This window comes from Mercenaria mercenaria, chromosome 9 (assembly GCF_021730395.1).
Source record: "Mercenaria mercenaria strain notata chromosome 9, MADL_Memer_1, whole genome shotgun sequence".
In the NCBI taxonomy this organism is placed as follows: domain Eukaryota; kingdom Metazoa; phylum Mollusca; class Bivalvia; order Venerida; family Veneridae; genus Mercenaria; species Mercenaria mercenaria.
In genome coordinates, this window is record NC_069369.1 from 26,272,178 (window position 1) to 26,403,112 (window position 130,935).

The 130,935-nt window shown below is 37.3% G+C and overlaps 1 protein-coding gene across 1 annotated transcript; it reads left to right on the top strand.

Moving 5' to 3' along the window:
* Positions 1-1,514: 1,514 nt before the first annotated feature.
* Positions 1,515-119,032, top strand: LOC123546060 (antiviral innate immune response receptor RIG-I-like). Its single transcript, XM_053550472.1, has 21 exons — positions 1,515-1,714; positions 10,848-10,984; positions 17,430-17,699; positions 37,234-37,374; positions 38,400-38,738; positions 40,804-40,908; positions 46,057-46,158; positions 51,703-51,860; positions 59,312-59,490; positions 60,421-60,613; positions 61,583-61,745; positions 64,816-64,911; positions 67,616-67,785; positions 73,088-73,226; positions 76,073-76,300; positions 83,562-83,731; positions 92,368-92,506; positions 94,930-95,157; positions 96,543-96,710; positions 99,562-99,686; positions 109,315-119,032. Exons 3-21 carry the CDS (start codon positions 17,540-17,542, stop codon positions 109,819-109,821), a joined length of 3,510 nt encoding a protein of 1,169 aa, XP_053406447.1. The 5' UTR covers positions 1,515-1,714; positions 10,848-10,984; positions 17,430-17,539; the 3' UTR covers positions 109,822-119,032.
* The last annotated feature ends 11,903 nt before the right edge of the window (positions 119,033-130,935 follow it).

The window sequence follows — 130,935 nt, forward strand, 5'->3', positions numbered from 1 at the left end:
AGACATCTACCATACGAAGAAAGACCCAAGCGTTTAAACCTACCAACACTCTATTATAGACGTCGTAGTTTTGATCTAATTCAGCTGTTTAAAATAGGATACGAGAACATTAATTGATGTGAACAAGTTTTTTACCTTTAATGATAACATTACACGTGGTCATATATCAAATAATGAAAGTGAGGTGTCTTAAGACAATAAAATCGAATGCTTTTCCTCACCGCTGTATTGGGGACTGGAATCAACTACCAGACGATCTAGTCATTAGTCTATCTATCTATCTATCTTCCGTAACCGTCGAACCCCTTGCGGGGACGTAGACGTTTTGCACGTCAAAATCATAAGAGAAAGAATATAGTGATAAAAACTTAGAGTGGAAGAAACTTAAAATTCTAACACGATCCGATTCATTTTCCTATTAAACAAAGAGGGCAGAAAACAGTGAATTATTATACAACAAATCACTGTTATGACGTCACAATTATTACGTCATGGCGTCAAACGGCATAGCGGCGCGCTGGAAAAGAAACTGATTGAAAACGGGCAAATATTTAATGAATGTCGTCAAGGATGTACTTAAAAATCTTTGGTAACGTGTTAGAATCGAAATAATATATCTCATTCAGTGATTTGCTCTTGAATAAATCATTGTTTGTCGTTCAGATGCGTATTATTATATCACTCGGGCTGCGCCCTCGTGATATAATTCCTTCGCATCTGAACTCCAAACGATGATTTATTCAACGACAAATCACTGGATGAGATATATTATTTCTTAAATAACTTTGGTGAAATAAAAAGGTTAAAACTTGAGTTTGCAGGATAACTAGGGCGAGACATGTTTAAGGCTGCAAACTGCGGCACTGAACTGCTCTAGGGTAGGGAGGTGGGTGACACTGGGGGGTAGTTGGTTCCAATGGTACACAGTTCTCGGAAAATAAGAGAACTTGTAATAGTGGATCTGTAAACAATTTTAAAAATAAGATAGACAAACTGTGGATTAATGAACGTTACAAGTTATAACTACTTATGTGTACATACCCCCATTTTAGCTGTCTGTTCGGAAGATATTCTATAGGAGAGATCATGTTCGTATACAAATCCGTTGTATTTTCTATTTTTAGAACTCATAAGACCGTGATCGGGTGGGCAGACGCCGAGCGTCCATGCTTTTTGTAAACAGTGATTTTTTTTAACAGCTTAAACTTTCTTAAAACAAAAAATTCTGTTGACCTGTCAGACAAAAAAAATCTCTCTTAAGTAGAAGACACATGGCCCCTACCTTTCTTGGTGTTTTTTGTGGCTTATATGTCATTAAGAACATAAAGCTAGTAATTCGTTTATAAAATGGGCCTGGCTATGCGTTACAGCTCTCAGAAGATTGTTAATTCTACATAGAACATATAGCAAATTTATTTACAATTGTACTAGATCTCTATTAGCAATAGTTCATTTCGCGAAATGGACTCCATTTCGCATTCTAACCGTTACCATGATCTAACCAACCGAGACGCTTGAAAAACCTGGAATCGAAAACGAAAACGAAACTAGAATAATTTGTGAATGTTCGTAACTCTGTCTAGAATAAACATGTGATCCTACAAGGTTAGATTCTAGAAAACGCGTCAGCTGCCCGTTTCTTGTGTTACTGTTCAGCATAACCGAGATTGAACCGTTCAGTGAACGTTCTGCGCCTATGCCTCTATGACCAAAGGTAGCAACAACCACCCATTTTTATTATAAACAAGCATGTTATATGCATTTAACTGTACATGTTCTGTATTTCTTCTTATGCGAAAATAAGAAAATATAAAATATACCTATTAAAAAAGATCACTCAACATTTTTTGAGGATCCAGAAATTATAAATACTCTGTTTTAAAAAGTGCAATTTTTACTTCTGACCCCATATACCAGTATACTTATACTGGTTTCCCAGGAGTTTCCGGAACCAGATACTTTGCTGGACCTTTTACATTTGTGTATAGACTTTACCCTGTGGTAAAGCATCTGCAGTGCTCGCGCTGCCAATCGACATTATTGCCAAATGGCGATTATGTTATTCAAAAGTCGATTAAAAATAAAACGCAATTTTTGGTGATAGAAAATGGCGATTAATTAATAAAAATGCTACAAAAAATAAATTGTCCATAAACAGCTGGAACATACATAGTTTTATCGACAAAAACGTGCAAAGTCAGTAGCAGGAAGTGTATTAGGCCAGAGGCATAATTACCCCCTCTAAACGGTGACTTTGACATGCTTAATTGAACACAGTCTGCTGTTTATTAAATGGCCAGTAATTATCGGCAATTAGCGTGACACCTCGTGTCAGTTTTGTTGTTCACAATTTGATCTCGGTTGGAGATAACACTCGATCTTTAATAAGTATCATAATATCTATGATTTTTTATATTTTCTTTCAGCAAAATAATATTAAATTCATATGAAATTAAAATTGTTTATGAAAAAAAAACACTCGCTCTTTTACGGTATGTAACGGCAATCTTAGATTTTAGCATAGACAGTAAGCGCTGAGAGTAGTTTCCCTTTACCGAAATGGCGAAAATCGCAGATGAACTTACTTTGAAGTTGGAAAATCGTCAATACCCGGGAATACTATGCATTCACGACTCGGGGTTGGTCCCGGAGGTCATAAATCTATGCATTTTACACGAGTTTCAACGGTATGTGTAATGATATGATAAATGTATAGCGACATTTATTGAAACTGTATTCAGATTTGCACTAGAAGAACTTGCAATGAATTCGAATGAAAAAAAAAACAACAAAAAACAGAGCAGGGTTCTAGCCAGGCTATTATCGCCTGTCGCGTGCGACATGCCTTCAGGCTTTGAGTTGTATGTTCGACATCCCTTATTTCCCCCGTCATCCCTTAACTGCTAAAGCGACATGTCTTAAATGCATTCCAATAAACACCTCGATTAATCCGATAGTGTATTCGAAAGTTTACCACGTGCTCACCTGATAGTTCAGGTAAAGCGAGGTCTGTTAAGATATACGCTAAACCAATGACAGCTTCCTATGTAGAAACGTGTGACGTAAATTTCATCGTAGCTCCGCCTTTAAATCCTTTGATAGACGGTATCTTGTGATGTGTACATGAAAGTGTTTTAAGATTTTTTATGTAATCAGAAATAATGACAGATGACTTTCAACAATTACTGTCCGAATGTTTTTCGCAATCAAGGAAAGACAATGGAAGGTACTAAGTCAAAAATTGTGCAACACATTAAAATGATTTTGAACAATTCTCGGCGGAATATTTATGTTTTTCACATCTATGAATTGTGTTTTCTCGGGTGGAATATCGAAAAGACAATGCCAGAATTAATGTTTTCTGTCATCACTTTCAAAATAGAACTTGTAGAGCGAGAAAAGTTTGAAACATTGTGGATTTATTACTTATTGATGATGCCTGGAAATAAACATAAAATCAGAGAGTGGGACATTCTTAAATATGAACTATTTCAAGAAGGAGAACAGTGTTAGTGACTCAGTAATAGAAGAGCAGTGATTGAGATGTGAAAAGCGAGACGAATCTGTGAATGACATTCTTCCTGGACCTGGTACACCTGAGGAAACGGTCACAAATTCAGAATCCCACCCAGCCACGCCGGATGGCCAAAGGAAATCAGGCATTGACCCAAAATGGAAACAAATGTTTCCCTGGACGACAGTCTCAGAGAATGGTAATTTAAATCATTTTTAGTAATGTACTTCAATAAGGCGATCATCTTTAGTAAATCATAAGGACTCGGACTCACACAAGAAAGCAGTGGTATTTGAAGTTGCAGAAGCAAAAACAGGTGGTGGGATCGAGGCTTGTTTTGTATGGGAAGAAAACATGTGAACCGTGAGGCAATGACAGCATCTGTGACACTGCTTTACTTTCCGTGTAAGGAGGAAATTCCCCACACCACCAAACACAAACCTTTAGTGGATGTTCTAAATAGTTTGGAGAAGGGGGATAACGCCAAGAACACAAAATTGATAAGTTTACATTGTCATTCAGCAAATAAATTCCACAGGAATAGAAGACTGAAACTTTAATGTGCAGTGCTAAAATTGTGTTGTTGTATTTAAAGTAAAATAAATAGTGAACTTTTTCAGAAACTTAAAATGGATAAGTTTACATTGTCATTCAGCAAATAAACTCCAGAGGAATTTTTTATGACACATTATCTCTATTTGTTCTTGTTGAGCATGTAAATGATGCTTATTAAACATTGAAAATAACACTGTGTTTTTCACTCTGAAATGCACCAGAATGCACCAAAATGAGTTGTAGTAATACAAAATTTTCTGGGGGTGATCCCCCATACCCCCTCCCCACCCCCCAGCAGGAGGGCATACCCCTCCCGCACCCACCCCTTTGTCGTCTACGCTCTTTTCAAAAATACCCTTCAGCAACACCCCTTCAGAAAATCCTGGCTAGAACCCTGCAGAGTGACATTATTTATGTCTGTTTTCAATAAATACATACTGTTTTATGACTGAACTGAAGAGGCATAAATGTTTGATTATTCAAAGCCTATGATAAACAATGAATAATGATAATTGAAAAATAAAGTGTGTTTAAGTGGTCCATGAACAAAAAAGGATTGAATAGTTATAGATACCCTCTTTTATGTTTTTTATTGAAATGCGAAAGCGCACGCAAATAACGCGCACGCCAAGTTTGTCTATTAACTTTTTCCCAGAAAAAAAAAGTGGCTATTAATTTATAATGGCCAGGGCTAGCACTGCATCTGGGTAACAATGTCAAATCATTTAGACATTTGCTGTCTTTACATAGCAATGACAGGGTTTCCGCTGGAATTTGCAAATTCGCCAATGGAGAAAGAAATAATAAAAAATTGCCGTAAATGTATTTTTTACAATGCGTATTTCTTTGTCTAAAGTATTCTCTATCTAGCCTAAAAAATTAATCATTACCCGCGGCGGTTTCCATTCATAGTACACCATACATGTTTGATATATTAGGCTGTCGAGAGAAAAAAATTATATTCATCTTTTCCATTTTTTTTTTTAAATAACTTAAGAAATAAATAATGGCTATTATCTTCTGGAAAATTTCATTTAAGCCTGGCACAATCTACCCATTTCGATCATCATTTTCTGTACTTGTTTCAGCCGAACTGCATAATAATGTTTCTTGTAATTTTTCCAAATCAAGTAATTATAAAAATTATTTATATTGGTTGCCCGTGTGATGTCTCATTAAATTGATGCAATAACTGTTTCTTTGTTTTTATTCATTTTCAAACATAGTCTTTTGAAATAAAACAATTAGTTAAGCAAAGCATTATCAAACAATGTTTCATACAAATGTTTCCTTTAATAACTCTTTCAGATTTTTAAAACATACAAAACAGCCATTGAACAAAACAGTCAGTCCAGGTCGAAGTAATTAAAACATTTCAAGTCGGCTAATGGTCTAAATAAAAGAAGTGGGTCCCAGTCAAAATCATTTGGGTCCATTCAGAAGCATTTGGGTCCAGTCAAAAGTGTTTACGCACTGTAGCATCACATGCTAATAATGGACCAATTACCAAGGTGAAAATCAGAATGTTTGACACGTTTGTTGATTATATGAGGTTTCGGCTGTCGGTGTCACACCTTGATTATGTTTTTTGTACATGGCCACATTTTGACAAAACCCTTTGAGATAAAGCTTTGAAACTTTCAACACTTGTGTACCATCCACATGTCCAGTTTAAGGCAAGAGTACATAACTAAATCAAGGATTTATGGCCCCTTTAACTTACAAATTTTGGTTAGTCGTTCGTACCAGTTCATATTTTGTGTAAACTGTTTGACTTGTGGCTTTGAAACTTTTAACACTAAGTCTTGTTTATTATAACAGTCTCAATATGTAGACAAGAGTACATAACTCTGTCAAGTATTTTGGCTGAATTATGGCCCTTTTTGGTCTCTGAAATTGGTTAAGTTTTCGTACAAGTCCACATTTTGTCTAAACTATTTCACATGTGGCTTTGAAACTTTGAACACTTGCTTATTATCATGATAGTTTGTCTTATCTATTTTTCTTATTTTGTATGAAAATCTCTGGTAATATTTTGGCCTCGTACTTCCATCAATTCTTTGAATAGTTGAGCGTGCTGTCAACAGACAGCTCTTGTTATCAGACTAATTGTTTTCGTTTTTTCATTTCACAAATCAGTCTGAAAAGTTAAAAATCAGTCCAAAACCAATAAACAGGCAAATTTCCAAAGCCCTGTTTGTTACCTCCCTTTTCATGATACCAAACAGAAATTAAATCAGTGTATGTGTCCTGTTTTCTTAAACAGTTTTTACAACGCATCACCTTACTTCTTCTGTACCACCATCTACATTACTACTTGACTCGTCTTTCAGACCCTCTTCATATTTCTTTGCTGGTAACTTATACTGCAAGTCCTCTGACTTATTGTCACATTTTTCACTTTTAGTTGGTGTTTCTCTGTCAATGATCTGATCTGTTTTCTTCAGTTTGACTGTATACAATGGGTGCAGGCAGAGTATATTTTTGGAAGATTCGCCCTGATCTGATATCATTTACATGTCGACTAACCTCACTGGGTCCCCCAATTTAATGTGAGGCTCCCTTTCCAGATGTCTGTCACCCTTGTCTTCTTCATTCTCGCCATCAGTCAGAGTACTTAGCTCTATGTCAGGGTCCATGTCCCAACTATGATCAGATTTTGTGTCTGTGTTGTTCTTAGTTTCTGTCTCACTTACTTTCACAGAGATCTTGTCATCATCAGTCTTACCAATAAAAGTCCCAACAATCAGTTATGTTAATAACCATCAGTGGAGGCAAAGTTAGTTAGTTACTGTCTTAATTGCTAAAAAAGTTAAACCTTAAAATTAAAGAGTTACCAGTAGTTATCACTCTTTTGATGTCTTCCTCTCAATAACTGGGGGTCACTGAATCAAAGGTTAAGATCACAGTGACCTTGAAACTGAAAATCGTTCCCGATTGATAACTGAAGAACGCTTTGGCCTACAGGTGTTTAACTTCATAGGATGATTACCTGTTGTCAGTAAGTTATCCCTATCATTTTGGGGGTAGGTACAGTCGGCGAACGATAATAAAAATGGCGTGAAAATGACAGGCGAGTCTAAGACAGATAATTTAGGTTGGTCAGATGTCACGGTAAATTAGATAGGAATTCGTATGATACTTGTCAGACAGAAATCAACATTTACTTGATTGGCGAAATAACTCAGGTGGCTAATCTGTCGGTTTTCAAATGCAGTTCGAAATACAGCACGAGTTCGAAACTCGCAAGAGGTTTATTTTCGAAGGAAAAGTTTTTATGTAGCCCTGCTTTATGTTTGTTTTATTTCAGTTTGATTCTCAGTTTGTCTTCTCTTTTTTTTTCTTTTTATCTTATTGCGTTTATTTCTTTTTTTCTATTTTTTTTTTCTGTTTTGTTTTGACTTGTTTTAATATCTATGAAATTTTAATCAATAAAATTCATTTCATTTCCTGCTCGTCCGCTGTATCTGTTGCAGAATCGTCGGCTGTGTCAGTTTCAGAATGATGAAATCGCTCATCAGAAGCTTTTTTTCAATGTTCGCCATTTCGAGCTATGGAATGGTATGTTGGTGTATAATGTGGGGGTGATTTACTTACATTCCATCGGTAAAAATTGGACGTTCACAAAGAACCTATTTATGCTGTATTACCGTATTATTTTTAAAGCCAGTTGAAAAACCGGTATTGTATCTATGCTGAAAAAAAGTAAAAAGTATACTTCAACCCAGTATCGAACTCCAGACCTCAGGTGTCATACCTAGAGGCCTAACCCATTGCGCTAATACAGTACTTCGTTCATCGAGTCTCAGTTTGAGATACTAATCCATATCGTCTATGTGTGATTTACCTAAACTGGTAAATAATATGGTCGACAGCGTTTGTTTACAAATATAAAATTATCGTTCGATTACTGTAGCTTAAAAGTCAATGTCACAGTGGCCTTGAGACTGAAAACAGTTTCTGCTCAATAACTCATGAATGCATTGGCCAACAGTGGTCAAACTTGTGATGGCTCGATGTCCGGCGTCTGTCAACATTTAGCTTGTGTATGCAATAGAGGCTGTATTTTACAACTGATCTTCATGAAATTTTGTCAGAATGATTACCTTGATGAAATCTAGGTCAAGTTCGAAAATGGGTCATCTGGGATCAAAAACTAGGTCAAATTAAAGAAAAACCTTGTGTATGCGATAAAGGCTATATTTTCAATTGATATTTATGAATTTTGGTCAGAATGATTAATTACCTTGATGAAATCTAGGCCAAGTTCGAAAATGGGTCATCTGGGGTCAAAAACTAGGGCATTAGGTCAAATCAAAGAAAAATCTTGTGTATGGATAGAGGCTGTATTTTTCAATTGATCTTCATGAATTTTTGGTCAGAATGATTGTCTGGATGAATCTATATATAGGCTGAGTTCGAAAATAGGTGTCTATGTGGGGTCAAAAACTAGGTCACTAGGTCAAATCAAGGAAAAACCTTGTGTATGCGATAGAGGCTGTATTTTTCGACAGATCTTCATGAGTTTTGGTCAGAATGATGAAATATAGGTCAGGTTCGAATATGGGTCATCTGGGATCAGAAACTAGGTCACTAGGTCAAATCAAAGAAAAACCTTGTTTGTGCAACAGGGGCTGCATTTTATACCGGATCTTCATGAAATTTAATCAGAATGTTTGTCTGGATGAAATCTAGGTCAAGTTTGAATATAGGTTGTCTAGGGTCAAAAACTAGGTCACCCGTTCAAATTAAAGAAAAACCTTGTGTACGCAGTAGGGGCTGCATTTTACACTGGATATTCATAAAATTTAGTCAGAATGATTGCCGTGATAAAATCTAGGTTAAGGTAGAATATGGGTCATCTGTGGTCAAAAACTAGGTCACTAGGTCAAATCAAAGATCAACCTTGTGTGTGCAATAGGGTCTGCATTTTATACCGGATCTTCATGAAATTTAATCAGAATGTTTGTCTGGATGAAATCTAGGTCGCGTTTGAATATATGGGTTGTCTAGGGTCAAAAACTAGATCACCCGGTCAAATTAAAGAAAAACCTTGTGAACGCAATAGGGGCTGCATTTTACAATGGATATTCATAAAATTTAGTCAGAATGATTGCCGTGATAAAATCTAGATCAAGTTAGAATATGGGTCATCTGTGGTCAAAAACTAGGGTCACTAGGTCAAATCGAAGAAAAACCTCATGTATGCGATAGAGACTATATATTTTTCTATTGATCTCCATGAAATTTGGTCAGAGTGATAGCCTTGATGAAATTAAGGTCAAGTTTGAATATGGGTCATCTTGGGTCAAAAACTATGTCGCTAGGACAAATCAAAGAAAAACATTTTGTATGTGATAGAGGCTGTATTTTTCAGTTGATCTTCATGAAATTTGGTCAGAATGCTTGCCTTGATCAAATCTAGGTCAAGATTGAATGTAGGTCATCTTGCCTCATAAACTAGGTCACTGGGTCAATTTGAAGAAAATACTTGTTTACACTTAAGAGACCACATTTTTGGTCCAATCTTAATGAAAATAGGTCAGAACAATTTATGTTTCCATGAAATCACTAGGTCAAACATGTTTACACTGTTATGGTGTGTTTCTCAGGTGAGCGACCTAGGGCCATCTTGGCCCTTTTGTTTTGTTATTTTCAGTAAGTCAAAGGTCAAGACATGCAGTGCACAGATTCCATAACCCTACTTTGCTATTATACAAAATTATTAACTTTTTGTTTGTAAGCATTGCACAGGTTTCTTAATTCTGTCTGCTTTTTAGCTCACCTGAGCCAAAGGCTCATGGTGAGCTTTTTTGACTGCTCAATGTCCGTGGTCAGTCGTGCGTCTGTCAACATTTTCTAAAAAAATCTTCTTCTTGAAAACCATTGGGCAGAATTATACCAAACTTCACAGGAATGATCCTTGGGTGGTCCCCTTTCAAAATTGTTCAAAGAATTGAATTCCATGCAGAACTCTTATTGCCATGGCAACCAAAAGGAAAAACTCCTTGTCCAAAACCGCAAGGTGTAGAGCCTTCATATTTGGCATGTGACATCATCTTATGGTCCTCTATCAAGATTATTCAAATTGTGCCCCTGATGAAAAGAGGCCCTGCTCCGATGTCACTAGTTTTACATAGACTTATAGTAAAAAACTTTAAAAATCTTCTTATCTAAAACCACATGACCTAGGCCTTTGATATTTTGTATGTTGTATTGCCTTGTGGTCCTCTACCAAATTTGTTCAAATTATGCCCCTGGGGTAAAAAGAGGCCCTTTCCCGGGGGTCTCATTTTTTTTACATAGACTTACATAGGAAAAAAACTTAAAAGATTTTCTTGACTGAAACTGCAAGGCCTAGGCTTTTGATATAAAGTATGTTGCTTTTCCTAGAGTTTCATTACTAAAATTGTTCAAATTATGTCCCTAGGGTGAAAAGAGGCCCTGCCCTGAGGGTACCAAGTTTAACATAGACTTATATAGGAAAAAAATAAAGATCTTCTTGTCTGAAAGTTCAAGGCCTAGGCATTTGATATTTGGTGTGTAACATTGCCTGGTGGATCTCTAACAAGTTTGTTGAAATTATGACCCCAGGGTGAAAAAGAGGCCTGCCCTGGGGGTCACTTGTTACAATTATGAGTTATATAGGAAAAAATATTTAAAAAATTATCAGGTCATATTTCCTAGACTGTTTAATTATAATTACCTGATGACCCAAGCGATTAGGGATCCCTTGACTGTGACCTTGACCTACTGACCTACTTTCTTATTTTTTCAGATGCAGCCTTGAAATTTGGATGACATGTACAGTTTTGCACACCAATCTTAAAACTGTCTTTCAGTGACCATGAATATGACCTACTGACCTGCTTTCTAATATTTTAGCATCAGAAACATGTGGCTCATATTACTCAGGTGAGAGATTCGCGGTCATAATGGCCCACTTTTTTAGCTCACCAGAGCCAAAGGCTCATGGTGAGCTTTTGTGACCGGTCAATGTCTGTCGTGCATCGTGGGTCATGTGTCGTGTGTCCGTCAACATTTTCTAAAAAATCCTTTTCTTGAAAACCACTGGGCAGAATTACACCAAACTTCACAGTAATGATTCTTCGGTGGCCCCCTTTCAAAATTGTTCAAAGAATTGAATTCCATGCAGAACTCTGGTTGCCATGGCAACCGGAAGGAAAAACTTTAAAAATCTTCTTGTCCAAAACCACAGGGCCTAGGGCTTTGATATATGGTGTGTAGCATCATCTAGTGGTCCTCTACCAAATTTGTTCAAATTATCCCCCTAGGGTCAAATATGGCCCCGCCCCGGGGGTCACATGCTTTATATAGACTTATATAGGGAAAACTTTGAAAATCTTCTTGTACAAAACCACATGGCCTAGGGCTTTGATATTTGGTATGTAGCATCATCTAGTGGTCCTCTATCAAGGTTGTTCAAATTATCCCCATAGGGTCAAATATGGCCCAGCCCCGGGGGTCCCAAGTTTTACATAGACTTATATAGGAAAAAAGGTTTAAAAACCTTCTTGTCTGAAACCACAACACTTAGACCTTTGATATTTGGTTTGAAGCATTGTCTTTTGGTCCTCAACCAAAATTGTTCAAATTGTACCCCTTGGGTGAAAAGAGGCCCTGCCCTGGGGGTTCCAAGTTTTATATAGACTTATATAGGAGAAAGCTTTAAAAATCTTCTTGTCTGAAACCATACGACCTAGGCTTTTGATATTTGGTATGACGCATTGTCTAGTAGTCCTCTACCAAAATTTTTTCAAATTATCCCCCTGGGGTTAAAAGAGGCCCTGCCCTGGGGTCACTTAGTTATTATGTGAGTTATATAGGAAAATACTTAAAAATCATCTAATCCTGTTTCCAAGACTGTTTAATTATAATTACCTGATGACCCTAAGTAATATGATGTCACTTGACTGTGACCTTAACCTACTGACCTACTTTCTTGTTTTTTAAGATACAGCCTTGAAATTTTGATGACATACACAGTTTTGCACACAAATCGTAAAACTGAATTTCATTGACCATGAATGTGACCTACTGACTTTCTTAATATTTTATCATCATTTTGACATTTGAAACATGTAGCTCATATTACTCAGGTGAGCGATCCAGGGTCATCATGATCCTCTTGTTATATGAGTTATACAGGAAACAATACTTAAAAAATTATCTAATCCTATTTCCAAGACTGTTTAATAATAATTCCAAGACTGTTTAATAATAATGATGACCCTAAGTAATATGATGTCACTTGATTGTGACCTTGACCTTCTGACCTACTTTCTTGTATTTTAGCTCACCTGAGCCAAAGGCAGGCTCAGGTCATATGATTTTACATAGGAAAATCTTAAAAAATCTTCTTCTCAAAAACCAGAAGCCCTAGAGCTTAGATATTTGACATGTAGCAGTTTAGTGGGCCTCTACTAAATATGTTCAAATCATGACCCCGGGGTCAATTTTGACCCCGCCCCAGGGGCCACTTGATATTACATAGATTTCTATAGGAAAATCTTCAAAAAATTTTAAAAAATAAACCAGAATGCCTAGAGCTTAGATATTTGACATGTAGCATTGCCTAGTGAACCTCTACAAAACTTGTTCAAATCATGACCCCTGCCCCAGGGGTCACTTGATTTTACATAGGAAAATCTTCAAAATTTTCTAACAATAAAAACCAGAAGGCCTAGAGCTTAGATATTTGACATGTAGCATTGCCTAGTGGACCTCTACAAAATTTATTCAAATCATGACCCCCCCTCCCCCCCAGGGGTCACTTGATTTTACATAGGAAAAAAATTTCTAAGATTAAAACCAAAAGGCCTAGATCTTAGATATTTGACATGTAGTATTGCCTAGTGGACTTCTACAAAATTTGTTAAAATTATGACCCCGTCCCATAGGGTTACTTGATTGTACATAGAAAAATCTTCAAAATTTTCTAAAAATAAACCAGAAGGCCTAGAGCTTAGATATTTGACATGTAGCATTGCCTAGTGGACCTCTACAAAATTTGTTCAAATCTTGACCCCCCAGGGTCAAATTGACCCAGCCCCAGGGTTTACTTGATTGTACATAGGGAAATCTTCATAAATTTGCTAAAAATAAACCAGAAGGCCTAGATCTTAGATATTTGATATGTAACATTGCCTAGTAGACTTCTACAAACTTTGTTCAAATCATGACCCCTGGGGTAAAATTGGCCCGGCGCCAGGGGTTACTTGATTGTACATTGGAAAATCTTCCAAAAAATTTCTAACAATCATCAGTTTGACATTTGAAACATAGAGCTCATATAACTCAGGTGAGCGATCCAGGGTCATCATGACCCTCTTGTTGAGACATATATTCATTTTAATGTCAAATCCCCGAATAGTGGAGCGCGCTGCCTTACGAACAGCTCTTGTTATAAATTTATGCCCATTTTTTTACTGAGCAATTTTTGGCTATTTTTATGTAAGTAAGCTGGATCTCAATACCCATTACCTGTCCAGAATGGATTGAAACTTCACACTGTGATGAGCTGACAATGCATTGTACAGGTTTCATTTTTCTGTTTCACATGTTTTGCAAAATTATGTCCCATTTTTAGCTCACCTGAGCACAAAGTGCTCATGGTGAGCTATTGTGATCTGTCATGCGTCTGTCCGTCTGTCAAGTCATCCGTCGTCAACATTTGTGTTTAAACAACATCTCCCCCAAAACCAATGAATGGATTTTGATGAAACTTGGCCATGATGTTCCTTGGATGGTCCTCTACCAAAATTGTTCAAACGGTTCCGCTTGGTTGCACATAAGGGCTGCCAGAGCTAAAAATAGAAAAAACTTCAAACAACATCTCCGCCTAAACCGATGGTCCGATTTTGAAATAATTTCACACAAATAGTCTTTATGTCACCCTGTACCAAATTTGATCAAATTATACTGATTCATAAAAAAACATGGCCACCTGCAGAGGGCGTGGTCATTTTTCCCTATCTGTATATAGTGGAAACTTTAAAAATATTCTTGTATGAAACTGCTTTCCCGATACACAAATGGTCCTTGTGTGACCCTTTACCAATATTGTTCAAATTATTTTGATTTGTCAAACCGCCAGAGGGCGTGGTCACTTTTATAGTGGAAACTTTAAAAATCTTTTTGTGTGAAACTGCTGGCCCGATTTTAGAATAATTTTACACAAATGGTCCTTGTGTGACCCTCTACCAAGGTTGTTCAGATTATTTTGATTCATCAAAAAACATGGTCGCCAGAGGGCGTGGTCACCTTTTCCTATATGTATATAGTGGAAACTTTAAAAATCATCTTGTGTGAAACTGATTTTAGAACAATTTTACGCAAATGGTCCTTGTGTAATCCTCTACCAAGATTGTTTAAATTGTTGTGATTTGTCAAAAAACATGGCCACCAGTCTCAGGGCATGGTCACTTTTCCCTATATGTATATAGTGGAAACTTTAAAAATCTTCTTGTTTGAAACTGCTGGCCCGATTTTAGAATAATTTTACACAAATGGTCCTTCTGTGACCCTCTACCAAGATTGTTCAAATTATTTTGATTTGTCAAAAAACATGGCCGCCAGGGGGCGTGGTCACTTTTCCCTATATGTATATAGTGGAAACTTTAAAAATCTTCTTGTGTGAAACCGCTAGCCCGATTTTAGAATAATTTTACACAAATGGTCCTTGTGTGACCCTCTACCAAGATTGTTCAAATTATTTTGATTCATCAAAAAACATGGCCGCCAGGGGGCGTGGTCACTTTTCCCTATATGTATATAATGGAAACTTTAAAAATCTTCTTGTTTGAAACTGCAAGCCCGATTTTAGAATAATTTTACACAAATGGTCCTTGTGTGACCCTCTACCAAGAATGTTCAAATTGTTCCGATTCGTCAAAAAACATGGCTGCCAGGGGGCATGGTCACTTTTCTTTTCTGAATCAATAATAGCTAGAGCCTTGATATTTGGCAGGTAATATCAGATTTGTAATGTCTACCATAATTGTTCAAATTATTGCCCTAGGTTCAAAAGTGTGTGTGACATGTATATAATATAGGCTAACATAGAAGAAACCTAACTCTGTACTTATAAAAACACACTTGAAGCCTTGTATACAGGTGAGCGCTTTAGGGTCAATGACCCTCTTGTTTATCCCCCTGCCAAAGGCAAAGGGGATATTAGAAATGCTCTCCGTCCGTGTGTCCGTGCGTCCGCAACGATCTTTGTCCGGAGCATAACTCCGAAAGTACTGGAGGGATTTTCTTCAAACTTCATACGCTGATAGAACACATTTGGAGAAAGTGCAGTGTGCAAGAACAATAACTCTACCTTGCCTATTTTTTGAGTTATTCCCCTTTATCATATTTTCTTAAAACATTTTGTCCGGAGCATAACTCCAAAAGTACTGGAGGGATTTTCTTCAAACTTCATACACTTATAGAACACTTAAGGAGGAAATGCAGTGTTAGAACAATAACTCTACCTTGCCTATTTTTTGAGTTATTCCCCTTTATCATATTTTCTTAAAACATTTTGTCCGGAGCATAACCCCAAAAGTACTGGAAGGACTTTCTTCAAACTTCATACACTGATAGAACACATTGGGAGGAAGTGCAGTGTGCAAGAACAATAACTCTACCTTGCCTGTTTTTTGAGTTATTCCCCTTTATCATATTTTCTTAAAAAAATTTGTCCGGAGCATATCTTCTTCTTGCATGGAGGGATTTTGATACATCTTGGCACAAATATATACCACCATGAGGTGGAGTGTCATGCGCAAGAACCAGGTCCCTAGGTATGTCAAGGTCACACTTAGAGGTCAAAGGATACAAGAATGAAAACCTTGTCCAGAGCATTTCTTCTTCATGCATAGAGGGATTTTGATATTACTTGGCACAAATGTTCACCACCACGAGACGGAGTGTCATACACAAGATCCAGGTCACTAGGTCTAAGGTCAAGGTCACACTTAGAGGCCAAAGGTCAGATACAAGAATGACTTCGTCTGAAGCATTTATTCTTCATGCATGGAGGGATTTTGATGTAACTTGGCACAATTATACACCATCATGAGACGAAGTGTCATGCGCAGTTCCCATCTTTAGAATTACTTCCCTTTGTTGTTACTTTAAATAGCTTTTATTGTAACTTTTTCATTACTAGTCGTAGGGAAAAATCTTGACCACTTTTCTGTAGTACAACATGCATGCTAAATCCAATTTTGACCAATCTCTACCTGATAAAGATTTTTATGTGGACCTGCAATTTTTTTTTTTTTTTTTTTTTGTTTTTTTTTTTTGTAAGATTAACTGCCCTTAGTTGTTACTATAAATAACTTATAGTGTAACATTTTAATAATTGACCGTAGGGAAAAAACAAGACCACTTTTCTGTGGTACAACATAGATGTTACTCTCCAATTTTAGGTGTATTTTATTATATATAAGGTATCTTTACCTGGTAAGGAGTTTTTTTGTGGACTTAAAAAAACCCAGAAGACTTACAATGATTACTAAACAAAATTAACATTCCATTTGCAAATACAGCTGCTAGAGTAAAGAAATTTGCTGCGACGGGCAATTATTGTGACATTCTGGCATTCGTGTTCCCTGTTAGCTTTCCATTCCTTTTTTTACAGTAGCCATATAGAAAAACATCATAGCTATACTGTTCATGAAAATTAATAAAATTTAGCAGTAAACCACCTCACTACTGACTTATTCTGTCTTCCACATCTTTAAAACCCCCTGATGCGGACCACAACTAAACGGTTCTTCAAAGCTTTCCCCAAAATTAATACTTTCAGACACTAACTTGCCAGGAACTTTAGCCTTGAATTATAATATGCCCGGCGGGGGGATTAGCCGTGTGTAACATGGCTCTTGTTAACTTTACATGTATATCCATTCAATTGACAAGGCTGTTGAGTAGTTAAGCAACAGCTCTCATTTGGCTGTAAACTGGCAAGCAATTCAAGTATTTTATTTCATATTCCTTAAACTTCTCATTAAATTTTTGACTTCTAAGCCCAACTAAATTTAGTTTTGAACATAAGACTGGTCAGTGGCAGGAACCATGGACCAGCAATTTATTTAAGGAGTCATATAATAAAATGACATACTGGTAATAGTATTTACTATAGACAAAAAATCAGTAAATGTTTATCAAACAGTTCTAGTGTTTTTTATCACAGTTCTTTTTATTAATATGTAATATATTATGAAAGCTAAAGGAAATTGTACGGACTTGCATCTAACTATTATTCTGAATAAAAACTGAGTTTATTAATTAAGTTTGATACTGTAAGTATCTTCTTTTAATTCTTATGTTTTACTACTTTCAGGTATAAGCATACTTCAGACAATGAGAGAAAGTGACAGATAGTTGATATGAGAATTGCCTGTTTTGTAACTTAAGGTCTAAATATCAGCTTTGATAGTTATTTGTTTGACAATGGCATCCTGCAGAGAATTTTCTTCTGTTGGTCGTGAGATGGAACCAGAGGAAAAAGAACTGGAGGCGACAATTCAGTTTTTTCTCGAGGCATTCAGAAGTTACGTTGTACAAACTGTCGATTACAGAGATCTTATGATGTATAAATATTTTAGTATTGGTAAGTTGAATGTTTGGTTTTTAGCTCACCTGAGCATTGCTCAGGTGAGTTTTTCTGATCGCTCGATGTCCGGCGTCCGTCGTCTGTCGTCTGTCTGTCGCCTGTCTGTCGTCTGTCAACATTTAGCTTCTGTATGCAATAGAGGCTGTATTTTTCATTTGATCTTCATGAATTTTGGTCAGAATGATTACCTTGATGAAATCTAGGCCGAGTTCGAAAATGGGTCATCTGGGGTCAAAAACTAGGTCACTAGGTCAAATCAAAGAAAAACCTTGTGTATGCGATAGAGGCTGTATTTTTCAATTGATCTTCATGAATATTGGTCAGAATGATAACCTTGATGAAATCTAGGCCAAGTTCGAAAATGGGTCATCTCGGGTCAAAAACAAGGTCACTAGGTCAAATCAAAGAAAAACCTTGTGTATGCGATAGAGGCTGTATTTTTCAATTGATCTTCATAAATGTTGGTCAGAATGATTGCCTTGATGAAGTCTAGGCCGAGTTCGAAAATGGGTCATCTCGGGTCAAAAGCTAGGTCACTAGGTCAAGTCAAAGAAAAACCTTGTGTATGTGATAGAGGCTGTATTTTTCAATTATTCTTCATGAATATTGGTCAGAATGATAACCTTGATGAAATCTAGGCCGAGTTTGAAAATGGGTCATCTTGGATCAAAAACTAGGTCACTAGGTCAAATCAAAGAAAAACATTATGTATGCGATAGAGGCGGTATTTTTCAATTGATCTTCATGAATTTTAGTCAGAATGATAACCTTGATGAAATCTAGGACGAATTCGAAAATGGGTCATCTCAGGTCAAAAACTAGGTCACTAGGTCAAATCAAGGAAAAACTTTGTGTATGCGATAGAGGGTGTATTTTTCAATTGATCTTCATGAATTTTAATCAGAATGATTATCTTGATGAAATTTAGACCAAGTTCGAAAATGGGTCATCTGGGGTCAAAAACTAGGTCACTAGGTCAAATCAAAGAAAAACCTTGTGTATGCAATAGAGGCTGTATTTTTCAACTGATCTTCATGAAATTTAGCCAGAGTGATTACCTTGATAAAATCTAGGCCGACTTCGAAAATGGGTCATCTTGGGTAAAAAACTAGGTCACTAGGTCAAATCGAAGAAAAACATTGTGTATGCAATAGAGGATGTATTTTTCAGTTGATCTTCATGAAATTTGGTCAAACTGATTGCCTTGATGAAATTTAGGTCGAGTTTGAATATGGGTTATCTGAGGTCAAAAACTAGGTCACTAGGTCAAATTAAAGAAAAATCTTGTGTATGCGATTGACTGTTTTTAGCTCACCTGTCACAAAGTGACAAGGTGAACTTTTGTGATCACGCAGCGTCCGTCTGTGCGTCCGTCCATCCGTGCGTGCGTAAACTTTTGCTTGTGACATCTCTAGAGGTCACATTTTTCATGGGATCTTTATGAAAATGGGTCAGAATGTTCATTTTGGTAAATTCTAGGTCAAGTTTGAAACTGGGTCACGTGCCAACAAAAACTAGGTCAGTAGGTCTAAAAATAGAAAAACCTTGTGACCTCTCTAGAGGCCATAATTTTCAATGGACCTTCATGAAAATTGGTCAGAATGTTCACCTTGATGATATCTAGGTCAAGTTCGAAACTGGGTCACGTGCCTTCAAAAACCAGGTCAGTAGGTCTAAAAATAGAAAAACCTTGTGACCTCTCTAGAGGCCATATATTTCACAAGACCTTCATGAAAATTGGTCAGAAGGTTCATCTCGATGATATCTAGGTCAAATTCGAAACTGGGTCACGTGCCATCAAAAACTAGGTAAGTAGGTCAAATAATAGAAAAACCTTGTGACCTCTCTAAAGGCCATATTTTTCATGGGATCTGTATGAAAGTTGGTCTGAATGTTCATCTTGATGATATCTAGGTCAAGGTTGAAACTGGGTCACGTGCGATCAAAAACTACGTCAGTAGGTCTAAAAATAGAAAAACCTTGTGACCTTTCTAGTGGCCATATATTTCACAAGATCTTCATGAAAATTGGTCAGAACGTTCACCTTGATGATATCTAGGTCAAGTTCGAAACTGGGTCACGTGCTATCAAAAACTAGGTCAGTAGGTCAAATAATAGAAAAAAATTGTGACCTCTCTAAGGCCATATTTTTCATGGGATCTGTATGAAAGTTGGTCTGAATGTTCATCTTGATGATATCTAGGTCAAGTTCGAAACTGGGTCACATGCGGTCAAAAACTAGGTCAGTAGGTCTAAAAATAGAAAAACCTTGTGACCTCTCTAGAGGCCATATATTTCATGAAATCTTCATGACAATTGGTCAGAATGTTCACCTTGATGATATCTAAGTCAAATTCGAAAGTGGGTCACGTGCCGTCAAAAACTAAGACAGTAGGTCAAATAATAGAAAAACCTTGTGACCTCTCTAGAGGCCATATTTTCCATGGGATCTTCATGAAAGTTGGTCTGAATGTTCATCTTGATGATATCTAGGTCAAGTTCGAAACAGGGTCATGTGCGATCAAAAATTAGGTCAGTAGGTCAAATAATAGAAAAACCTTGTGACCTCTCTAAAGGCCATATTTTTCAATGGATCTTCATGAAAGTTGGTCTGAATGTTCATCTTGATGATATCTAGGTCAGGTTCGAAACAGGGTCATGTGCAGTCAAAAACTAGGTCAGTAGGTCTAAAAATAGAAAAACCTTGTGACCTCTCTAGAGGCCATACTTGTGAATGGATCTCCATAAAAATTGGTCAGAATGTTTATCTTGATGGTATCTAGGTCAAGTTTGAAAGTGGGTCACGTGCCATCAAAAAGTAGGTCAGTAGGTCAAATAATAAAAAAACGTTGTGACCTCTCTAGAGGCCATATTTTTCATGGGATCTGTATGGAAGTTGGTCTGAATATTTATCTTGATAATATCTAGGTCAAGTTTGAAACTGGGTCAACTGCGATCAAAAACTAGGTCAGTAGGTCTTGAAATAGAAAAACCTTGTGACCTCTCTAGAGGCCATACCCTTGAATGGATCTTCATGAAAATTGGTCAGAATGTTCACCTTGATGATATCTAGGTCAAGTTTGAAACTGGGTCACGTGCCTTAAAAAACTAGGTCAATAGATCAAATAATAGAAAAACCTTGTGACCTCTCTAGAGACCTTATTTTTCAATGGATCTTCATGAAAATTGGTCAGAATTTTTATCTTGAGAATATCTAGGTCAAGTTCTAAACTGGGTCACATGAGCTCAAATACTAGGTCACTATATCAAATAATAGAAAAAACGACGTCATACTCAAAACTTGGGTAATTTGGGAAGACGTGAGCGATTCAGGACCATCATGGTCCTCTTGTTTTCAATTGATTTTTATGAAATTTGGTCAGGAAGATTGCCTTAATGAAATCTAGGTAGAATTTGAATATGGGTCATCTGAGGTCAAAAACTAGGTCACTTGGTCAAATCAAAGAAAAATCTTGTGTATGTGATAGAGGCTGTATTTTTCAGTTGATCTTCATGAATTTTGGTCAGAATGATTGCCTTGATAAAATCTAGGTTGAGTTTGAACATGGGTCATCTAGGGTCAAAAACTAGGTCATATCTAAGAAAATGCTTGTTTTATCGCAAGAGACCAATTTTTTGGTCCTATCTAAATGAAAATTGGTCAGAATATTTGTTTCCATGAAATCACTAGTTCAAACATGTTTTACGCTGTTATGGTGTGTTTCTTAGGTGAGCGACCTAGGGCAATCTTGGCCCTCTTGTTTAGTTCACCTGAGCAATGCTCAGGTGAGTTTTTCTGATCACTCGATATCCGGCGTCTGTCTGTCAATTTTAGCTTGTGTATGCGATAGAGGCTGTATTTTTCAGCTGATCTTCATGAAATTTGGTCAGAATGATTACCTTGATGAAATCTAGGCCGAGTTTGAAAATGGTTCATCTGGGGTCAAAAACTAGGTCACTAGGTCAGATCAAAGAAAAACCTTGTGTATGAGATAGAGGCTATATTTTTCAATTAATCTTCATGAATTTTGGTAGTTTTTGAACCGTCTGTCTGTCTGTCGGTCTGTCCGCAGATTTCGTGTCCGGTCCATATCTTTGTCATCGTTGGATGGATTTTCAAATAACTTGCAATGAATGTGTACCACAGTAAGACGACATGTCGTGCACAAGACCCAGGTCCGTAGCTGAAAGGACAAGGTCACACTTAGACGTTAAAGGATAGTGCATTGATGGGCGTGTCCGGTCCATATCTTTGTCATCGACGGATGGATTTTCAAATAACTTGGCATGGATGTGTACCACAGTAAGACGATGTGTCGTGCACAAGACCCAGGTCCGTAGCTCAAAGGTCAAGGTCACACTTAGACGTTAAAGGATAGTGCATTGATGGGCGTGTCCGGTCAATATCTTTGTCATCGATGGATGGATTTTCAAATAATTTGGCATGAATGTGTACCACAGTAAGACGACGTGTCAAACGCAAGACCCAGGTCCGTAGCTCAAAGGTTAAGGTCACATTTAGACGTTAAAGGTAATTTTTCATGATAGTGCATTGATGGGCATGTCCGGTCCATATCTTTGTCATTCATGCATGGATTTTAAAATAAGTATGCATGAATGTGTGACACAGTAAGACGACGTGTCGCGCGCAAGACCCAGCTCTGTAGGTCAAAGGTCCTAAACTCTAACATCGGCCATAACCATTCAAAGTGCCTTAGGGGGCATTTGTCATCCTATGGAAACAGCTCTTGTTCAGTTAATCTTCATGAATTTCGGTCAGAATGATTACCTTGATGAAATCTAGGCCAAGTTCGAAAATGGGTCATCTGGGGTCAAAATCTAAGTCACAAGGTCAAATCAAAGAAAAACCTTGTGTATGCGATAGAGGCTGTATTTTTCAATTAATCGTCATGAATTTTGGTCAGAATGATTGCCTTGATGAAATCTAGGTCAAGTTTGAATATGAGTCATCTGGGGTCAAAAAGTGGGTCAATAGGTCAAATCAAAGAAAAACCTTGTGTATGCGGTAGAGGCTATAGTTTTCAATTGATCTTCATGAAATTAAATCAGAATGATTGCCATGATAAAATCTATGTCAAGTTTGAATATGGGTCATCTTGGTTCAAAAGTTAGGTCACTAGGTGAAATCAAAGAAAAACCTTGTATATGTGATAGAGGCTGTATTTTTCAATTGATCTTTATGAAATTTTGTCAGAATGATTGCCTTGATAAAATCTAGATTGAGTTTGATTATTGGTCATCTGGGTTCAAAAAGTAGGTCGCTAGGTCAAATCAAAGAAAAACCTTGTGTATGCAATAGAGGCTGTATTTTTCAATGATCTTCATGAAATTTGGTCAGAATGATTGCCTTGATGAAATCTAGGTCAAGTTCGAATATGGGTCATCTGGGGTCAAAAAGTAGGTCACTTGGTCAAATCAAAAGAAAACCTTGTGTATGCGATAGAGACTGTATTTTTCAATGATCTTCATGAAATTTGGTCAGAATGATTGCCTTGATGAAATCTAGGTCAAGTTCGAATATGGGTCATCTGAGGTCAAAAAGTAGGTCACTTGGTCTAATCAAAAGAAAACCTTGTGTATGCGATAGAGACTGTTTTTTTCAATTGATCTTCCTGAAAATAAGTCAGAATGATTGCCTTGATGAAAGAGGCTGTATTTTTCAACTGATCTTCATGAAATTTTGTCCGAATGATAGCCTTGATGAAATCTAGGTCAGGTTTGAATATAGGTCATCTGGGTTCAAAAAGTAGGTCACTAGGTCAAATCAAAGAAAAACCTTGTGTATGCGATAGAGGCTGTATTTTTCCATTGATCTTCATGAAATTTGGTCAGAATGATAGCCTTGATGAAATCTAGGTCAAGTTCGAATATGGGTCATATGGGGTCAAAAACTAGGTCAATAGATCAAATTAAGGAAAATACTTGTTTTTGCTCCAATTCTAATGATAATTGGTCAGAATATTTTTTTCCATGAAATCACTAGGTCAAACATATTTACACTGTTATGGTGTATTATGGTGTGTTTCTCAGGTGAGCGGCCTAGGGCCATCTTGGCCCTTTTGTTTAATAATCTATATGTAAGAAACAGGTAATGTTACACTTTTTAGCTCCACTATTTGGAGAATAGGGGTGCTATATTCTACTCGCCCGGCATCGGCATCAGCATCAGCTTGAGCTTTCTTGGTTAAAGTTTTTCAGCAACCTTTGTTAGCCCACCATCATCAGATGGTGGGCTATTCAAATCACTCTGCATCCTTGATTTTGACCAAACTTTGTCAGAATCAGACTGGTTCAACAATTTTTGAGTGAGTTATGGCCTTTTGTTAGCTCACCTGTCACATAGTGACAAGGTAAGCTTTTGTGATCACCCGTCGTCCGTCGTCAGTCCGTCCGTCCGTCAACAATTTCTTGTCTGCATGATAGAGGTTTCATTTATGATTTTATTTTAAGCAAACTTGCACACAACTTGTATCACCATAAGATCTCGGTTCATTTCTTCAACTGGCCAGATCCCATTATGGGTTCCAGAGTTATGGCCCCTGAAAGCTATTTTGACCTTGTCTGCACACTAGCAGCTTTATTTATAACTTGATTTTTACCAAACTGGCACACAACTTGTATCACCATAAGATCTCGATTCCTGTCTTGAACCGGCCAGATTCCAATATGGGTTCCAGAGTTATGGCCCCTGAAAGGGCCAGAATTAGCTATTTTGACCTTGTCTGCACAATAGCAGCTTCATTTATGATTTTATTTTAATCAAACTTGCACACAACTTGTATCACCATAAGATCTTGGTTCCTTTCTTCAACTGGCGAAATTCCATTATGGATTCCAGAGTTATGGCCCCTGAAAGGGCCAGAATTAGCTATTTTGACCTTGTCTGCACAATAGCAGCTTCATTTATGATTTGAAATTAATCAAGCTTGCACAAAACTTGTGTCACCATAAGATCTTGGTTCCTTTTTTAAACCGGCCAGATCCCTTAATGGGTTCCAGAGTTATGGCCCCTGAAAGGGCCAAAATTAGCTATTTTGACCTTGTCTGCACAATAGCAGCTTCATTTATGATTTGATTTTAACCAAACTTGCACACAACTTGTATTACCACAAGATCTTGGTTCCTTTCTTAAACTGGCCAGATTCCATCATGGGTTCCAGAGTTATGGCCCCTTAAAGGTCCAAAATCGGCTATTTTGGCTTTTGCAGCCATATAGATACTTCATTTATGGTTTTATTTGATACAAACTTCCAAAATATCTTCACAACAATAAATCTTGGATTCCATGACAAATCAGATCCAATCGTAGGTTCCAGAGTTATTTTATATCTGATTACCTCCCCTGATTGTAATCAAAATGGATTTATATCAGTAAGTACTTATAGGACTTATTTGAAATTTCATTATTGTCATTAGTTGGACTGAGCCAATCAGGGTAGATAACTATGGACTGATTTTATGTCAAATTACCTCCCTTTATTTCAAATTAAAATGGGTATATCTCTGTAACTATTGAAGATACTGATCTGAAATTTCATTTATGTCAACAGATTTATTTGGCAGATCCTTCTGTTGTTTACTTACAATATTTTTTTTTTTAATTACTTCCCTTTTACGTTACTATAAATAGCTTATTTTTAGTAACTTTTTTATTATTGGCCGTAGGGAAAAACTGAGACCACTTTTCTGTGGTACAACATGGATGGTACCTCCAATTTTTAGGTGTATTTTGACATATGTGTACCTTTAAGAATTTTATTTTCTTTTTGGTTAAATTTCTTCCCTTTGTTGTTCCTGTCCTTTGGACTTAGATATTTTTTCTGAGGACCTTCTTGTCCTCAAGTGCAATGATAACAGGTGAGCGATATAGGGCCATCATGGCCCTCTTGTTTATTATACCCCCACAAAACGAAGTTTGTGAGGTATATAGGAGTGAGCTTGGTGGTCGGTCGGTCCGTTGGTTTTGCATGGTTTCCGAATGATAACTCAAGAAAGGCTTGACCAATTTAAATAATTTTTGGTACACAGGTGTAACATCAGAAAATACAGGTCAAGTTCGAATTTGATGTCAGTAGGTCAAAGGTCAAGGTCACAGTGACCCTGAACAGTTAAACGGTTTCCGGATGATAACTTGAGAATGCTTGTGCCTAGGATCATAAATTTTGGTACACAGGTGTAACATCATGAAATGCAGGTCAAGTTTGACTTTGAGGTTTGTAGGTCAAAGGTCAAGGTCACAGGGACTCAGAACAGTTAAATGGTTTCCGGATGATAACTTGAGAATGCTTGGGCCTAGGATCATAAAGTTTGGTACACAGATGTAACATCATGAAATGCAGGTCTAGTTCGACTTTGAGGTCTGTAGGTCAAAGGTCAAGGTCACAGGGACTCGGAACAGTTAAATGGTTTCCGGATGATAACTTGAGAACTCTTTGGCCTAGGATCATAAATTTTGTAACACAGGTGTAACATCATGAAATGCAGGTGAAGTTCGACTTTGAGGTCTGTAGGACAAAGGTCAAGGTCACAGTGACTTGGAACAGTTAAATGGTCTCCGGATGATAACTTGAGAACACTTGGGCCTAGGATCATAAATTTTGTAACACAGGTGTAACATCATGAAATACAGGTCAAGTTCTACTTTGAGGTCAGTAGGTCAAGGGTCAAGGCCACAGTGACATGGAATAGTTAAACGGTTTCTGGATGATAACTTGAGAATGCTTGGGCCTAGGATCATGAAAATTGATAGGGAGGTTGGTTATGACTAGCAGATGACCCCTAATGATTTTGAGGTCAGTAGGTCACAGGTCAAGGTCACAGTGACCCGGAACATTTAAACAGTTTTCGGACAATAACTTGAGAATGCTTGGGACTAGGATCAGGAAACTTAATCTGGCGGTTGGCCATGTCAAGCAGATGACCCATATTGATTTTGAGTTCCAAAGGTCAAAGGTCATTTAAACCTTTTACAGGCAATAACTTGAGAACGCTTGGGCGTAGGATCATGAAACTTCATAAGGAGGTTGATCATGACTAGCAGATGACCTCTATTGATTTTGTGGTCAGTAGGTCAAAGGTCAAGCAAGTTCGACTTTGACATTGGCTTAGTTCTGTGACAATGCCATATTGTGGGGGTATAATTCGTCACTCCTGTGACAACTCTAGTTTTGATTTCTTATATAATTTTATATCCAGTGTCCCTCCAAGTAGTTAATTGTTTTTTATGGCCTTACCTGTAGAAGGGGCATAAAGTCTGCAGACACTAATGAGATAATGATTCAAGTTGTTCATTATTTTCCTATTACACCTCAGCAGTAAATGGACTACCCTAGCAGATTGATGATTAATTTGTTTAGTTCTCAGATTTCTTGGTTTAATTATTAGTTATAAAATAAGTAATTATATGTGCATTCTTTGTATCATAATAAGAAAAACATAATAATTGCATATAACTCATTAATGGTGTCATCTCTCTTGTACAGGGTATGTTAATTATTAGTTAGAATTATTAGTTACCTAGTTTTAGGATTTTGAGCTAGTCTTGAAGGATTTTGATATAACTTGGCACAATTGTTCACCATCATGAGACGGAGTGTCATGCGCAAGAACCAGGTCCCTAGGTCTAAGGTCAAGGTCACACTTAGAGGCCAAAGGTCAGATACAAGAATGACTTTGTCCAGAGCATTTCTTCATGCACAAATGTTCACCACCATGAGACAGAGTGTCATGCGCAGGTCCCTTCTTTATAATTACTTCCCTTTATTACCATTATAAATAGCTTATATTGTAACTTCTTCATTACTAGTCATAGGGAAAAATCGAGACCACTTTTCTGAAGTACAACATGCATGTTACATCCAAAGGTGTTTTGACCTATCTCTACCTGGTAAGGATTTTTGTGTTGACCTAGAATTTTTTGGGGTGGGGGGGGGGGTGATATTTTTTTTTTAGCTCACCTGAGCACAAAGTGCTCAAGGTATTGAGACCGTTCGTTGTCCGGCATCCGGTGGTGTGCGTGGTCCGTCAACATTTGCCTTGTGAAAACTCTAGAGGCCACAGTTGTGTCCCAATCTATATGAAACTTGATCAGAATGTTTGTCTTGATGATCTCTAGGTCAGATTTGAATCTGGGTGATGTGGGGTCAAAAACCAGGTCACACTGTCAAATCAAAGGAAAAGCTTTTGAACACTTTAGAGGCCACAGTTGTGGCTCAATCTTCATGAAACTTGGTCAGAATGTTTGTCTTGATGACCTTTGGGTCAAGTTTGAAACTGGGTTATGTGGGATTAAAAACTAGGTCAGTAGACCACATCATGGGAAAAGCTTGTGAACACTAGATGCCACAGTTTTGACCCAATTTTTATAAAACTTAGAATGTTTGTCTTGATTGTCTTTGGGACAAGTTTGAAACTGGATTATGTGGGATTAAAAACTAGGTCAGTAGGCCATATCATGGGAAAAGCTTGTGAACACTCTAGATGCCACAGTTTTGACCCAATCTTTATAAAACTTAGTCAGAATGTTTGTCTTGATGATCTCTAGGTCAAGTTCGAAGCTGCGTCGTGTGGGGTCACAAACTCAGGTCACTATGTCAAATCAAAGGAAAAGCTTGTGAAAACTCTAGAGGCCACAGTTGTGACCCAATCTTTATGAAGCTTGGTCAGATTCTTTTTTTTTTTTTTTTTGATGACTTCTAGGTCAAGTTTGAATCTGGGTCATGTGGGGTCACAAACTAGGTCGCACTCTCAGATCAAAGGAAAAACTTGTGAAAACTCTAGAAGCCACAGTTATGGCTCAGTCTTCATTAAACTTGGTCAGAATGTTTGTCTTAATGATCTCTAGGTAAAGTTTGAAACTGGGTCATGTGGGGTCAAAAACTAGTCAGTAGGCCAGATAATAGGAAAAGCTTGTGAACACTCTATAGAGACCACAGTTTTGACCCAATCTTAATGAAACTTGGTCAGAGTGTTTGTCTTGATGATCTCAAGGATAAGTTTATATCTGGGTTACGTGGGATTACACTGTTATGGTGTGTTACTCAGTTGAGCGACCTAGGGCCATTTTGGCCCTCTTGTTTAAGATTAACTTCCCTTAGTTGTTACTATAAATAACTTTTTTTGTAACTTTTTTTATAACTGACCATAGGGAAAATTAAGACCACTTTCCTGTGGCACAACATAGATGTCACTTTCAAATTTTAGGTGTATTTTAAGGTATCTCTACCTGGTAAGGAGTTTTTTTATGGACTTAGAAAAATAAAAGAATCACAATAATTACTACACAACCACAGAATTAAAACAGGTGCTAGTGTAAAGAAATTTGATATGGGTGTATATTGTGACATTCTGGCACTCCTGTTCTGATATAAGTTAATTCCATCAAAATAAAGAATGTCAGTACCCTTTCCATACTTGACCTTTAACCCCTCTTAGTAGTAGGGTCTTTTTAGCTCACCTGAGCCAAAGGCTTATGGTGAGCTATTGTGACCACTCAATGTCCTCCGTCCGTCGTCCGTCATGCATCGTGCGTCCGTCAACATTTTCTAAAAAAATTTTGGTGGCCCCCTTTCAAAATTGTTCAAAGAATTGAATTCCGTGCAGAACTCTGGTTGCCATGATTCCGTGTAGAACTCTGGTTGCCATGGCAACCGAAAGGAAAAACTTAAAAAATCTTCTTGTAAAAAACCACAGGGCCAAGGGCTTTGATATCTGGTGTGTAGCATCATTTAGTGGTCCTCTACCAAAATTATTCAAATTATCCCCCTAGGGTCAAATATGGCCCCGCCCGGGGGGTCACATGGTTTATATAGACTTATATAGGGAAAACTTTGAAAATCTTCTTGTACAAAACCACACTTCCTAGGACTTTGATATTTGGTATGGAGTATCATCTAGTGGTCCTCTACCAAAATTATTCAAATTATCCCCCTAGGATCAAATATGGCCCCGCCCCGGGGGTCACATGGTTTATATAGACTTATATTAGGGAAAACTTTGAAAATCTTCTTGTACAAAACCACATGGCCTAGGGCTTTGATATTTGGTATGTAGCATCATCTAGTGGTCCTCTACCAAGATTTTTCAAATTTTTCCCCTGGGGTCAAATATGGCCCCGCCCCGGGGGTCCCAAGTTTTACATAGACCTATATAGGAAAAAAAGTTTTAAAATCTTCTTGTCTGAAACCACAACACTTAGACCTTTGATATTTGGTTTGTAGCATTGAATTATGGTCCTCAACCAAAATTGTTCAAATTGTACCCCTTGGGTGAAAAGAGGTCCCAAGTTTTATATAGACTTATGTAGGAAAAAGCTTTAAAAATCTTCTTGTCTAAAACTACACGACCTAAGCTTTTGATATTTGGTATGATGCATTGTCTTGTAGTCCTCTACCAAAACTGTTCAAACAATGCCCCTTGGGTTAAAAGAGGCCCTGCCCTGGGGTCACTTAGTTATTATGTGAGTTACATAGGAAAAATACTTAAAAAATCATCTGATCCTATTTCCAAGACTGTTTATCTATAGTTACCTGATGACCCCAAGTAATATGATGTCACTTGACTGTGACCTTGACCTACTGACCTACTTTCTTGTTTTTTAAGATACAGCCTTGAAATTTTGATGACATACACAGTTTTGCATACAAATCGTAAAACTGAATTTCATTGACCATGAATGTGACCTACTGACTTTCTTGATATTTTATCATCAGTTTGACATTTGAAACATGTAGCTCATATAACTCAGGTGAGCCATCCAGGGTCATCATGACCCTCTTGTTAATGATACAGCCTTGAAATTTGGATGACATGTACAGTTTGCACACCAATCTTAAAACTGTCTTTCAGTGATCATGAATGTGACCTACTGACCTACTTTCTAATATTTTAGCGTCAGTTTGCCATTTGAAACATGTGGCTCATATTACTCAGGTGAATGATTCAGTGTCATCATGACCCTCTTGTACTTTTATTCTCATGAACTGCTTGATTGATCTGCACCAATATAGTGTCAACACACCATTTTTGAGTATTAACTTTCTTCAAATCCAAAGGTTTTACTTTGTGCACAAGTCAGGTTTCTCAATTGAAATGTGAGACTTTGTTGAGCTAGCTTAGCTTTGATGGCCCTCATGTTTGGAATGCTTTGGTCATATATAGCTGTGTATTGTTTTGTTTTAAGCCTTTAAGTTGTTCTGTACATTTTACCATGACTCTTGGTAATTTTTCAAATAGTAGAGCTTTTATAATCACCCTTTAGTCAATGTCTGATTAGGCGTCCATGTCACAAGAGGTTTCTGTTTATGTTAAAAATTGAAATCCTCAAATTCATATCCTGCAAGATAGCTGTTTTGACTGAAACCACTAAATTTAATTTTGTACCCACAAAATTAAATGATTTAAGGGAAAAAGAACCTGTTTAATATATTTTACTCTATGCATTTTTGTTCCCCGCCTTTTTTTGAAGAAAAAAGGGGGACATAGAAATAGGCTGCATCCTTCCCTCCTTCCATCATCTGTCCTTCCTTCCATCCATCACACTTCGTGTCCGGTTCATAACTCTGCCATCCAAGAATGGATTTTGAAATAACTTGGCATAAAAGTTCACCATAATGAGACAACTTGTCTTGCTCAAGACCAAGACCTCTAGCTCCAAGGTCAAGGTCACACTTAGAGGTCAAAGGTTAACAGTGTCTCTTTTGTGTCCGGTCTATAACTCTGCCATCCATGAAGGGATTTTGAAATAGCTTGGCATAAATGTTCACCATAATGAGACAACAGGTCTTGTCAAGATCCAGACCCCTAGCACAAAGGTCAAGGTCACACTTAGAGGTCAAAGGTTAACAGGGTCTATTTCATGTCCGTTCATAACTTTTTTGAAATTACTTGGTACAAATGTTCTCCATAATGAGACGACATGTCATGCACAAGATCCAGACCCCTAGCTCTAAGGTCAAGGTCACGCTTAGAGGTCGAAGGTCAGATACAAGAATGACTTTTTCCGGAGCATATCTTCTTCATGCATGGAGGGATTTTGATGTAACTGGTGGGGACTTAGATTTTTTTTTCAAGATTAACGTCCCTTTGTTGTGACTATAAATAACTTATATCGTAACTTTTTTTATAATTGACCGTAGGGAAAAATCAAGACCACTTTTCTGTGATACAACATAGATGTCACTTTCAAATTTTAGGTGTGTGTTTAAGGTATCTCTTCTTGGTAAGGCAGTTTTTTTTGTGGTCTTAGAAAAACAAAACTTACTTCATTTGTTGCTACTATAAATAGTTTATTCTTGAAACTTTTTAACCTGATTGTTAAACTTGGATATGTCATTGTTTTGGCTTACTGTCTACCAAACTTATACAGAATAGGTTTTACTGTAGCATCTACGTGACGGGTGTATATTGTGACATTCTGGCACTCTTTGTAATTTTTTTTGTTCATGCCAAGATGCTGTATTGGCATGCAGTATGTTTTGTGAAAAATGTCCTTAGGCGTGGGATGCTGGTAATTGTACCAGTAGTTTTTGAGAACATTCACTCACTAGGTTCCATGTAAGACCATCTAATTCCAAATTGTACAGATTAAACAGACAACTGTTGACTTATTTTTGTTTGTTGACGTAATGTAACGTGAAATGAAACCATAAATTAAAGTTCTTTTGGGGTTTTTTTTTGTAAATTATGTAAACTCAGTTTCATTTTAGCAAGCCAGCTCAGTAATTATAAACATTCTAGTTTTGATTCACATTTTTTGTCCTGGATAATTTTGGCTGTTCAGAAAAGTACGTAGGTACCAGGAAAATAATTTAATTATATTGTAAGATGATATCTATACAGATATGTTATATTAAAGCCACAGTGTTATATATATAATAATAATATTAATAATTTTATGAAAAATATTTTACTGTAATGGGCATACATATAACATCTTGTAAAATTAATGACAAAGTTTGAAGACGACACCTCTTATACAGTAAATTAATATGTACAGTAATCATACAATTTACATTTCTATAGAATATTAGTCAGTTAGGTGTTTATCCTTCCACGATTCCATGTAAGTTAGGTTTTTATCCGTTCCTCATGTAAACTGAGTTCAGTTATTATCAACCTGAAGTTAGGTTTTTATACCTTTTCTCACTGTCAGTACATTTGAACATGTATTGTGTCAATATGCTGTAGGTTTACAACATAGTGTAAACGGGCCTATAAAGCTGTATATGTTTTTGCTTCTAAACAAGAAAATAACAGGGGCAACAAAAGCATATAAGTATTGTTTAAGATTTTTAGCTCACCAGAGCCAAAGGCTCAGGGTGAGCTATTAGGATCAGTCACCATCTGGCGTCCGGCGTCCGTCCGTAAACTTTTACTTTAAATGACATCTCCTCATAAACCGCAAGCCCAATTTCATTCAAACTTCACAGGAATGTTCCTTGGGTGAAGCTCTACAAAAATTATTCAAAGAATTGAATTCCATTTAGAACTCTGGTTGCCATGGCAACCGAAAGGAAAAACTTTAAAAATCATCTTCTCAAAAACTAGAAGGCCTAGAGCTTAGATATATGGTGTGAAGCATTGCCTAGTGGACCTCTACCAAGATTGTTCAAATCATGACCCCCGGGTCAAAATTGACCTCGCCCCAGGGGTCACTTGATTTTACATAGGAAAATCTTAAAAAATCTTCTTCTCAAAAACCAGAAGCCCTAGACCTTAGATATTTGACAGGTAGCATTGCCTAATGGACCTCTACTAAAATTATTCAAATCATGACCCCGGGGTCAAAATTGACCCCGCCCCAAGGGTCACTTTATTTTACATAGGAAAATCTTTAAACATTTTCTAAAAATAAACAAGAAGGCCTAGAGCTTAGATATTTGATATGTAGCATTGTCTAGTGGACCTCTACAAAATTTATTCAAATCATGACCCCCGGGTCAAAATTGACCCCGCCCCAGGGGTCACTTGATTTTACATAGAAAAATCTTCAAAAATTTTCTAAAAATAAACCAGAAGGCCTAGAGCTTAGATATTTGACATGTAGCATTGCCTAGTGGACCTCTACAAAATTTGTTCAAATCATGACCCCCGGGGTCAAATTGACCCCGCCCCATGGGGTTTCATGATTGTACATAGGAAAATCTTCAAAATTTTCTAAAAATAAACCAGAAGGCCTAGAGCTTAGATATTTGACATGTAACATTGCCTAGTGGACCTCTACAAAATTTGTTCAAATCATGACCCCCGGGGTCAAAATTGAAATCGCCCCAGGGGTCACTTGATTTTACACAGGAAAATCTTCAAAAATGTTCTTAAAATAAACCAGAAGGCCTAGATCTTAGATATTTGACAAGTGGCATTGCCTAGTAGACTTCTACAAAATTTGTTCAAATCATGACCCCCGGGGTCCACCCCATGGGGTTACTTGGTTGTATTAAGAAAAATCTTCAAAGTTTTCTAAAATAAACCCAGAAGGCCTAGAGCTTAGATATTTGACATGTAGCATTGCCTAGTGGACCTCTACAAAGTTGTTCAAATCTTGACCCCCCCACCCCAAATTGACCCAGCCCCAGGGGTTACTTGATTGTACGTAGGGAAATCTTCATAAATTTGCTAAAAATAAACCAGAAGGCCTAGATCTTAGATCTTAGATATTTGATATGTAACATTGCCTAGTAGACTTCTGCAAACTTTGTTCAAATCATGACCGTCGGGGTAAAATTTGCCTCGCCCCAGGGGTTACTTGATTGTACATCGGAAAATCTTCCAAAAAATTTCTAAAAATCATCAGTTTGACATTTGAAACATGTAGCTCATATTACTCTGGTGAGCGATCCAGGGTCATCATGACCCTCTTGTTTATAAAAATTGTCATTGAATATTTTGCTTTGCTCGTCAGTATTCCACCAGAAAAAAGGGTTGATATATTTAACATGATAAATTTTGAAATAAATATACACTTGATCAATGGATACAGATATAACAACCGAAACATACCTTTATACATCGAAAATATATAGAAAACAAAGTTGTATCGGCTTTACATCCACCATGTTGGCAGTGAGTCAGGGTCGCTGAACAGGGTCATGCAGGATTATCCGGGTACATAGTTTGGTGAATTGCTGAGCAAAATTTTGTAAATGATAGGACTATGTTGTAACACTGCAAATAGATGTTTATTCTGTCCATTCTTGCATTACAAGTACACACATTATCTTTATTTCAAAAGTTGACTATATCAGATAAAATTTAATTACTTTCTCCTAAAAAAGAGTTTTAACAGTATAATTGATGTAAAATTTACTCATGCAACATATTTAGCAACATTTTTATTGAGAATTGTCAGATATGTATAGGGAACGCAACTTGACCCCGATGGTTGACCTTTGCATTATAATGCATAATGAGGCACAACCTATTATTGAAAAGGAGTGTACGTAAAACACGAGCTTCATGAGAAAAAAGGAAATATAAATTTTGTAAATATAAATTAATGTGTTGGAAAGTTTTAACTGATCAAATGTAAATATATATACTTTGATACTGCACTGTATACAGACTAATTCCATATAGATATAAACGGCTACCCTAAGGACCCTTGATTTCTATAATGAAATAATCGAAATGAATAATCAGCCTAACTGCAGGGTTCCGAAAATTTTGATAACTCAGTCGGTCCGAAACGAAAATCCTGACATCGGCGTTACCCCACCCACCACATTCCCAATATTACATATTTTGTAAAACGTGATAGGGTAAAGAAATAAGCATGTCATGCATTAAAACTGAGTTACCAGTCACCGCGCGTTACCATAAAATGAAGACAGTGATTCAGTGTTACGTGTGATCGTTACTTTGTTTAAATTTCGATGTTTTTCCGAGATAATACGAGGCATTGACACCGTCTGCGTAACTAGTCTAAAAGCCAACGCACGTGACTTCGATACCGTATACACGGCAGATACTTTGTGATGTTTCCTCATTCTTTGACGGAATTCTATAAAGTACAATGCGTCAAAGTGAGTTACACAACACATATTCTCTGCTAAACAGCCTCAGTATTTAATGAATACTCTGCCGCGGACCGAATGTGTACGTTATTTGAACGCTGAGATCGAATTTCCTGCATGTATAGTACCAAAACGTCACACGGGTTGGCCACGGATATTTCATTTCACTTACGTTGTACTTCAATAAGCAACTACATTTTATAAAGTTATATGTTCTCTTCTGATGTAAACAAAATTTCATTTTGAAACGTTTTTTAAAAGACCGATTTGATAAACAGTGCCACTCCGGTTTTCTTTATCATTCGTGGTTGCCCGTCCATTTTTTTCTTTTTTTGTACAGTCGGGTTGCAAAGACGATTTTCTGCATTTGTTTCAACTGGAGCCCCAACAAATGAATCATGTAATTTTTTCAAATAAAGTAATTATAAAAATTATTTTTATCGGTTTTCCGTGTGATGTCTCATTAAATCAAAGACCTATAATGTACAATTATAGCTCTTTGATTGAATGCAGCGACCATTTGTTTGTTACCGTGATCAAACATAGCCTTTTGAAATAAACCATCCGTCGGATTCTAAATAAAAGAAGTGGATCCCCGTCGAAATGATTTGGATCCAGTCAGAAACGTTAGGAAACCAGTCAAAAATGTTTAATACACCGCAGTCGGCTGTCTGCAAACATTAAAGGATGTGCCGCGCGAGCACTGATTGCGTCACGCGCTAATTACGGACCGATTATCAAAGTGACAATCAGACCGATTGACACGTTTATTGATTATCTGAAGGTGCGACCAACAATTTCCTACTTGGCAGGTGATCGTGTATTGAGATATCAGACCGAAATTTATACTTTTCTCCATTTTTACGGGACCGATTTTTTCGTTTTTTCACTTCACGAATCGGTCTGAAAAGTCAAAAATCGGTCCAAAACCGACAAACCGGCAAATTTCCGAAGCCATGAGCCTAAGGTCAACCATCGCGGTCAAGTTGCGACTACTATAAGCAGTTGTTAAATCATTAACCTTACACTATTTAGGTAACTTTAACAATTGATAACAATCAAAAACCATGTAAGTTTGAGGAATACTCATAAAATAATTATAAAAAACTGATAGGTGTTATTAAATTTTGACATAGAATGCATTCATTTGAAACAAATTCTAAATTTGCATGTTGTGTTCTTGTACATTCCTCATTTCTGAACCTTCAGTGAATATCTGATAGTAAGTCCGTCATTTATGCATTCCCAAAGCACAGAATACATTCCAAATTAAATAAGATATCCATAAGGTATCTGTTCATCACATATCTGGTTTCACAATTTAAATTCTTCTCTCTTTTTCATTCCATATACTTAAAGAAAGATACAGTATTAAATGTTAATGGAAAGCAACTATTGGCAAATTCTCCAGTTTTGTGAGAGAAAATGCAGAATTTAATGCTGATTTTGAAATTTATAATATACTATTCACTGCAGTAGTAAATGTCTGTTTCATATAGAACAAAGAAAAGAGTTTCGAAATCTAGCAAAAAAGGAAGCCAATGAATGTGTTACAGACAGGATGGTGGACACAATTCTCGAGATGAAGGATAAACCGGACAGATTTTCAGCACTAGTCAGTTTGTTCAAAGAAGAATTTGGTTAGTATTGGTTATGAAATTGAAATCAAATTATTTCAAATTCAGAGAGTACTTAAGACAGTGAATCAACTTCTATTAGTATTTCATATTAAATTTTGTGTGTTTTTTTCATGATTCAAGTATATTTCCAGAAAGGAAAATGGAAACCAGGTTCAGTATACTATGTAGATACCTTTTGAGGGTGTGTCTTTCTTTCCTCATAGTATCTTTGGTGGCAGTGGCAATTAATCCATTAATACTCTTATATTAGGCATTGTAACTGAAAATACAAACTTCGAGTAGGAGCTATCTATATTACATATATGTGTAGTTGTACTTGATCATTCATTGTGAATGAAGCAAACCAAATCCTTTTTAATAGTATGTGTATGCTTGAATGGAAGCTCGATAATAATATTTTCTGTTTGATCTGGAATTTGTAGGATATGGAAACCCCACGCCACTTTCCCCACCCAAATGGACTCCTCTTAATTCTGTGTATAAAATGACCTTTCAAATTTGTGACTATAAAATAAGTTTTTATTTTTGGTTGGTTATTTACTAGTGGAGGGCCTTCCGTGGCCGAGTGGATAAGGTCACTGACTTCAAATCACTTGCCCCTCATCGATGTGGGTTCAAGCCTCGCTCAGGGCATTGAATTCTAAATGAGAGGAAGTCATCCAGTTGGCTTAAGGAAGGTCAGTGGTTCTACCCAGGTGCCCCCTTGTGACGAAATAATGCACGGAGGGGCACCTGGGGTCTTTCTCAACCATCAAAGCTGGAAAGCCACTGTTGTGTCAGTGTGACCTTAAACCCAACAAAATAAAATAATTAAATATTTACTAGTCGATGCTGAAATGAATTCTAGTGTGATTTAACTACCAAGGACATCAACTGAACGATCAAACACATTAATAGGGAGGGGCCTGTTACATGTATTACTGTAAAATGAATAGGACTAGCATTCTTTAACTTTGTAGTGATTTTAGTAATGGATGGGATGTTTGTTGTTTTGTAACGAAACATGTAATTGTCTCTTCTTTCAGGAAATGAAAAAGTTGTTGGCATTCTCAAAGGAGAAAAGATGCCATCCAATTTCAAGGATCACAAAGACAAAATTCAGAAAACTATGATGAAAACTATTTGTAATAACTTACATGTAATCCATATCATCCCACAGTTAATGAATCGTAATTTGATAGTGCAAAGAGAAGCAGACAATCTACGTAATGTGGAAAACAATCATTCAAAATACGAAGCTGCAATAGATCTTGTACTGATGTTACCTAATAGATGTGTTGATTGGTATCCTAGATTCATGATCTGTTTAATTGATTCGGGACAAGAACCTCTGGCTGAGACATTGGATAAAGATTTATATCAGGGTAAGTATATTTAAATTTTGTATTGTGATAAAGGCCAAACTTGATGCAAAATTTTAAGTCATTATTTGAGAAACATTGTCTTGTTTCTAATCTAATCTACACCTATGTTGCACACATATTGTCAGATAAGAGTTTTTATTGCTAGTGTTTGTCTCATAAATGAGTATAAAGGTCTTTCTGTTTCTTTTATGTAACTGAATGGGTACAAATGTATTATAAGTCTGTTGAAAAAAACAAAGGAAAAAAACACTGTAATGTTTCTCCTATGACCTATTGGGGTATTCCTCTTCCATTGAGCGTAATTGCCAATGAGACAGGTACTTTAAAGTGGTGTGTGTTTTTTAAAGTTACCTGCCATTGAATTGCAAGCATTTATATCTTTTATATACATTTTCAGACCGTATGCAAATAGCAGTTGTTATATTTAAATTCCATTTTGTTACTTTGTAGTCACTTGTTTTTCATGGTGTACTGAAACCAATTTTTAGAATAGGAAATTGAAAGACTAGTATAGTATTTTCCGGTATGTAAAAAATTCCCCGGATGTAAATAATCAACAATTGCGACCGCAAGCTGTAATTCTGAGATTTTGGTAAGATAATTTGACAGTAACTTGTATGTTTTGGTTTACCAAGTAGTAGTATTTTTCCGCAGCATTGTTAATGGCTTCTGTCACGGTTTCTTACGACATTTGATTGCATACGGAAATAGATGTCTGCGCATGCACCGAGGTTACTGTGATATTTTTACAACTGTTAAGTGTCGTGGACAACATTTAGTGGTTCTGTGGTATTTCCTATCAAAATCTTTGACATACTCTGATTTTAACAATTTTCACTACTTCATTAAATTAAAAACAAAATTATTTGACTACGCACAAGTAGAAAAAAATAATTCTGTAATGAACTTTAATAGTTCTAGAAAGTAGCTTTGAGAAAAGGACATTATGTCATATTATTGCAGTGTCCATTTAGTCTTCATCGGTCTGTCTGTGTGATAGAAGCTTTGCAGGTATTGTGCTTATTTTTAGGTTTCATGGTGACCTATAATTGAAGTGGAAGCTCAGAAAGTTGATGTTCATTGTTGGCATTATACTTGTAAAGCTTTTTCTAATAAATAACCAGGTGAATATTCAACAAATTTTGGCAGAAGTCATCTTGCATGTACTTCTCTCACTCACAGGCTTGTTGAAATTTTTGTGCATAACTAACTGAATTTAGAGGCCAGGAGAGTATTTACCTTTATGTGTAACTGACTGCATTTAGAGGTTAGGAGAGTATTTACCTTTGTGTGTAACTGACTGCATTTAGAGGCCAGGAGAGTATTTACCTTTGTGTGTAACTGACTGCATTTAGAGGCCAGGAGAGTATTTACCTTTGTGTGTAACTGACTGCATTTAGAGGCCAGGAGAGTATTTACCTTTGTGTGTAACTGACTGCATTTAGAGGCCAGGAGAGTATTTACCTTTGTGTGTAACTGACTGCATTTAGAGGCCAGGAGAGTATTTACCTTTGTGTGTAACTGACTGCATTTAGAGGTTAGGAGAGTATTTACCTTTGTGTGTAACTGACTGCCTTTAGAGGCCAGGAGAGTATTTACCTTTGTGTGTAACTGACTGCATTTAGAGGCCAGGAGAGTATTTACCTTTGTGTGTAACTGACTGCATTTAGAGGCCAGGAGAGTATTTACCTTTGTGTGTAACTGACTGCATTTAGAGGCCAGGAGAGTATTTACCTTTGTGTGTAACTGACTGCATTTAGAGGCCAGGAGAGTATGTACCTTTGTGTGTACCAGACTGCATTTAGAGGTTAGGAGAGTATTTACCTTTGTGTGTAACTGACTGCATTTAGAGGCCAGGAGAGTATTTACCTTTGTGTGTAACTGACTGCATTTAGAGGCCAGAAGAGTATTAACCTTAAAACATCTTCTCATGATCAATTTGATGGATATTCACCAAACTTTGTTGTAACATGTTTGCATAGCCATGTCTTGGAGCCAAATTTAGAGCTACCAAATTTCTTACCTACTTAGATTTTAAATATCTTACATTTCTTCCATGTTACAGAAATACTGAGCCACAGAAAAAGGAAAATGGCAGAAAATAGTGACAAATGCTGGTCATTGGATGATGACAATGAATTTTGTGAAAATTTTGGACAGAGTTCATTAGGTACATATCTTTTACAATCATATTAGATTTACTGGTATCTGCTGCAATGATTCATTGTCGAGCCTGCTGTGGTAAGGTAGTTCAAAAGCTATTGGCAAAAAAATAAGTGTTGTATTTGAAAATTTATGTTTAGCATAATGTGCAATTTAACTTACACAACAAACATGTATAAGAAACTGCCTTATGACAAGTAACTATAAGTATCGCACAGTATTAAGGCGTTTTGAAATGTAAACAAACAAAACAATGACATAAAATTAAATCAGTACACTACCTTGATGACACAAACAATGATTCCTCATCGGCCAAGCGGTAATGGTATTTATGTTATATCTTTCTTTGGGAGTTCAGTTCCCAGACCCATAAAACTTTTATTTTTAAAACTGTAATTTTTTTTCAGTACGATTCAAGGAAGACAACACGAGTTTAAGTTAATCTAGTTCTTACTTGTTCAGTAACTTATATATGTCACTATTAACATGTAATTATGTTTATATACACTTTGCCTTTAAGGTATTAGGCCCCTAATAGTAATGTTTAAGAAATGGCATTTGCTTGGTATATTCTTACAGTTGACCGTGCTTTACATTGTGTTGCAAATTTTTAAAAACTTTTACCATGCCGTTTTTTATGAATTTTGTATAATTAATGGTATTTCCTCAAGCTCAAGTGGGGACAAATTTCAAAGTGATGGCCTTTATCTAAAACGTTTACAGAGAATTCATTTTACCATTATTTTTTATGAAAGAAGCATCCAACTATTGGTAAACATATATAAAACTTAAAATAAAACTGTCAATATCATCTTTTTAGGGAGCCTCAAGTAAACGGGTTTAATGTGACAGATCTCTAACTCTAACATTGAAAAATTAAGGTCGAATGCTGTGAGTCTGTTTTGAATTTTGCTCGCTTCATTCAAAAATAACCTTGGGGCAGAACTAAAACCTACCTACATTTCTTCCACAATATGTAATCTAAAGATTGAAGGCAAAATAAAGAACTTTTACCATATGTAACTCAGTATTTTTAAAGATGTCTAACTCTACCCCTTCTGTTGCAGTCTCAGGTACTGGTCTGAGTCGTAAATTCGGCCACTTTTTGCGGTTTTTCATAAATATTTCTTTCTTTATACAATTGATTTGTACAAAATTTATACCATATGTGCTTTAATACAAGCAACATTGATTGTTATTATTTACGGCCGTTTACAGTATGGCAAACAATAAAACATCGCTTAAAATAACGGACAGGTTTTGCCTCCACATTTTACCTTCTAGAGGTTGTAAATATTCGGCCACTTTTAAAACATAAAGTTGGTTATATTTTCAACATTTTCTTGGAAATAAATCGATGCTACAGCCAAAATTGTTCTTTTTTCAACAAACTGCAAACAATTTTCAATAGTATACCTCGTGGGGAATATTTGCCATCAGAGATTTAAAAAAGCGCCTGTCATCCTTCTCACAGCAGCATGACGTAGTTTAATTTTTACGTCACTGTTTGTCACACATTCTAGCACAAAACTGTTGTTCTTGTCACTTTTCAGGGGTGTTTTAACAGGAGAGTAAAGAGAATCTCGCACTCACGTGCTGTTATAACACCTTTTTATATATGTGCTTTCAGTGGCAAAGCATAAACGTATTACGGCCCCGAAATGGATAATTCAAAAGAAAATGACGTCAACGTGAAACAACAACGTAGACATGGAAATTCAATGACGTTGAGGGATTATATATTCATTTACTTTGTTTTAAACTTGTTTTATGTTAGTTAGCGCATGTTCTTTTCGTGTTATAAAGTTTAGATTTAAATTAACCCTTACCGGGCCTCGGCATAAACGAGCGCGTGCGATGATGTCACGCGACCTGCGAGACAAAATATTTGCTATTTAGCGTACACAACTTTAGGGAATGACACCTTTTTTTCTACTCACCTCAACTTGTTGTTTTCTGCCGACTTTGTTGCTAACGCAAGTGCTTGTGATGACACAGATGCGTTCTCAAGCATCTGGCTCGAAAAAAAGCTTTAAACTGGGTGGCCGAATATTTACGACTTGGCCGAATTTACGACTCGAACCAGAAAATTCACTTTGAACAGCAAGAAATCGCTTATCAAATAATTTTTTTTCCCATTTTTAGCTCACCTGTCACAAAGTGACAAGGTGAGCTTTTGTGATCGCGCAGCGTCCGTCGTCCGTCCGTGCGTAAACTTTTGCTTGTGACAACGCTAGAGGTCACATTTTTCATGGGATCTTTATGAAAGTTGGTCAGAATGTTCATCATGATGATATCTAGGTCAAGTTCGAAACTGGGTCACGTGCAGTCAAAAACTAGGTCAGAAGGTCTAAAAATAGAAAAACCTTGTGACCTCTCTAGAGGCCATATTTTTCATGAGATCTTCATGAAAATTGGTCAGAATGTTCACCTTGATGATATCTAGGTCAAATTTGAAACTGGGTCACGTGGGATCAAAAACTAGGTCAGTAGGTCTAAAAATAGAAAAACCTTGTGACCTCGCTAGAGGCCATATTTCTCAATGGATCTTCATGAATATTGGTCAGAATGTTCATCTTGATGATATCTAGGTCAAGTTCGAAACTGGGTCACGTGCGATCAAAAACTAGGTCAGTAGGTCTAAAAATAGAAAAACCTTGTGACCTTGCTAGAGGCCATATTTCTCAATGGATCTTCATGAATATTGGTCAGAATGTTCACCTTGATGATATCTAGGGCAAGTTCGAAACTGGGTCATGTGCGGTCAAAAACTAGGTCAGTAGGTCTGAAAATAGAAAAAAAATTTGTGACCTCTCTAGAGGCCATATTTTTCATGGGATCTTTATGAAAATTAGTCAGAATGTTCACCTTGATGATATCTAGGTCAAGTTCTAAACTGGATCACGTGCGGTCAATAACTAGGTCAGTAGATCTAAAAATAGAAAAACCTTGTGACCTCTCTAGAGGCCATATTTTTCAAGAGATCCTTATGAAAATTGATCAGAATATTCATCTAGATGATATCTAGATCAAGTTCGAAACTAGGTCACATGCGGTCAAAAACTAGGTCAGTAGGTCTAAAAATAGAAAAACCTTGTGACGTCTCTAGAGGCCATATTTCTCAATGGATCTTCATGAAAATTGGTGAGAGTGTTCAGCTTGATGATATCTAGGTCAAGTTCATAACTGGGTCACGTGCGGTAAAAAAACTAGGTCAGTAGGTCAAAAAATAGAAAAACCTTGTGACCTCTCTAGAGGCCATATTTTTCATGAGATCTTCATGAAATTTGGTGAGAATGTTCACCTTGATGATATCTAGGTCAGTTTAAAAAGTGGGTCACATGCCTTCAAAAACTAGGTCATTAGGTCAAATAATAGAAAAACCTTGTGACCTCTCTAGAGGTCATACTTTTCGATCGATCTTCATGAAAATTGGTCAGAATTTTTTATTTTGATGATATCTAGGTCACATATGCTCAAAAACTAGGTCACTATGTCAAATAATAGAAATAACGACGTCATACTCAGTTCAACACTGGGTCATGTGGGGATAGGTGAGCGATTCAGGACCATCATGGTCCTCTTGTTATTTAATAAATCATTAACAAGTTTTGAAAGAAGTGAAAACTTGCTAGAAAAAAATGGAAAATAAGGAAATAAATTTTTGGTCCCAGTGCGGTTTGAACCTACGCCCCCCTGAAAATTGCAGTGAAAGTAGGTTTATGGTTTCTTCAAAAAGAAGGTACTCTATTATGGGCCTAATACCTTAATATGATCTAATGTTTTTAAGCTTTCATGTGATATTTTTTAAAGCTCAATGGATTAGTTTATAGATTTTATAACAATCTTACATTTCACTTTAAATAGCATTGCCCATTCATAATTTCAGCATCAATTGATTTAAAGATACTACTGATTTTATACAAAAAAAGAAACAAAACAATGAATTGGACACCCCAAAAAAAAAAAACCTTATCAAATGCAAAATGAAAAAATATTGGATGGATGCAAGGTTTTGACGGTCAAAACTATCACAACAGAATGATTACGAGGGCTGTCCCAGAAAATCGCAAACTTTTTTTATTATTTTGTAAATAAGTGACGCATCAAATAATTATTTTAACTAATGTTATTTCAATGTATACTCAACAGGACTATATAGTTTAAAATTAAATATCTGTCGTATTATTTGAGTATTTTTTAAATAATGGATGGCAGTCAGTGCTAGTCGGCGCACTCTCAGTTTTCCTCCTACAAAAAGAAGCGGCTTCCATTTAAATTCATATAACTTACTTGATATAAATCTCACAGGATTAAAATCTATATCGTCGTTAACGGCAACATGTGGCGCATGATAATGTTGCATTTCAAGTCTTTGACCTCACTTATGTTAAAATAGTGACGTAATTTTAAAAGTAATGGTCGCGCACACTTTTAGAAATGGCAACGTCAGATAAGTTCGCGGCGCAGAAAGTATTAAAAAATATTGTGTAGATCGCGGTATGACTCATTCCAAAACAAAACAAGACGTTTTAAGGCAGGTTGGACGAGTGATTCAAAGAGAGGGCGACATAATACTTTAATACTTTCTGCGCCGCGAACTTATCTGGCGTCGCCATTTCTGAAAGTGGGTGTGACCATTACTTCCAAAGTTACGTCACTATTTTAACGTAAGTGACGTCAAAGACTTGAAATGCAACATAATTAGGCGCCACATGTTGCTGTTAACGACGATATAAATTTTAATCCTGTGAGATGTATATTGGGTAAGTTTCATGACTTCAAAAGGAAGCCGCTTCTTTCTGTAGTAGGAAAACTAAGCGTGCGCCGACTAGTACTGACTGCCGAGTTTCACGATTTTATGGGACAGCCCTCATACATGTCCATTCACTCAACCTACTGCACCATCAAGCCAACTATAGATCTTCCTTTGTTTCTATCGAGAATGCTATTGACTGTTTATTTACATATTACTAAAATAAAAATGCCATAATACTGTGTGGTACTTTTACACTGAAACAAACCTCCTGACATAACCCTTTAAATGTTATTTTTGAAAAATGTAAACAATTTCCCTCACCAGCGCATACCCTCTGTACTGATAATTTTTCTAGGTATGGTTATTATTTTTCCTCATGTATTATAGAAATATCAGTTTCAGTTGAAGTTCCATTGAGACAATCTTCTTACCAAGACACTTTAAGGAGCAGCGATGAAACACAGCTTAAAGAAATGTACAGAGGAGAGCTGAGTTTAGGTGTGTTTTTAGCTCGATTATTTGAAGAATAGTCTAGCTATTCTACTCACCCTGGCGACGGTGTCTGTGTCACACCTTGGTTAAAGTTTTGAATGCAAGTACATATGGCTATCATTTAAAGGCTTATAGCTTTGAAACTTATTTTTTCTTTTTCTAGGTCAATTACCAACCTCACTGGGTCAAGTCCCATAACTCTGACATGTATTTTGGCCAAATTATGCCCCCTTTTGCACTTAGAAAATCCTGGTTAAAGTTTTATGTGCAAGTCACAATTTACTATCTCCAAAACATTTGCAGATATTGAATTGAAACTTTACATGGGTCTTGGGGGTTATGAAATTAGGTGAGAGCATCAAGTCCCATAACTCTGACATGTATTTTGGCCAAATCATGCCCCCTTTTGGCCTTAGAAAATTCTGGTTAAAGTTTTATGTGCAAGTACATATAGCTATTACTTAAAGGCATATAGATTTGAAATTTATTATATGCCGGAAGGGACGTATTATGTTATATCCCAGTGTACCTCCGTCTGTCTGTTAGCAATTTTGTGTCCGCTCTGTAACTCTTGAACGCCTTGAAGGATTTTGAAGAAACTTGACACAAACATTTACCGCATCAAGATGACGTGCAGAGTGGATGGCTTGCTTCAAGGTCAAGGTCACACTCGGGGGGTCAAAGGTCATATGAGTTTGTTTTGTGTCCGCTTTGTAACTCTTGAACTGCTTGAAGGATTTCAAAGAAACTTGGCACAAATGTTTTGGAAGGCTTGCTTCAAGGTTAAGGTCACTCTTAGGGGTCAAAGGTCATATGACTTTGTTTTGTGTGTATATTGCTCTGCATTGCGGTGTTCTTGTTTTTATTTGGCAGATCCCTTTTTAGCTCACCTGAGCAATGCTCAGGTTAGTTTTTCTGATCACTCGATGTCCGGCGTCTGTCGTCTGTCTGTCAACATTTAGCTTGTGTATGCGATAGAGGCTGTATTTTTCAATTGATCTTCATGAATATTGGTCAGATTGATAACCTTGATGAAATCTAGGCCGAGTTCGAAAATGGGTCATCTCGGGTCAAAAAGTAGGTCACTAGGTCAAATCAAAGAAAAACCTTGTGTATGCGATAGAGGCTGTATTTTTAGCTCACCTGTCACAAAGTGACAAGGTGGGCTTTTGTGATCGCGCTGTGTCCGTCGTCCGTCCGTGCGCCAGTCCGTAAACTTTTGCTTGTGACCACTCTAGAGGTCACATTTTTAATGGGATCTTTATGAAAGTAGGTCAGAATGTTCACCTTGATGATATCTAGGTTAAGTTTGAAACTGGATCAAGTGCCCTCAAAAACTAGGTCAGTAGGTCTAAAAATAGAAAAACCTTGTGACCTCTCTAGAGGCCATATTTTTCACAAGATCTTCATGAAAGTTGGTCTGAATGTTCATCTTGATGATATCTAGGTCAAGTTCGAAACTGGGTCACGTGCCTTCAAAAACTAGGTCAGTAGGTCAAATAATATAAAATCCTTATGACCTCACTGGAGGTCATATTTTTCATGGGATCTGCATGAAAATTGGTCAGAATGTTCATCTTGATGATATCTTGGTCAAGTTCGAAACTGGGTCAGGTCCGGTCCAAAACTAGGTCAGTAGGTTAAATAATAGAAAAACATTGTGACCTCTGTAGAGGCCGTATTTTTCATTGGATCTGCATGAAAATTGGTCTGAATGTTCATCTTGATGATATCTTGGTCAAGTTTGAAACCGGGTCAACTGCGGTCAAAACCTAGGTCAGTAGGTCAAATAATAGAAAATCCTTGTGACCTCTGTTGAGGTCATATTTTTCATGGGATCTGCATGAAAATTGGTCAGAATGTTCATCTTAATGATATCTAAGTCAAGTTTGAAACCGGGTCAACTGCGGTCAAAACCTAGGTCAGTAGGTCAAATAATAGAAAATCCTTGTGACCTCTGTAGAGGTCATATTTTTCATTGGATCTGCATGAAAATTGATCAGAATGTTCATCTTGATGATATTTAGGTCAAGTTCGAAACTGGGTCACGTCCGATCCAAAACTAGGTCAGTAGGTCAAATAATAGAAAAACCTTGTGACCTCTGTAGAGGCCGTATTTTTCATTGGATCTGCATGAAAATTGATCAGAATGTTCATCTTGATGATATCTAGGTCAGATTTGAAACCGGGTCAACTGCGGTCAAAAACTAGGTCAGTAGGTCAAATAATAGAAAATCCTTGTGACCTCTCTGGAGGTCATATTTTTCACGGGATCTGCATGAAAATTCTCAGCGATAGAGGCTGTATTTTTCAATTGGTCTTCATGAAATTTGGTCAGAATGATTGCTTTGATAAAATCTAGGTCACTTTCGAATATGGGGCATCTGGGGTCAAAGAGTAGGTCACTAGGTCAAATCAAAGGAAAAGCTTGTATATGCGATAGAGGCTATATTTTCCAACTGATCTTCCTGAAATTAAGACAGAATGATTATCTTGATGAAATCTAGGTCAAATTTGAATATGGGTCATCTAAGATTAAAAAGCAGGTCACTAGGTCAAATCAAAGAAAAACCTTGTGTATGCTATAGAGGCTGTATTTTTCAACTGATCTTCATGAAATTTGGTCAGAATGATAGCCTCAATGAAATCTAGGTCAAGTTTGAATATGGGTCATCTGGGGTCCAAAACTAGGTCACTAGATCAAATCAAAGAAAATACTTATTTATACGCAATATTTTTGCTCCAATTTTAATGATAATTTGTCAGAACATATTTTTCCATGAAATCACTAGGTCAAACATGTTTACACAGTTATAGTGTGTTATGGTGTGTTTCTAAGGTGAGCGACCTAGGGCCATCTTGGCCCTCTTGTTTGTTCACTTACAATAATTTTTAGCTCACCTGTCACAAAGTGACAAGGTGAGCTTTTGCGGTGTCCGTCCGTCCGTGTGTCCGTAAACTTTTGCTTGTGACCACTCTAGAGGTCACATTTTTCATGGGATCTTTATGAAAGTTGGTCAGAATGTTCATCTTGATGATATCTAGGTCAGGTTCGAAACTGGGACACGTGCCGTCAAAAACTAGGTCAGTAGGTCTAAAAATAGAAAAACCTTGTGACCTCTCTAGAGGCCATATATTTCACAAGATCTTCATGAAAATTGGTCAGAATGTTCACCTTGATGATATCTAGGTCAGTTTCGAAACTGGGTCACGTGCCATCAAAAACTAGGTCAGTAGGTCTAAAAATAGAAAAACCTTGTGACCTCTCTAGAGGCCATATATTTCAAAAGATCTTAATGAAAATTGGTCAGAACATTCACCTTGATGATATCTAGGTCAAGTTCGAAACTGGGTCACGTGCCATCAAAAACTAGGTCAGTAGGTCAAATAATAGAAAAACTTTGTGACCTCTCTAAAGGCCATATTTTTCATTGGATCTGTATGAAAATTGGTCTGAATGTTTATCTTGATGATATCTAGGACAAGTTCGAAACTGGGTTGTGTGCGGTCTTTTTATATCAGACCAGTATTTTTATTAGCTCACCTGAGCTGCTCAGGTGAGTTTTTCTGATCGCTCGATGTCTGGCGTCCGTCGTCCGGCATCTGTCGTCCGGCGTCTGTCAACATTTAGCTTGTGTATGCGATAGAGGCTGTATTTTTCAATTAATCTCCATGAATATTGGTCAGAATGATAACCTTGATGAAATCTAGGCCGAGTTGGAAAATGGGTCATCTCGGTTCAAAAACTAGGTCACTAGGTCAAATCAAAGAAAAACCTTGTGTATGCGATAGAGGCTGATTTTTTCATTTAATCTTCATGAATATTGGTCAGAATGATAACTTTGATGAAATCTAGGCCGAGTTCGAAAATGGGTCATCTGGGGTCAAAAACTAGGTCACTAGGTCAAATCAAAGAAAAACCTTGTGTATGCGATAGAGGCGGTATTTTTCAATTAATCTTCATGAATATTGGTCAGAATGATAACCTTGATGAAATCTAGGCCGAGTTCGAAAATGGGTCATTTCGGGTCAAAAGTTAGGTCACAAGGTCAAATCAAACAAAAACCTTGTGTATGCGATAGAGGCTGTATTTTTCAATTATTCTTCATGAATATTGGTCAGAATGATAACCTTGATGAAATCTAGGCCGAGTTCTAAAATGGGTCATCTGGGGTCAAAAACTAGGTCACTAGGTCAAATCAAAGAAAAACCTTGTGTATGCGATAGAGGCTGTATTTTTCAATTGATCTTCATGAATTTTGGTCAGAATGATAACCTTGATAAAATTTAGGCCAAATTTGAAAATGGGTCATCTCGGGTCAAAAACTAGGTCACTAGGTCAAATCAAAGAAAAACCTAAAGGCAAAAAAAATTCAACTGATCTTCATGAAATTTTGTCTGAATGGTTGCCTTGATGAAATCTAGGTCACTTTCCAATATGGGTAGTCTTGGGTCAAAAGTTAGGTCACAAGGTCAAATCAAACAAAAACCTTGTGTATGCGATAGGCCGAGTTCGAAAATGGGTCATCTCGGGTCAAAAACTAGGTCACTAGGTCAAATCAAAGAAAAACCTTGTGTATGCGATAGAGGCTGTATTTTTCAATTGATCTTCATGAATTTTGGTCAGAATGATTACCTTGATGAAATCTAGGCCGAGTTCGAAAATGGGTCATCTGGGGTCAAAAACTAGGTCACTAGGTCATATCACGTAAAAACCGTGTGTATGCGATAGAGGCTGTATTTTTCACTTGATCTTCATGAATTTTGGTCAGAATGATTACCTTGATGAAATTTAGACCAAGTTCGAAAATGGGTCATCTGGGGTCAAAAACTAGGTCACTAGGTCAAATCAAAGAAAAACCTTGTGTATGCAATAGAGGCTGTATTTTTCAACTGATCTTCATGAAATTTAGCCAGAATGATTACCTTGATAAAATCTAGGCCAAGTTCGAAAATGGGTCATCTGGGTTCAAAAACTAGGTCACTAGGTCAAATCGAAGAAAAACATTGTGTATGCAATAGAGGATGTATTTTTCAATTGATCATCATGAAATTTGGTCAGAGTGATTGCCTTGATGAAATCTAGGTGGATTTTGAATATGGGTTATCTGAGGTCAAAAACTAGGTCACTAGGTCAAATCAAAGAAAAAACTTCTGTATGTGATAGAGGCTGTATTTTTCAGTTGATCTTCATGAATTTTGGTCAGAATGATTGCCTTGATAAAATCTAGGTCGAGTTTGAACATGGGTCATCTAGGATAAAAAAACTAGGTCATATCTAAGAAAATGCTTGTTTTATCGCAAGAGACCGATTTTTTGGTCCAATCTTAATGAAAATTGGTCAGAATATTTGTTTCCATGAAATCACTAGGTCAAACATGTTTTACACTGTTATGGAGTGTTTCTTAGGTGAGCGACCTAGGGCCATCTTGGCCCTCTTGTTTCATTTTATAGATTGGTCTGAAAACTTTAAAATCAGTCTAAAACTGAGAAACCAACTATTTCTGGAGCATTGATAATTTGATTATAAGCTTTTAAATAATTTTATAGCCAACAATGAAGATGACACTGATGAGATCGAAGATACAGACATCTCGCTAAGAGAATACCAGCGAGAGTTAGCTGCCCCTGCCTTACAAGGAAAGAATGTGATAATTGTAGCACCAACAGGGTCTGGTAAAACTAGGGTGGCCATGAGGATTATCCAGGTGAGAAATTGTTTCAGTATTTGTTTTCATAGTGTGTGTCATATCAGTATAACCCCTATCATACTAGACACAATTGATTCTGCCCTTGCGACCAGTGTAGATCCTGATCAGCTTGCACATCCGTAAAGTCTGATCAGGATCTGCACTGTTCGCCATTCAGTCAGTATCTTTTTGGAAAGCACCCTAACAGACGATGGTACTGTCCAAATTGGAAGATGAACAAGTTCATTATAGAAATTTAGCATGGTAAGGGTTAATACCTGCACAGCTCAACAGGTAGTGTAGATAGAACACGGGAGTGTAGATAGAACACAAGACCATCGGCTGAAAGGTCACAAGTAAGATCCTCAGGTAGAGTAAACTTTCACTGTGACAGCTTGACAGGAGTTAATGTATCTGAAGTCATTTATTTTACCATCTGAAATCATATACAAAAGACACCTACAAAATTCTCAGTTCAATACACATTTATTTAAACCTTTCAGGTATAACAAGATATGATCGCAATCACATATAATAATTACAGATGTATATGAAACTGCAAACACGAAATGGTAATGTAATTCTCATTATATATGAACACTATTATTGTTAATATTTTTGGCAAAGTATGGCCACTCCAATGTCTTAGGTAACCCGACGTTACCTGCCGAGGAAAACCTATGCTGAAAAATTCAGTCAACCGGGAGGAAACCAGACGCACTCGTGAACACACCACATCATCATTACTCTACAGTTGCAGTAGAAGTAACGAATAATCTCACCCGGATGCAAGGGATACTACAGTACACCACAGTAAATTAAACATTCCCCATAACTCGACGTTACCTGGCATGTAAAAAGGAATATTTAGCGGACCGATGGAGCAAGCGAAGGTACTGTAATTCTAAGCAAGGCAAATACTATAATGAGCGAGGCTACAGTACAGCACAGTAAATTAAACATTCTCCATAACTCGACGTTACCTGCAAAGTAATGAGGAATATTTAGCAGACAGATGGAGCAAGGCAAAGTACAGTAATTCTAAGCAAGGCAAATACTATCATGAGCGAGGCTATGACATAAGCAAGGCTATGACACATTTAAGCGAGGCTAGTCAGATATTGCCAAAGCACTAGAGCAATACCTTTTACACAGCAACAGACAGACTATAGCAACGTCCAGAAGCACGCCCGATCGCCCCCGGCCGACAGAATTTTTCTTGGCCCTTACTAACAGGAGTGACAAAAGAATTTAAAAAAAAATATTTATTTTACGGATAAATTACTTGAGTAAAATATTCAACCAGCCATGTAATAATAAAACACAAAAGTCTTTAAATCCTTGTTTTCTGACTTAATAAATTGTTCCAGAAAGAACAAGCTAGATTCACGTTCTTGAGTAATAACGTTTTTAGCTCGCCTGTCACAAAGTGACAAGGTGAGCTTTTGTGATCGCGTGGCGTCCGTGCGTGTGTGCGTAAACTTTTGCTTGTGACCACTCTAGAGGTCACATTTTTCATGGGATCTTTATGAAAGTTGGTCAGAATGTTCATCTTGATGATATCTAGGTCAAGTTTGAAACTGGGTTACGTGTGGTCAATAACTAGGTCAGTAGGTCTAAAAATAGAAAAACCTTGTGACCTCTCTAGAGGCCATATTTTTCAAGAGATCTTCATGAAAATTGATCAGAATGTTCACCTTGATAATATCTAGGTCAAGTTCGAAACTGGGTCACGTGGGGTCAATAACTAGGTCAGTAGGTCTAAATATAGAAAACCTTGTGACCTCTCTAGAGGCCATATTTTTCAATGGATCTTCATGAAAATTGGTCAGAATGTTCACCTTGATGATATCTAGGTCAAATTCAAAACTAGGTCACGTGCGGTCAAAAACTAGGTCAGTAGGTCTAAAAATAGAAAACTTTGTGACCTCTCTAGAGGCCATATTTTTCATGGGATCTTTATGAAAATTAGTCAGAATGTTCACCTTGATGATATCTAGGTCAAGTTCGAAACTGGTTACGTGCGGTCAATAACTAGGTCAGTAGGTCTAAAAATAGAAAAACCTTGTGACCTCTCTAGAGGCCATATTTTTCAAGAGATCTTCATGAAAATTGATCAGAATGTTCACCTTGATAATATCTAGGTCAGGTTCGAAACTGGGTCACGTGGGGTCAAAAACTAGGTCAGTAGATCTAAAAATAGAAAAACCTTGTGACCTCTCTAGAGGCCATATTTTTCATGAGATCTTCATGAAAATTGGTGTGAATGTTCACCTTGATGATATCTAGGTCAAGTTTAAAAGTGGGTCACATGCCTTCAAAAACTAGGTCATTAGGTCAAATAATAGAAAAACCTTGTGACCTCTCTAGAGGTCATATTTTTCAATGGATCTTCATGAAAATTGGTCAGAATTTTTTATCTTGATGATATCTAGGTCACATGTGCTCAAAACTAGGTCACTATGTCAAATAATAGAAATAACGACGTCATACTCAGTTCAAAACTGGGTCATGTGGGGATAGGTGAGTGATTCAGGACCATCATGGTCCTCTTGTTAGTTTATGAATCTTCCATCTGAATGATTACATCCAATAGTCTTAGTCCATGTTGCTTATTGGTTGGCGGATAAATTCCATATTTTTCAGTAGTTCCGAGAGCACATAACATTGTTGTGATAACTCAGATAATCGTCTAGTTACCAAACTTGAATATATATATATTTAGTGTATGTCTATTCAAGTAATAATCCAGTAAGCTTACAACTTACTTCTAAACATATGGATTTCTCGTTTAATTATCATCTGGAGAGATGTTGATACGCTTTCGATCGACTGCGTAACGAGTGATTTGTAGCCCAGGAATCCTATTGATTCAACATCCGTGAAAGGTATCCGGGTTCTGATCACTTCAGATGTTAGCATCCAGACAGCAGCATATCATCTGTAACATAAGTACTACCCAAAACAGTCAGATTGCCATAACAGAATTAAAATATGCAATAATAATGATATTGTCGTATTGAACAGATTTTTTATATTATTATTATTATTATTATTATTATAACTGGGGTGTGGTGGGTGGGCAATTTTAACGAACACTTGAACTGCTATGTAGCAATACTGTGGTTGAACTGAGAATACTGCACGTGATCTCGGGTTTATATAATGCTCGAGTGGTTCCCTGACGCTTCCGCGTTCATCATTTATTTGTTATATATAAACCGAGGATTAGAAAAACAGGATTACTTGACAACAATGATAGTTTATTGTTTACATGCCTAACGACGAGATATCCACTAATTTCGTTAGAAAATAAATGCAATTATTTTTATGCAAAATAATTTTTATTATTCTATACCTTTGATTCTTGTGAGGAAGTTGAGATATATTTTTGAGATGAAATCAGTAACGTATTCCTGCTACCAGCATGATATATAAACATTTCTCAAGTTGTGTCACAAATGTATAAGTGCATGACATCATAAATTTGTAGAGCTCTGTAGATTCTTGTTTTGCATACTTACAGAAGCCATGGACAAGTTTACATTAACTTAAGATCACAAAATTATGATTGTAATTTAGCAATATTTTTTTTAACTTAACACAGATATTGCTTAAGTATCTACAGGTGAAATCATATTTATACCCCCACAAAACAAAGTTTGGGGGGATATATAGGAGTGAGCTTGGCGGTTGGTCAGTCGGTCCGTTGGTTTACTTGGTTTCCGGATGGTAACTCATGAAAGGCTTAACCGATTTAAATAATTTTTAGTACACAGGTGTAACATCATAAAATACAGGTCAAGTTCGACTTTGGAGTCTGTAGGTCAAAGGTCAAGGTCACAGTGACTCGGAACAGTTAAATGGTTTCTGGATGATAACTTGAGAATGCTTGGACCTAGGATCATAAATTTTTGTACACAGGTGTAACATCATGAAATACAGGTCAAGTTTGACTTTGAGGTCTGTAGGTCTAAGGTCAAGGTCACAGTGACTCTGAACAGTTAAATGGTTTCAGATGATAACTTGAGAACGCTTGGGCCGAGGATCATATATTTTGGTACACAGGTGTAACATCATGAAATACAGGTCAAATTTCACTTTGAGGTCAGTAGGTCAAAGGTCAAGGTCACAGTGACTAGTAACAGTTAAACGGTTTCAGGATGATAACTTGAGAATGCTTAAGTCTAGGATCATAAATTTTTGTACACTGGTGTAACATGATAAAATACAGGTGAAGTTCGACTTTGAGGCTAGTAGGTTAAAGGTCAAGGTCACAATAACATGAAACAGTTAAACGGTTATAACTTGAGAACACTTGGGCCTAGGATCATGAAAATTGATAGGGAGGTTGGTTATGAACCGCAGATTACCACTAATGATTTTGAGGTCAGTAGATCACAGGTCAAGGACACAGTGACCCAGAACATTTAAACGGTTTTCAGACAATAACTTCAGAACACTTGTGACTAGGATCACAAAATTTAATAGGGAGGTTGGTCATGACCAGCAGATGACCTGTATTGATTTTGAGTTCCAAAGGCAAAGGTCAGAGTGACCCTGAACATTTAAACCTTTTCTGAACAATAACTTGGAAATGCTTGGGCCGAGGATCATGAAACTTCATAGGGAGGTTGATCATGACCAGCAGATGACCTCTATTGATTTTGAGGTCAGTAAGTCAAAGGTCAAGCAAGTTCAGCTTTGACATTGGCTTAGTTCTGTGAAAAGGCCATATTGTGGGGGTATAATTCATCACTCCTGTGACAGCTCTAGTTTTAGCTCACTTGTCACGTAGTGACAGGGTGAGCATTTGTGATAGACGGACCTTCGTCCGTCTTCCATCCACAATTTCTTGTAAACACGATAGAGACCACATTTTGCAAGCAATTTTAATCAAACTTGCACACAACTTGTATGAGCATAATATCTTGGCCAGATCCCATCATTGGTTCCAGAGTTATGGCCCCTTAAAGGGCCAAAATTTGCCATTTTTGGCTTTTGAACACGATAGAGACCATATTTTGCTATTAATGTTAATCAAACTTGCACACAACCTGTATTGGCATAATATCTTGGTTCCTTTTGAAAACTGGCCAGATCCCTTCATGGGTTCCAGAGTTATGGCCCTTTAAAGGGCCAAAATTTGCCATTTTTGGCTTGTGAACATGATAGAGACCACATTTTGTGACCAACTTCAATCAAACTTGCACACAACTTGTATTAGCATAATATCTCGGTTCCTTTTGAAAAATGGCCAGATCCCATCATGGATTCCAGAGTTATGACCCCTTAAAGGGCCAAAATTTGCTATTTTTGGCTTGTGAACATGATAGAGACCACATTTTGCAATCTACTTTAATCAAACTTGCACACAACTTGTATTGGCATAATATCTGAGTTCCTTTCAAAAACTGGCCAGATCTTATCATGTGTTCTAGAGTTATAGCCCCTTAAAGGGCCAAAATTTGCTATTTTGCTTTTGCAGCCATCATGGCCATCATGATACAAACTTGCAAAATATCTTCAGCAACAATAAATCTTGGATTCCATGATGAATCTGTCAGATCCAATCATATATTCCGGAGTTATGGCCTCTGATTGACCCCTGAAAGAGCCAAAATTTGGTAATTTTCACCTTGTGAACACGATAGAAGTGACATTTTATCTTTGATTTTAACTACACTTACACACAACTTAAATCACAATAAGATCTTAGCCTGCCCACTTAGCTCAGTAGGTAAGAGCGTTGGTCTACGGATCTCGGGGTCGCGAGTTCGATCCTCGGGCAGTGCAAATGTTCCCCGTGACTATTTGATAAACGACATTGTGTCTGATATCATAAGTCCTCCACCTCTGATTCATGTGGGGAAGTTGGCAGTTACTTGCGGAGAACAGGTTTGTACTGGTACAGAATCCAGGAACACTGGTTAGGTTAACTGCCTGCCGTTACATGACTAAAATACTGTTGAAATATGGCGTTAAACCCAAAACAAACAAACAAACAAACAATAAGATCTTTGTTCCTTTCGAAAACTGGCTAGATTCCATCATGGGTTTTAGAGTTACTGCCCCTGAAAGTGGCAAAATTTTCTATTTTGGCCTTCCAGCCGTATAGAGGTTTCATTTATGCTTTGATTTGATACAAACTTGCACAGAATGATTACCTTGATGATTTCTACGCCTTGATCGAAACTGGGTCATGTCGGGTCAAAACTAGGTCATCAGGTCAAATCAAAGGAAAAGCTTGTTAACAAGCTAGAGACCACATTTATGGCCCTATCTTCATGAAACTTGGTCAGAATGTTTATTTTGATGATTTCTAGGCCAAGTTTGAAACTGGGTTATATGGGTTGAGAAACTAGGTCATGAAGTCAAATCAAAGGAAAAGCTTGTTAACACTTGTTCGTTTGATGTGCATGAAACTTGGTCAGAATGTTTGTCTGCATGAAATATCGCATGAATTTTTATCTTGGTCATGTGGGGTCAAAAACTAGACCACCAGGTCAAATCATAGAATAAGCTTGTTTACACCCTAGGGGCACATTTTTATGCCCCCGAAGAGAGGCATATTAGTTTTCAACTGTCCATCCGTTCGTTCGTTCGTCACAACGTTAAATTTTTGCATGAAGGCACTTTACTCGCGAACCACTGCACCCAGGACCTTCAAACTTCACGTGCTGATAGTACTTATTGAGTACACCACCCCTACTGACTTTGGGGTCACCAGGTCAAAGGTCAAGGTCACAGGGGCCAACGTTAACTTTTTGCATGGAGGCACTTTACTCGCGAACCACTTCACCCAGGACCTTCAAACTTCATGTGCTGATAGTACTTATTGAGTACACCACCCCTACTGACTTTGGTGTCACCAGGTCAAGGGTCAAGGTGCTGCGGGGGCATTTGTCACCATTAGTGACAGCTCTTGTTGATTCTATCTTCAAATTTGGTCAGAATGTTTAATTATCATGAAGTCTTGAATGATTTCAAATCTGGGTCATGTCAGAAACTAGGTCACTAGGTCAAATCATAGGAAAAGCTTGTATACACTCTAGAGGACACTTTTTTGCTCCAGTCTTCCCAAAACTTTGTCAGAATGTTTGTTTTTATGAAATTTTGGACATTTAGTTCGAATCTGGATTGTGTTGGTTAAAAAACTAGGTAACTAGGTCAAATCAAAGTAATGCTTGTTTACACTCAAGAAGTCACATTTTTTGGTTCAATCTTAATGAAAATTGGTGAGAATATTTGTCTCCATGAATTCACCAGGTAAAACATGTTTACTTTATTATGGTGTGTTACACAGGTGAGCAACTTAGGACCATCTTGGCCCTCTTGCTCTTGTTATTAAAAGATCGTGAATGGAGTATATTTTGTAATTTTTTTTTTTGTATATAAATAGTGGTATATTAAAAAAATTCTGAGTTCTCGGCCACTATTTGATACATTATAGATTTTCTCTTAAATAGGAGCATATCCGGCAGCAGAAGGGAAGGGGAATAGCAAAGGTTATATTCCTCGTAAATCAGGTGGTCCTTGCAAATCAGCAAGGTGAGGCCTGTAGAGGGCTACTGAAGAAGTATACATCTAAGGTGATAACTGGAGAATCACAGAGAAAGAGCGAATGTCTCAAAGATTTTATAGATAAGTAAGTACTGCTGATAGGAGTAGTACGTTACAAACAGTAGCCACAGTTTGGTAATGAAACAAATCTTGCAAGTTTGATTTGAACAAAGAAATCACTGCTTGGGATTTATTTTTTTCAGGTTTAACATGACATTTACCAAAACATAAATTTGCCTGTTTTGTGTGTTACAATCATTCACAGAAGACAGAGTTTATGATATTTACTAAAAGTAATTTGCAAAAGAATGTAGATTCATGAATGAACCCATGTACTATGCCGTACAAACAATTCCTAAATGGAAGCGTCCATGGCTGAGTGGTTAAGGATGCTGATTTAAAATCACTTGCCCCTCAGCAGTGTTTTTAGTGTATCACATTGGGTGTAGAACTCTTAACGTGTGAAAGCCATCTGGGTAGCTTTACCTAAGGTCTGTGGTTCTACCGTTGTGCCGACACATGCGTTAAACCATGCACGGAGGGGTACCTAAGTCTTCTTCCTCCAACAAAACTTGGTCTTCAAACCCAACAGAAGATTCTTTTATTGTATAATAATGTCACACTTTCAGTATTTCTTGAAAAGAAATAGGGTTGTGTTGGTTCAGAAGTAATTTGCCAAATTATATACTTCGAATTAGTGGTTGACAAATTGTATATGAATTTTGAAATTACAGTCATTACAGTCATCATATATATATTCATTTGGAGAAAAAAGTGTAGTAGCTGGGAAGACACTGCGATCATTTTTACTACCTTTACACAATGTGCCAGACAAGAAAGTTGGTCAAGTGAATAAGTGTAGTTGTTGTCAGATAACTAAGCTTAGCAGACATGTTACATAGAAAAATAATTGTCAGCTATTTTTGTCTTGTCTTACATCCATATTGCATAATTTGACAAAGTCTGAAAATTTTGGCAGAAATGTGAATTACATAATCTTGTTTGTTTCTTTCAGACGTGATATATTGGTTGTCACTGCCCAAGTTCTGCTCAATGCTTTATGTAGAAAAGAGATCAGTGGAATAAACAAGTTCTCACTTATTGTGTTTGATGAGTGTCATCATACACATGCCAATCATACATTTAATCAAATCATGGGAAGATACATGGATCTCATGTTTGATAAACCTGATCATTGTTTACCACAGGTATATTTATGATATATATTACAGTTTGGAATATCAAAACATTTGAATAATTTTTAGCTCACCTGAGCACGAAGTGCTCAATATGAGCTATTGTGGACGGTCATTCTCCGGCGGCATCCTTCAACATTTGCCTTGTTAACACTCTAGAGGCCATAATTGTGAACCAGTCTTTGTGAAACTTGGTCAGATTGTTTGTATAGATGATTTCTAGGTCAAATTTGAAACTGGGTCATGTGGGTTCATAAACTAGGTGAGTAGGCCAGATCAAAGGAAAATCTTGTTAACACTCTAAAGTCCACATTTGTGACCCAATCTTTATGAAACTTGATCAGAATGTTTGTCTTGATGATCTCTATGTCAATTTTGAAACTGGTTCATGTCGGGTCAAAAACTAGGTCAGTAGGCCAGATCAAAGGAAAATCACACTCAGGAGTCCACGGTTTAAGTTTGAAACTCACGAGAATATGTAAAAATGTTTGTCTTAGTGACCTCTAGGTCAAGTTAGAATCTGGGTCATGTTTTGTCAAAAACCAGGTCACCCGATCAAACCAAAGAAAAAAAAAAACACTAGAGGCCACAGTTGTGATCCAATCTTTATGAAACTTGGTTAGAATGTTTGTCTTAATGATCTCTAGGTCAAGTTTGAAACTGGGTCATGTGGGTTTAAAAACTAGGTTAGTAAGCCAGATCAACTCTGGTCAGCAATATAGGGCCATCATGGCCCTCTTGTTTCTTTAAATGTGCCTTTCAAAAAATATTTCCTTTAATTCTTTTAAAAGTGAAAACAAGCGAACTTTGGGTGAATTAAACTGTCCAGCAATTTTATTGATACGTTTAGCAATTTTGTGGAAATGCCAGTCTTACATTGCTGTAATGCATGATGTCAAAAATTGGATTATGTCATGTTAAAAATAGTGTAAATGATACAAAATAGAAAAAAAAGCTTTTTTACTATGATTCATTTTCCAGATTGTTGGTTTAACAGCTTCTGTAGGTGTAGGTAAAGCAAGGAATGAGGAGAAAGCCATGGAACATATCAAACATTTGATGGCGAACCTTGATGCTCAGGTTATATGTACAGTGCAGAGAAACATGGGAGAACTGAGGCAGCATGTCAGTCTACCAGAGGAAGGTATAGTTTACAAATGAGTCATAGTTTCGTTGCTTTCAACTGGGTGTGAGTTACATTTGGTGTGCTTGAAGTGAGTGCTGACCGATGGCATCTAGGTGTACCAAATGTTAAATTTCTTGTTTATCAGCCCCCTACTGGTTTAAAACCAGTTTCAGGGACTATAGGAATGCACTTTTCCCTCCATCATTCTGTTTGTCCGTCTGCAATTATGTGTCTGGTCCGTAACTCTGTCATTCATGAAAGGATTTTAATATTACTTGGCACAAATATTCCCCATGGTGAGATGACATGTCATGCGCAAAACCCGGACCCCTGGCTCAGAGGTCAAGGTCACAGTTGGAGGTCAAAGGTCAACAGGGCTTTTTTTCTGTCTGGTTCATAACTCTGCCATCCATGAAGGGATTTTAATTTTACGTATCACAAATGTACTTCATAATAAGACGATGTGTCATGCACAACTTTAATATGTAGCATTGCCTGGTGGATCTCTAACAAGTTTGTTCAAATTATGCCCCTGGGGTGAAAAGAGGCATCGTCCTGGGAGTCACTTGTTACAATTATGAGTTATATAGGAAAAAATACTTCAGAAATTATCAGATCATATTTCCTAGACTGTTTAATTATAACAGACATCCCAACTTTTTCTGAATGCCAAGTGGGAGTTTTTGCTTTCCAAAGTGGGAGATTGAGGTGTTCAAGTGGGAGATTTTATACCGCGGTAATAATGTTCATGATAACGAAGCTTTTAACAAATCTAATGATAATATAAACTTATTTGCCCTTATAAAATCACTAGTCTTAAAAAAATTCACTTGTCTATATCTTATTATTCATGCATTTTTAATGTTTTGGAACAATAATACATGAAGCCTTCTGTGCAAAATTAAATAGTTATGGCACTTTAAGCACTATGTCTAAATTCAAAACACCACTGAGAATTAAACCTGCACTTTTATTTCTTTTGTTGGAAAGAAGACTCCCCATGTGAATTTTACATGACAAACAGTACAGCTGTTAGAACTGTAAAAACAAAATGTATATAGCTAAAAGAATAAAAGTTCAAGCAATAGAAAATTTACTGTTTGATTCTCATCCCTGTCAACCAGTATTTAAAACCCCTGGCTAAAATACTTTTATTGATCAAAATCCTGTTATCCAAAATTGAATGTCCGGGTATTGTTACACTTTCGTAGATTTGCCTAAATCTCCAGTTAAAATGATGTGTTTGACAAATTGTTATGATGCAAAGACAGTTTAACAGCATTTGATGGTATTAAAATTTACCATGACATTTCCTCTTATCAAAATGATTTTAAGAGAAATGTTTTTTAAAACCTAGCAGGTTGACTCGGCGACCATCTACTTTCGATTTCAAAAAGTTACAGAAAAAGGTAAAGCCAGTATAATTTCTAATCTAAATTTGATTGAATTTAATTAGATATCTAATGTCTGGATTTTAATTTCAACTGTGACACATTAATCAACACCTGGCTTTGTTAAATCGTGTAATAAACAATAATCAGCACGGGTAGAATAAGGTGCGAAAATATCCGAAAGCTGTTGTTTACAGACTCGTCAGTAGTGATACAGTATCAGATAGGCGCAAAGAAGCGGATTATTTCATAATTTTTGTGTGTTTATGTTGTTTTGTTGTTTTGTTTTTTTAATCGGGAGATTGAGACTTCTGATCGGGGTGATCGGGTTTTACAACCAGAATCGGGAGAAACCCGATCGGATCGGGAGAGTTGGGATGTCTGTTATAATTACCTGATGACCCCAAGCAATTAGGGATCACTTGAATGTGACCTTAACCTACTGACCTACTTTCTTACTTTTTAAGATACAGCCTTGAAATTTGGATGACCTGTACAGTTTTGCACACCGATCTTAAAACTGACTTTCAGTTACCATGAATGTGACCTACTGACCTACCTTCTTAATATTTTAGCATCAGTTTGCCATTTGAAACATGTGGCTCATATTACTCAGGTGAGCGATCCAGGGTCATCATGACCCTCTTGTTAGAATTACATCCCTTTCTTGTTATTGTAAATAGCTTATATTGTAATTTTTTTATTATTGGCCATAGCAAAAAACCAAGACCACTTTTTTGTGGTACAAGATGCATTTTACGTGTAATTATGTCTCCCACCACACAGTGGTGTGGGAGACATATTGATTTACTCCAGTCTGTGTGTCTGTCTGTCTGTCTGTCACAAAGCTTGTCCGCACTCTAAGTCGAATATTTCTCATCCAATCTTCACCAAACTTCAACAAAATGTGTCTGCCAATAAGTGCTCGGCCAAGTTTGATAACTAGCCAAAGCGGCCTAGACACTTCGGAATTATGGCCCTTGAATTACCAAAAGCACTCAGATTTCTTGCGTAGTTTTACCTCCAAACCGACCCCTATACTACTAGTAGTATAGGGGTCCTTTTGGTGTCGAGAAAGCGCATGCACATGTGGATTCAGTAAACAGTATATAAAGACTGACTTATTATTTAGATGATTAGGCAGTTGTGGGAGACATGTGCTTTTCTCAAAAGCATCTCTAGTTTTTAGGTGTATTTTGACGTATCTGTACCTGGTAAAGAGTTTTGTGTGGACTTATATTATTAAGAATTTTTTTCTTTAGGATTTACTTCCCTTTGTTGTTACTATAAATTATAGTAGAGAATAGTAGGTGCCTTCCAGTAAGGGACTTTGTATTGCATGGCAATACTTCATTCACTTGTTTTAAATGTTTTAATTTATATTTGATATTTATGACCTTGGACCTTTGAGGTCAGTGTTGTTCATTTGGCATAGAAATACAGTGGCCTGTAATAGTTTATTTATGCTATGGGACTAAAAATATTTGAAATGTTGTGTTCAAAATTAACTCCTTCATGTTGTCAGGACTTTGAAATAAAAAAAATGAAAAAGTACACTTGCATTGTGAGTAAATAGATGTGGGAAAATGAATTAATCTGTAGCTTTGAAATATTTTCTTACTTTGTAATAATGGCATATACAGGTATCTTGAGATTATTTTTGACATTTATAGGAGCAATTTTTCCTGTACTTTCAGAAACACATAAAGTGCCCAAGCGACAAAATGATGTTTTTCAAGAGAATGTGATTAAACTAATGAATACCATAGAGAAAAGAATGACCCAGTCTTCATGTAAGTTTATGTTGAATGATGGGATATAACTACATTATTATCATAACTGTGCAGCCATTAATGTTATAGATAAAACTATTGAAAATAAAAAAGTCTTATATCCTATGCACCTCCTGATAGCAGTCAAGTAAGTTTACAGCTTTCATGAGTAAAGGTTTGTTTACAGGGTACAGTGCGATGGATACAGTATTATTGTATCTAACAGTAATTTTAGTGTCAACATGCTTACAGTTTCAACGTTTGTTATTTGTTACCATCCAAACGTGTTTTGTATATACTTGTAAATGATATTGTGACATTAATATTTGTGTGGGACTAATTTTTATACGCCCGAAGGGACGTATTATGTTATGACGCTGGTGTCCATCTGTCTGTCCGTGAAGGATTTCAAAGAAACTTGACACAAATGTTGACCACACGGAGACGACATGCAGAGCGCTTGTTTTGGATGACTAGCTTCAAGGTCAAGGTCACACTTAGGGGTCAAAGGTCATATGAGTGTGTTTCCTGTCGGCTCTGTAACTCTTGAACTGCTTGAAGGATGTCAAAGAAACTTGGCACAAATGTTCACCACACTGAGATGACATGCAGAGCGCTTGCTTTGGATGACTAGCTTCAGGGTCAAGGTCACACTTAGGAGTGAAAGGTCATATATGACTTTGCTGTGTCCGCTCTGTAACTCTTGAATTGCTTGAAGGATTTCAAAGAAACTTGGCACAAATGTTCACCACACTGAGGCGACGTGCTGAGTGCATGTTTTGGATGACTCGCTTCAAGGTCAAGGTCACACTTAGGGGTCAAAGGTCATACATGACTTCCTTTGTGTATATTGCTCTGCCTTGCAGTGCTCTTGTTTTTATTTGGCAGATCCCTTTTTTGTTCTGTTACAATAAAAAAAAATTGTATTACTTCCCTTTTTAGCTCATCTGAGTTTTGGGGAAAAAAATGATGAGTTATTGTCATCACTTGATGGCGTTGGTGTCAGCGTCGGTGTTGCCTGGTTTAGTGTTATGTTTAGGTCAGCTTTTCTCCTAAACTATCAAAGCTATTGCTTTGAAACTTGCAACACTTGTTCACCATCGTAAGCTGACCCTGTACAGCAAGAAACATAACTCCATCCTGCTTTTTGCAAGATTTATGGCCCCTTTTGGACTTAGAAAATATCAGATTTCTTGGTTAAGTTTTATGTTTAGGTCAACTATTTCTCTTAAACTATCAAAGTTATTGCTTTGAAACTTGCAACACATGTTCACCATCATAAGCTGACCCTGTACGTCAAGAAACATAACTCCATCCTGCTTTTTTCAAGAATTATTGCCCCTTTTAGACTTAGAAAATCAGTTTTCTTGGTTGAGTAATATGTTTTAGTCAGCTTTTCTCATGAACTATCAAAGCTATTGCTTTGAAACTTGCAACACTTGTTCACCATCATAAACTGACCATGTACAGCAAGAAACATAACTCTGTCCTGCTTTTTGCAAAACTTATGGCCCCTTTTGGACTTAAAAAATATCAGATTTATAGGTTAAGTTTTATGTTTAGGTCAGCTTTTCTCCTAAACTATTTAAGCTATTGCTTTGAAACTTGCAACAGTTGTTCACCGTCATAAGCTGACTATGTACATCAAGAAACATAACTCCATCCTGCTTTTTGCAAGAATAATGGCCCTTTTTGAACTTAGAAAATCATGGGTAGGACAATTTTTCTATTATACAAAAAAAAATTTGATGAGCATCAGCACCCGCAAGGCGGTGCTCTTGTTTGTTACTATAAATAGCTTATTTTGAAACTTTTTTATTATTGGCTGTAGGGAAAAACTGATACCACTTTTCTGTGGTACAACATGAATGGTACATCCAATTTTTAGATGTATTTAGACATAACTTTACCTGGTAATAATTTTTTGGTGGACTTAGAATTTTTTTGGAATTTCTTCTTTTTGTTGTTCCTGTCCTTTGGGCTTCAACAGTCAAGTTCTTTAAATTTTGCTCCCATCCTCTGATGTAACCCTTCGGGCATATATTGCCCCACTTGGCGGTGCTCTTGTTGTCGATTTGATAGTTATATCAACTCAAAATTTAATTCCAACAAACAAAGTTACCATTCTTTTCATCTTCGAAGGTGTAAATCTATGAAATTGTAGCCCTACAAAATGTTACGCTTATGAAATTAAATAATAGCACAGTATGTTAAAATAGTTAATAGACTTTATAATATTTCATCTTTTTGTGGGTGCCATTATGAAGCTAATGTAGCCAAAACACTGGCGGGGAATGGTGGTCTAGTGGATTTGGTGTCGGCCGTTCAATCAAGGGGTGGTGGGTTCGAGCCTCACTGGGTTCGAGCCCCACTGGGGTCACGACCATGACTTCTCATATGACACCAGTACTGGTTTTTCCAGGATGCGGACTTGAGAGTGGTTACAATAAGCTTGAAGCTGTCATCACAATCAAGCTAAAACAAATAAGTATAAACTAAAACCCTGGCGATCAATAAAAGTGACTTGTAATATTTTGTAGTTTTGAATACTTTTAATACCTATATACAGGTGCCATTATAAATTTTAAAATTACAAGTGTCAGTTGTTCACAGATTAAACAAGAATTATTTCTGTTATGAGACTTTATGTTGACCAACTGTTAGATCTTGTTTAATATTCATAAAGCCATTTGTATAATTATATTAAAAATCCTGTACCTCACAGTGGTGAAGGAGATCCCTGAAGCCAGCAAGATTGAGGGTGCCCTGAAAGCCCCTGCCCAAAAAGGGACAGCTCAGTATACACAGTGGGTTAGTAAGCTGTGTAGGGAAACTGCAAAACTGAAGAGTTCTGAAGCTAGTCGATTCCTAAATCATTGTATGACTCACCTAGAGGTAAGTGTAACACTATGATAACATGTGGAACACATTTAAAGCTATATTAACCTGTAGAACATGTCTAGATGTTACACTTTAGTAAACTGTAGAATGTGTCTAGAAGTAGGTGTTACACTTTGGTAACCTTTAGAGCATGTCTAGATGTAGGTGTTACACTTTTGTAAACTGTAGAGCACATCTAGAAGTAGGTGTTACACTTTTGTAATCTGTAGAGCATATCTAGAAGTAGGTGTTACACTTTGGTAACATGTAAAACACGTCAAGAAGTAGGTGATACACTTTGGTAACCTGTAGAACATGTCTAGAAGTAGGTTACCTTTAGAACACTTCTAGAAGAAGTTGTTACACTTTGGTAACCTTTAGAGCATATTTAGAAGTAGGTGTTACACTTAAGTAAACTGTAGAGCACATTTAGAGGTAGTTAACCTGTAGAGCATATCTAGACATATGTGTTACATTGGTAACCTGTAATGCACATCTAGAAGTATTTGTTACAATTTGGTAACCTGTAGAGCATGTTTAGAAATAGGTGTTACATTTTTGTAACCCGTAGACCATGTCACGAATTAGGTGATACACTTTGGTAACCTGTAGAGCACATCAAGAAGTAGGTAACCTTTAGCACACGTGTAGAAGTAGTTTTTGTAGCCTGTAGAGCACATCTAGAAGTAGGTAAACTGTAGAACATGTCTAGAAGTAGATGTGACACTTTGATAACCTGTAGAGCATGTCAAGAAGTAGGTAATAGAAGACATTATGTCCCTTTAAAACATAGAAATTTTGTGAAAGTTTTTATGTAAACAGGTTTCTCTGGAACGTTTAGACCAAATGCTTTCACACTTGTGTTTTGCATCATGAGATGACCCCAAAGGGCTAGTTAAATAACTTGCGTTTTGTTAAAATTATGTCAAGACTATCTTTTTAACTTAAAATCTTTAATAAATTTTTTGCATGTAAGCAGTTTCCTTAGGAACTATCAGACTGAAAGCTTTAAAACTCTTTGCAGCTCTTTAATATCTGATGATGTGATGCATAATTTCAAGGTCACACTTGGCTGTCAAATGTTAACACTGCATGAACAGGGTCTGTTTCGTGTCAGGTCTAAAACTTTGTCACGCATCATGGGATTTAAATATTGCTTGGCATAAAGGTTCCCCATAATCAGAGGACAGTCATGCACATTGCCCAGAAGCCTAGCTCAAAGGTCAAGGTCACATTTGGAGATCAATAGTGTTTTGTTTGGTTCATAACTTTGTCATTCTTCAAAGGATTTTAATATTTTTCGGTACAAATATTCTCCTCGACGAGAAGACGTCATGCAAAAAACCCAGACCTTTAGCCCAAAAGTAAATGTCATACTTGGAGGTCAAAGTCAACAGGACTTTTTCCCTGTCCCTGTTCAGTCTATAAGTCTACAATCAATGAAGGGATTTTATATTTTAGTTGACACAAATGTACCCCATAATAAGATGATATGACATGCACAACTTTCAGACCCATAGCTAAAAGGTCAAGGTCACACATGGCTGTCAGATGTTAATATTACATGAACAGGGTCTGTTTCATGTCTGGTCTAGAACTTTGTCATTCATTACGGGATTACAATATTGCTTGTTTTAAATGTTCCCCATAATCAGACAATGTGTCATGCACAACACCCAGAACCCTAGCTCAACGGTTAAAGTCACACTTTGAGATCAAAGGTCAGTAGTATTTTTCCTGAATGGTCCATAACTTCATCATTTGTCAAGGGATTTTTAATCTTTGTTGGTACAAATATTTTCCTGGATGAAAAGATATCTCATGCACTAAAGCCATACCCTTAGCCATATCCTCAGCCATACCCTCAGGTTTTTTTCCTGTCCAGTCTGTAACAATCCTTTAAGGGATTTTAATATTACTTTGCACAAATGTACCCCATAATAAGACAACATGTCATGCGCAACACCCAAACCCCTAACTCAGAGTTCAAGGTCACGCTTGAAGGTCAAAGATCAATAGGGTTTTTCCCCCTGAATTGTCAATAACTCTATCATCCATTTAGAGATTTTGATATTACTTGGCACAAATGTTTCCCATAATGAGACCCTAAACCCTAACTTGGAGGTCAAGGTCACAGTCTGAGGTCAAAGGTCAGTAGGTTTTCTTTTTATGCCCCCGAAGGGAGGCATATAGTTTTTGAACCGTCTGTCGGTCTGTCAGTCTGTCCGCAATTTTCGTGTCCGGTCCATATCTTTGTCATCCATGGATGGATTTTCAAATAACTTGGCATGAATGTGTACCACAGTAAGACGACATGTCGCGCGCAAGACCCAGGTCCGTAGCTCAAAGGTCAAGGTCACACTTAGATGTTAAAGGTTATTTTTCATGATATTGCATTCGTGTCCGGTCCATATCTTTGTCATCCATGGATGGATTTTCAAATAACTTGGCATGAATGTGTACCACAGTAAGACGACATGTCACGCGCAAGACCCAGGTCCGTAGCTCAAAGGTCAAGGTCACACTTAGACGTTAAAGGTCATTTTTCTTGATAGTGCATTCGTGTCCGGTCCATATCTTTGTCATCCATGGATGGATTTTCAAATAACTTGGCATGAATGTGTACCACAGTAAGACGACATGTCGCGCGCAAGACCCAGGTCCGTAGCTCAAAAGTCAAGGTCACACTTAGAAGTTAAAGGTCATATTTCATGATAGTGCAATGATGGGCATGTCCGGTCCATATCTTTGTCATTCACGCATGGATTTTAAAATAACTACGCATGAATGTGTGACACAGTAAGACGATGTGTCGCACGCAAGACCCAGGTCCGTAGGTCAAAGGTCCTAAACTCTAACATCGGCCATAACTATTCATTCAAAGTGCCATCGGGGGCATGTGTCATCCTATGGAGGCAGCTCTTGTTCTTTTTGGTCCATAGCTCTGTAATCCATGAGAGGGTTTTAATATTACTTGAGACAAATGTTCCCCCATAATAAGACAATGTTTCATATATGCAATGCCCATACCCTTTGCTCAAAGATCAAGGTCACATTTGAAGGTCAAAAGTCAATATTTATCTTTTCCAGTTAAGTCTGTAAAGTATCTCAATAAAAGCTCATGTGGCATATGGACCCAGTTTAAAGAATTTGTAGGTTTTTTTTCAGAATTGCTTCCCTTTTATTTGATGATTTCTTACATTTTTTCTCATAATATATATATTCCCACCAATTTCAAAATGAAATGTTATCAAATTAAAATTGAAATTTTTTTTATATTTATAGATGTTGTAAGCAATCAACAATAATTGAATAGTTGTGGATTTTTAGCTCACCTGAGCATGAAGTGCTCAAGGTGAGCTTTTGTGATCGCTCTGCGTCTGTCGTCGTCCGTTCGTCCATCCATCCGTCGTCAACAATTTAACTGTTAACACTCTAGAGGTCACAGTTTTAGCCTAATCTTAATGAAACTTGGTCAGAATGTTACCCTCAAAAAAATCTGGGATGAGTTCGATATTGGGTCATCTGGGGTCAAAAACTAGGTCACCAGGTCAAATAAAAGGAAAAGCTTGTTAACACTCTAGAGGTCACAATTTTGACCCAATCTTAATGAAACTTTGTGAGCATGTTACCCTCAATAAAATCTTGGACGGGTTCGATACTGGGTCATCTGGGATCAAAAACTAGGTCACCAGGTCAAATCAAAGGAAAAGCTTGTTAACACTCTAGAGGTCACCATTTTGGCCCAATCTTAATGAAACTTGGTCAGAATGTTACCCTTAATAAAATCTTGGATGAGTTTGATATTGGGTCATATGGGGTCAAAAACTAGGTCACCAGGTCAAATCAAAGGAAAAGCTTGTTAACACTCTAGAGGTCACAATTTTGACCCAATCTTAATGAAACTTTGTCAGCATGTTACCCTCAATAAAATCTTGGACGGGTTCGATACTGGGTCATCTGGGATCAAAAACTAGGTCACCAGGTCAAATCAAAGGAAAAGCTTGTTAACACTCTAGAGGTCACAATTTTGGCCCAATCTTAATGAAACCTGGTCAGAATGTTACCCTCAGTAAAATCTTGGATGAATTCGATATTGGGTCATCTGGGGTCAAAAACTAGGTCACCAGGTCAAATCAAAAGAAAAGCTTGTAACACTGTAGAGGCCACATGTATGATGTATCTTCATGAAACTTTGTCAGAATGTTACTCACGATAATCTCAAAGTCCAGTTTCAATCTAGGGGATGAAGGGTCAAAAACTAGGTCACCAGGTCAGATCAAAGGAAAAGCTAGTTAACACTCTAGAGGCCACATTTGTGACCATATCTTAATGAAACTTGGTTAGAATGTTAATCTTGATGATCTATACATCATGTTTAAATCTGGGTCAGGTGGGGTCAAAAACTAGGCCACTGGGTCAAATCAAAGGAAAAGCTTGTTAACATTCTAGAGGCCACATTTATGACGATATCTTCATGAAACTTAGTCAGAATGTTAATCTTGATGATCTTTAGGTCAAGTTTGAATCTGGGTCATTTGGGGTCAAAAATTAGGTCACCAGGTCAAATAAAAGGAAAAGCTTTTAGCACTCTAGAGGCCACATTTATGACTATACCTTCATGAAACTTAATCAGAATGTTAAGCTTGATGATCTTTAGGTCAAGTTCGAATCTGGGTCATTAGGGGTCAAAAACTAGGTCATCGGGTCAAGTCAAAGGAAAAGCTTGTTAACACCCTAGAGGCCACATTTATGATGTATCTTCATGAAACGTAGTCAGAATGTTAATCTTGATGATCTTAAGGTCAAGATCAAATCTGAGTCATATGGGGTCAAAAACTAGGTCACCAGGTCAAATCAAAGGATAAGTTAGTAACACTTTAGAGGCCACATTTATGACCATATCTTAATGAAACTATCTTGATGATCTTTAGGTCATTAGGTCAGGTGAGCGATACAGGGCCTTCATGGCCCTCTTGTTTATATGAAAAAAAATTAATTGAAATGTTGTGTGATAACATTATTTTATATACATGTATTATATGTAGTATAATATTGTTTATGCATCATTGACAGATATCAGATCATTATGTAATACTGCAGTTGAGAAAATCAGTTGCCTTCCAGTAGGTGACTTTGTATTGCATGGCAGTACTTCATTCACTTTACAATATTTTGTCCCATTTTCAGCTTGCCGCTCACTACAAGTTCAGAATCTTGTATGTAAGTTTGTTTTGTGCCCAAGGTTTTCAGATAGTTGAGAGCACTGTCATTAGTCAGCCTTTGTTTTATGCAGCAGTTTTATTATATTTTTCAGCATTACAACAATGCTTTGATTATATATAATGATGCGAGAATGGAAGATGCTTTGGGTTATCTCGATGCAGAGATGAATCGCTGGAAGGAAAATGCCATAATGGATGAAAACGAGTCCATTCTTTATGGAGCCTTCAAAAGTAAGGACACATTCTAAGTCTGACCTTTGATACTAATATGTTTAATTTCAATGTTATGCTTGTAAGCTAAAACAAATCTTTTATCTACTTACAGCTCACCACATATTGTAAAATCAGTGGTTTTTCTCATGAATAATTTTCATGGAATTCATGGTTTTGTCAGTCCACATGATTTAATCTCCAGAAGCAAATAAAATTAATTTGTATCTTTAACATTAATAATCCACAAATTCATGTCCCCATATAATAGACATTTCTGCCAGAACCACAAAATTTATGCCCACAAAATAAGTTCGCACTATACCGTGCAAGGCCATTCCAGTACCCAGATCTTTAAAAGTGATAAATACATGTATTACTTTTTGTAGTTTTTGTACAAAGGAGGAATATCTTATTTCCTCCTCACAGTGATAATCACTTGAGTTCATTGCATTAATGATTTGAATTTGAAAGAAGTCGTGTAAAATGGGGAAAAAAATCATCAGTCCTTTTGCATCTTAAGTCTGCTTTGTCTACATGTATATCTATGCCCGTACCAAACTGTGTTTCAGAGGTAATTATGTCTCCCACCACAGTGGTGTGGGAGACATATTGATTTGCTCCTGTCTGTGTGTGTCACAAATTTTGTCCGTGCTCTAAAGTTGTACAGTTCTCATCCGATCTACACCAAACTTAAAACAAAATGTGTTTGCCGATAAGGCCAGGTTCGATAACTAGCCAAATTGGCACAGGCACTTTGGAATTATGGCCCTTGAATTACCGGAAATACTGATGCCAGTGATACAGGTCTTGGTGCATGTCTCAGTCACAAATCTTGTCCGCGCTCCAAGTCACAGTTCTCATTTGATCTTCACCAAAATTAAACAAAATGTGTTTGCCAATAAGTCCTTGGCCAAGTTCGATAACTAGCCAAATTGGCCCAGGCACTTTGGAATTATGGCTCTTGAATTACCGAAAATACTGATGCCAGTGATACAGGTCTTGGTGCAATTGGTTAACTCAGATACATAATTGAGAAGAAATGCCATACATAATGGAGAAGAAATGACATTATAGATGATTACGCAGTTGTGGGAGACGTGCGCTTTTCTCAGAAACAGGTCCATAGATGTAACAAGAACAGACAGGAATTGATTTGTCCTGTCTTGTTCATCCCTGTCTGTTCTTGTTACATCTATGGACCCAATATAGATATCATTTTGAAACTTTTAAGACATGTTCATATACCAGATATCATAACTCTGACTTGTTTTGACAAAATTATCTCCCTTTTTTACTTGGAAAATTTCCTACATCTCATTTCAAATGGGTAATAAGAATCATAAAAGATAAAAGGTAAGGGTAGATTTCCCAGAAGCAATGAGCACCCTAAACACAGCCATAGACCTGTTTAGCAGGTCCCATAACTCTGACTTCCATTTTGACAAAATCTTTCCCAGTTTTGCATTAAAAATCTAGAACTTAACATTTCCTGTAATGTTTCTGAAACTTACATATTCAAAATTTGATTTAGACTTCACACAAACTGTTAAGATTAGCTAACATTACAATGACTTCAAAGCCAATGAAGGGAATTCCATGTAACTCTGCTTTCCAGATTTTGATACATTGACAAATAAAAAATGACATACACTAAAAAGCAATTATGGGTATGTCAGTAACATTTAGTGATAGCTCTAGTTAATCCCCCGCCACGAGTGGTGGGGGGTTAAAGGAATGGTTTCCATCCATCCTTTTGTCTTCCCTCGTTCCGTCTGTCCATAACATTTTGTGTCAGTTCTGTATTTCCTAAACGCCTTAAGAATTTTCATGAAACTTGGGTCAAATGATCATCTCATCAAGACGTTGTGCAGAACACATGAGTCAGCCATGTTGGCTCAAGGTCAAGGTCACAACTCAAGGTCAAAGGTTTGAGCCTTCCATTTCGTGTCCACTCTGTATCTCCTAAACCCCTTGAAGGATTTTCATGATACTTGAGTCAAGTGATCACCACATCAAAACGATGTGCAGAACTCATGAGTCAGCCATGATGGGTCAAGGTCTTAACTCGAGGTCAAAGGTTTGAGCCTTCCATTTTTTGTTCGCTCTGTATCACCTAAACCCCTTGAAGGATTTTCACGAAACTTGAGTCAAATGATCACCTCATCAAGATGATTATTAGAACTCATGTGTCAGCCGTGTTGTCTCAAGGTCAAGGTCACAACTCGAGGTCAAAAGTTTTGAGCTCTGTATCTCCTAAAACACGAAGTATTTTGGAATTCATTGATTTCCTAATACATAGAATATAAAATATACTTAACAAAGTCAATGCTTCCACCCAATGCCATCAACCCTTTCACTATCCATAACAGTGGCGTGGGATTTAGCTGTCTTTCAGACTGCCTTGTTTTATTAGTTTTGCCCAGACAAGAAAATATCAATGAAAAAAAGTCACCTACCTATATAACTACTTGTGAAATTGTTGTGTGGGGCACTGCAAACAGTTTTTATTAAGGATGGCCAAATATGGTCTGTCGTACTTTTTGTGCCCTCAACATTGTGATAGAAAAAGAACAAGTATTAAACAGTATCAGCTATCTGTAGTTCAAGTCTTACAATTCATTGGCAAATAAAGGAGGATAGATTTCATGTATGAAATACATTAATTGTTTTAAACCTGTTTATAAATGTTCTTGTAAATTAACAGCTTTCACAAAAACTGTCAGAGTGAAAAAAATCTTCAAAATCTTTCCAATTAACAGTTTTAGTAAAGTAAAGATATGCCCAGATTTGAAATTAACAGTCATTTTGAGAAGCAATGTGCTTAGTTTTGCTTTAACTTGATTGCTTGATTATTTTTTTTCCAGAATTAAGAAGTGCCAGGTTTAGGAACTGTCCAAATCCAAAGCTAGACAAGTTATGTCAGATGATAACAAAGGCATATGAGGGTAACTTTGAAAACTCACGTGGTATAGTGTTTGTAAAGACAAGAGATTTGTCCAAGGCAATCCTTAGCTGGATGAAGGAGACACCATTTCTGAGGGAGTTAAATCCGATAGTGTTTGTTGGAACAAATATGGCTGCAGGTAAAGGAGGTTTGTTCCAATATTTATGAGTAATGCATCCTTGCTTCTTACACAAAAGCATTTTGTTAACAAGTGATTTTCAATAACTTCTTACTGTGCTTATGTTTAAGGTGTTGGAGCTATATGACCTCTTTGTGTTGGTTTGCCATAAAATCCAACTAACATCTAATTTCCTAATTTCTATTTTCAAAGATGTGTTTCCAGAAACAATTTTTTTTTACATTTTTAGCTCCATTATTTGGAGAATAGGGTGCTACACTACTTGCCCTGGCGTCGATGTCGGTGTGAGCTCTCTTGGTTAAAGTTTTTCGGCAACCTTTGTTTTTAGCTCACATGTCACAAAGTGACAGTGTGAGCTTTTGTGATGGCACAGCGTCCGTCGTCCGTCCGTGCGTCCATCCGTCCGTGCGTAAACTTTTGCTTGTGACTTTTTTCATGCAATCTTTATGAAAGTTGGTCTGAATGTTCATCTTGATGATATCTAGGTCAAGTTCGAAACTGGGTCACGTGTGGTCAAAAACTAGGTCAGTAGGTCTAAAAATAGAAAAACCTTGTGACCTCTCTGGAGGCCATATTTTTCACAAGATCTTCATGAAAATTGGTCAGAATTTATCTTGATGATATCTAGGTCAAGTTCGAAACTGGGTCACGTGCCATCAAAAACTAGGTCAGTAGGTCAAATAATAGAAAAACCTTGTGACCTCTCTAGAGGCCATATTTTTCATGGGATCTGTATGAAAGTTGGTCTGAATGTTCATCTTGATGATATCTAGGTCAAGTTCGAAACTGGGTCAGCTGCGGTCAAAAACTAGGTCATTAGGTCTAAAAATAGAAAAACCTTGTGACCTTTTTAGAGGTCATACTTATGAATGGATCTTCATGAAAATTGGTCAGAATGTTCACCTTGATGATATCTAGGTCAGGTTCGAAACTGGGTCACGTGCCATCAATAACTAGGTCAGTAGGTCAAATAATAAAAAAACCTTGTGACCTTTCTAGAGGCCATATTTTTCATGGGATCTGTATGAAGGTTGGTCTGAATGTTCACCTTGATGATATCTAGGGCAAGTTCGAAACTGGGTCAACTGTGATTGAAAACTAGGTCAGTAGGTCTAAAAATAGAAAAACCTTGTGACCTCTCTAGAGGCCATATTTTTCAAAAGATCTTCATGAAAATTGGTCTGTATGTTCACCTTGATGATATCTAGGTCAAGTTCGAAACTGGGTCATGTGCCTTCAAAAACTAGGTCAGTAGGTCAAATAATAGAAAAACCTTGTGACCTCTCTAGAGGCCATATTTTTCATGGGATCTGTATGAAAGTTGGTCTGAATATTCATCTTGATGATATCTAGGTTAAGTTTGAAACTGGGTCAGCTGCGGTCAAAAACTAGGTCATTAGGTCTAAAAATAGAAAAACCTTGTGACCTGTCTAGAGGCCATACTTTTGAATGGATCTTCATGAAAATTGGTCAGAATGTTCACCTTGATGATATCTAGGTCAAGTTTGAAACTGGGTCACATGCCGTCAATAACTAGGTCAGTAGGTCAAATAATGAAAAAACCTTGTGACCTCTCTGGAGGCCATATTTTTCATGGGATCTGTATGAAGGTTGGTCTGAATGTTCATCTTTATGATATCTAGGTCAGGTTCAAAACTGGGTCACATGAGCTCAAAAACTAGGTCACTATGTCAAATAATATAAAAAAAAAACGACGTCATACTCAGTTCAAAACTGGGTCATGTTGGGACAGGTGAGCGATTCAGGACCATCATGGTCCTCTTGTTCTTTGTTACTATTGCTTATATGTTACTGTAACTTCACATTAACATTGTTCTACTTGACCTTTAACCCCTCTGAACTGCCCCGGTAGCCTAGTGGTAGAGCATCCCCATTTGAGTACAGGAGGTCGTGGGTTCGATCCCTGGCTGCGTCATACCAAAAACATAAAAAATGGTACTAGTAGCTTTCTTGCTTGGCGCTCAGCATTAACAAAGTACTGCTAGGACTGGTCAGCTGGGCATTGTGCTCACTGCTACAAGTAGACACCATCGTTTATATGACTGAAAATTTGTTGAAAAAGAAACCCCTCTGAGTAGTAGGGTCTTTTTATATTTTGGTGTATCTTCCATTTAAAGTAGGTCTCTTATTGAGACATAAATTCATTTTACTGTCAAATCGCCAAATAGTGGAGCAGCGGGCTGTCTTAAGAATAGCTGGTGTTTAAATTCCTCTTAATATGAAATTTTGAAAATTGAACATGGTTGTAGTTTTAGCCCAAGGACTAATATGGTTATTTAAGAAATGATTTATTTTTCGGTTTTCATGCGAAAGGAACCACATAATTTAATTTGCCGATCCTATTCTGTCATTCATTTTAATGTGGTTTATAGAAATTTCCATTGATCTGTATGAAAATTGGTCTGAATGTTCATCTTGATGATATCTAGGTCAAGTTTGAAACTGGGTCACGTGCGGTCAAAAACTAGGTCAGTAGGTCTAAAAATAGAAAAACCTTGTGACCTCTCTAGAGGCCATATATTTCATGAGATCTTCATGAAAATTGTTCAGAATGTTCATCTTGATGATATCTAGGTCAAGTTCGAAAGTGGGTCACGTGCCATCAAAAACTAGGTCAGTAGGTCATATAATAGAAAAACCTTGTGACCTCTCTAGAGGCCATATTTTTCATGGGATCTGTATGAAAGTTGGTCTGAATGTTCATCTTGATGATATCTAGGTCAAGTTCGAAAGTGGGTCACGTGCCATCAAAAACTAGGTCAGTAGGTCAGATAATAGAAAAACCTTGTGACCTCTCTAAAGGCCATAATTTTCACGGGATCTGTATGAAAATTGGTCTGAATGTTCATCTTGATGATTTCTAGGTCAAATTTGAAACAGGGTCATGTGCGGTCAAAAACTAGGTCAGTAGGTCTAAAAAATAGAAAAACCTTTTGACCTCTCTAGAGGCAATACTTTTCATGGGATCTGTATGAAAGTTGGTCTGAATGTTCATCTTGATGATATCTAGGTCAATTTCGAAAGTGGGTCACGTGCCATCAAAAACTAGGTCACTAGGTCAAATAATAGAAAAACTTTGTGACCTCTCTAGAGGCACTACTTGTGAATGGATCTCTATAAAAATTGGTCAGAATGTTCACCTTGATGATATCTAGGTCAAATTTGAAACTGGGTCATGTGCCTTAAAAAACTAGGTCAGTACGTCAAATAATAAAAAAACCTTTTGACCTCTATAGAGGCCATACTTTTCATGGGATCTGTATGAAAGTTGGTCTGAATGTTCATCTTGATGATATCTAGGTCAAGTTTGAAACTGGGTCAACTGAGATCAAAAACTAGGTCAGTAGGTCTAAAATTATTAAAATCTTTTAACCTCTCTAGAGGCCATATTTTTCATTGGATCTGTAAGAAAATTAGTCTGAATGTTCATCTTGATGATATCTAGGCGAAGTTAAAAAATGGGTTACGTGCGGTCAAAAACTAGGCCAGTAGGTACAAAAATAGAAAAACCTTGTGACCTCTCTAGAGGCCATATTTTTCATGAGATCTTCATGAAAATTAGTGAGAATGTTCACCTTGATGATATCTAGGTAAAGTTCAAAACAGGGTCACGTACGTTCGAAAACTAGGTCAATAGGTCAAATAATAGAAAAACCTTGTGACCTCTCTAGGGACCATATTTTTCAATGGATCTTCATGAAAATTGGTCAGAATTTTTATCTTGATAATATCTAGGTCAAGTTCAAAACTGGGTCACATGAGCTCAAAAACTAGGTCACAAATAATAGAAAAAAACAACATCATACTCAAAACTGGGTCATGTGGGAAGAGGTGAGCGATTCAGGACCGTCATGGTCCTCTTGTTTATACTTGGCCGCAGGGAAAAACCGAGACCACTTTTCTGTGGTACAACATGGATGATACATCCAATTTTTAGATGTATTTTGACATAACTTTACCTAGTAAGAATTTTTTTGTGGACTTTTTTAGCTCACCTGTCACAAAGTGACAAGGTGAGCTTTTGTGATTGCGCGGTGTCTGTCGTCCGTCCGTCTGTCAGTCCGTGCGTCCGTCCATAAACTTTTGCTTGTGACCACTCTAGAGGTCACATTTTTCATGGGATCTTTATGAAAGTTGGTTAGAATGTTCATCTTGATGATATCTAGGTCAAGTTCGAAACTGGGTCACGTGCCATCAAAAACTAGGTCAGTAGGTCTAAAAATAGAAAAACCTTGTGACCTCTCTAGAGGCCATATATTTCATGAGATCTTCATGAAAATTGGTCAGAATGTTCACCTTGATGATATCTAGGTCAAGTTCGAAACTGGGTCACGTGCCTTCAAAAACTAGGTCAGTAGGTCTAAAAATAGAAAAACCTTGTGACCGCTCTAGAGGCCATATATTTCATAAGATCTTCATGAAAATTGGTCAGAACGTTCACTTTGATGATATCTAGGTCAAGTTCGAAAGTGGGTCACATGCCATCAAAAACTAGGGTCAGTAGGTCAAATAATAGAAAAACCTTGTGACCTCTCTAAAGGCCATATTTTTCATGGGATCTGTATGAAAATTGGTCAGAATGTTTATCTTGATGATATCTAGGTCAAGTTCGAAACTGGGTCACGTGCCTTCAAAAACTAGGGTCAGTAGGTCTAAAAATAGCAAAAACCTTGTGACCTCTCTAGAGGCTCATATTTCATGAGATCTTCTTGAAAATTGGTCGGAATGTTCACCTTGATGATATCTAGGTCAGGTTTGAAAGTGGGTCACGTGGCTTCAAAAACTAGGTCAGTAGGTCAAATTATAGAAAAACCTTGTGACCTCTCTAGAGGCCATATTTTTCATGGGATCTGTATGAAAGTTGGTCTGAATGTTCATCTTGATGATATCTAGGTCAAGTTCGAAAGTGGGTCACGTGCCTTCAAAAACTAGGTCAGTAGGTCAAATAATAGAAAAACCTTGTGACCTCTCTAAAGGCCATATTTTTCATGGGATCTGTATGAAAATTGGTCTGAATGTTCATCTTGATGATATCTAGGTCAAGTTCGAAACAGGGTCATGTGCGGTCAAAAACTAGGGTCAGTAGGTCTAAAAATAGAAAAACCTTGTGACCTCTCTAGAGGCCATACTTGTGAATGGATCTCCATAAAAATTGGTCAGAATGTTCACCTTGATGATATCTAGGCCAAGTTCGAAACAGGGTCACGTACCATAAAAAGCTAGGTCAGTAGGTCAAATAATAAAAAAAAACCTTGTGACCTCTCTTGAGGCAATACTTTTCATCGGATCTGTATGAAAGTTGGTCTGAATGTTCGTCTTGATGATATCTAGGTCAAGTTCGAAACTGGGTCAACTGCGGTCAAAAACAAGGTCAGTAGGTCTAAAATTATTAAAATCTTTTGACCTCTCTAGAGGCCATATTTTTCAATGGATCTTCATGAAAATTGATCTGAATGTTCACCTTGATGATATCTAGGTCAGTTTCGAAACTGGGTCACGTGCGGTCAAAAACTAGGCCAGTAGGTATAAAAATAGAAAAACCTTGTGACCTCTCTAGAGGCCGTATTTTTCATGAGATCTTCATGAAAATTAGTGAGAATATTCACCTTGATGATATCTAGGTAAAGTTCAAAACAGGGTCACGTACCTTCCAAAACTAGGTCAATAGGTCAAATAATAGAAAAACCTTGTGACCTCTCTAGAGACCATATTTTTCAATGGATTTTCATGAAAATTGGTCAGAATTTTTATCTTGATAATATCTAGGTCAGGTTCAAAACTGGATCACATGAGCTCTACTCAAAACTGGGTCATGTGGGAAGAGGTGAGCGATTCAGGACCATCATGGTCCTCTTGTTTTTGAATTTCTTCTTTTTGTTGTTCCTTTCCCATGACTTCTCATATGACAGCAGTACTGGTTTTTCCAGGAAGCTGACTCAAGAGTGGTTACAATAAGCTTGATGCTTTCTTCACTATCAAGCTAAAACAAATAAGTATAAACTAAAACACTGGTGATCAATAAAAGTGACTTGTAATATTTTGTAGTTTTTAGCTCATCTGATTTTTTGAAAAAAAATGATGAGTTATTGTCATCACTTGAGCGGTTGTCGGCGTCGGCGTCGGCGTCGGCGTTGCCTGGTTAAGTTTTATGTTTAGGTCAGCTTTTCTCCTAAACTATCAAAGCTATTGCTTTGAATCTTGGAATACTTGTTCACCATCATAAGCTGACCCTGTATAGCAAGAAACATAACTCCATCTTGCTTTTTGCAAGATTTATGGCCCCTTTTGTACTTAGAAAATATCAGATTTCTTGGTTAAGTTTTATGTTTAGGTCAACTTTTCTCCCAAACTGTCAAAGCTATTGCTTTGAAACTTAAAATACTTGTTCACCATCATAAGCTGACCCTGTACAGCAAGAAACATAACTCCATCTTGCTTTTTGCAAGAATTATTGCCCCTTTTGGACTTAGAAAATCAGTTTTCTTGGTTAAGTTTTATGTTTAGGTCAGCTTTTATCCTAAACTATCAAAGCTATTGCTTTAAAACTTGCAACACTTGTTCACCATCATAAGCTGACCCTGTACAGCAAGAAACATAACTCCATCCTGCTTTTTGCAAGATTTATGGCCCCTTTTGGACTTAGAAAATATCAGATTTCTTGGTTAAGTTTTATGTTTAGGTCAACTTTTTCTCTTAAACTATCAAAGCTATTGCTTTGAAACTTGCAACACTTTTTCACCATCATAAGCTGACCCTGTACAGCAAGCAACATAACTCCATCCTGCTTTTTGCAATAATTATTGCCCCTTTTTGGACTTAGAAAATCATTTTCTTGGTTGAGTATTATGTTTAAGGCAACTTTTCTCATAAACTATCAAAGCTATTGCTTTAAAACTTGCAACAGTTTTTCACAATCATAAGTGGACACTGTACATCAAGAAACATAACTCTATCCTGCTTTTTGCAAGAATGATGGCCCTTTTTAGACTTAGAAAATCATGGGTAGGACAATATTTCTATTATACAAAAAAAATCAGATGAGCGTCAGCACCCGCAAGGCGGTGCTCTTGTTAATACTTTTAATACCTATATACAGGTGCTATTATAAATTTTAAAGTTACAAGTGGCAGTTGTTCAGAGATTTAACAAGAATTATTTCTGTTATGAGACTATGTTGACCAACTGTTAGATCTTGTTAAATATTCATAAAGCCGTTTGTATAATTATATTAAAAATCCTTAACTCACAGTGGTGAAGGAGATCCCTGAAGCCAGCAAGATTGAGGGTGCCCTGAAAGCCCCTGCCCAAAAAGGGACAGCTCAATATACACAGTGGGTTAGTAAGCTGTGGAGGGAAACTGCAAAACTGAAGAGTTCTGAAGCTAGAAGATTCCTAAATCCTTGTAGGACACACCTAGAGGTAAGTGTAACACTATGGTAACATGTAGAACTCATTTAAAGCTATATTAACCTGTAGAACATTTCAAGATATTACACTATAGTAAACTGTAGTATGCGTCTAGAAGTAGGTGTTACACTTTGGTAACCTTTAGAGCATGTCTAGATGTAGGTGTTACACTTTTGTAAACTGTAGAGCACATCTAGAAGTAGGTGTTACACTTCAGTAAACTGTAGAATGCGTCTAGAAAATGGTGTTACACTTTAGTAACCTTTAGAGCATGTCTAGATGTAGGTGTTATACTTTGGTAAACTGTAAAGTATGTCTAGAAGTAGGTGTTATGCTTTGGTAAACTGTAGAGCACATCTAGAAGTAGGTGTTACACTTTGGTAACTTGTGGAACACGTCAAGAATTAGATGATACACTTTGGTAACCTATAGAACATGTCTAGAAGTAGGTTACCTTTAGAACCTGTCTAGAAGTAGTTGTTACACTTTGGTGACCTTTAGAGCATATTTAGAAGTAGGTGTTACAATTTAGTAACCTGCAGAACACAACTAGAAGTAGGTGTTACACTTACATAACCTATAGAGCACACTTAGAGGTAATTAACCTGTAGACCATGTCTAGACGTGTTACACTGGTAACCTGTAATGCACATCTAGAAGTAGGTGTTACACTTTGGTAACCTGTAGAGTATGTTTAGATTGAAATAGATGTTACATTTTTGTAACCTGTATAACATGTCTAGAAGTAGATGTGACACTTTGGTAACCTGTAGAGCACATAAAGAAGTAGGTAGCCTTTAGAACACGTGTAGAAGTAGGTGTTACACTTTTATAGCCTGTAGAGCACATGTAGAAGTAGGTAACCTGTAGAACATGTCTAGAAGTAGATGTGACACTTTGATAACCTGTAGAGCATGTAAAGAAGTAGGTATTGCATTTCAGTAACCTGTAAAACATGTGTAAAAGTAGGTATTACACTTTGGTAACATGTAGAGCATGTCTAGAAGTAGGTGTTACACTTTGGTAAAACTGTAGGGCTCATCTAGAAGTAGGTGTTACTCTTTTGTTACCTGTAGAGCATGTCAATAACTAGGTAACCTGTAAAACACATCTAGAAGTAGGTGTTACACTCTTGTTACCTTTAGAACATGTCTAGAAATAGGTAACTTGCAGAGCACCTCTAGACGTGAGGGTTGAACATCTAGAAGTAGGTGTTGCATTTTGGTAACCTGTAGAGCTTATCTAGAAGTAGGTGTTACACTTTTGTTACTGATAGAACACTGCTAGAGGTAGGTAAACACTGTGGTAAGTACTTTTAAACTAAAGGGACAGTGAAAGGTCACAGGTTTTTACAAAATTTGAAAACAATATGTACTGGTTTTAATGATAAACAATTATTTTCAACTTGTCTAAATTTTTTCAGTTGTAGACTTACTGTTGTCTACTTTTCCTTAGCATTAGCATCCACATTCTCATCAGCATCCCCTTGATGTGTTGCCTGTAAGCAGGTTTCTCAGAAATTGATAGACCAGTCTTCACAATCCTCACATGTATTTGGCATCATGAGTTGACCTTACAAGACAAGATGCATAACTCTTAACATACTGGCTAGCGTCCTACAACCGGACGCTTTAGGAATATTTTTCATGACAACTCGGAAAATAGATATATCTTGTGGTTGAAATTTCACATGAACAAAGCTAGGTTCTCCTCCTAACTAAAGAGCTAATTTGTTTACTTCTAAAATTAGGTCGAGTACTTTTTCGAGGCCCGCACAAAGGGCCACCGAATCACGTTGTTTTAAGGTCTAACAGTACCATGTTTCTGGACAGTGAGTTATCACTTTTAAATTATTGATTTTCAATTTACATTCTACATTGAATTAAACTTTTATTTCAACCAATGGAAAGTAGTCGTACAGTGTCCAAGTCCTAGAATTGTACAAATTACCTCTCTTGAATCTATAAATTTGATCGTATCTCTCCCAACCAAATCTTTTAAAATTTCACTTTTCGAAGTGAATACTTTGACATGAAAATGTGTTTTAGGGTGTGTAAAAGTCATGCTCTGAATTATCAAAGCTGTATTTCTCTGATATAAGTGTTTACTAAACGTCTCATCTGCTTAACTCAGATTTGCATGTGACCTTTAGATTTAATGGCGGGACCTCATGGAAATACTGCGCATGTGCATCGCGCCATTTCCGACATCCCCGACATGTAAACATGCCTCGTGAGTGCAGACTAAATGAAATGTAGCATTTCTTGTAAAATACTTAAGTTTAACTGTTGTAACTTTGCCCTGTTGTTGAAAATCAAGCATTCATTTGATCGTAAACAGATTAGCAAGGTTTACAGGACTGTCCAGTTTGGTGGTCATCCGGATTTGGTGGTCGCTAGCTAGTACTGTCAAAACTATGTCCTTTTCGGTGTGAAAAATTTGGGATTTTTGAGTCGGCTAAACGATGAAATCGTTTTGACGAGTCCTTGCTATCCAGCGATTCTCTAAGTCTAAATGGACCAAATAACACAGTGAAGGGATGTAGTTCCATTAGATTTCTCAAACTTCAAACAGTTCACTGCATGAATGAAGTTAAATTGTGTGAATTCCCTTTGCTATGACCAATATACGATGTAATCTGTCATATTTATGACTTGTAATTGTGCAATACTCGAATGTAACTCATTAAGCATAAATGTGCATTTTATGAATTGCGCAGGCTTACAAAGCTTGCGTAACATCCAGTGAAAGACAAAAAATAGTTCCACAGGGCTCCAGATAAGATGCGTATTAGCGTAAATTACGTATAGAAATAATGCAAATACGCATGTCTGATAATTTCTAAGCGTATAAAAACATATATAAAATTACAGAAATGCACACAATGCTTTTTTAAAAACAAAATCTGAATCGTCTGGATGCGTTAGGTAACATAGCCGATCCCGATCAGCCTTAATTCTCCCACATTGAACGTATACACGCATCGTATGATTTCTATAAACTTTGCGTGGGTTTCTACACACACACATGAATTTTGCAGTCAGTAAACGGATAAATTATCGGAAGGCCTTAATTCTCCCACATTGAACGAATACACGCATCGTATGATTTCTATAAACTTTGCGTGGGTTTCTACACACACACATGAATTTTGCAGTCAGTAAACGGTGATTATCGGAAGAAGAAGCTCTTACTGGTTTGTTTAGTTACTACAGATATTAAAAATGATTTTAATTCTTATTTTTCGAGAAATAAACAAATCGGCGAAACATTAAATTGTATTTTCTTGTAGTTTTTGAAATCGAAAGTACATCGTCTATGTTAGAGTGCTTTGACGAAACGAAACAATTTTTTATATATATATAATATTTTGGGTAAATATCGAGCTGTGTTACGAAATTTAAACATTAAAGTAACAGACATGATAGATATTATTGTAACAGAAATGATTCTAGAATTTATTTTTATAATACATACATAGAATCAATATCAGACTTATATTCTAGTGCTGAGGCATGACCTGAAAGTAAAAATATGAAGTGACAGTCATTCATACTTTGAATATTGTAATACTAAAAAGAATCTAGAGGTAATATTTAGAAATTGAAACATAAAATTTTCAGTTAGAAATCGCACCAAAGGCTGTATCAAGGGTCTACATTTTCAAAATTTCCTTGTGGTGATACCCCAAACCCTAATTGCAGGAGGGGGTATCCTCCCACACCCTCCCCACATATTGCCACTTTACAGTTTGATACATTTGCCCTTTTACCACCTGCCACAATGCCCATTTCAAAATCTGACTGCAGTTCAAAGCGGGAAGGAACACCCCTCCCCAAACCCACCCTGCTACCGACCACATAAAAATGGCTCAAACATTTTTTCAGCCCAGTCTGGGCCTGTCTGTCTACATGAATCAAAACGGATAATTGAAAGTACATAGACTTGGGGACTACTGACATGGTTTTGAAGGGGTTAACAGGTCTGAAATAGAATAAATGATGGTTTTAACTAAAAAAGAACTGCATTTATTAATATTGGTTATCTTTTCCGAAATTGGTAGCTAGTCCGAGTAACTTCTCTTAGTTTTGAATGCGCAATTTTCCTGTCAGTGTAAACATTCATGACACTATATATTGACACTCAGCAACATTTACATATCTTTAAACGCAAAAGTAAGTATACTTTAAATTCACATCCCTTATAATATGATTGAACAATACCTAGCGTGTGACACGGTTATTGCCAGGCCCCTTATCTGTAAAATATCTGAACAGTTCTTTCGTCCATCCGTTACAAATTGTATGTGGCAATCCGCGCTATAAAATTTCAATATATAAATTTTCATATTCAAATTTTATCATGTGCGAATATATACCAGCCGATAATTGCCTGTTTTGGTAATGCCGGAGGCAAATGTTTACTGGAAAAATATTTATAGTCATGGGCAGTATCTTAGTGTCACCTGTCAAATTGTAGTTTGTACTTTCAACATTTTTATTTTTGCGAACCACTCTTCAATTTTAGAGAAATATATTTGGTTTAAATACTTGTATAATGTCAATCAAAGTTTTACTAGGCATCGATTGAATGTCCATTTCATCTATTGTAACAAAATCTCTGTTCAGTTGGGGAAAAAAACTAAAACCAAACTGAAACTGGTAGACTATACTACCAGTACATCAATCATTAGCCGACTCTCAGGCCCTTCAGGCCTTTGATTTTTTATCTGCAAGCAAGTTTCTCAGAAACAAGACAACCTACTGCTTATAATCTACACACAAATCATTGATATTAATAGATGACCTCCTAAGGGCATGTGTCATATTTCTAGTTTACATTTGCTTGACATTATGTCCCTTTTAAACATATAAATTTTGTGAAAGTTTTCATGTAAACAGGTTTCTCTGGAACATTTAGACCAAATGCTTCAAATTCCACATGCGTTTTGCATCATGAGATGACCCCAAAGGGCTAGTTAAATAACTTGCTTTTTGTTCAAATTATGTCAAGACTATCTTTTTAACTTAAAATCTTTAATAAATGTTTTGCATTAGGAACTATCAGACTGAAAGCTTTAAAACTCTTTGCAGCTCTTTAATATCTGATGATATGATGCATAATTTCAGACCCCTAGCTTAAAGGTCAAGGTCACACTTGGCTGTCAAATGTTAACGTTGCATGAACAGGGTCTGTTTCGTGTCAGGTCCAGAACTTTGTCATGCATCATGGGATTTAAATATTGCTTGACATAAAGGTTCTCCATAATCAGAGGACAGCCATGCACATTGCCCAGAAGCCTAGCTCAAAGGTCAAGGTCACATTTGGAGATCAATAGCGTTTTGTTTGGTCCATAACTTTGTCATTTTTCAAAGGATTTTAATATTTTTTGGTAAAAATATTCTCCTCGACGAGAAGACATGTCATGCAAAAAACCCAGACTTTTAGCGCGAAAGTCAATGTCATACTTGGAGGTCAAAGGTCAACAGGACTTTTTCCCTGTTCAGTCTATAAGTCTACAATCAATGAAGGGATTTTATATTTTACTTGACACAAATGTACCCCATAATAAGATGATATGTCATGCACAACTTTCAGACCCATAGCTAAAAGGTCAAGGTCACACATGGCTGTCAAGTGTTAATGTTACACGAACAGGGTCTGTTTCATGTCTGGTCTAGAACTTTGTCATTCATTACGGGATTACAATATTGCTTGTTTTAGATGTTCCCCATAATCAGACAATGTGAATGCACAACACCCAGAACCCTAGCTCAACGGTTAAAGTCACACTTTGAGATCAAAGGTCAGTAGTATTTTTCCTGAATGGTCCATAACTTTATCATTTGTCAAGGGATTTTTTATCCCCCCGCCAAAGGCGAAGGGGATATTAGAAATGCTCTCCGTCCGTCCGTCCGTCCGTCCGTGCGTCCGCAACGATCTTTGTCCGGAGCATAACTCCAAAAGTACTGGAGGGATTTTCTTCAAACTTCATACACTGATAGAACACATTGGGAGGAAGTGCATTGTGCAAGAACAATAACTCTACCTTGCCTATTTTTTGAGTTATTCCCCTTTATCTTATTTTCTTAAAAAAAAATTGTCCGGAGCATAACTCCAAAAGTACTGGAGGGATTTTCTTCAAACTTCATACACTGATAGAACACATTGGGAGGAAGTGCAGTGTGCAAGAACAATAACTCTACCTTGCCAATTTTTTGAGTTATTCCCCTTTATCTTATTTTCTTAAAAGAATTTGTCCGGAGCATAACTCCATAGTACTGGAGGGATTTTCTTCAAACTTCATACACTGATAGAACACATTGGGAGGAAGTGCAATGTTCAAGAACAATAACTCTGCCTTGCCTTTTTTTTGAGTTATTCCCCTTTATCATATTTTCTTAAAAAAATTGTCCGGAGCATATCTTTTTCATGCATGGAGGGATTTTGATATATCTTGGCACAAATGTTCACCACCACGAGGCGGAGTGTCAAGCGCAAGAACCAGGTCCCTAGGTCTAAGGTCAAGGTCACACTTAGAGGTCAAAGGATACAAAAATGAAAACCTTGTCTGGAGCATTTCTTCTTCATGCATAGAGGGATTTTGATATAACTTGACACAAATGTTCACCACCATGAGACAGAGTGTCATGCGCAAGATCCAGGTCCCTAGGTCTAAGGTCAAGGTCACACTTAGAGGCCAAAGGTCAGATACAAGAATGACTTTGTCCAAAGCATTTCTTCTTCATGCATGGAGGGATTTTGATGTAACTTGGCACAATTATACACCATCATGAGACGAAGTGTCATGCGCAGTTCCCTTCTTTAGAATTACTTCCCTTTGTTGTTACTTTAAATAGCTTTTATTGTAACTTTTTCATTACTAGTCGTAGGGAAAAATCAAGACCACTTTTCTGTTGTACAACATGCATGCTACATCCAATTTTGAGGTGTATTTTGACCAATCTCTAACCTGGTAAAGATTTTTGTGTGGACTTACAATTTTTTTTTTTTTTTTTTTTAAGATTAACTTCCCTTAGTTGTTACTATAAATAACTTATATTGTAACATTTTTATAACTGATCATAGGGAAAAAACAAGACTACTTTTCTGTGGTACAACATAGATGTTACTTTCCAATTTTAGGTGTATTTTAAGATATCTCTTCCTGGTAAGGAGGTTTCTTGTGGACTTAGAAAAACAAAAGACTTACAATGATTACTAAACAACCACAAAATTAAAATTCCATTTGCAAATACAGCTGCTAGAGTAAAGAAATTTGCTGTGACGGGCATATATTGTGACATTCTGGCACTCTTGTTCCCTGTTAGCTTTCCATTCCTTCTTTTTACAGTAGCCATATAGAAAAACATCATAGCTATACTGTTCATGAAAATTAATAAAATTTAGCAGTAAACCACCTCACTACTGACTTATTCTTTCTTCCACATCTTTAAAAACCCCTGATGCGGACCACATCTAAACGATTCTTCAAAGCTTTCCCCAAAATTAATACTTTCAGACACTAACTTGCCAGGAACTTTAGCCTTCAATTATAATATACCCGGCGGGGGGATTGGCCATGTCTAACATGGCTCTTGTTAATCTTTGTTGGTACAAATATTTTCCTGGTTGAAAAGATATCTCATGCATTAAAGCCATACCCTTAGCCATACCCTCAGGCTAAAAATTTTTCCTGTCCAGTCTATAACTTAACAATCCTTTAAGGGATTTTAATATTACTTTGCACAAATGTACCCCATAATAAGACGACATGTCATGCGCAACACCCAAACCCCTAGCTCAGAGTTCAAGGTCATGCTTGAAGGTCAGTAGGGCTTTTTCCCCTGAATTGTCAATAACTCTGTCATCCATTTAGAGATTTTGATATTACTTGGCACAAATGTTTCCCATAATGAGACCCTAAACCCTAACTTGGAGGTCAAGGTCACAGTCTGAGGTCAAAGGTCAGTAGGTTTTCTTTTTCTTTTTGGTCCATAGCTCTGTCATCCATGAGAGGGTTTTAATATTACTTGAGACAGATGTTCCCCATAATAAGACAATGTTTCATATATGCAATGCCCATACCCTTTGCTCAAAGATCAAGGTCACATTTGAAGGTCAAAAGTCAATATTGATCTTTTCCAGTTAAGTCTGTAAAGTATTTCAGTAAAAGCTCATGTGGCATATGGACCCAGTTTAAAGAATTTGTAGGGTTTTTTTTCAGAATGCTTCCCTTTTATTTGATGATTTCTTACATTTTTTCTCATAATATATATATTCCCACCAATTTCAAAATGAAATGTTATCAAATTAAAATTGAATATTTTTTTTATATTTATAGATGTTATAAGCAATCAACAATATGTATTATATGTAGTATAATATTGTTTATGCATCATTGACAGATATCAGATCATTATGTAATACTGCAGTTGAGAAAATCAGTTGCCTTCCAGTAGTTGATTTTGTATTGTATGGCAATACTTCATTCACTTTACAATATTTTGTCCCATTTTCAGCTTGCTGCTCACCACAAGTTCAGAATCTTGTATGTAAGGTTGTTTTGTGTCCAAGGTTTTCAGACAGTTGAGAGCACTGTCATTAGTCAGCTTTTGTTTTATGCAGCAGTTTTATATATATTTCAGCATTACAACAATGCTTTGATTATTTATAATGATGCGAGAATGGAAGATGCTTTGGGTTATCTTGATGCAGAGATGAATCGCTGGAAGGAAAATGCCATAATGGATGAAAATGAGTCCATTCTTTATGGAGCGTTCAAAAGTAAGGACATATTCGTAGTCTGACCTTTGATACTAATATGTTTAATTTCAATGTTATGCTTGTAAGCTAAAACAAATCTTTTATCTACTTGCAGCTCACCACATATTGTAAAATCAGTGCTTTTTCTCATGAATAATTTTCAAGGAATTCATGGTTTTGTCTGTCCACATGATTTAATCTCCAGAAGCAAATAAAATTAATTTGTATCTTTAACATTAATAATCCACAAATTCATGTCCCCATATAATAGACATTTCTGCCAGAACTACAAAATTTATGCCCACAAAATAAGTTCGCACTTTACCATGCAAGGCCATTCCAGTACCCAGATCTTTAAAAGTGATAAATACATGTATTACTTTTTGTAGTTTTTGTACAAAGGAGGAATATCTTATTTCCTCCTCACAGTGATTATCACTTGAGTTCATTGCATTAATGATCTGAATTTAAAAGAAGTCATGTAAAATGAGGAAAAAAATCAGTAGTCCTTTTGCATCTTAAGTCTGCTTTGTCTACATGTATATATATGCCCGCACCAAACTGTGTTTCAGAGGTAATTATGTCTCCCACCACAGTGGTGTGAGAGACATTGATTTACTCCTGTGTGTGTGTGTGTCACAAATTTTGTCCGTGCTGTAAAGTTGTACAGTTCTCATTCGATCTTCACCAAACTTAAACAAAATGTTTTTGCCAATAAGTCCTCGGCCAGGTTCAATAACTAGCCGAATTGGCCCAGGCACTTTGGAATTATGGCCATTGAATTACCGAAAATACTGATGCCAGTGATACAGGTCTTGGTGCATGGTTAACTCAGATACATAATTGAGAAGAAATGCCATTCATAATGGAGAAGAAATGCCATTCTAGATGATTAGGCAGTTGTGGGAGACATGCACTTTTCTCTGAAGCAGCTCTAGGATAGGAATTGATTTGTCCTGTCTTGTTCATCCCTGTCTGTTCTTGTTACATCTATGGACCCAATATAGATATCATTTTGAAACTTATAAGACATGTTCATATACCAGATCTCCCAGTTTTGCTTTGAAAATCGAAAACTTGACATTTCCTGTAATGTTTCTGAAACTTACATATTCATAATTTGATTTAGACTTCACACAAACTGTTAAGATTAGCTAACATTACAATGACTTCAAAGCCAATGAAGGGAATTCCATGTAACTAGATACATTGACAAATAAAAAATGACATACACTGAAAAGCAATTTTCATACAAGGCTGTAGGGGTATGTCAGTCACATTTAGTGATAGCTCTAGCTTATCCCCTGCCATGAGTGGTAGGGGGTTAAAGGAATGGTTTTCATCCATCCTTCCGTCTTCCCTCGTTCCGTCTGTCCATAACATTTTGTGTCAGTTCTGTATTTCCTAAACCCCTTGAAAGATTTTCATGAAACTTTGGTCAAATGATCATCTCATCAAGATGTTATGCAGAACACGAGTCAGCCATGTCGGTTCAAGGTCAAAGGTTTGAGCCTTCCATTTTGTGTCCGCTCTGTATCTCCTAAACCCCTTGAAGGATTTTTCATGATACTTGAGTCAAGTGATCACCACATCAAAACGATGTGCAGAACTCATGAGTCAGCCATGATAGGTTAAGGTCTTAACTCGAGGTCAAAGGTTTGAGCCTTTCATTTTGTGTTTGCTCTGTATCTCCTAAACCCCTTGAAAGATTTTCATGAAACTTGAGTCAAATGATCACCTTATGAAGATGATGTGCAGAACTCATGTGTCAGCCGCATTGACTCAAGGTCAAGGTCACAACTCAAGGTCAAAAGTTTTGAGCTCTGTATCTCCTAAAACCCTTGAAGTATTTTGGAATTCATTGATTTCCTAAAACATAGACCATAAAATATACTTAACAAAATCATTGCTTCCACCCAATACCATCAACCCTTTCACTATCCATAAAGCAGTGGGGGATTTAGCTGTCTTTCAGACTGCCTTGTTCTATTAGTTTTGCCCAGACAAGAAAATATCAATGAAAAAAAGTCACCTACCTATATAACTACATGTGAAATTGTTGTGTGGGGCACTGCAAACAGTTTTTATTAAGGATGGCCAGATATGGTCTGTCGTACTTTTTGTGCCCTCAACATTGTGATAGAAAAAGAACAAGTATTAAACAGTATCAGCTATCTGTAGTTCAAATCTTACAATTCATTCCCAAATAAAGGAGGATAGATTTCATGTATGAAATGCATTAATTGTTTTAAACCTGTTTATAAATGTTCTTGTAAATTAACAGCTTCCACCAAAACTGTCAAAGTGAAAAAAATCTTCAAAATCTTTCCAATTAACAGTTTTAGTAAAGTAAAGATATGCCCAGATTTGAAATTAACAGTCATTTTGAGAAGCAATGTGCTTAGTTTTGCTTTAACTTGATTGCTTGATTATTTTTTTTCCAGAATTAAGAAGTGCCAGGTTTAGGAACTGTCCAAATCCAAAGCTAGACAAGTTATGTCAGATGATAACAAAGGCATATGAGGGTAACTTTGAAAACTCACGTGGTATAGTGTTTGTAAAGACAAGAGATTTGTCTAAGGCAATCCTCAGCTGGATGAAAGAGACACCATTTCTGAGGGAGTTAAATCCGATAGTGTTTGTTGGAACAAATATGGCTGCAGATAAAGGAGGTTTGTTCTAATATTTATGAGTAATGCATCCTTGCTTCTTACACAACAGCATTTTGTTAACAAGTGAGTTTCAATAACTTCTTACTGTGCTTATGTTTAAGGTGTTGGAGCTATATGACCTCTTTGTGTTTGTTTGCCATAAAATCCAACACACATCTAATTTCCTAATTTCTATTTTCAAAGATGTGTGAAGATGTGTTTCCAGAAACCAAAAAAAAATTTACATTTTTAGTTCCATTATTTGGAGAATAGGGTGCTATTCTATTTGCCCTGGTGCCGGTGTCGGTGTGAGCTTTCTTGGTTAAAGTTTTTCGGCAACCTTTGTTTTTCTTTGTTACTATTGCTTATATCTTACTGTAACTTCACTTTAACATTGTTCTACTTGACCTTTAACCCCTCTAAGCTGCCTCAGTAGCCTAGTGGTAGAGCGTCCGGTTCGAGTACGGGAGGTTGTGGGTTCGATCCCCAGCCGCGTCATACCAAAAACATAAAAAATGGTACTAGTAGCTTCCTTGCTTGGCGCTCAGCATTAAGAGGGTAGTGCTAGGACTGGTCAGCTCGGTGTCAGTATAATGTTACTGGGTGAGGTATCATGTCACGTGTCTACGGCATGATATTCCAGTGAGACAGCACTATAAAGTTGGGCATTGTGCTCACTGCTACAAGTAGACACCGACTGAAAAATTGTTGGAAAAGAAGTTAAACACAAACACACACACACACTTTAACCCCTCAGAGTAGTAGTGTCTTTTTATATTTTGGTGTATCTTCCATTTAAAGTAGGTCTCTTATTGAGACATAAATTCATTTTACTGTCGAATCGCCGAATAGTGGAGCAGCGGGCTGTCTTATGGACAGCTGGTGTTTAAATTCCTTTTAATATGAAATTTTGAAAATTGAACATGGTTGTAGTTTTAGCCCAAGGACTAATATTATGGTTATTTAAGAAATGATTTATTTTTGGTTTTCATGCGAAATGAACCACATAATTTAATTTGCTGATCCTATTCTGTCATTCATTTTAATAAGTGGTTTATAGACATTTCCATTGATCTATGAAATTCTGAGGATTTTTAGCTCCTTTGGCCATCAGATTTCTGTTACCTCTGACAAGCTGTATAGTAAGAGTTTTATTACATATCGTTAGGAATAGATTTTCCCTCCTTTATTTTAAAAAGTTAATACTTTAGCTCAGCAAACAGTATGTTGAATATTAATCTGTCATACAGGGAAAACTGTACTGTTGATGTATGTAAGGAGTCTTGTAATGATATGATTATGTTATTACTGGTAAGAAATCTAGTACCACCGATAGGTTAATTGATACAAAATGGAAATTGTGGTTAAAAGTAGCGGGTTATAAATTATTATATATTTTCTAACAGGTATGACTAAAGCTGAGCAAGTGGATGCACTAGAGTATTTCAAAAGTGGGAAGCACAAGTTGATAATAGCAACTTCAGTTGCGGAAGAAGGTCTCGATATTTCCAAGTGTAATCTTGTTATCAGATATGACCATGTGACTAACGAGATAGCAATGGTACAGTCCAGAGGTAATCGGATCATCCTTTTCTCACTTTCTAAAATAAGTCTTTAAAGCTATTAAGTCTTGGAGGACACATCAGCCACAATCCATGCGTGCAAGAATTCATTAGTTTTTATAAAGTAAATAATTTGAGCAGAATATATGATGTTTTTTATGTTCCAACCAAAACTTTTTGTTGGGGGCACTTGAGAGTTGCACTTGTCCATCCATCTGCCTGTCCAAAATTTCTGACAAACATATCCCAGAAAGTGTTAGACCCAGAGTCATCAAACCTCACAGGATTGTCACTCAGCATGTGAAGTTGTGCACCTGGTGTTTTGATTAGAATTTCAGACAGCCGCAGCAGAGTTTTGACCCTTGACTTAGTCAAAAATATGTCCATTCGTCCATTTGTTTGTCCGAAATTGTATTGTGCTTATCTGAAAAGTATTTGACCCAGAGTTGTCAAACCTCATTGGACTGTCATATAGCATGTGAAGTTGTGCAGCTGGTGTTTTATTTTAGATCACAGCCACACCAGAGTTTTAGCCCTTGACTTAGTCAGATATATGCAAAAAAGGCCTAAAATTTTGTGTTGTATGTGTCTAAAAAAGTCCTTGACCTAGACAAATGAAACTTTGTAGGAATATTATTCAGCAAGTACAGTTACGCACCTGAGGTTTTGTTTGAGATTTTTCTTAGCCAGATCAGAGTTATGGCCCTTAGTCAAAAATATGCATAAAAAAGCATAAAAGTTTGTGTCATTGCATCTCAAAAAGTATTTGACTTAGAGTGGTAAGACCTTATGATTGTTATATAGCATGCTACTAAGTTTTGCACCTAGTGTTCTGTTTTGTATTTCACTCAGCATAACCAAAGTTTTGGTCCTTGACTTAGTAAAAATTCACATTAAGTGCTTTGATGTTTGTGTTGCATGTATATCTTTTGATAAGTGGTTTATAGAAATTTCCATTGATCTATGAAATTCTGAGGATTTTTAGCTCCTTCGGCCATCTGTTTCCTCTGTTAAAGTAATTAGCTATAAGTATACACATACTGACTGACAAGCTGTACAATAAGTATTTCTGTTTAATTTAAAGTCATGAAAGGAAAATTGATCAGCATGTAAATTTGTGTACCTGAATTTTGTTTTGGAGTCTGCAAGACCAGAGTTATGGCCTTTGACTTAGTCATAAATGAGCCGTGCCATTGGAAAACCAACATAGTGGGTGTGCGACCAGCATGGATCCAGACCAGCCTGCACATCCGCGCAGTCTGGTCAGGATCCATGCTGTTCGCTAACAGTTTCTCCAATTCCAATAGGCTTTGAAAGCGAACAGCATGGAGCCTGAGCAGACTGCGCGGATCCGCAGGCTGGTCTGGATCCATGCTGGTTGCACACCCACTATGTTGGTTTTCCCATGGCACGGCTCAAATATGCATTAAGGGCATAGAAGTTTGTGTCACCTGTATCTCAAGAAGTTTCTGGCCTGGAGTCTTCAAACTTTAGAGGATTGTTATATAGCTTGTGTGGTGCCCTGTTGTTCTGTTTAGAATTTTAATCAACAAGACCGGAGTTTAGTTCCTTAACTTAATGAAAATACATATGAAGTGCTTAAAAGTTAATTATTTCACCAAGAGTCATGAAACCACATGTACAGTGACAGGAAGGTGGTGGAATTTTGGCCCTTGAATTACGGAAAATCGGCCTTTTTACTCTTGTCCGCACTCTTTAAGTTGAACATTTCTCATCTGATCTTCAGACTAAAACAAAAAGTTGTTTGACCAGAAGTCCTCGGCCAAGTTCAATAACTAGCCAAATCCCCCCAGGCAGTTCAGAATTATGGCTTTTGAATTACCGAAAATCAGCCTTTTTACTCATGTCCGCACTCTAAGTCAAACAGTTATCATCCGATCTTCACCAAACTTGAACCAAATGTTTTTGACCAAAACTCCTCGGTCAAGTTCATTAACTAGCCAAATCACCCAATGCACTTCAGAATTATGGCCCTTGAATAAACCAAAATCAGCCTTTTTACTCTTCAGAGGTATATTTATAGTGAGAAAACAGTATATAAAGAATGACTTACTATTTAGATGATTAGGCAGTTCTTGGAGACATGTGCCTTTCTTAAAAGCAGCTCTAGTTTTGGTAAATTTTTCTAGGGAGGTGAAATTATTTTTTACATGTGTATTTCCACAATGAACTAGGAAAAGATCCTCAGTCTGTCATATTGGTCTGCATGCTCTGGCCAGTACAACATCCGTTGGATCTTTTACTGGGCCATTATGAATACACATATATAATATAATATACAATATGTCTGTAAATCTTCCGAAGGGAAGTATAGTACAAATCTGTGTTGATATTTTACTCTTTATTTCGAATTTTCGGACACTTGTCCTTTTTCAAGAATATGGAAATATTTTTCTGACTAAGTAATATCCATGTAACATTTATATCACAGGAAATGAATAATGTTGACGTCCTGTCACTAAGACAACGTCACGTCATATCCTGTGTAAGACGTTACGTCGTTTCCCGCAAAAAGGGCAAAGTGTCAACATCATACATAACCTTGCACTTAGTATTGTGTTTTGCTCTCTGGTTATGTATGATGTATGATGTTGACACTTTGCCCTTTTTGCGGGAAACAACGTAACGTCTTACACAGGATATGACGTGACGTTGTCTTAGTGACAGGACGTCAACATTATTCATTTCCTGTGATATAAATGTTACATGGATATTACTTAGTCAGAAAAATATTTCCATATTCTTGAAAAAGGACAAGTGTCCGAAAATTCGAAATAAAGAGTAAAATATCAACACAGATTAATATAATATAGTTTGAAATGAAGTGTTTCTGTTCTTTTAGGCAGAGGTAGGGCAGCAGACAGCAAGTATTATGTGATTGCCGAGGAGAATACGGGTATGGCAGAGAAGGAGGAACTCAACATGATACGAGAGATCATGATGAGGAAAGCTATCATCCGGCTACAGGTAATTTTTTTAATTTTGCAGATGAATATTCTGCGTTACGTGTCTGTAGCACTAGTAGTCATAGAATTTCAATATGAAATACTTTCCTCATAGTTACAATAACTTACAATTCTGCCGAAAATATGTATCAAATTACCTTTGGTAAGCTAAATTTAGTCGACAAAATGGCTGTTTGGGGTATGTACTTGCATCATGCATGTGTCCAGTTTCCTTCCAATCTAGGTCGTTCTGGTTGCCTTGACAACCAAAAGGATAATCTTTTAAAAATCTTTGAGCATGAATGGACTTTTAGTTTTGTTTGGCAGGAATGTTTTATTTGAAAGGTGAGATGATGTTTCAGAGGGAAGACCAGAAGTTCTATCACAAATAGCCAAAGACACACTTGGTCTTCATGTTATTTTTTCCTGGGCTGTAGCTTTTACATGCATAAAACAGTCATTTGAGCAGCACCATGAGAAAACCAACATAGTGCATTTGCGATCAGCATAGATCCAGATCAGCCTGCGCATCCACGCAGTCTGGTCAGGATCCATGCTGTTCGCTTTCAAAGCCTTTTGCAATTAGAGATACCATTAGTGAACAGCATGGATCCTGACCAGACTGCACAGATACGCAGGCTGGTCTGGATCCATGCTGGTCGCAAATGCACTATGTTGGTTTTCTCATGGTGCGGCTCATTTTATTCATAAGCAGAAATGTTAGCCTCAGTAAAATTGCTTGTGGCATGCAAGTCTTAAATACCTTTACATTGATTAAGGTCACATTAGCTTGAGTTTGATTTTGTCAAAACTATATTTTTGACATGGAAGGAGCAGTGTTTTATCAGCCATGGTAGAGTCAATGGTTTGTGTGTGTTATTGGGGGCAGTGCCCCCAGATTTAACAAACCGTCTTTCAATGTTCTTGTCGAGCTTATGACCAAACTGACAACACACAGAAAACAAGTTCCAAAGTATTTACCAAATATAACATTCATATTGCATTTTGCAATTATATTTTCGATCCAGATATTATTAAATAGATCTACACATTTTATATCAACAACAGTATGTGAAGAAAACTAAACTGCATTATAAGTATAAATTATAATAGATCTTCTTAAGCGTAAGAATAATAAAGACGATTCGGTCTGAAACCGACACTTGTTTTGATCATGTGACCTGTTCTGAAATCCAATAACTAGTTTCAATACGCTCAAAAAAATGTGTTCATGATTCTACCTGAAATTAGCAACTACTAAGGAATTGCAACGCCACTGATAAGCCAATAGATTATTGATTTTTTCATCACCATGCCTCGACACTGTTATGTATGTGTATTATGGAGAAACTTTATCAGTTTGCGGCGATCAGCACCGTTTATCAGTAGGCGAATCTATAAATATGCGGCGGCATCCAAAAGATCCCGATTCGCAATCTGTAAAAATATCTTTTCTGTGCAGGTGTTATTTCTAAAATATTATTTCACAAAATAGAGTGCTAAGAAAATATTTTCAAGAGATAGGAAAAATTTATTACTTATTCGTCAGTTTGAATTTATGACTCATTTGGTTCGGGGTGGGGGTGGGAATTAACTTGACAGTTTGATATTTTGTAATTATTATTTAATCTAATAATCGTCAGTAGATTTTTTCTCTCATTGTTCGAATTTGTAAAATCAACTATGAACAGATTATTTCTGTTTTACACCAACTATTAAGAACATTTTAAAGCTTAAAGGCATATTTATGTACATAGTCGGACCGTCCTTATTTGTGATTGTTTATTATGTATAATTATATATTTTGATCTCGAAATCAGCTGTAAATCGTTAATCAAAATGTCTTGTCCACAGGAGTTGCATAAAAATGAATTGCATTTCAAATAGTTACTAAAATTTAATACACAATTGCACGGTGCATATTCATATTGGCGGACTCTTTGCGAAATATGCTTTATCGGCGGTTTCTGGCATCGGCACCGGCAATTCTTTGCTATAAACAGGTTGGCAGTTACAAAAAGTCAGATAAACACACCAAATTAATTAAGCTATAATGTTTCTACATACATGTAGTCATTAGCCTAGAGCTTCTCTGTGCGTAATGCAGAGAGTCTGCCTGTGCATCAAAAAAAAAAAAAAAGAAAAAAAGAAAGAAAAATGGTGTGCAGAGAGACCGCCAGTGCCACTACAAAACCGAAAGTAAGTGGTTTTGAAAAATTCCATTTACATTTTTACATTTCGGCCTATTTATCTTTATTATTTGGAGGAATATTGATAAATGAAGACAAATAGTGCGCTTGATATGTATGATATCAAAGCAAAAACTGGTTAAAGACTGTGGAAAAAGTTGGGCTAGTGTTCCATATCAGTACACCATCAACAAATTTCATCGAGTTGCGAGCAAAATCGCTGATAATTAAAAAGTAAACACTATAAAATATAGAAAAGACAATATTATGTTCTGTGCTCTACTTATTTTGAGCAACATACCTATGATCATGGATGGCAGCTGGATTTTTCACCTCCCATACCAACCTGGGCACTGTTTATAGCAAAAAATAGCCGGTGCCGACACAAAGAAACCGCCAATATAGCAGATTTCGCAAAGAGTGCATCGATATGGATATGTACTGTGAATTGAAGAGAGCATCCTGAATAGACATGTCGTCTAGGGAAGGTTTGAATCCTTGGAGATGAAGTCAAAAGTTATGGCATCAGAATCTTGCAGGCATGCAGTAATTTCAATTGGAACCACCATGCCACCGCAAATAAGGAGAGTTTTTTTTTTTTTACTTTTTCCTGAAATCCGACCTCACAATAGGGCCAATAGAAACGCACTTATTCTGGAAAAGTCATCATTTCCCAAACTGAACATGTGCCCAGTTCTTTAGTCTAAAGATCAGAACATTATGTTTATGACGTGTTTAACATAATTATAATGTTAGAGAAATCCTTGAAAAAGGACCGAAGAAAAAAATCATTCCCAGATTTTTAATTAAAAAAAGAAACGCCATATACGCTGATTAAACTGGTATTTATCTGCAGGAAAATTATCATTTAATGTAAAAAGTGCGCTAAATACTGTAATAATTGCGCGTACATATACGTATTTCATCATTTCTCAGACCGAGTAATTTTTGCTATGGGAGGTAATCCACCATTCCGCGATGATAACTTGCCACAGGTGCCCGTTATATTTTCTTGGTAATCATCCCTGCAGATGTACATTTATGTTACCAGTTTAATGTATTTCATCTATCTGAGGGTGCAAATGGTTTCTGATGGTGATAATCGAAGGCAGAACCACCAGAAATCTTGTTCTTTTTCCATGGGCATTTCGTATCCTAATTTACTTGAACCTTACTGTAATAATATACGCCAGTTCGGTAGGTTCATTGATATGACGAATCCCGGTTTATATAGTGTTTAATGTATTTCTTATATTATGATATTGATAGTTTGAAAAACAGGTGTATATTAAGTAACCTAAGATTGAAACAAACAATGTTATTTTGATCAACAAACATAACAAACAATATGAATACTAGTAATGATATCATCATATATCATGTATATTTTTAAGAAACAGTTACTGAACTTTAGCAATAGTTGGAATAGAAAAAAGGTAGATCTATAAAAATATTTTTTGCAGGTGTTTGTGTGTTAACTAATGACAACTCCTTATTAAAATGATGCTTATTTGTAACAAAAAAAACATTCCTGACTTTTTTAATTGATAAGTATTGTACACATTAGAAAACATAGCCTAGATTTTTTCAATGTCAGTTCAAGGAAATCCGGTTTCTTTAAACTTTCACATATTGGAATATTTTGACTTTCTTTCCAAACTTTCATAAAGTGTTACAAAGTTTGCCTGTTTCTGTTAGACTCTCAAGAACACATGATGTCAGGACATAGAGTGCAAACAGAAGTATTGAAGAAATTGAAATACATTGTATAGCTTTATCTTTTTATGACCCAGGTGTAACGGTCAGTTTTTTCCCCAGTCAGTTTTTTCCCCGGGGAAAAAACTGACTAGTTAGTTTCTTCCCCGGGGGAAAGAATTGACTAGTCAGTTTTTTTCCCCGGGGAAGAAACTGACTGGTCAGTTCTTTCCCCCCCCCTAGTCAGTTTTTCCCCCCAATTACAACTGGTTACTCTTGATCATTCTTATGGGGGGAAAAAACTAACTAGTCAATTCTTTCCCCCCTCATCAATTTTCCTGGCTAGTCAGTTATTTCCAGGTGTAACGGTCAGTTTTTAGCTCATCTGATTTTTTGGAAAAAAATGATGAGTTATTGTCATCACTTGAGCAGTTGTCGGCGTCGGCATTGCCTGGTTAAGTTTAATATTTAGGTCAGCTTTTCTCCTAAACTATCAAAGCTATTGCTTTGAAACTTGGAATACTTGTTCACCATCATAAGCTGACCCTGTATAGCAAGAAACATAACCCCATCTTGCTTTTTGCAAGATTTATGGCCCCTTTTGTACTTAGAAATATCAGATTTCTTGGTTAAGTTTTATGTTTAGGTCAACTTTTCTCCTAAACTATCAAAGCTATTGCTTTGAAACTTGGAATACTTGTTCACCATCATAAGCTGACCCTGTACATCAAGAAACATAACTCCATCTTGCTTTTTGCAAGATTTATTGCCCCTTTTGGACTTAGAAAATCAGTTTTCTTGGTTAAGTTTTATGTTTAGGTCAGCTTTTAATCCTAAACTATCAAAGCTATTGCTTTAAAACTTGCAACACTTGTTCACCATCATAAGTTGACCCTGTACAGCAAGAAACATAACTCCATCCTGCTTTTTGCAAGATTTATGGCCCCTTTTGGACTTAGAAAATATCAGATTTCTTGGTTAAGTTTTATGTTTAGGTCAACTTTTTCTCTTAAACTATCAAAGCTATTGCTTTGAAACTTGCAACACTTGTTGACCATCATAAGCTGACCCTGTACAGCAAGCAACATAACTCCATCCTGCTTTTTGCAATAATTATTGCCCTTTTGGACTTAGAAAATCATTTTCTTGGGTTTGAGTTTTTATGTTTTAAGTCAACTTTTCTCATAAACTATCAAAGCTATTGCTTTAAAACTGCAACAGCTTTTCACCATCATAAGTGGAAACACTGAACATCAAGAAACATAACTCTATCCTGCTTTTTGCAAGAATGATGGCCCTTTTAAGACTTAGAAAATCATGGGTAGGACAATATTTCTATTACACAAAAAAAATCAGATGAGCGTCAGCACCTGCAAGGCGGTGCTCTTGTTTCCCCACTGGTTACTCTTGATCATTCTTATGGGGAAAAAAAACTAACTAGTCAATTCTTTCCCCCCCCCTCATCAATTTTCCTGGCTAGTCAGTTTTCCCCGGGGAGAAGAAACTGACTGGTCAGTTCTTTCCCCCCTAGTCAATTCCCCCCCCCCCCCCAATTGCAACTGGTTACTTTTGTTCATTCTTATGGGGGAAAAAAACTAACTAGTCAATTCTTTCCTTCCCCCCCCCCCCCCACCCCCTCATCAATTTTCCTGGCTATCAGTTTTCCCCGGGGAGAAGAAACTGACTGGTCAGTTCTTTCCCCCCCCCCCCCCCCCCCCCAGTCAATTTTTCCCCCCAATTGCAGCGGGTTACTTTTGATCATTCTTATGGGGGGAAAAACTAACTAGTCAATTCTTTCCCCCCCCTTCTCGATTTTCCTAGCTAGTCAATTATTTCCCCTGTTAGTGAATTGGAACTGTTTATTCTTGGTTATTCTTAACTAGACTGCTTTTTTATTTCCAAGAGTCTGTTTTCATTTAAATTTCATATAATAAGAAATAGGTTTCATATTTTGTGTAAATTAATTAAGAAATGTTTTTAAATGAACTTACTTCAATTTCTGTTAAATATTCTTTCTAATTGCTGGTCATTTTCCTGTTTCAATTTCTTCTAAGGTAAGGAAATTACTGCTGGTCAGTTCTTGTCCCACCTAGCCAGTAATTGAGCAGTTAGGTGGGGGAAGTAAATTGACTGGTTAGTTCTTCCCCCCCCCCCCCCACCACTTGCCAATACAATACATGACTTATTGGACGGGGGAAGAAATTAACCTGTCAGTTCTTTCCCCATAGCCATGCAGTACTTGACTTGTCATGAGGGAGAAGAAATTGACAGGTCAGTTATTTCCCCCAAGCCATTTTTGCATAGGCTATTAAGTTGGAAAAGAAACTGACCAGTCAGTTCTTTCCCCCCAGTACTTGACCTGTCAGGTGGGGAAGAAACTGACCGGTCAGTTCTTTCCCCCCACCCCCCACCCCACCCCCCCCCTCCTAGTTTTCGACCTGTCAGGTGGGGAAGAAATTGACCGGTCAGTTCTTTGCCCCCCACCTCCCAGTTTTCGACCTGTCAGGTGGGGGAAGAAATTGACCAGTCAGTTCTTTCCCCCTTGCCAGTACTTGTCCTATTAGGTTGGGAACAAATTGACCAGTCAGTTTCTTTCCCCCTTTGTCAGTACCTGACCTGTCAGGTGGGGGAATAAATTGACCGGTCCCGTTCTTTCCCCCCTAGCCAGTACTTGACCTGTCAGAGGGGGAAGAAATTGACCGTCAATTCTTTCCCCCCTAGCCAGTACATGACCTGTCAGGTGGGGAAGAAATTGACCAGTCAGTTCTTTCCCCCCTATTCTGTACTTGACCTAACAGGTTGGGGAAGAAATTGACTGGTCAGTTCTCCCCCCCCCCCCCCCACTCCCCAGCCTGTACTTGACCTGTCAGGTCGGGGAAGAAATTGACCGGTCAATTCTTTCCCCCCCCCAGCCAGTACTTGACCTATCAGGTGGGGGAAGAAATTGACTGGTCAATTCTTTCCCCCCTAGCCAGTACATGACCTGTCAGGTCGGGGAGGAAATTGACCAGTCAGTTCTTTCCCCCCTATTCTGTACTTGACCTATCACGTTGGGGAAGAAATTGACTGGTCAGTTCTTTCCCCCCCCCTCCCCTCCCCAGCCTGTACTTGACCTGTCAGGTGGGGGAAGAAATTGACCGGTCAGTTCTTTCCCCCCTATTCTGTACTTGACCTATCAGGTTGGGGAAGAAATTGACTGGTCAGTTCTTTCCCCCCTTGCCAGTACTTGACCTATTAGGTGGGGAACAAATTGACCAGTCAGTTCTTTCCCCCTTTGTCAGTACCTGACCTGTCAGGTGGGGGAATAAATTGACCGGTCAGTTCTTCCCCCCTAGCCAGTACTTGACCTGTCAGGTAGGGGAAGAAATTGACAGGTCAGTTCTTTCACCCCTAGCCTGTACTTGACCTGTCAGGTGGGGGAAGAAATTGACTGGTCAGTTCTTTCCCCCCTAGCCAGTACTTGACCTATCAGGAGGGGGAAGAAATTGACTGGTCAGTTCTTTCCCCCCTAGCCAGTTCTTGGCCTGTCAGGTGAGGGAAGAAATTGACCGGTCAATTCTTTCTCCCCTAGCCAGTACATGACCTGTCAGGTGGGGGAAGAAATTGACCAGTCAGTTCTTTCCCCCCTATTCTGTACTTGACCTATCAGGTTGGGGAAGAAATTGACTGTCTCAGTTCTTTCCCGCCCCCCCCCCCTCTCCCCAGCCTGTACTTGACCTGTCAGGTGGGGGAAGAAATTGACCGGTCAGTTCTTTCCCCCCTATACTGTACTTGACCTATCAGGTTGGAGAAGAAATTGACCGGTCAGTTCTTTCCCCCCTTGCCAGTACTTGACCTATTAGGTGGGGAACAAATTGACCAGTCAGTTCTTTCCCCCTTTGTCAGTACCTGACCTGTCAGGTGGAGGAATAAATTGACCGGTCAGTTCTTTCCCCCCTAGCCAGTACTTGACCTGTCAGGTGGGGGAAGAAATTGACCGGTCAGTTCTTTCCCCCCTCTTCTGTACTTGACCTATCAGGTTGGGGAAGAAATTGAGTGGTCAGTTCTTTCCCCCCTTGCCAGTACTTGACCTATTAGGTGGGGAACAAATTGACCAGTCAGTTCTTTCCCCCTTTGTCAGTACCTGACCTGTCAGGTGGGGGAATAAATTGACCGGTCAGTTCTTCCCCCCTAGCCAGTACTTGACCTGTCAGGTAGGGGAAGAAATTGACAGGTCAGTTCTTTCACCCCTAGCCTGTACTTGACCTGTCAGGTGGGGGAAGAAATTGACTGGTCAGTTCTTTCCCCCCTAGCCAGTACTTGACCTATCAGGAGGGGGAAGAAATTGACCGGTCAGTTCTTTCCCCCCTAGCCAGTTCTTGGCCTGTCAGGTGGGGGAAGAAATTGACCGGTCAATTCTTTCCCCCCTAGCCAGTACATGACCTGTCAGGTGGGGGAAGAAATTGACCAGTCAGTTCTTTCCCCCCTATTCTGTACTTGACCTATCAGGTTGGGGAAGAAATTGACTGTCTCAGTTCTTTCCCGCCCCCCCCCCCCCCCTCTCCCCAGCCTGTACTTGACCTGTCAGGTGGGGGAAGAAATTGACCGGTCAGTTCTTTCCCCCCTATACTGTACTTGACCTATCAGGTTGGAGAAGAAATTGACCGGTCAGTTCTTTCCCCCCCTTGCCAGTACTTGACCTATTAGGTGGGGAACAAATTGACCAGTCAGTTCTTTCCCCCTTTGTCAGTACCTGACCTGTCAGGTGGAGGACTTGACCTATCTACTGATGCGGGAGGCATATAGTAATCGTCCTGTCCGTCCGTTCGTCCGTCCGTACGAGGTTAACCAAATGGGACCGTTTCGTCTAGCATCAATACCCCTTACTAGAATGTCTTGACACTAATGCAGATGTAACTTGTGACCAGTCCTCATCTTCAGACTACACCTGACCTCAGTTTGACCTTGACCTTGACCTCATTTTGGACTTAGGTTGCTTTATATGGGCCATCTCTTGGTTAACCAAATGGGACCGTTTCGTCTAGCATCAATACACCTTACTAGAATGACTTGATAGTAATGCAGAGATAAAATATGACCATTCCTCATCTTCAGACATCACCTGACCTCAGTTTGACCTTGACCTTGACCTCATTTTGGACTTAGGTTGCTTTATATTGGCCATCTCTTGGTTAACCAAATGGGACCGTTTCGTCTAGCATCAATACCCCTTACTAGAATGACTTGATACTAATACAGATGTAACCTCTGACCATTCCTCATCTTCAGACATCACCTGACCTCAGTTTTAACCTTTAACTTGACCTCGATTTGGACTTGGGTTGCTTTGTATCAACAAGGATGCCACCGGGGGCATCAAGCATTTATTGAACGCAGCTTCTTGTTCATTTTATCAAACCTGGCAATGAAAGGTTTTTGTTTGTCAATGAATAACTGCCATTGAACAAGACTAGATTTTTATCTTTACCTTTTGAACAAAATATGTATGTGTATTGAACACAAAGTTAATAAATTTTATTGTTGTGCACTGTTAAAGTTGTGACCACTCCATTTCTTGCCACACACAGGTGCATTACATAATGCCTGCATGTACTTCCCTGACATGAATGGTTTACATCAAGTCTTGAAACTGCAATGCATTGCCCCCATCAGTTCTCTCAGTACTTTGATTAAGTAAAGGGCATGGTGACGTCATGATAATAGTCTTTAATCTCTACTAATATTTTATCATAATAAGACTAATAACAGTGTTCATTACCATTTAAGGAATATATACAGAAGAATCCAGACAAGTTTCGCCAGGAGATTCACAAATTCCAAGACGAAGCTAACCTAGATAGGCAGTTGAAATCTTTGGGATCTAGACGCAAGTTGATTAGAACAGGACAGTTTGAACTACGCTGCCTCAAGTGTGATCATTTCATATGCTGGTCTGATGATGTGAAAAAAATTCAAGATTCCCACCATGTTGTTACTGATGAGCATTTGAAAGAAAGGGTAACATTTGCTAAAAGTGGGTCAACCAGATACCAGGATGAGGCTATCCAGTTTGTCGGCAAGCTCATTTGTAAAGAATGCGGAGGCAACCTCGGTGTGATATGTATTCATAGAACATTGGAATTCCCAGTACTTAAGATAGAAAATTTTCTGATTGTTGATACCAATGGCAGACAGGATACATGCAAGAAATGGAAATCAGTCCCTTTTCATGTGGCACCTGTCACTAATGAGGATTTTAAGGAAATAGTCAAAGCAAGAAAAGGAGATTTATAGGCTAGCATAACATAATTATGCCTTTACTAAACCTCTGATCAACTGTGTATTTCTCCCTGTAAATTACAGGATAAATAAAAATTACAAGAGAAATAAAAGCACTGAAGTATTACACAACTATCAATAGTACAGCAACTGGAATGTTCGCTGTGGTCTGTTTAATTTCAAAGTCCAAGCACAGAATGAACAATTGCTAGTTTTGTATTTACATATGAGTTTTGATAAGCATTATAGTAATTGATTATTTTGAAAATTTAATTCTGTATTTACAGAAGTACACTGCTTATTTTATTCTCTGTTTTCTCCAGTGGTATAATACCTTATCTGCATTGTAAGGTTCTAGAGTGATACTGCATTTTATGGACAAGCTGTTAAAACTTTCTAGTTTCAAGTAAGCTCAGTGTCTCAGTGATACAAAATTTATTTGTACGAAGATAAATGTGTCATATTTTCTTAGTTGTAAAACAAACTTATATTACATTTAAAGCAGTTTTCCTTTATTTTGTCAATTATGATCTCACTTGTCTTGTACTTTAAAATGCATTATTGATACTTAATAAGAACCAGATTAATACCAGCCTTAGGTTATTATAGTCTTTATTTTAAACAAAACTTGCACAAAATTAGCTTGTAAAATAAAATTTTGATAATTTGAAAGACTTAAAACTCACTTTCTTGACATTTTGTCATGTTTTTCTAATTTTAAAATTTCAGATACCATTTGGACACTGTCAGTTTTCATCATATATAATTATTATGTCTCCCCCACTCTGGGGGAGACATATTGATTTTGCCCTGTCCGTCTGTACGTCACACTTCATTTCCGAGCAATAACTGGAGAACCATTTGACCTAGAACCTTCAAACTTCATAGGTTGGTAGGGCTTATGGAGGAGACGACCCTATTGTTTTAGGGGTCATTCTGTCAAAGGTCAAGGTCACAGGGGCCTGAACCATTTCCAATCAATAACTCGAGAATGACTTGACCCAGAATGTTGAAACTTCATAGGATGATTGGTCATGGAAAGTAGATGACCCCTATTGATTTTGGGGTCACTCTGTTGAAGGTCAAGGTCACAGGGTCCTGAACATTGAAAACCATTTCCGATCAATAACTTGAGAACCACTTGACCCAGAATGTTGAAACTTAATAGGATGATTGGTCATGCAGAGTAGATGATCCCTATTGATTTTGGGGTCACTCTGTTGAAGGTCAAGGTCACAGGGGCCTGAACATTGAAAACCATTTCCGGTCAGTAACTTGAGAACCACTTGACCCAGAATATTGAAACTTAATAGGATGATTGTTCATGCAGAGTAGATGACCCCTATTGATTTTGGGGTCACTCTGTTGAAGGTCAAGGTCACAGGGGCCTGAACATCGAAAACCGTTTCCGGTCTGTAACTTGAGAACCACTTGATCCAGAATGTTGAAACTTAATAGGATGATTGTTCATGCAGAGTAGATGACCCCTATCGATTTTGGGGTCACTCTGTTAAAGGTCAAGGTCACAGGGGCCTGAACATTGTAAACCATTTCGGATCAATAACTTGAGAACCACTTGACCCAGAATGTTGAAACTTAATAGGATGATTGGTCATGCAGAGTAGATGATCCCTATTGATTTTGGGGTCACTCTGTTGAAGGTCAAGGTCACAGGGGCCTGAACATTGAAAACCATTTCCGGTCAGTAACTTGAGAACCACTTGACCCAGAATGTTGAAACTTAATAGGATGATTGGTCATGCAGAGTAGATGACCCCTATTGATTTTGGGGTCACTCTGTTGAAGGTCAAGGTCACAGGGGCCTGAACATTGAAAACCGTTTCCGGTCTGTAACTTGAGAACCACTTGACCCAGAATGTTGAAACTTAATAGGATGATTGTTCATGCAGAGTAGATGACCCCTATCGATTTTGGGGTCACTCTGTTAAAGGTCAAGGTCACAGGGGCCTGAACATCGAAAACCGTTTCCAATCAATAACTTGAGAACCTCTCGACCCAAAATGTTGAAACTTCATAGGATGATTGTTCCTGCAGAATAAATGACACCTATTTGTTTTTAGGGCCACTCCTTTAAAGGTCAAGGTCACAAGGACCTGAACATTGATAACCATTTCTGATCAATAACTTGAGAACCTCTTGACCCAGAATATTGAAACTTCATAGGATGATTGAACATGCAGAATAGATGGCCCCTACCGATTTTGGGGTCACTCTGTTAAAGGTCAAGGTCACAGGGGCCTGAACATGGAAAACAATTTCCAATCAATAAGTTGAGAACCACTTGACCCAGTATGTTGAAACTTCATAAGATGATTGAACATGCACAGTAGATGACCCCTATTGATTTTTGGGTCACTCTGTTAAAGGTCAAGGTCACAGAGGCTTGGTCATGTAAAATCATTTCCGGAAAATAACATGAGAACCACTTGACCTAGAATGTTGAAACATAATAGGATGATTGGACATGCAGAGTAGATGACCCCTATTTATTTGGGGGTCACTTGATCAAAGGTCAAGGTCACAGGAGCCTGAACAGTGACTTGAGAACCACTGGGCCAAGAGTGTTGAAACTTATAAGTAGATGATCCCTATTGCAGCCATCCATCAGTGTCTCTTTGACTTTCGCTCCTGACCCCTATTGACTTCTTGCCTATAGGACTTTGCATTGGGGGAGACATGCGCTTTTTTACAAAAGCAATTTCTAGTTATGTATATATTTAAACACCCTCATAAATATGATTGGTTACCCTTTTTAAATCTGTACTGAACATGTGGAATTAATTCCTGGGGATTTCACCTGTGTGTTAATCCACAGAATTAAATCCTCATGAAGAAATAAAACTTGCATTCATTTTATCTTCAAAAAGTGAATAGTGATGGTGTTCATATTCCAAAGAAATAGCATTTTTACCAAAAGCACAAGATTCTATGTCTGCGGAATGAATAGATTATGTTGTGTATGTTGGTTGGTCTGTCTGTCGACCATTTGGTTTCTAATCATTAACTGGACATTGTGTGTAACCTACTTTTTCAAAAAATGTGGCTTCTTATTCCAGAAGACCAATGTGACTGTAGCAATAAATTTTGAAGAACAGCTTTACATGCTGCAAAGTGTCAACTGAATGGGCATGCGTACCAATGACCGCCCCTTCATCATATTTCAAAGAAAGAGCAGGCTGAAAACAAGCCCAGTCGTTTATGACAATGAATTTTGTTGAAGCTGTTTGACTTACATTCTGCATGCTTTTTGTGTTTTTGGTTCATCGAATATATTTTATAGATAATATAGAGTCAAATGTCAGTAAATTTGATTATCAAACTTACTACATAGGATTTTCAGTTTAATATTTTGTAGTAAATCCAAAATTACTGAATGTGTGTTAGTATATTAGGTGGGTGGGATAGGGTAATGCGTATATTTATTGATACAGCTTCAAGCGCCTGTGAATAGTCTAGCTATTCTACTCACCCTGGTGTCGGCGTCAGCGTCACAGCTTGGTATTTGCTTGCAAGTACATGTGGCTATTATTTAAAGGCATATAGCTTTGAAACTTATTTTTTCTTTTTCTAGGTCAATTACCAACCTCATTGGGTCAAGTCACATAACTCTGACATGTATTTTGGCAGATCTATACAAACATTAGGCCTCAGTCAAATTATGCCCCCTGTTGGACTTAGAAAATCCTGGTTAAAGTTTTGCATACAAGTTACTATTTCCAAAACAAATGCAGATATTGAATAGAAACTTCACATGTGTCTTCGGGGTAATAAAACTAGATGATAGCATCAAGTCCCATAACACTGACATGCATTTTGGCCAAATTATGCCCCCATTTGAACTTAAAATTTCTGGTCAAGTTTTGCATGCAAGTTACTATCTCCAAAACTAATGCAGACACTTGATTGAAATTCTATAGATATTTTAACATTTACTAGGGTAATATTCCTGCTTCTGGGACAACAATTTGAATAGTCAAGCATAAGCTATCTTATGGACAGCTCTTGTTTACTTTGCAGCTATAGTACTGTTTACTTAAAAAGTATTTTTTCATGTTGTTTTTTTTATTAAGGATTCTACACAATATGTTATATTTAGGATAATTGTTTACATGCTGTTGTTTATTTTTTTGTCGTACAAGGAAGCTTTATATTAAAATTGCTTTGAAATGTAAATTTAATGCTTTAAGTGGAAGTGCCCTTTTTTACTGTTCGATTCGAAATGATAAAAAAACTTAATTTGTCTAGATTTTTAAAGTTAATACATCATTAAACAACAGGCATGCTCTTAAAGAATTAAGCAGTTTAGTTTTGACAATGTGTGGTTTCTATTTTATCAACTTTTTTATGTGGAAAATTTTGTCCTTGTATGAATATGAGCATACAGCATACTTTTTAGCTCACCTGTCACAAAGTGACAAGGTGAGCTTTTGTGATCGCGCAGCGTCCGTCCGTCAGTCCGTCCGTGCGTGCGTAAACTTTTGCTTGTGACAACTCTAGACGTCACATTTTTCATGGGATCTTTATGAAAATTGGTCAGAATGTTCCCCTTGATGATATCTAGGTCAAGTTCGAAACTGGGTCACGTGCGGTCAAAAACTAGGTCAGTAGGTCTAAAAATAGAAAAACCTTGTGACCTCTCTAGAGGCCATATATTTCATAAGATCTTCATGAAAATTGGTCAGAATGTTCACCTTGATGATATCTAGGTCAAGTTCAAAAAGTGGGTCACGTGGCCTCAAAAACTAGGTCAGTAGGTCAAATAATAGAAAAACCTTGTGACCTCTCTAGAGGCCATATTTTTCATGGGATTTGTATGTAAGTTTGTCTGAATGTTCATCTTGATGATATCTAGGTCAAGTTCGAAAGTGGGTCACATGCGGTCAAAAACAAGGTCAGTAGATCTAAAAATAGAAAAATCTTGTGACCTCTCTAGAGGCCATACTTATGAATGGATCTTCATAAAAATTGGTCAGAATGTTCACCTTGATGATATCTAGGTCAAGTTCGAAACTGGGTCACATGCGGTCAAAAACTAGATCAGTAGGTCTAAAAATAGAAAAACCTTGTGACCTCTCTAGAGGCCATATATTTCATGAGATCTTCATGAAAGTTGGTCAGAATGTTCACCTTGATGATATCTAGGTCAAGTTCGAAAGTGGGTCAAGTGCCATCAAAAACTAGGTCAGTAGGTCAAATAATAGAAAAATCTTGTGACCTCTTTAGAGGCCATATTTTTCATGGGATCTGTATGAAAGTTGGTCTGAATGTTCATCTTGATGATATCTAGGTCAAGTTCGAAAGTGGGTCACGTGCCGTCAAAAACTAGGTCAGTAGGTCAAATAATAGAAAAACCTTGTGAACTCTCTAGAGGCCATATTTTTCATGGGATCTGTATGAAAGTTGGTCTGAATGTTCATCTTGATGATATCTAGGTCAAGTTCGAAACAGGGTCATGTGCTGTCAAAAACTAGGTCAGTAGGTCTAAAAAAAGAAAAACCTTGTGACCTCTCTAGAGGCCATACTTGTGAATGGATCTCCATAAAAATTGGTCAGAATGTTCATCTTGATGATATCTAGGTCAAGTTCGAAAGTGGGTCACGTGCCATCAAAAAGTAGGTCAGTAGGTCAAATAATAAAAAATCCTTGTGACCTCTTTAGAGGCCATACTTTTCATGGAATCTGTATGAAAGTTGGTCTGAATGTTCATCTTGATGATATCTATGTCAGGTTTGAAACTGGGTCAACTGCGATCAAAAACTAGGCCAGTAGGTCTAAAATTAGAAAAATCTTTTGACCTCTCTAGAGGCCATATTTTTCAATGGATCTTCATGAAAATTGATCTGAATATTCACCTTGATGATATCTAGGACAGTTTCGAAACTGGGTCACATGCGGTCAAAAACTAGGCCAGTAGGTATAAAAAGAGAAAAAACCTTGTGACCTCTCTAGAGGCCGTATTTTTCATGAGATCTTCATAAAAATTAGTGAGAATGTTCACCTTGATGATATCTAGATAAAGTTCAGAACAGGGTCACATACCTTCGAAAACTAGGTCAGTAGGTCAAATAATAGAAAAACCTTGTGACCTCTTTAGAGGCAATATTTTTCATGGGATCTGTATGAAAGTTGGTCTGAATGTTCATCTTGATGATATCTAGGTCAAGTTCGAAACATGGTCATGTGCTGTCAAAAACTAGGTCAGTAGGTCTAAAAATAGAAAAACCTTGTGACTTCTCTAGAGGCCATACTTGTGAATGGATCTCCATAAAAATTTGTCAGAATGTTCATCTTGATGATATCTAGGTCAAGTTCGAAAGTGGGTCACGTGCCATCAAAAAGTAGGTCAGTAGGTCAAATAATAAAAAATCCTTGTGACCTCTCTAGAGACCATACTTTTCACGGAATCTGTATGAAAGTTGGTCTGAATGTTCATCTTGATGATATCTAGGTCAGGTTTGAAACTGGGTCAACTTCGGTCAAAAACTAGGCCAGTAGGTCTAAAATTAGAAAAATCTTTTGACCTCTCTAGAGGCCATATTTTTCAATGGATCTTCATGAAAATTGATCTGAATATTCACCTTGATGATATCTAGGTCAGTTTCGAAACTGGGTCACATGCGGTCAAAAACTAGGCCAGTAGGTATAAAAATAGAAAAACCTTGTGACCTCTCTAGAGGCCATATTTTTCATGAGATCTTCATGAAAATTAGTGAGAATGTTCACCTTGATGATATCTAGATAAAGTTCAAAACAGGGTCACGTACCTTCGAAAACTAGGTCAATAGGTCAAATAATAGAAAAACCTTGTGACCTCTCTAGAGACCATATTTTTCAATGGATCTTCATGAAAATTGGTCAGAATTTTATCTTGATAATATCTAGGTCAAGTTCAAAACTGGGTCACATGAGCTCAAAAACTAGGTCACTATGTCAAATAATAGAAAAAAATGATGCAATACTCAAAACTGGGTCATGTGGGAAGAGGTGAGCGATTCAGGACCATCATGGTCCTCTTGTTTAAACTTACCTTGTAACTCTGTGATATCCTGTGTTAAATGGGCTTCATAATGATATTACTTATTCAGTAAAGTTGTGTTAAGCAAATGAGCCACACCATGAGAAAACCAACATAGTGCATTTGTGACCAGCATGGATCCGGACCAGCCTGCGCATCCACGCAGTCTGGTCAGGATCCATGCTGTTCGCTTTCAAAGCCTATTGTAATTAGTGAAACTGTTAGCGAACAGCATGGATCCTGACCAGACTGCGTGGATGTGCAGGCTGGTCTGGATCCATGCTGGTCGCAAATGCACTATGTTGGTTGTCTCATGGTGCGGCTCAAATGTTTTTGGGGTAACAGGAAAAGGGGTCAGTCATTTAATATAATCCAGCATTGGTTTATTGCTGTAAACATCAGTGCCTGTCCTAGGGTTTGAAACACTTGCTTTTAAATGTGAAAAATTTTCAGATTATTGTCACAGATTTAGGAACTCTTGCTGTCTCTGAAACTCAGGAACTTACATTCTTGAATATATATTAACATGTGATAGAAGAAGTTTGTAACATCTTGCTTTGACAAAATGATCCTTACTGTGTGTGTTTGATCTACCAAACATCTGTAACAGGGTTTTTCATAAATTTTGGCTTTCTTTTGCAGACACGATTGATTCTGACTTTGCGACCAGTGTAGATCATGATCAGCCTGCTCTTCTGTGGAGTCTGATTATGATCTGCACTGTTCGCCATTCAGTTAGTATCTTTTTGGTAAGCACCTCTCCTTCATTATAGAAATTTAGCAGGATAAAGGTTAAAGAAGTGTACCAGTAATAACATTTGGCAAATTACATATTCTCTATATGTGATTTTGGCACTTCCTGTTTTTAGCTCACCTGAGCAGTTTTTCTGATCGCTCGATGTCCATCCTCTGTCGTCTGTCAACATTTAGCTTGTGTATGCGATAGAGGCTGTATTTTTCAATTGATCTTATGATCTTCATGAAATTTTGTAGAGCCTGTATTTTTCAATTGATCTTCATAAATTTTGGTCAGAATGATTTCCTTGATGAAATCTAGGCCGAGTTTGAAAATGGGTCATCCGGGGTCAAAACTAGGTCACTAGGTCAAATCAAGGAAAAACCTTGTGTATGCGATAGAGGCTGTATTTTTCAATTGAGGTTCATGAATTTTGGTCAGAATGATAACCTTCATGAAATCTAGGCCGAGTTTGAAAATGGGTCATCTGGGGTCAAAAACTAGGTCACTAGGTCAAATCAAGGAAAATCCTTGTGTATGCGATAGGGGCTGTATTTTTCAATTTATCTTCATGAGTTTTTGTCAGAATGTTTACCTTGATGAAATCTAGGCCCAGTTCGAAAATGGGTCATCTGGGGTCAAAACTAGGTCACTAGGTCAAATCAAGGAAAAACCTTGTGTATGCAATAGAGGCTGTATTTTTCAAGTGATCTTCATGAATTTTGGTCAGAATGTTAACCTTGATGAAATCTAGGCCGAGTTCAAAAATGATTAATCTGGGTTCAAAAACTAGGTCACTAGGTCAAATCAAAGAAAGACCTTGTGTATGCGATAGAGGCTGTATTTTTCAATTGATCTTCATGAATTTTGGTCAGAATGATAACCTTGATGAAATCTAATCCAAGTTTGAAAATGGGTCATCTGGGGTCAAAAAGTAGGTCACTAGGTCAAATCAAAGAAAAACCTTTTGTATGCAATAGAGGCTCAATTATTCAACTGATCTTCATGAAATTTGGTCAGAATGATTACCTTGATAGAATCTAGGCCAGGTTCAAAAATGGGTCATCTGGGGTCAAAAACTAGGTCACTAGGTCAAATCAAAGAAACACTTCGTGTATGCAATAGAGGCTGTATTTTTCAATTGATCTTCATGAAATTTGATCAGAATGATTGCCTTGATCAAATATAGATCGAGTTCAAATATGGGTCATCTGGGGTCAAAATGTAGATTACTAGGTCAAATCAAAGAAAGACCTTGTGTATGCGATAGAGGCTGTATTTTTCAGTTGATCTACATGAAATTTGGTCAGATTGATTGCCTTGATAAAATTTAGATAAAAAGAAGGTCACTAGGTCAAATCAAAGAAAATTCTTGTGTATGCGATAGAGGCTGTATTTTTCACTTGATCTTCATGAAATTTGGTCAGAATAATTTCCTTGATAAAATTTAGATAGAGTTCAAATATGGTTTATATCTGGGTTCAAAAATTAGGTCACTAGGTCAAATCAAAGAAAAACCTTGTGTATATGGTAGAGGCTGTATTGTTCAGTTGATCTTCATGAAATTAAGTCAGAATGATTGCTTTGATGAAATCTAGTTCGAGTTCAAATATGGGTCATCTTGGGTTAAAAAGTAGGTCACTAGGTCAAATCAAAGAAAAATCTTGTTTTATCCCATTAGGGCTGTATTTTCAATTGATCTTCATAAAAATTTGGTCAAAATGATTGTCTTGATAAAATCTAGGTCAGTTTGAATATGAATTATCTAGGGTCAAAAACTAGGTCATTAGGTCATATATAAAAAAATACTTGTTCAAACTCAAGAGACCACATTTTTAGTCCAATCCTAATGAAAATTGGCCAGAATATTTGTTTTCATGAAAGTCAAGCATGTTTTCACTGTTATGGTATGTTTCTCAGGTGAGCGACCTAGGGCCATCTTGGCCCTCTTCTTTATAGAATGCCATCTGCACGATTAGCTACATTAACATTCTGAGAATACTGAAATGCAAAACAAGAATACATTAGCGTACAGAAACTTCTGAGTCCTAGTCATGTTACTTTTAACTAAGTAAGGTTTTATAATAATCCATCAACATATAATTACAAACTTGACATATTAGAAATTTTGTTTTGTCTAATATGGCTGATATTTACTGCATTTATTACTGATAAATTCAAAACTTACCAAGATAGTTTGAAAATTCATAAGGATCTTATTTCTCTAATTCAGAAATGATAATGAAAGAGTGGAAATTAAACTCTGGTATGTTAATACTTTCTACACGTTAAATGAAATTAAAATCAGTTTGTTTTATTTAAGAAGACTGTGCAACTGGTTAATAATACCCTACGTGTTCAATAAAATCTTTTTTAAAATCTAATGAGAGAATCATTAAGCAAATCTTTTAAATGCATACAAAATGACATGTACAAGGGGTATGTTAAGGGTTGTAATGATTATAATTTAACTACACTTCATCCCTGTATTGTTGATAAATTCACTGTTGATAAATTGATTTATATATGTATGGTACCTTTCTCAAATCTTAGTGAAAAATTTTATATGTGCATGTATAAAATGTCACGTATTGAAATACGAAGAAACATAGAATCTTTAAATGACCAGCTGATAGAGTTTAAGCTGATTAATTCAAAACTCTTCACCAGATAGCCAAGGGTCAGTCTTAATCATCCTTCAAATTCTGAAATTTAGAGTTTTCTATCTTACGCTCAAATTGTTTACTTTACTATGAACTTGTTTTGTTTTGTTTTGTTGCTCATAAGTCTTAGATACAGACTTATGGCATTGATGGAATTGGGTTCAGCCAGCTTCTAGACAATCTGTATGCTTATCTGTATCCTCTTTACCTTTACTGTTCTAATAAAAGTTGTAGTAGTGCAAAGTTATTTGATTAAATCCAAGTATGCATAAAGTAGTTATTTAAAGAGTTTTACATTTGCTTTGATTGCAAAATTTGCATGTTTATTGAAGATTCATGTGCCACTTGAATTATTATTTACTATTTTGTTGGGTTTAAGGTTGCACCGGCACAAGTATAGGTCATATGGGGACTTTCCAGCTTTGATGGTGGAAGTACACCCCAGGTGTCCCTCTGTGCATTATTTCATCACAAGCAGGCACCTAGGTAGAACTACCGACCTCCCGTAAGCCAGCTGGATGGCTTCCTAACATGAAGAATTTAACATCCCCAATGAGGCTCAAACCCACGTCAGTACGTCAGTAAGGGGCAAGTGATTTGAAGTGTGACCTTAACCACTTGGCCAAAGAGGCCCCCTCAAATTTATTATGCTTTCTTTCGAAGAAGAGGGGTTACTTTGTTTTGCTCATTGTTGGATGGTTTGTTTGTTGGTTTTCAGACACTACAGGAAGCTTTGTCTAACGTGGGTCAAACTTCATAGGAAGAATGCTTATCATCAGTAGATGACCCCATATGTTTTGCAAGTCAGTAGGTCAAAGTTCAAGGCCACAGTGACATTGAGACTGAAAACGGTTTAGCCTCAGTAGGTAAAGAACACTTTTGCTTACAGTTGACAAACATAAAAGAATTATTACCTTTGGTTAGTATATGACATAGATCAAAGGTTAAGCTTACAGTGACCTTTACACTGAAAATGTCTGCTCAGTAAAGTTTTAGTGAATTCAGTGTTCAGTAGCTGATTTCTACTTTTTAAGGGGTCAGTAGGTCAAAGGTCAAGGTCAAACTTCGAGACTGAGAACAGTTTCCACATAAGAATGAAAAAATGCTTTGGTCTTCTGTCATCAAACTTCTTAAGATAATTGCTTGTGGTAAGCAGATGCCTGTTTTTAGCTCACCTGAGCATGAAGTGCTCAAAGGTGAGCTTTTGTGATCACCTGTGTCCGACATCCATCGTTCGTCCGTCGTCCATCGTCAACAATTTGTCTGTTGACACTCTAGAGGTCACAATTTTGGCCCAATCTTAATGAAACTTGGTCACAATGTTGTTCTCAATAAAATCTTGGACGAGTTTAATATTGGGTCATCTTGGGTCAAAAACTAGGTCACCAGGTCAGATCAAAGGAAAAGCTTGTTAACACTCTAGAGGCCACATTTATGACTGTATCTTCATGAAACTTTGTCAGAATGTTACTCTTGATGATCTTTAGGTCAAGTTTGAATCTGCGTTAGGTGGGGTCAAAAACTAGATCCCAAGGTCAAATCAAAGGAAAAGCATGTTAACACTCTAGGGCCACATTTAAGACTGTGCCTTCATGAAACTTGGTCAGAATGTTAATCTTGATGGTCTTTAGGTAGAGTTCAAATCTAAGTCACGTGGAGTAAGAAACTAGGTCACCAGGTTAAATCAAAGGTAAGGCTTGTTAACACTCTAGAGGCCACATTTATGATCATACCATAATGAAGTTTGGTCAGAATGTTAATCTTGATGATCTTTAGGTCAATTTCAATTCTAGGTCAAGTGTTTTCAGAAACTAGGTCACCAGATCAAATCAAAGGAAAAGCTTGTTAACACTCTAGAGGCCACATTCATGACCATACCTTAATGAAACTTGGTCAGAATGTAATCTTGATGATCTTAGGTCAGTTTCAAATCTAGGTCAAGTGGATTCAGAAACTAGGTCACCAGATCAAATCAAAGGAAAAGCTTGTTAACACTCTAGAGGCCACATTCATGACCATACCTTAATGAAACTTGGTTAGAATGTTAATCTTGATGATCTTGAGGTCAATTTCAAATCTAGGTCAAGTGGATTCAGAAACTAGGTCACCAGGTTAAATCAAAGGTAAGGCTTGTTAACACTCTGGAGGCCACATTTATGATAAACCCTAATTGAAGTTTGGTCAGAATGTTAATCTTGATGATCTTTAGGTCAATTTCCCAATTTTAGGTCAAGTGGGGTTCAGAAAAAAAGGTCCCAGTCAAATCAAAGGAAAAGCTTGTTAACCGCTCTAGGGGCCACTTTCATGACCATACCTTAATGAAAACTTGGTCAGAATGTTAATCTTGATGATCTTAGGTCAGTTTCAAATCTAGGTCAAGTGGATTCAGAAACTAGGTCACCAGATCAAATCAAAGGAAAAGCTTGTTAACACTCTAGAGGCCACATTCATGACCATACCTTAATGAAACTTGGTCAGAATGTTAATCTTGATGATCTTTAGGTCAATTTCAATTCTAGGTCAAGTGGATTCAGAAACTAGGTCACCAGATCAAATCAAAGGAAAAGCTTGTTAACACTCTAGAGGCCACATTTATGACCATACCTTAATGAAACTTGGTCAGAATGTTAATCTTGATGATCTTTAGGTCAATTTCAAATCTGGGTCAGAAAGTAGGTCACTAGGTCAAATCAAAGGAAAATATTGTTAACACTCTAGAGGCCACATTTATGACTGTATCTTCATGAAACTTGGTCAGAATGTCAAGCTTGGGTCATGTGGAATGTGACTACTGACCTGCTTTTTTAGCTCACCTGTCACAAAGTGACAAGGTGAGCTTTTGTGATCGCGCGGTGTCCGTCGTCCGTCGTCCGTCCGTGCGTCAGTGCGTCCGTGCGTCCGTAAACTTTTGCTTGTGACCACTCTAGAGGTCACATTTTTCATGGGATCTTTATGAAAGTTGGTCAGAATGTTCATCTTGATGATATCTAGGTCAAGTTCGAAACTGGGTCACGTGCCATTAAAAACTAGGTCAGTAGGTCTAAAAATAGAAAAACCTTGTGACCTCTCTAGAGGCCATATATTTCTCAAGATCTTCATGAAAATTGATCAGAATGTTCACCTTGATGATATCTAGGTCAAGTTCGAAACTGGGTCACGTGGGGTCAAAAACTAGGTCAGTAGGTCTAAAAATAGAAAAACCTTGTGACCTCTCTAGAGGCCATATTTTTCATGAGATCTTCATGAATATTGGTCAGAATGTTTATCTTGATGATATCTAGGTCAAGTTCGAAACTGGGTCACGTAGGGTCAAAAACTAGGTCATTAGGTCTAAAAATAGAAAAACCTTGTGACCTCTCTAGAGGCCATATTTCTCAATGCATCTTCATGAAAATTGGTCAGAATGTTCATCTTGATGATATCTAGGTCAAGTTCGAAACTGGGGTCACGTGGGGTTAAAAACTAGGTCAGTAGATCTAAAAAAAAGAAAACCTTGTGACCTCTCTAGAGGCCATATTTTTCATGAGATCTTCATGAATATTGGTCAGAATGTTCACCTTGATGATATCTAGGTCAAGTTCGAAACTGGGTCATGTGGGGTCAAAATAGGTCAGTAGATCTAAAAATAGAAAAAACCTTGTGACCTCTCTAGTGGCCATATTTCTCAATGGATCTTCATGGGAAAATTGGTCAGAATGTTCACCTTGATGATATCTAGGTCAAGTTCGAAACTGGGTCATGTTGCGGTCAAAAACTAGGTCAGTAGGTCTAAAAATAGGAAAACCTTGTGACCTCTCTAGAGGCGATATTTTTCAATGGATCTTCATGAAAATTGGTCAGAATGTTTACCTTGAAGATATCTAGGTCAGGTTCGAAACTGGGTCACGTGGGGTTTTAAAAACTAGGTCAGTAGATCTAAAAATAGAAAAACCTTGTGACCTCTCTAGAGGCCATATTTTTCATGAGATCTTCATGAATATTGGTCAGAATGTTCATCTTGATGATATCTAAGTCAGATTTAAACTGGGTCACGTGGGGTCAAAAACTAGGTCAGTAGGTCTAAAAATAGAAAAAACTTGTGACCTCTCTAGAGGCCATATTTCTCAATGGATCTTCATGAAATTGGTGAGAATGTTCAGCTTGATGATATCTAGGTCAGGTTCGTTTAAATGGGTCATGTGCGGTCAAAAACTAGGTCAGTAGGTCGAAAAATAGAAAACCTTGTGACCTCTCTAGAGGCCATATTTTTCATGAGATCTTCATGAAAATGGTGAGAATGTTCACCTTGATGATATCTAGGTCAAGTTTAAAAGTGGGTCACGTGCCTTCAAAAACTAGGTCATTAGGTCAAATAATAGAAAAACCTTGTGACCTCTCTAGAGGCCATGTTTTTCAATGGATCTTCATGAAAATTTGTCAGAATTTTTTATCTTGATGATATCTAGGTCACATATGCTCAAAAACTAGGTCACTATGTCATATAATAGAAATAACGATGTCATACTCAGTTGAACACTGGGTCATGTGGAGATAGGTGAGCGATTCAGGACCATCATGGTCCTCTTGTTGCTTTTTAAGATAAAGCCTTGAAATGTGGATGACATGTACAGTTTTGCACGCTGATCTTAAAACTGACTTCATTGACCATGAATCAGAACTACTGACCTACTTTCTTCAGGTGAGCGATACAGGGCCTTTAGGGTCCTCTTGTTTTTTGTTTCTTTTTTGGGGGAGCGGGTGTCAGTAGGTCAAAAGTCAAGGTCACACTGACCCTTGAGGCTGAAACAATTTCTGTTTAACAACTTAACACTTCTGCCTAGTGATTTTTAATTTTATAGAATTACTGCCTTTTGTGAGCAGATGACCTATAATGTCTTGGGGGGTCAATAGGTCGAAGGTGAAGATCACATTGAAACTGAAAATACCGGTAGTTCCTGATCAATATCTCAAGCCCTTTTTTAAATTTCATAGAATAGTTGGCTTTGATCAGGAAATGACCTCTGTTGTTTTGGAGACAGTAACACAATTGTTATGGCCATAGAGATTGAAAACAGTTTCTGCTTAATAACTGGAGAAAGCTTGTGCCTGACAAAGCTTTTGCCTGACAATCTCCATAGGATGACACATACTTTTAAAGTAATTTGGTCAAAGGTCAAGGTCACGGCATGCAGAAGGTACATACCACATTGCCTCAAACAGGCCATTATGGAAGGGGTATATGTATGTTAAAAACTGCTCTTGATTACTCAAAATGCTGTTTTATGTATGTGTTTGCTTATAAGAAACATGATTTTAAATAATAACTTTAACATACTTATGCATGATCTTATAAGAACTTAAGGATATTATTGTTAATCTTGCTGATAAGTTGACTAAACTGACTTTCTCCTAGTGATTCTTCATACAACAGATTTTGTTAGTAATCTGTATTATAAACCAATGATAAATAAAAGAAATATTATTTTTGTATATTCAGTAATTGTTTTATTTTTTGCACACAAAGCCGTGTGCGTTTCCATGTTTGCATAGTACACCTTTTGCAGATATAGTTATGTAGAATAGTTCTTATTTCTGTTTCCGTTTTCATTTAATTTGACAGACATACTGTTTTTGAAAAGTTAATTATATCGAAATACATCTTTGGTGCGCAGTCCCTTTAGGCAGGAAGATTCAAAAGGAAGGCTTGAGTTGAAGATGATGAGCTGTCAAGATTGTTTATTTATTTATTTTGTTGGGTTTAACGTCGCACCGACGCAATTGTAGGTCATATGGTGACTTTCCAGCTTTGATGGTGGAGGAAGACCCCAGGTGCCCTTCCAAGCATTATTTCATCACAAGCGGGCACTTGGATAGAACCACCAACCTTCCATAAGCCAGCTGGATGGCCTGTCAAGATTGTTGAAATCATAGCGAGAAACTTCTTCAGGGTGGCTAACCCACATGGCATTTCAGTACCATGTAACCATACACACGGAGAAATTTCTTGATTCAGTTATCATTTTTGCTGATACATTATTATCATTACTTCTTAATGCATGAAGCATGGAATACAGGAAATCAAGTGCTTTCTTTGGAATTACTTTCGCAGTACTTTTCCCAAACACTTCACCCAAATGTTTTTACACACCAAATGTTTAGGTAACGTGCACACTGGGATTTAGGCGAGATGTTCGATAAAAGTATTTAGCTTGTCTGACAGATATTTTGACAGAGGAATGCACCCTTTTTCTTTCAATATTTTTTATTTTTTTAAAGTCATCAAAAAAAAAAAACAAAAACAAATGTGCTGGTAAATCCCTATAATTTTTTGATTTGAGGTCAGTAGTCAAAGTCCTTTGTACATTGACCAAAAAAATTTTCTGTTCTTGTGCAGTTATGATTAATCTGGGAGTGGGTTTTTTGTGTTCACAAGCTTTGTTTATTTTTTTTATCTGCTTTTTGATTTTTGATCCCCATTTGGAAAGGGAAATGGTTTAAAAAGTTTAAAAGGGACGGCTAAAAATTGAGAATCAGTTTTAATTTTTTAATTTTTTTATCCCCCCCATTTGTGGGGGGCATATATATTTCCCCTTGTCACGGTCCGTCCCTTCCAAGAATGTTGTGCACCCCCGTTCAAAAAGTATTTGACTAGAGTCACAAAATTTTTAAAGAAGTTGGCAGAAGGGTAGTTATGCCGGGGGTTTTTGCTTGGATTCATTCAGTCGTGGAGTTTGACCCTGATTTAGTAAAATTTGGTCTTTTTAAGTTATGTCGCAGTAGCTCCAAAAACTATTTGCCCTAGGTCCCCAAAGTTTACGGAATTTTGGTCAGCATGGCATTTTGTGCACTGGGATTTGTGTCCGTTATTCAGTCATTTAGGAGTTAGGCCCTGTTTTTTAAAAAATTTGGTCTTTTTAAATGTTGTGTGGGGTTTCCCCAAAAAGTGTTGACCTGAGTCCCAAGTTTACAGGAATGTTGGTAGCATGTACAGTTGTGCCTGGGGTTTTCATGTCGGTTCATTAATGTTTGGAGTCAGGGCCCCTTGTTAGTTAAAAGGGGTCATTTTTATGTTGGTTGACGTGCTCCAAAGTATTTGAATTAGAGTTAAAAAAGTTTACAGGAATTTTGGGTCGATGGAATTTGTGCCCTGGGGTTTTCCGTCCGATTCATTCGTATTGTAGGATTTACAGCCTCTGCCCAAGAAAAAATTGTATTTTAATGTATGTAGGGGGGGGGATTTTTTTTTGATTGATTTAGGGAGGAATTGATAAAAAGCTATCAGGACAGGAGTATGAGAATCAGATTTCATTCATTCACATATATTTTTTATCTGCATTTAGATTTTTATCTGCATTTAGGTGAGGAATGGATGAAAAGCTACAAGGACATGCATAACAGTATGAAAATCAGGTGAGGTATGCATGAAAAACTGTAAAGACAGACTTAATTATATGAGAATCAAATTTTATTCATTCAATTTTTTACTGCATTTTGGGGGAGGAAAGGTTTTATTAAACTTTTTAAGGAATTTGGACGCTTGAGTTTTATTCATTCCATTTTTAGCCACCAGACAAAAAGCTAAGGTGAGCTTTTATGTCACCCTGTGTCTGGCGTCAGTTCAGTATCACAAATTTTACTTTAACACTTAGAGGTCACTTTTTGGGCCTAATTTAATGAAAATTGGTCAGAAATTTTCCTCTAAAAATCTTGGCGGTTCAATATTGGGTCTTGGGTCAAAAAAAATAGGTCACCGGCAAAAAAAGGGGGAAACTTATTAAACTAAGAGGTCACAATTTGGCCAATTTAATGAAACTTGGTGAATGTTTTTCAATAAAAACTTTGATAGTTCAATAATGGGTATCTGGGGGGCAAAAACTAGGTCACGGGTAAAAAACAAAGGGGGAAACTTGTTAACATTTGAGGTACAATTTTGGCCAATCTTAATGGAACTTGGCAGAATGTTTCCTTAATAAAAAACTTGGATGAGTTCGATATTGGGTATCTGGGTTCAAAAAAAGGTCCCAAAAAATCAAATCAAAGGAAAAAACTTGTTAAATGTGAGGCAATTTATAATGTATTTATGAAAATTTGGGAGAAAAGTTACTTGATGACTAAAGTCCCGTTTGAAACGGGTTAGGTGGGGTCTAAACAGGTAAATGGGGTGGGAAGAAGAAAGAAAAATAGTTTTTTTTAGCTGTGTTGACTGTCACTAAAAAAAAAGTCGTATTTATTAAATTATATGAGATAGATTTGTTGGTTGAGTGGCGACTGTGGTAGGGGGAAAAAAATTGGGGTAGTCAATTTTTCCCCCCAGCCATCTTGACCCCGTGATGGGGGGGAAATTGATGGTCAGTTTTTCCCCCCAGCCGGGCTTTACCTTTAGGTAGGGGAAGAATTGAAGTCAGTTCTTTCCCCCCTTCTTTTTGACCCCCCGGTGGGGGAAAATTTATAGTAGTTCTTTCCCCTTAGGAGTATTCCTAGAAAGAAAGAAAGTAGTTTCTTCCCCCTTAGCCGTACTTGCTTGTTAGGGTGGGGGAAAATGGGTCAGTTCTTTCCCCCTAAAGTGTTTTTTTCTGTCAGGGTGGGGGAAGAAATTGACTGGTTAGTTTTTTCTCCCCCAAAACCCCGTACTTTCTCTTTTTTGGGGGAAAGAAAATGACTGGTCAATTTCTTCTCCCCACACCACAGGTCAAGTACTAACTATATATAGGGGGGGAAAGAACTGACCAGTCAATTTCTTCTCCCCATTCGACAGGTCAAGTATATGCAAGGGGGGAAAGAACTGACCGATCAATTTCTTCTCCCCACCCGACAGGTCAAGTACTGGCTAGGGGGGAAAGAACTGACCGGTCAATTTCTTCTCCCTACACCACAGGTCAAGTACTAACTATATATAGGGGGGAAAGAACTGACTAGTCAATTTCTTCCCCCACCTGACAGGTCTAAGTACTGGCTAGGGGGGAAAGAACTGACTAGTCGATTTCTTCCCCCACCTGACAGGTCAAGTATATGTTAGGGGGGAAAGAACTGACCAGTCAATTTCTTCTCCCACTTGATATGTCAAGTATATGTCAGGGGGAAAGAACTGACTGGTCAATTTCTTCCCCCACCTGACAGGTCAAGTTCTGGCTTGGGGGGAAAGAACTGACTAGTCAATTTCTTCCCCCACCTGACAGTTCAAGTATAATGCTAGGGGAGAAAGAACTGACTAGTGAATTTTTTCCCCAACCTGATAGATCAGGTATATGCTACAAATATAGGGGGGAAAGAACTGACTAGTCAATTTCTTCCCCCACCTGATAGGTCAAGTATATGCAAAGGGGGAAAGAACTGACTAGTCAATTTCTTCTCCCCACCCGACGGGTCAAGTACTGGTTGGGGTGGGGTGTGTGTGTGTGTGTTCGGGTTTAACGTCAATTTCAACAATTTTTCAGTCAGATAAACGACGGTGGGGGGGGGGGGGGTCAATTTCTTCCCTCACCTGATAGGTCAAGTATATGCAAGGGGGGAAAGAACTGACTAGTCAATTTCTTCCCCCACCTGATAGGTCAAGTATATGAAAGGGGGGAAAGAACTCACTGGTCAGTTTCTTCCCCCACCTGATAGGTCAAGTATATGCTAGGAGGGAAAGAACTGACTGGTCAATTTCTTCTCCCCACCCGACAGGTCAAGTACTGGCTAGGGGGGAAAAGAACCGAACGGCCAATTTCTTCACCCACCTGATAGGTCAAGTATATGCAAGGGGGGAAAGAACTGACTAGTCAATTTCTTCCCCCCACCTATATGCTAGGGGGGAAAGAACTGACTGGTCAATTTCTTCCCCACCTGATAGGTGAAATATATGCTAGGGGGGAAATAAGTGACTGGTCAATTTTTTCCCCCACCTGATAAGTCAAGTATATGCAAGGGGGAAAGAACTGACCAGTCAATTTCTTCCCCGCACCTGACAGATATTAAATAGTAATGGCAATCAAACAGAAGTTAAAAAGTTTGATTTGACAAAAAAAACATTGATTAAAGTTACAAAAAAGAAACATACAGGTTTATTCAAATGAAAAACAATACCAGTTTTATCTGAAATTTAAATGGAAAATGAACAGACACTTGAATCCCAAATAACAATACCGAAAGAATCCAGTACTTGAAGGGAAAACTAGGGGGAAAAATCTGACTAACTAGTCAGTTTCTTTCCCTATCAGAAAACTTATTCCAAGGGGGGAAAAAACTGACTAGGGGGGGAAGAAACTGACTAGTCAGTTTTTTCCCCGGGGGAAAGAATTGACTAGTCAGTTTTTTCCCCGGGGAAAGAACTGACTGGGGGAAAAACTGGGCTGTTACACCGGGTCAAATCAAAGGAAAAGCTTGTTAACACTCTAGAGGCCACATTTATGACTGTTTCTTTATGAAACTTAGTCAGAATGTTAATCTTGATGATCTTTAGGCCAGATATGAATCTGGGTCATATGGGGTCAAAAACTAGGTCACCGGATCAAATCAAAGGAAAAGCTTGTTAACACTGTAGAGGCCACATTTATGATTTTATCTTCATGAAACTTGGTCAGAATGTTACTCATGATGATCTCAAAGTCCGATTTGAATTTGGGTCATGTAGGGTCAAAAACTAGGTCACCAGGTCAAATCAAAGGAAAAGCTAGTTAACACTCTAGAGGCCACTTTTATGATCATATCTTACTGAAACTTGGTCAGAATGTTAA

Coding starts and splice junctions, on each gene's coding strand:
- LOC123546060 (XM_053550472.1), top strand. CDS start 17,540: ATGGCATCCTGCAGAGAATTTTCTTCTGTTGGTCGTGAGATGGAACCA. Junction 38,739..40,803: donor GGATAAAGATTTATATCAGG/GTAAGTATATTT, acceptor TCCATGTTACAG/AAATACTGAGCCACAGAAAA. Junction 61,746..64,815: donor TGTCAGTCTACCAGAGGAAG/GTATAGTTTACA, acceptor CTGTACTTTCAG/AAACACATAAAGTGCCCAAG.